The 144179-nt window shown below is 35.6% G+C and overlaps 1 protein-coding gene across 2 annotated transcripts; it reads left to right on the top strand.

The window, feature by feature from the left end:
- Positions 1 to 30411: 30411 nt before the first annotated feature.
- On the top strand, positions 30412 to 127819 carry LOC145686381 (small ribosomal subunit protein RACK1-like). 2 transcript variants are annotated; one of them, XM_081759651.1, is made up of 7 exons: positions 30422 to 30767; positions 64776 to 64984; positions 69205 to 69315; positions 98126 to 98221; positions 98969 to 99079; positions 116878 to 117018; positions 124946 to 127819. In XM_081759651.1, the coding sequence occupies exons 1-7, from the start codon at positions 30659 to 30661 to the stop codon at positions 125120 to 125122; spliced, it is 954 nt and encodes a 317-aa protein (XP_081615777.1). In that variant the 5' UTR covers positions 30422 to 30658; the 3' UTR covers positions 125123 to 127819. The 2 variants fall into 2 exon arrangements, with proteins under 2 accessions (XP_081615778.1, XP_081615777.1); XM_081759652.1 differs by lacking the exons at positions 98969 to 99079; positions 116878 to 117018; positions 124946 to 127819 and adding an exon at positions 91338 to 91454 and having other exon boundaries at positions 30412 to 30767; positions 98126 to 98184.
- The last annotated feature ends 16360 nt before the right edge of the window (positions 127820 to 144179 follow it).

Below are 144179 nucleotides of genomic sequence, written 5' to 3'. Positions count from 1 at the left end.
GATATAGGTTTACACCAACTATTTATGACGTTGCTAAAATCATTTGTCAGGTTCAAATCATTTACAGTTGATAAATTTCCAATATTGTCTAACTTTTAGTCATAACTTATTTCATCATTATATCGGCATGCATGATATATGCTTAAATGGAACGAATCCATAATTAATTCCGGATAGAGGTAGTTTATAAAAACAGAAAAGTGTACTTTTACCATCTTTTTTATCTTGCTTGTTAGTGCCTATACTTTTGATTTACACATTATGATTGGTCTTGTACTTTTTGGTATTTCTAGATATGTATTTGAGCTTTAGTAAGTTTGTTAATGGGTGTTAGCATTTGTTTGTTACTGTTATTTTTGCTTTTATTTCTGTTTTAAATTCCTGTACTCTTTTTTACAATTTTATTATAATTACTATATCATGATTCAAATATAAATTGATAAAGTAATTGTACGAACATTATACAGATTAACGTATAAAGATAAACAAATTATTACAGATTATGTATATATATATTAGTAACAAAGATGTTTTATATCTTATATTACACTGTGGCCTTTTCTTGATCATATGATTTTTTTTAAAAAAGAAAAATTAGAGAATATATTTTCCACATAAATTTAACAATCGATACAAGATGAAAACATGTCTATAAACGTTAAAGACACATTGTGGTACATTGCTTCACTCTGTTGCGTGTGAACCTTGGTTTGATCCTTGCTCAGTGGTATCGTGTCTGTGGGATTTCTTTGGGTGCATTGTAAAATCAACTTTTTAAAATGTAATGTAATGAAATATACGAACGAGCATTACCCTTAATGTTAAACTAAAAGATTTTCTTTTTTCAATATCTGTTGCACAGCTTATAGAATACTGTGATTGAATGGTGACCTGCTTGTTCTTTTTACGTCATAAGTGAATATAGTTGTATTCTCCTTTATTTGCTTACTACATTTTAAAAAAATTAATCTAGGCTGTTGCCGTAATCTTTCACAAGATGATTTTCATGCCATTAAGACAGGAAGGAAAGAAAAAAAAATCAAAGAAATTCTTATTTAGAGAAATTCACCTTTGTTAAACTTCGCTATTTTATTTAGATTTTTTTTTATTTCGATATTGTCACGTAATCAACAGTCATAAATATTGGCTATAGTGTTTCACTGTTCTTTCCATAGACCAAATAATTAGATTCAGTAATCCTACAAATTTCTTATATTCGACATAAACATGCTATAATTTAGTATGCACAACGATTATTCATTTCAGAGAAAACTAAATTGTTTACCTGTATATCCAAGAACTTATGGCAATGGCACTCCAGTGAGCAGTCTACTACGTCTTCATACTAGTGTCCAGTCATCCATGCATTACTATTTAATTTAAATGTTATCGCTATTATTTTGATATACTAATAAAAGAGTGAATTTTCGAAGTTCAGTAACCCATTTATTTCTTTTATTAACAGACAACTAAAACTCTAACATCAACAATAACAGAGAAGAAAAGAAATAATAAAAAAACCCATTTCTATCAGTGGAGTTAACTTCAAGAGGAAGATTTTAAATATGCAATTATTGTTACTCCTAATTTTCTATTAATAGTTCACAGATGTATTGCTATGTATATGAAACATTACAATAAACGATGAATACTGTACATGTATAGCTCGAATCATTTACGTAGTTAGTTGGAAGATTAGAATATTTATCGTTTACTCAGTCTAGATATCTTTTATTGAGATATTCAACATAATTTGATCATGCAGACACTATGAACGTCTAGTCGCATTGTAAAAGTTCACGGTAATACCCACTCACAGATTGCTTCATCAGGTTACATTTGTCAGTTAAGCTGTTCACCTTATTCAAATATTTAATCTTATTCAATATCTAACAATTTGAATATGTCTGTAATACATATTACGTAGTTAACAGGTGCTTCACATATATATAAACAAACATATCATCACATTTCAATATACGTAGAGCGCTCATTTTACATATGATTCGGATATTTGAGCATACGGACACATTTCCGTATTCAAATTACTATTATCCGTACATTTTATCACAAAAGATTACTAATATAAGAAAACCTACCCTAACTATCCTACTCTAACTTAACCTAAAAACATTATTCAAAATACTTCACTTTCATAATACATTCAAACTATTATATTTCCGTGAGGTATTAACCGTGAATGAAGGATAATATTGTTATCTAGACTGAAGCATATGAGACAATTACTATCTCGGCTAACAATGAGTCATTGCTCAAAATCAGTGATTATTCCATTATAGCATATAGCTAGTATAATGAGTATTCACTGTTTGTTTACTGTCAGAATTTTCATATCTACGATCAATAACATGGATGACTATGTGGAAAGGACACTCATAAATCTTTCAGAACACGGTTGCGATAAGGTTAATTTTTGCTCCCCCATAGGCCTACCCGGGTTTGTGCAACTACAGGTATTTAGCTTCGCATGGTCAAGAATTGAGATTTCCTTTGCAAAACTAACATCACTATAAACAGTTTAAATTTCCAAGGTAATTGTTTTAGTTAAGGTCCCCCATGAAATTTTATGTTTAAATTTTTATATCACTTACATAATTGGCGAGTACCTCGATTCTACCAAAACACTTTAAGGTTAGTCCGAATTTGTTTTTGCTTAAGGTTTATATTTCCAATTAGCGTTTTTAGCAATAATTTCTAATTATCGGGTACCGCACTACATAAACTCACCACCGTTAACTTACTACATTTTTTTTTCATTGCACCGGAAATCATAGCTCCCTCTAGGACAACTACTATTATTTTAACATATTTCCATAAATATATATATATATAATTTATTATTATATCGTATTATTTCACCTCCTAAATTTCCAATTTAACTTCTAAATTCCGCTTCAGTCCCTTTTCTGTACATCCACAACAAATTTTATACTTAATTTGAACTACTGCACTTCCCGTTTCCTACATCCGGAAGTAAACAAAGGAGGATTTTGATTTCTTGACAAGCATAGTTACTGTCATTTAAGACAGATTTCAGCAGTGGTTGGTAAGTTCCCTAATCTAAGGTACATTAAATTTTGTTAATTTTATGAAAATAAACCCAACTTACATAATTACTATACGTTTAACACAGATAGGCCTACTTTATTCACTCAGTTCGTAAACATGCATATTATGTGTTTCTGCTCTGCATGTCTAATCAACGCTATAATTATCCTCTTGAACGTTATTTACATGCTATACAAAGGAATTTGTTTTATATTATGAGAAACAGGCCTAAATACCGGTAGTGTAATACATAATCATAAACATAGTCAGCAGCTGTATTGTGTTCACCAGCTGTTGCAGATTAAGGATATGCGGACCATAATACTTCCTCTCGAAAATAACCCATAGGTTTATCAATGTTACTTAGTAATATAAAATCTACGCTTTTATATATATACGAACGCATGAAATAATATTGTTACTGTTTACGGTAACAGTGAACTGTAACAATGTTCCCCGACGATTGGAGAAAAAAATTTTTTTTTTAATATTTTTTTAATTTTTTTTTGTGGGATTTTGTAATAACTCTCGTTTCTTTTCCGCCGAACAATCGAACAATTTGATATTCGACAGATTTTGACTTGGAACTTCTTTCCCATGTAAATCTGTTAGAGCTACATAGTTATTTTGTTTTCTTTTTACAATATACGGGCCGCTATATGTCGGCATATATTTATGAATCATTTTCTTATATGCATCAGATAAGAAGTGAGTTTTAACCATCACCAAGTCTCCTATCTGTACTTCTACTGGGTTTACCAATTTTAACTGCTGTTTGCGTTTTCGTTTTGTTAATAATCTAGGGGTTACCTGGATAAATCTCTTCGCGTCATCTACTCTTACTAATTCTGATGGCCATGGGAAATTCTCTTTAAATTTTTGAGTTGCTGAGAATGACATAAATATTTCTGCCGGTGTGCTGTCAATACTACTATTGTAGGAATAATTAAGGAGATCTTGAGCCGTCTTCAACACTTCTTTCCATTTTGTATGATTATTCTGACACATTAGTCGGATTATACGGTTAAGTTCTCGATGCGAGCGCTCCACTATCCCGTTTCCTTTCGGGTTGTATGGGGTGGTTAAAACATGTTTTATTTTTCGTTCCTCACAATATTTCTTCCACTTCTCCGAAAGAAATTGGGGGCCTTTGTCCGAGACGATTTGATTGGGATATGGAACAGGATAAAAATAATCTTTTTCTAAGACTCTAATAATTTCTGTGACTGTAGACGTTTTAAGCGGTAAATAACATACAAAACGGGAATATACATCAACAATAGACAAAATGAAATAGTACCCAAAACTACATGGAAGTTTCCCTACCAAATCGATACACAGCTTTTGATGTGGTCTATCCGCCTGGATATGAACATCTTCTCGCGCTAAAACCTGATTAGAACATTTTGTGCGAGCACATAACTCGCAATTCTTGATATACCGCGTATACATCTGTTTCTGTTTTCGCCAAAAGAATAGAGTTCTCGTTAGTTTCATACATTTGTTTATTCCAAAGTGTCCAACATTATGGATATATGATATTATCTTATCTGTTAATGCCTTAGGGATCACAAGTAACCAAGGTTTAAATTTAGACCTTCTTATAAAAAGTACATTTTCTACCACCCTTATATTTTCGCAATTTGGATTTTCATTAAGGTGTTGTTTCAACTGTTGGCAATACCCATCAGACGCTTGTAAATCAATTAATTCCTGATGTTCGAAACAATCTTTAGCATCATATGATACGAAATTTATATAATAGTTACTTGGATCACTATCCGCTTCTGGTGTATTCCGGCTCAATATATCGGCTATTTCGTTATCTTTCCCTTTTATGTGCTCAAATTTAAAATCAAAACGTAATTTTAGCAATATTTTCGTGGTTCTATAATCTAGATTTTGCAAAGTGAAAGCAAACATTACAGCTCGATTATCGCAATGCACTACCACTTCCCGACCTAATATATAATATGAGAATTTTTCACACAGAAATAACACTGCTAGTAACTCCAATTGGAAAACCGAATATGAGATTTCATTTACTTTTAATTTTCTACTAGCATATTCAATAACTAGAATATCTCCGTTGTCATTATATTGCGCAAGATATCCAGCGAGATTCTCCAGTGAAGCATCTGTAAACAAATGAAACGGCCTATTAAAGTCCGGTTGACTTAATGCTGGTGGCTCACTTATTAATATTCTCAGCTCTCTGAATAACTCTAAAATTTCTGGTGTTAATACAAATTTATTCGTTTTTTTCAAGAGATCAAATAGAGGTGATGTCAAAGCAGCAAAATCCGGAATAAACTTCCTTCTCCAGGATAATAGCCCAAGAAATGATCTTAATTTCTTCTTAGTGGTTGGAATTGGGAAGTTTTTAATGACTTCATTTTGTTTAGGATTTGGTTTAACTTCTGTCCCATTTATTATATGACCTAAGAATAAAATTTCTTTCTGAAAGAACTTACACTTCCTGAAGTTTAATGCAAAATTACCTAGTTCTAAAATTTTGAAAATTTGTTCCAAATGATTAAAATGATCACCAATACTATTACTAAAACACAAAATGTCATCTAGGTATATCACTACGAAATTCCTAGTATCTAACCCGAAATAAGAATTCATTATATTCTGGAAAACACTAGGACTTGACTTCAGCCCCATTGGTAAAACACAGAGGACGTATTGTCGCCCTAAGTAAAGAAAACTAGTATATTTATATGAGTCAGGATGCAGCTGAATTCCATAGTACCCCATGGTAGCATCCATAGAGCTGAAGATTTTTGAACCCGCAATTCTCGTAAGAATCTCATTGATAGGCTCCACCTGGATTTTTGGTGTTATGACTTTTAAGTTCAGTAAGCGCAGATCAATTACCGGTCTAATGCCTCCCGATGGCTTTCTTACGCAATGAATGGGGTTGCGATAGCTGCTGGGACTTTCTTTGGCAATCCCTAACTCAATCCATTTTTGTATCTCACACTCGAATTCCGCTTGCATCGCTTGTGGTATTGGATATAACTTTCCAACAACTGGAATTTGATCTGTCAGTTCAATTTTGTATGGTTCGCAACGAATGGGCTTTGGGTATTCACAGAAAAGAAATTTATACTTAAGCAACAACTGCCATAGTTTATCGCGCGTATCCTCATCTAAATCATAACGTTCTTTAACATAATTCCGCAATTCTTCCTCAGAAATTTCCCCATAATTATTAGATTTCGATGATATATTTTCACTAGTTAAATATTTATTTTCCTTCGCAATAGCTACCGGGTTTTCTTTATCTAAATAATTTTGGGATTCATCATCTATACGCACTAACAATATTTTCGGATAAGAAATATCAAGTACAATAGTTTGTAAATTGTCACTCTCTAACACTAGCTGTTTATTTTTATTATCCAATATTGCTTTAAATTTTACAAAGAAAGGAGATCCCAGTAGTAAATCAGCCTTCATATCTTTTATCACAAATACAGGAACTTTAAATAAATTTTCTTGAATATTAATCGTCAGCTCTGTCGATCCTTTCACTGTAAAGTTTTCTTTTCCGGCGAATGCACTCAACTGCATCCCTGACACTGGTTTCAATTTGGCCGAAGGATACAAATTTTGTAAGGATAACCATATGTTATAATTTAACAGATTCAGTTCAGCGCCAGTGTCCAAGATACAGTTTAAATGCATTCCTCCTATGTCACAACCGACTATTGGCGATGGGAAAAACTCCACATTTAACTCATTATCCTGACCATTTTCTTTTAGCACAAATCGCGTAATAAATTTCAAAGGCTCTGATTCAGATTTTAGATCTTTTATTTCTAAATTATTTTCTGGTTGTGGGGAGAGAAGTTCCATTAAGCAGACGTCGTTCTCCCCTAAGGACGACTGCTTACTATGTTTTCCGATCGAGTTACAGTTCCAGCAGACGAGTTATAAGAACTTCCCGAGTTTACACCGATCGCAGAATATGGAGGATTTAAGGCTGAAGTTACCGTGGTAATTACAGGAACCGATAAAGGCGGATTAAACATTGTTACTGTTGGAAAATGACCGTAAGGTGGTTTAAATCCATAAACAGTAGAAGGTAAGTATGGAGGAGGAATCATAGTGTAATCGGACACGGATACAGGAGTTGATCCCCCAGTAAGGAAAGGATTACGGTTTTGACAAGAATTGTCAATTCTAATTCTACCATTCCCATTTCTATAATTTACTCGATTGTTACCATTTCGGTTGGGCCCAAAATTTCGATTAGTATTATTATTAAAATTACCTCTTCTGTACTTATTCCCCATTACAGGTTCTGTTTGTACAGCATTGTCCATTTTTACTTTCTTTGCTTGTTCAACACTAGTTTTCCTAATCATAGGTTTCTTCATCGCGGTTTTGAAATAGTTAAAATTTTGTTTGTCCATATTCGAAGGATGACCTTCCATGTCCTCCAACCTTAATGTCAGTTCCTGAACTGTATTTACACTTCCTAGTTTAAATATTTTAGCCTCTTCTGCAGGTAAACAATCTAAAATTAAATCCTTGAGTTCTTGTTCAGAAGGATAACTAACCACGGAATGGTAAGTATCAATTATGTACCATACAAAATCGGACAACGAGGCAAACTTTGATTTGTCATATCTTAGAGAATAGAGCCGACGCTTTTGTGCCCTCTCTACTCTCGAAGATATGTATTGGCGCTTAAAAAGCTTTAAGAAATCTTTGAAAGTCTTAATCTTCTCCTCCACACTCCTATACCATGTCTTGGCGGATTTTTCCAAGCACCTATTTATTATGTATCTCCTATCTTTCTCCCTAAGCTTGTACATTTTCATTGTTTGTAATAAATCATCTAAGAAAATTCTAGCAGCACCCGGGCTTTTACCATCAAATTTAGGGAAGTGATGTAAATTCTTTAAATAATCCCCACATCGTCTTCCTGACGCTTTATCCTCCGAATTACTCTCATCTGTACTCTCATAATTCTTTCTATTCTTTCGGTTTTCTTTTCTTTTACAACCGGAATTACTATTTTCTCGACAACTTACACATCGGTTCACTGTTAATTTTCGCGTTTTCTTTGAATTCCGAGATACTTCATTATTTGAATAGCAAGTATTTTCATTATAATTGCTCTCGACCTGTTCCGTACTACCTACAGAAATAGATAGATCACTATCATGATCACTCGTCTCTGCGACTACTCCTTTAACGCGTGTTTCACATGCATTTCGTCTTTTCCCGATATTTTGCCTCGAGGTCGAAGCTATCGGTTTACTAATAGACGGAAGGTCGATTTCCCTATTTAGTCTCCCTTCGCTTCCGTCCTGTCTTCCCGGCTCGGTAGCATATTTTTCGAACTTAGCATTCAGTTGGCTCATATTTTCTTTGATAATATCTTCACATTTAGCTTGCACTTCCTGAACTTTCCTATCCATTATTCGATCCCATCTCTTTTCTCTTTCCACACATTTCTCCGAATTAATTCTAATTTCTTTAACCGTTTCCTGTTCTAACAGTTTTACATTTACAGAAATTGTCTCATTTGCTTCTTTAAGTTGATTATACTGTTCCCTAACTTGTCCTAGATCTGTTGTACAATTTTCCTGAAAAGTATTTACCTCTACTCTTAACTTATCAAAATCATTTGCTAACACATTCATTTCAGCGCCCATATTTTCCGAAATCGAGACAATATTTTGATGTAATTCTTTTTCCATATTTGATAAATTTTCTTTAGTTTTGTCCAAATCACCTTTAACCTTATTTATACCTTCAGCACATTTAGTTTTTGTTTCATTTAAACTTTCAGTCAATTGAGTTTTTACCATTTGAATTTCCGATCTTACTGCCAATAACTCAGTAGACACCTTCTTATCTAAATTACCAATGGATACCTTCATTGAATCAATATTCGAATTTACTTCAGCTTTTACTGCTTTCACTTCTGAATTAACTGATTTTATTTCCACTGTCACACTATCAATCTTCGAATTAACCTCAGTTATCATTCGATTTTGATTAGCTATTAAATCTTTTAAAGTTTCGAGAAGAGGTCCTCCTCCTATCTCAATCTCCGGTATTTGCTTCCGATGGCCAACTCCAAGCCCCCTTATAGAAGCGTCAGGGTTGCAGGATTCACCGACCATTTCGGATCTTTCGTCACTAATAATACTATTATTATCATCAGGACCAATAGACTGAGCTATCTCATGTGATCTATCACTTACTCTTATTTCTTTATCACACGTTTCACACAACCATTGTCCACCATTTTGTTTTATCAAATCGATCTTGTCTTTCGACATCCCAATACAAGTTACATGGAAGAATGTGTCACATTTATCACACCCCACTGATTCTTCCTCATTTGCATTTTCCTTAAGCTTACAACATTTATAAAGTCTTGGATCAATATTACTAGCACCGCCAGTAACAATCATTTCTTCATAAAACATTCAGTTGCACAAATCCCAGGCAAGCATATGAAAGGATTAACACCATAAATTAAACATTTTATAATTATTATTATTATTTTTAACCTTATCGCTTCTCACCAGAAATGACCATTCCACCGTATTGTTAAATCCTGGCTGAAGGGTCGCCACTTTATGTATTCTCCTTTATTTGCTTACTACATTTTAAAAAAATTAATCTAGGCTGTTGCCGTAATCTTTCACAAGATGATTTTCATGCCATTAAGACAGGAAGGATAGAAAAAAAATCAAAGAAATTCTTATTTAGAGAAATTCACCTTTGTTAAACTTCGCTATTTTATTTAGATTTTTTTTTATTTCGATATTGTCACGTAATCAACAGTCATAAATATTGGCTATAGTGTTTCACTGTTCTTTCCATAGACCAAATAATTAGATTCAGTAATCCTACAAATTTCTTATATTCGACATAAACATGCTATAATTTAGTATGCACAACGATTATTCATTTCAGAGAAAACTAAATTGTTTACCTGTATATCCAAGAACTTATGGCAATGGCACTCCAGTGAGCAGTCTACTACGTCTTCATACTAGTGTCCAGTCATCCATGCATTACTATTTAATTTAAATGTTATCGCTATTATTTTGATATACTAATAAAAGAGTGAATTTTCGAAGTTCAGTAACCCATTTATTTCTTTTATTAACAGACAACTAAAACTCTAACATCAACAATAACAGAGAAGAAAAGAAATAATAAAAAAATCCATTTCTATCAGTGGAGTTAACTTCAAGAGGAAGATTTTAAATATGCAATTATTGTTACTCCTAATTTTCTATTAATAGTTCACAGATGTATTGCTATGTATATGAAACATTACAATAAACGATGAATACTGTACATGTATAGCTCGAATCATTTACGTAGTTAGTTGGAAGATTAGAATATTTATCGTTTACTCAGTCTAGATATCTTTTATTGAGATATTCAACATAATTTGATCATGCAGACACTATGAACGTCTAGTCGCATTGTAAAAGTTCACGGTAATACCCACTCACAGATTGCTTCATCAGGTTACATTTGTCAGTTAAGCTGTTCACCTTATTCAAATATTTAATCTTATTCAATATCTAACAATTTGAATATGTCTGTAATACATATTACGTAGTTAACAGGTGCTTCACATATATATAAACAAACATATCATCACATTTCAATATACGTAGAGCGCTCATTTTACATATGATTCGGATATTTGAGCATACGGACACATTTCCGTATTCAAATTACTATTATCCGTACATTTTATCACAAAAGATTACTAATATAAGAAAACCTACCCTAACTATCCTACTCTAACTTAACCTAAAAACATTATTCAAAATACTTCACTTTCATAATACATTCAAACTATTATATTTCCGTGAGGTATTAACCGTGAATGAAGGATAATATTGTTATCTAGACTGAAGCATATGAGACAATTACTATCTCGGCTAACAATGAGTCATTGCTCAAAATCAGTGATTATTCCATTATAGCATATAGCTAGTATAATGAGTATTCACTGTTTGTTTACTGTCAGAATTTTCATATCTACGATCAATAACATGGATGACTATGTGGAAAGAACACTCATAAATCTTTCAGAACACGGTTGCGATAAGGTTAATTTTTGCTCCCCCATAGGCCTACCCGGGTTTGTGCAACTACAGGTATTTAGCTTCGCATGGTCAAGAATTGAGATTTCCTTTGCAAAACTAACATCACTATAAACAGTTTAAATTTCCAAGGTAATTGTTTTAGTTAAGGTCCCCCATGAAATTTTATGTTTAAATTTTTATATCACTTACATAATTGGCGAGTACCTCGATTCTACCAAAACACTTTAAGGTTAGTCCGAATTTGTTTTTGCTTAAGGTTTATATTTCCAATTAGCGTTTTTAGCAATAATTTCTAATTATCGGGTACCGCACTACATAAACTCACCACCGTTAACTTACTACATTTTTTTTTCATTGCACCGGAAATCATAGCTCCCTCTAGGACAACTACTATTATTTTAACATATTTCCATAAATATATATATATATAATTTATTATTATATCGTATTATTTCACCTCCTAAATTTCCAATTTAACTTCTAAATTCCGCTTCAGTCCCTTTTCTGTACATCCACAACAAATTTTATACTTAATTTGAACTACTGCACTTCCCGTTTCCTACATCCGGAAGTAAACAAAGGAGGATTTTGATTTCTTGACAAGCATAGTTACTGTCATTTAAGACAGATTTCAGCAGTGGTTGGTAAGTTCCCTAATCTAAGGTACATTAAATTTTGTTAATTTTATGAAAATAAACCCAACTTACATAATTACTATACGTTTAACACAGATAGGCCTACTTTATTCACTCAGTTCGTAAACATGCATATTATGTGTTTCTGCTCTGCATGTCTAATCAACGCTATAATTATCCTCTTGAACGTTATTTACATGCTATACAAAGGAATTTGTTTTATATTATGAGAAACAGGCCTAAATACCGGTAGTGTAATACATAATCATAAACATAGTCAGCAGCTGTATTGTGTTCACCAGCTGTTGCAGATTAAGGATATGCGGACCATAATACTTCCTCTCGAAAATAACCCATAGGTTTATCAATGTTACTTAGTAATATAAAATCTACGCTTTTATATATATACGAACGCATGAAATAATATTGTTACTGTTTACGGTAACAGTGAACTGTAACATAGTTAATAAAGAAGTTAAAAAGAAGTTAATAAAAAATAGCGTAGCATAATATGTACTACGTTTTCAAGCATATACCTTACTATTTCTGTTTGTTGATACCTTCAGTTGATATTGCAGATTTTGTTCGTAATCATGCTTCTTCATAGCTGTTAGTCTCTTGTAAACATTTATATATACATACATACATACATATACATATATATTGCACAAGTAGAAGATTTAAAGAGAAAGAAAATACTATTTTCTGGGACTTTGAATAAAGAGTTGAGAAAACGACTTTTTCGTTTATAGTACCGACATGATACTAAAACATTAATATTACGAAAAAAACTGGAAAATGTGATTATGAGGAAAACAATGAGATTATGTTACACATGCTGGGTAAGAAAGGAAAAATCCTTAACCGTATTCTACACAAACCTAGGTATAATTTACTCGAATGTATATACAAATCAAACGTTCCTCTCTCTCTATTAATCTAATGAATAGCGCGTTTGACTTTAACACCTGTGGAAAATTTATTAAGATGTTTGGATTGACAACAAACTCTTATATGCTTATGCAAAATATATCCACGGTGTTGAAATCATTGATTCGTATCATTCTTCAAGACGAATGTTATTCTGAAAATAGCCTCGGTTCTCGCTAAATAAATACAATCAAGCTGTCATTCAAGATTTCTATTTTAAACTATACATCTTTGTAACTATACGGAAGGTGACTCAGTGGTAAAATACTCGCCTCTTGTTTCAAATTTAGAAGAAAATAACCTCAGTTCTGAAAAGAGACGTTAACATTATCTAACTGCCTTAGCTTAAAGATCATAATCATATGATTGCATACAGCATCGAAGTTCTACCATAACTATCCACTTAGTGTACGTGTTTTAAGCATAAAAAACCATCTAGTTCTAGTCGAAAGCTTAAATCCTACTTTATGATCATATAACCTAACTGCTAAAAGCATGTAAATCAGATCAACCTTTTTTAAATTAATCTAGTACCATCCAGGTCCTTAGTATGATAACACAATTCCAATGGTTCACATCTTACACTAAGCTGTAGGTCCTCATCTCACATAGCACCACTGTTAACAACATTATCATTAAGTATCTTAACTGAAGCAATTTTATCATGCAAATGCTGTCAAATAAATTTTCAGTATATTAAATAAAAATAAGATTGTTTTCAGCTTATGTACAACAAGTCATGAGTTCAAAACCATGCCAAGTTTCCTCAGTTAAATATTGCAATGGGACTAAACATACAACATATAGCTTACTTTTCTTCCCTCCTTTTTTCTTTGAATACACATTTCAAACTACTTGTTTACGTATAGTTTGGGATCCCAGGTTCAATTATTATTATTGGCTAAATAAGATTTTTGTGAACAATATCGTGTTTGCATAAGATTTTACGGATTCTCCCTTCCCCTCTCACAATTTCTTCAAACACTTTTCAGTCTTAATATAGCTTCGATGCATAATCGTAGAATAATAAACTAATTATTTTATTTCAATACACAACCATCGAAAATCGAATCCAAAAGCCTAAAAGATAGCTAATTGTTCAATGAGCTAATAATAATAATAATAATAATAATAATAATAATAATAATAACCAATTTCAAATTGCAATGTTGGGGTAGTGGTGGCTCAGTGGTAGTTTTTCCAGTGCTTGGGATCATTAGTTTGATCCCAGCTCGCACCACGCGGAGTTTGTAGTGGACAAACTCTGCATGAGTTTTTCAAAATTTTTCAAGAGCTTTCTTTTTATAAAACCAAACAACATAAAACCATTCATTTCTCATAATCATTGTCTCCTTTAGCCTAACCAAGACGTAAAATTCAAAGATTTTAATTCACTTTTCTTTTTAAGTATACTGTATTTAATATCAATTATTCACTTTACCAATACTTAACAACCAAAATTAACTTGAATTCATCTCATTACTTAAAAATCTGATAAATAGTACTTCAATTCTCATTTTTTCAATTGCTTTGAAGACTTAAAAGTTTTGCACACTTTAGTGTGAGAGAATACAAGATATACCCTTTGATTTAAAAAAAATCATAGTTTGTTCTCTAATGATGATTTGTGTAAGCACTAATTAAAGTTGTTTCATGACTAAGTGATTAGTGCTCATAATTTTGGCTAAGTGGTTAGTGCACCAGTCTTTGACAATGGAGACCGTGGGTTGAATTCCCGGTGGAAGTTCATTTGGTTCAGACTCCATGTTAATAAGTAAAATGATGTCCGGAATTAAGTTTTGCGAGAAATATTATTCTGAGAATTTAAAATAGGCTTAATACTGAACAGGATAGTAGAAAGTCAAAATTTATCCGTACATCAAACATAATTACTTACCATAATTTTTCACCTAAGAGTACAATTTTTAGTATATGAAAGACGACTGTATGTTTCATCACACTATTATCAAAATACCGTAGCACTGTTAAGTAGTTGAATAATAAGAGCTGAATAATGGTTTTACGTTAGGTTTTAAAAGAGGTATGAAATTCATAGAGAGAAGAGATATTTCCATTCCGAACACCATCAGAACATAGATTTATTTTCACTATTTTTACAAATACATTTGAATGTTTTGTCTAAGTTTTTTTCTCAATATGTTTATTTTTTCCAGTCTCTCCCATTTTTTATAGGCGTTCACCAAAACATTGTCTTCCCCATCGCTTATTAGTTCCAAATCTTCATTAATATTTCCCCCTCTTCATTAATATTTCCTCCGCTGGTAACACTTCTGTCATCCAATGGTTCCCTTCTTCCTCCACCGGAACTGGTACTGGTACCAGTTCTTTTCCCGGCTGCAGTTCTTTTTCTTTTACCACTGGTACTACTGTTACTTCTTCCGCCACTGGTACTGGTACTGGTGCTTTTACCAGTTTTACTACTGATAAGTAGCGCTTACGTTTATTTTTCATTTGTACTTTGCTTTCCTCCTCTCTTTTCCTTTTTTCACCCGACTGACATTTAATAATAACTCATCCATTTTATTGAACCAATCATCGTGGTTAAACGATGAGGAGGAGGAGGCCGTTGATGATGTACGTAAATGGAGCTCCATGTTTCTAAAAAAAATAAAAAGTGTTATTAGTACAACATATTTCCCACTTGATAGTATAAGTTATAATTATTGTTTTAATATGGAACTATTACCAAAAAATACTTCTGTTATTTTAACCATGTACGAAATTAAAATATTAGTTTCTTCAGCTTGTAATACCTATATATATATATATATATATATATATATATATATATATATATATATAGCTCTGAGCTAAACTGACGCAAAAAGTTTTACTAGTATACGGAACTTTTGGTTTGATTTTATGTGGAAGTTCTTGTGGTTCACATCTCATATAGCATCGTTGCTGAACGGGACGGTAAACTGAAAATCAATCAAGGATATTCTTAACACATTCAAACTTCTCTATTGGTAAGCAATCACCTAACATGTCTTTGCTTTCGGAGTTCCGAGTTCGTTTTCTAATGGCCGTTTATGTTCCAAATATCACGTTAATAGGTTCATGTCTTATATACCCTCGCTGCTAAACGAAACGTTATACTGAAATCAAAGCTAATAGACGTCGGTCCTGCAACTTACATGCATACCGCTAATAAATCTTACAACGTTGAAAATTGTTGTTTTATATAGTTTTTAATAAATGCATAAAAATAAAGTGTAGTCAGCAAATTCGTGGCTAAGCGGTTAGCATGCACTCCTTTGCGTGAAAGACCCGACTTCAATTCCCAGCTCGCGCTCAATTGGATCGGATTTTGCGTTAATAAGTAGGTATCATATATCCTTGCTGCTAAACATTACGTCATATTAAAAATTGGTTCCAAGGCAATCTTAGCTAAAGTTATATTATTAGTATACCCAACTTATATAAACACGCGGTTAAAGCTTACATTAAACTCAAAATTAGTTTGGTGGCGTGGTGGTTCAGTGGTAGAGCGTTCACCTCTGGTGCGTGGAGTACCTAATTCGATCTCAGCTTGTACTAAATAATTTTATGTTGGACAACGTCGTATCTGTGAATATTCTTGTAGTACTACCGTTTCCCACTTACATACTCATTCACTTACCTCAATCATCCGTTTTCGTTAGCTTAGCCGACGTAAAACTTCATTTCAATTTTCAAAATTAGCTTACTATTAAAAAACTTTCCCGTTTGTAAAACTCATATAATTCAAAGTTATTTTCGTCATAATTATTCAAACACTTTGTGTGAACTAATAAAAAGAGTTCAACCCTTTCACGTAAGACTGTCAAGTTCAATTCCCGACGAAACTTCATGTTCTTCGGATTGCTAATAAAATTAGTACGAACAAACTATTGTGAGCATATACAAAACCAATACTGCTGAAGAAACCAACAAACTTAAATCAATTCATCCAAAAGTCCTACGGACACCCGTATGTTTATAACAGTGATTAGTACAACATTCTCTAATAACAAGCGGTGTACTAATAAAACATACACTTCATATGAATAAAGTTCTTAATTTAATATGTTTTGGATTTCTGTAATTTATTGTGATCATATGTCTAATTTTCCCACTTCCATATATTTTTCAATAGCATTCAAAGAGCAAAAAGCATCACAGTTTTCATTCATGTGAATGGGGAGACGCAAACTTAAAGATTTATTTTTCTTTACAATTTCATACTTTTTTCTTTCTTTTGCACGCTCGGTTTATATCTTGTTCTTTTCTTGAATCGGTTCTTATTTTTACGTATCGTTTGCTCTCATGAAATAATAATAACAATATTAATTAATTAATTATGTATCATCTATCCGTAACATCTGATAGCTAGCGTACTCTTTTTTGAAACTAAACAGTTTACTTTCAATTGTGATAGGCCCTGGGTGTACGTGTCTAATGTGTCGCGCTTTCTCTTTTCTGTTCTGGTGAGTAAACACTTTCTATGCAATATATACACTTGTTTTATATTACGTGCATTTATTATTATTATAATAAATACATTATCCAGATTTAATAATCAGAGGGACTTGCGTTAAATACGGGTTGTGCGCCCCTAATATCAACAAACATACAAAGTCTTAAATGTAAGTTTCTTCTGCGAAAAAAGTTACCAAACTCGTACCCCCTAAATTCAACGTACCGGCAAAATCTTTCTATTCACCACGTGTTTTGTAGCAAACGTTCTAAGTTCAAATCTCAGGGGACACCCTAAATCGTGTCGTGACTTGCAGTTTTGGGGGCGTGCGTTAAGAGACCTAACAATACCACGTATCGTTTGTGCTCCTACCGTAAAACACGCATCTATTTAGATTAAGGACGAACCTTCAAAACCTAAGTTACATTTAATATAACATCACAGTTAAAACTTGCATGAACACCTTTAGTGTAAAGTGGTCCGGGTTCCCCCTGACTATGTGGAAATTATACACTGCGGATTGTTGTTAAAAATTAGAACAAACAAACTCTTTTAAAAATAATACAACTAAAAGTTTGGGTAGTACAAAAATATAGGATCAGTCGCGGTGTTACACCTTTCCTGCTCGTAATAATCGGAGTGAAATTCTGCACCAATTACCCTCTTCCACCCAGGTGTATTTATTTTCTCAAAAATTAACAATGCAACAAGTTGAGATTCCTCCATATCCTCCCATCCAACTATTTTTTTCAATGGTAGTACCTTATTACCAACTAATCTTTATTATTATTATTATTATTATTATTATTATTATTATTAGTAGTAGTAGTAGTAGTAGTAGTAGTAGTAGTAGTAGTAGTAGTAGTAGTAGTAGTAGTAGTATATCGAAACAAGTTTCTCTTAAATGTGCCCCGTGAATTTTCTCGGTCTACTCCCGTTTTCTCCCGCTTTCTCCAGTCCTTTATTTCTCAAGGAGTTTTTAAATGAAAATAATATAACACAAAAGCACAGTTTGTACAAGCGAACTGTAAATAACTATTATATCAAAACAAAATTCTCTTTAATGTGCTCCGTGGATTTTCTCAAAGCTACCCGTTTGCTCCCATCTCACCATTTTTTTTAAACAAAAGTGCATTATTACCAACTAATCTTTTTAGGATCCAATAAATATAAGTTTTTAAAGTGTTCCCATGAATTTTCCCCAAAGTTCCCGCGGTTCCTTTTACATTATCATTCCACTATTTTTTCAATAGTCTAAACCGTCTCATACATAAACACAGTAAAATAACAAGTCATAAAAATATGTAGAATTAACTTACGTGTAATTTCTAAGATGACAAACTTCACAAAAAACAGTAAACACAAGTAGTATAGTTCAATCGTTGTGTATAAGCACTCTGATATCACAAAATAATGATAAGGGATATGGATCAGGGGTAATGTATATGTACTTTACTTAGGACAGTTGGTGGGTGAGTATTACTGTAATTTTTTCTCTGCATAGACAATTTCAAATATTGTGATAGGTGGAAATGTATTTTGTTTCATATATTAGGAGTGCATTAACCTTCATTTTCTCTACATGTACATCAAACTAGAAACTGTAATTCGGAAATTGTGTTTTAGAACACGTCTAGACAAAAAGGAAATCTACAAGTTAGCTTAAGAATATTGCATATACGGTTGTTAACGGGTTCTTATCTCATATTTATTAAATGTTGTTTCTCAAATCTTTGATTTTCATCTGACACTGGTTAAAATTTTCTCTCCGTAGATAATTCCAACTTTTAACAGTAAATGTGAAATTGCAAACATAATTTGGAATACTGATTCACCTCTAATGTTTATGTACAACATGTATATATGCGTTAACTGTGTACTTGAATCTATGTAATTATCTTGTTTATAGCAATACAAAAAACGGTTCACTTCCGAATAATTCCTTAGGGTTCTCATCTACAAGGAAAATTGTCTGTATTTACGGTATGCCATCCATCAAAAGTATGTCAACACAGACACACTTACTTCCTTATTTCTCTCCCCCTTCATAGTTCATTCACATAGAAGCCCCGTAAGCAAGGGAAAAATGTATCCATTGCTATCACCATTGCTATCATCATTGGTTAGCCTCTGACATTGGTCGCTGTTTGTGACGTCACGCGTGCCAGCCAAAAACTTTCTTTTAATCATTAATTCATTTTCTGCGCGAAGCAAACATCAGCGGCGTAGCTTAAGGGAACGCCGGTATGCCCGGCATCCCCTGTTAATAAGAAAAAGTACGTATTTCATTATATATAAATTGTTTGCTTGTAATTATCACAATTATTTCCACTGCAATCTTCTGGCGCGCTCTCTCGACTTACTTTGACAAGAGGAACCTACGCATGCTCGTCGCTCAGATGCACATTTTCTGTCTTTCCTCCTGTCGTATGCTATTTTACTCGGGCTTCCAGGCCTACTGAAAGCATTGGGGTTTTCGTCTGCTTTCTGTTGAATGCGCATGCGCAATACTTCCCTTCTCACTTCTCCTCATCCCTTGCAACCCAATATTTGCTTTAGATATACGTTGGCATATTCAAGTATTTCCAACTGTATATATTTTGAACTAAGCTATAGTTTCTGTACAGAACGTACGAGCCCTAATATAAAGGATATAGAACAAAACGGAAATGGTTAGTTCAACGCATTTTTGAAGCATGCCGGTTATGTAAATAATAGTATTAAAATAGTTATGCCTTAATCGTAACTAAATGCATCGTAATTGTAATCTTCATCCTAAAGGAGCTCACAGACACAGGCATAAATTTAAAGCATTCTGTAGAATTACGGTCACTGATCTGGTAGGACAAGAGAGCCACCACTCCCCGTCACTCGCAAAGATTGTGCCAGGCCCCTTCAGTCACTGGCACAAATCTCGGGGACATAAGGGGAACATGTTCCCTACAATCTTGTCCCCCCCAATAATCCGATTTGAGATTGTGATGATGATGATTTCTATCCGACTGCCACAAAGGAAACTGATGTCCTTTGACTTGTTTCATTTTTAAAAAAGAATCGTATTCTTTAATATTTCATTGTCATTAGTTATTACTAGCCTATTTTCAACTATTTGTTTAATTCCTGTAACAATTCCTATAATGCTATTATGGTAATCATAATTTTGCTCAGATAAAAGTATTGTTGCGCCAAATATAGGCCTGATTGATTTTCTTTCATAGTTCTGGGGAAGTCATTATTTGTATTGTTATAAAACAAATGTCCTAAAATTTTAATGTGGATCATTGTGGATGCGTAAGTAGAAACATGACAATTATTATTATGCATATATTCAAATTTCAGAATGTGCTCACGGCACTGAGTTGTAATAATGATATGTACCACTATTTCATCTACATCATTTGGTATATAATATACGCGTACAACAGGTTTACCTCAGAAATCTGATTTATCTACTGTAATATGAGTCTCTTCTCTCCTCCCCCCACAATAAGCCTTAAAATGTGCTCTCCTGCCGATGTTATAGACAACTCTGCTCCCCTAATCCTCCACAGCATTTTTTTCAACTTCATAAATATTTTGAACATCGTTAAAAAAAAGAAAGGATTATAGGAACAGTCTTACTCATCCCACGAACGTTGAAGACAGATTTGCGCCCTTGACTTCAGTATCTTGATACAGAAACAGGCCCCCAGAGTTGGTTTAAGTGCTTTGTATTTACATCTTCAAATGATATATACACTCAGGCCCATATTCACGAACGGGCGTCTGAGTTCCGGACCCAAGATGACAAATTTCTAGGGGCGATATATATATATATATATATATATATATATATATATATATATATATATATATATATATATATATATATGTTGGAAAGAACTAGATTGACGTGTGGTATGTGGAGAAAAAAGCCGCCCGCGAGAAAGAAATGAAGGGAACGATACTGGACAAGGTTCATACAAAACTGGAGCCTAGTTTTCTCGTCACAACGGTAGTGGCAAGAAGGAGCTGACAAGTAGACCTCACCACTTCGCCGTTGCGTTAGCAAAAGGAAACAACCACTCTCCTAGAGTAGGGTTGAATATAAGATATTGACAAAAATTTTAGCTGCTAATGAGCACTAGAAATATGGGAAAAACGAAATAGAAACATGAATGCGCAAAGGCAAGTACAATATAGTTTGATAGTTGCAAGACCGATATTTTTTCGAAATAGATGGAGAAACAATAGTTATGACTTCAACTATGTAAATCGAATTAGGAGGGATGTTTTAATGGCATTTCAGATCATGGCCGCGATCTTGAAATCAGCCATATTGGATCGACGTCAACTTTTTCAAATGGAAAGAGGGCCATGTGAGGTATCAAACAACAATGATTTTTTTTCCATTCAATCGCATACACTAATTAGTTTGTCCATATCTAGAACGGTTTACAACTTACAGTTCTTTGAATGTTGAAAAATTCGTTGTTTGTAGCAGATAACAGATAGTTGCAGTGACAATGGACATAGCTCCAGAGATAGCATTCTTACTGGACAAAATTACGGCAATGCAAGAAATGCAAGTCATCAGCATTCATAAAATGGTGAAAACAGAATTTTGCAGAGCACCATAAGCACCTAATAAAAAATGAAACGTCTCAAATATCACTAAAGTTAATGCCGGGAATATTGAAAGCGTACTTCTTCGGCACCTCGAACCATTAGATCGGCTCATCAATATATACTGATTTACAAAATGGTTATTGAATCCTTCCTGTGAAGCGAGAAAACTGAAATTGATTGTACACAAGGGAATGCAGAGTGACAATAGTATATCTGTCGTGCAGTTTTGAATGGAAATGTCCGTCCTTTATTGCATAATCACATATGGTACGCCAATGTTTTGTATTGTCTAAAAAAATACATTCAAAGGTTGAAATATGCCGGTGGTACCTTTTGGAATTTGTCTCATTCCCACTGATTTCCCAGGTGGAGCTATTGTACTTCGCACCTCTTCATTATTAAATAATTCTCAGCTATCCAGCATAAGTGAATTCCTGCTCCCTGTATTCGGCCAATAGCAATTCACATACCATTCTCGCAATTCATATAATCTCATTTTACCAGATGTTCATGCTGTCACATGTATATTGCCAAGTTTCTGCACTAACCTATTAAATACAGTCTGCAATGTTACAGACACTAGTCCGTTCTTTTCCTGGAGAACAATGAACAGCTTACCAACTAACTCTGCCTTTAAATTAATTAAAGACATGATTGTATAGGAATGTATCATAGCATTTACACTTATTGCAAGAGCCTCAATTTTCCTTTTGTCTATATCCAAAGTTCTCGGGCGATGCATTTCAAATTGAAAACCACTTTGGTCAGCATTAGACATATTTCAACTAAAAATTAGGCAACGTCTTTTTGATGTTGTGAACGTACTCTTTAGCAGTCTGCAATAAGTGTGGCTGGCGCTCATGTTGAAGTCTCGTTTTAACGGTTGTCACTTTCCATAGCCCGATATTATAATGTGGTTTGAAGTTCAGCAGCCAGGTCTCTGAGATTTTAAACTGTTAATACCCAATATCACGCGCAACGTGGCATGTCATTCCCTGAAAACCACTGTTTGATACTGTTTGGAAAACTACTTCACGTGCGTGGATAAACTGCACGTACAATGCCTCCTGTAAAAGGGAACGTTTGACTTCGCATGATAGTCCTTTATTTTTATTTTATTTTTTTTCTAAACACGATCGTAGGTCCACTTGCTAATGCGAAATCGGTTACATATTGTCTTTTTACCGTGGTTTGGATGTTGTGTCATAAATTTGTTTCGTCTTCTCAACCGAGATTGAAGCGCCTTTCCTGCGTTTCGATGCTGATGGCAGTGATGCGTCTGACGTAGTTTCTTGGACACTTGATGTTCTGTCGGCATCTTCGGAATCTGTTGTGTGATTATCCCTTTCCGCTTCCACACTAGCTTCTTGATTGTTTATCTCATGGTGTGCCTCCTCTAGAATATCCAGAGTGTATTCCATTTCGAATTCCAGTTCTTCATCCGCTAGGAATCCAATTATGTCATCTGCGATTACTCTTTCCTGTTCTGATATATTTGTTGCTTTGTGCTTGAACCGTAATATCTGCGACTGCTGCAAGAGGTACATGATAATGTGTGCCTTATTTAACGCCATGGTGTGTCGTTTTTTAGTCTATATTTGTTGCCTGCACACAGTCTCCCTAACACACACACACACGCACGCACCTTATAGAATTACAGGCACAATGCAATAAACGAAATAACTATTTCTCAAACACTTCCAAGTTCACGACAGTGAGAATAATATATTTCCTGCACTTGTCTCCTTACAAAGAGTTTATCGCTGTAGAATGGTACACGATGCACTTAAGCTCCTACCTTATACCGTAGCTGCTACGACCAGGAAGGCCATTGGCAACCAATATTGCTATTCTCTTCATCGTGCTGCCCTTATTGCTTATAGTTTCAGTTTGAATGTACAAACGCACACACGAAGTGGCGAGGTCAGAACCACTTTCTGAATGCTGAGGATTTTCATTTCTTGCATTGCCGTAATTTTGTTCTGTTAGAATGTTGTCTCTGGAGCTGTGTTGATTCCCACTGTAGTTATCTGTTATCTGCTACAAACAACGAATTTTTCAACATTCAAAGAACTGTAAGTTGTAAACCGTTCTAGATATGGACAAACTAATTAGTGTATGAGATTGGGTGGAAAAAATCATTGTTGTTTGACACCTCACATGGCCCTCTTTCCATTTGAAAAAGTTAACGTCGACCCAATATGGCGGATTTCAAGATGGCGGTCATGATCCGGAATGCCATAGAAACATCCCTCCTAACTTGATTTACATAGTTGAAGTCATAACTATTGTTCCTCCGTCTATTTCGAAAAAATATCGGCCTTGCAACTATCAAATTATATTGTACTTGTCTTTCCCACATTCATGTTTCTATTTCGTTTTTCCCATATTTCTAGTGCTCATTAGCAGCTAAAATTTTTGTCAGTGTCTTATATTCAATCCTACATTAGGACAGTAGTTGTTTCCTTTTGCTAACGCAACGGCGAAGTGGTGAGGTCTACTTGTGAGACAATTGGTTATTAAATTCTAAAGTAATCCACGCATTCGCTTCTCTATGCCCCACTAGACCTCCAATTAGGGGGGCTTCCTCCTAAATTTTGTATAACCCTATATTTCCATTCGGAATAGCTATGTATTGCTGCTTGCAGTAGTAATATATCGCAGAAATGACTAACTTTGGCATCCCCCTTTCGGAATATCACGCTACGCTACTGGCAAACATGGCTGTGTGTTTACTCTAAGTTCAGTGTTCGAGCAAGAAACACGTAAAACCAATGCTCTGTATGTAGTATGCGTTGACATCATTGTTCTAATGAGCTTCAAATCAAATTTTAAATATGCTCACAACGACTTTCCACAGGAAAGGATCCAACAAAAATGAAATAAGTGAAATAAATGAATAAATAAAGATTTCAACCCTACCCTTCACGAGTTCCTAATGTTTCTTCCCATAGGAAATTTTTAACAGCGACTTCTTCATAGGAAGCAAATATGATAATAATACAAGTCAAATAAAGGGGGGTCCGGGTTCAATTCTCAGCACAGATACATATTTACGTGTCCGTGATATCTTTCAGATTATTACCAATAACTTCTTCACATGTTCACGGTATTTAGTACGTTCATCTAGAAGCAAAGAGTAAATAATTGATGACTTTCTATAAGAGAGGAAAATATAAAAAGAATAAAATAAATAAATAAATAAATAAATAAATAACAACGACTTTCCACGGGAAAGGAGAATATAAAAGACAAAAGTTCGCGACGTCTTTCAGATTATTACCAAGAAGTTCTTCATATGTTTACACGTAAATTTACCGACAAGTATGTTATACATACGATCCTCAAAATACAAGTTACAAAGTAAATGATCCAATAAAATAACTATTACGAACAAATAAAGAAGTTTTCCTTGCACATCATCTTTTTACTACAACTACCGTGTTCGATTCCAATTGTCAATACATAAACATGTGCCATTCTTTACAAGAAATATAGGGACCAATATCTTTATATGCTCACACAACATATAATCAATAAACCAATAGTGGGTCCTGGTGGGTGTCATTAGAGGGGTCCTGGAAACCATTGGAGGACGTGGTCCATACATTCATCAGGGGCCATTGGTGTCGTGCTCCTGCGTGGACACATCAACGGTCATTCACTTCACATATCACTTATTCAACCTTTCCAGAAAAAAAAACCGTTTAGAAATCATGACACACTTTACACATGTACTACGTACTCAGACCGGTATAACGGTCAACCACTTAACCTTACATGATTTATCTAACCTCTTAACTAAATAAGAAAACCGTTTGTTAACATCGGCGGCTTGCTTTGTTTACAATTCTAAATCGAAACTACTTTCCTATACTACAGAATGCGATACAAAACTCAAAAATTGCTATGCTAACTTGAAGTTGTTTAACAATTTTTCAACGCAAAATTCAAAATCCGAAAAAAGAAACCCATTGATATACGTGTATAAACGAGTCGAATTGAGAACTCCTTTTTCTGAAGTCGATTAAAATATAACAGCACAAAAGGGTGCCGATCCTTCGGAACCATGGGGCCCGGCCCCACCCAAGGCTCATGTGGCCCCCTATTGTATTTATGAGTGTACAATATTTGACATAATTTGAGTGCATTTTGTCTTAAAATATTCATATATATATACCTTCTGCATCTGAATGGGCCCCCTAAAAATTTACAGAGAAATCGGCGGCCTTGGCAGCACCTCCAAAATTCTCTAATTCTCCTTTTTCCTCTGCCCGTATGAACTTGAAGCTTGCGTTGGATGAACTAAAAGCTGGCGTCGGCCTTCTTTTCAGTGGCATAGGACCACAGTGGTGCTATTCAGCCGGTTCGCTAGATCCGGTTGTTGAAATATTTCGAGATCGCAGAACCGTTTTTTGTACTCAAGAGGAACACATAAATACGAACATACGCATGACCTAACCAAGTGTGAAAGAGAGAAGAAAACAAATTTGTGAATACACCTCTGTGCTTTCCCCGCTCGCTTACATTGTTGTGGAAAGAAACAACTTTGAATGTTTCAATTCAATGGACAAACAGAAATTTGAATGTGAGCGCCAAGAAATCCATCTGATGCTACCGATAAAGTTTCCCAGTTATGTTAATGAAAGGTTTCCAAATCTTAATTGTTAATTCTTTTGAGAGCTCCATATTTGTATTGATAAGAATAAACATTTGGAAATTCCAAACAACAAAAGATAAGCCTGCCATACGTCCCGTAGGAAACGGGACAGTCCTGATATTGGACCCTAACTTCTACCGGGCCCTCCCTAAAATTTTGGGCTGGCTACGGGCCTGGTCCCATCCCATTTCTGTTTTCAGTATCGTCTCATTGAAAAGTGAAAAATCAAAAATTCTCACATTGTTTGGCAACCTTGTTTTTAGTGAATGAACAATAAGCTGTGACATAAACACTTTGGAACAAATTATCACAGCATCACCGATTCATAGTGAGCAAGCTAATAAGTTGCAGCGCAGAGTTCCAGTTGTCCATTGGCAATTATGGGGATCTGGAATCTTTGATAAGGTGCATGAGTTGAGCTGTTGTTAATAATACAAGTGAAGTGTTCCAATGTTGTGTCAGCAAGAATGCCTAAGGGAAGTGCACGTTTTCTTCTAATTTGAAATACACTTTTCTTAAAGTAACGAAGTTGAACTATGAAGTTGACTGGAAAATGCTACTTTTTCATTGAACATGGTAGAAACTCGGACATTCTTCAACTTCAGAAAAGAAGCAAACATAAGATGACTTCGAGTGCTTTTACATCTACAAATACAGACAAGATGAGAGATTATAACCAGAGCTACAGTTCATTGGATTGCACATGAAAGGTCATAAAACTTACGATGTAAAGTTCAACTGTGCCAGAATGAAAGCCCAGTTTTGAATCCAGGGGTAAAAGTGAAACTGAAAAGGTGGGGGCACGGTAGGTAGCGGCATGACGCCACGCCGTTCCCCCTGTCCATCTTTGCCCATTGTATTTTTTTTTTTTTTTTTTTTTTTTGGAACTGGGGAGACGCCGTACATATATTTTCGAGGTGGAGCCGGCGTCCCCCGGTGTTTCCTCGCACTTTTACCCCTGATTGAATCTATTTAGAACATTGTAGGTGCGTGACCTTCTTTCGTCGGCTAGACTCTTAAATACCATTTTTTGGGAGGTAGCATATTCAAATGAAAAAATTCTCATTAGTAAATGCAAAACGCTCATAGAAGTTCTCCAGAGGCAGATTCGTTCTTTCCTTGTATCCAGTTCAAATAATGAAGTGAAAAGTTCTTAAAAAAAAAGAAAAAAGAAAAAGAAAGAAAGAGTATTGGATGGACAGAACGGAAGGGGGGGGGGGCAGATGGGAGATGTCCCGTATTCTCATGAAAAAAAAATATGACAGGTTTAACAAACGACTTGTTTTAATAAAGTTTTGAAGCTACATCTACTAAATTTCACTAACAAAAATATACTGTTGCATATTCTGTCAGATGTTTTCTCCTTCAAAACGGTTTTGTTTGAACGTGGCGCTACAAAAAAAAAAAAAAAAAAAAAAAAAAGAGTACTAGGACAGTTCTTAGTTCGAACCGAGGTGCTAAAATTGGTGTTGCATTCTACAACCTTGTATGTTTGTTTCCTACATTTGAACAGGGAGATAACAGGCTTGAAAAAATAGCATATCTGGTGGTTTCAAAATTTTTAGTTTGGCAAAACTGCGTTGCGTTACGGTCAACTGTTGTCTGCAATTTTAGTGTAACTGTTGATGAACAGCAGTACTTTGTTACATTTGTGGGGTGGAAAGTTGGAATTTTTCTGAAGTTTTGTAAGATTTTTGCCAGAAGCCTGTATTTTGATATTATCTGCCATTCATTGCAGAAGCAAGTACATTAATTTACTTATCTAATGTTGCCCTTTGTATTTCGAATAGTTTGTACTATCTGGGTATTACCAAATTCCGCTTGGTCATGCCGGTTGGGGCAGTTTTGAACAAAAATTAGGGAGCACATTTGAACATTGTTCTACCTATACTTTTCTGAAACTTATAAGTACCACCAACATATTTGTGTCCTCAGACAAGGAAGACAAATGTTCAGTGCGAACTGCTGATATTGTGTGTAGACTTTCTAATCCCACAACTTCTGGAGAGACAAAGCGTACTGCAAAAATTCTGACATTTCATGTTGATTTGCAGAATTTTAGGGTAGAATAAATTTCGTGTCCAGTACCCGGTTAGTAGTGAAAAAAATGTAATTTCTTAGATCTCTTAGATTGCTAGTAGTAATAGGTTTCCCATTAAGACTATTAGGTATGACGAGCTAAATTAAAAAGTGAGTCATAATCATATTTTCACAGATATTCTTCGATAATCATATTTTTTTTAATTTTCTTCAGATCACACCTACGCCTATAGATATGTTGTCCACATATCCTTTTTATGTGTGTGTGTGTGTGTAACGTATAACGTACAGCATATATGCAGGCCCATATTTAGGTAACTGCTATTCTGTGCTCGAGCACAGGACGTCACAATTTAGGGGGCGGCAAAATTTTGGATTTTTTAAAAAAAGATTCACAATAAAGTTATATTTAATACTACCACACTCAGAGTCCCACGCAAAAGCAAGAAAATGTTTAATTCGCTCTAATTAGAGTAGTTACTAATTAGCTAGCTTATCTGATTATTTTTAAAAAAGTCATCCTCTCCTACTCCCACCCCAAGGGGTGAGGATGAACTTGAACATCATGAAAACTGATACCGTTAAACTCAGCGACCTCGAAAACAATGAATTCAACACTAATATCTGTCGTTTTCGATTACTTTTAAACTCTCGCCCGCCTCATTCAGGAGTATGACCTTGAAGTTGAATTGGATTAAATCTGTCACTATTCATATCAGCGACCCCAAAAACTATGAATTCGACTCAATTCAGATGTGTTTCCGAAGGGGGAGGCAAATTATTTAGAGCACAGAGGAGCACAATATACAAATACGGGCCTGCATATATGTTTCAGCAATTATTACTATTATTATTATTTCATTGCCATACGCGATTGTTAATTCTTGTGCTTAAACCGTTAATGCTGCTTTGTTGCATTAGCCTTGTTGTTCGTAAACGAATTCATCCTGAAAAAAACATTATTGTAGTAAAATAATGGTTTGTTCAAAACTGCCCCACGTATGTTCAAATCTACCCCATGCTTGTTTCAATCTACCCCCCAAGGGGGTACATTTGAACGACGCCCCCTGCGCCCTTACATAGAATGAAAAGATCAAACAAAGTACTCTATTTTATGGCAAATATAATGTATATTATATTTAGCTTTTGCTACAGTTCTATAAGGAAATTTACTGTGTGTTTGGAAGCAAAAACGAATATTCGAAAACAGATGTTCAAATGTACCCCCTCTCCCCTATATATATATATATATATATATATATATATATATATATATATATATATATATATATATATATATATATATATAGGGGTAAAAGTGCGGGGAGACGCCGTCCTCCCACATCGAAAATATAGATACAGCCTCCCCTGACTTCCTAAAAAAAAATACAATGGGCAAAGATAGACAGGCGCGGAACGGCGTGGTGTCATGCCGCTACCTCCGTCCTCCCATCTTTTCAGTTTCACTTTTACCCCTACATATATATCGAGAGAGAGAACCGGTTGTTAAAATTTAGAATGGCACCACTGCATAGGACCCATTCCAAGTCAGCTATGTGGAAGATATTGTATTTTACAATATCAGAGTTTATGTTCTTTACTTTTTACCATTACTTATAATTTAAGTGAGTGGGGAAGTTAGTAAAATCAAGTTTGCTAAGGACCTCTCTCTGCCTGAACCTTAGCAAAATCTGCGGAGAATAACGCACCGCAAAAAGTGAGTAAAGCAAATATAACTGCTACGTAGGTTACTGTATACTAAGACGAAAATTTTGGTTTGCTGTTGATGTAAACCTTTACGGAATGAGGTTCAAAATGAATAATATAAGCTCGGGTGCATTGCACCTCTTGCAGCGATGATTGTTACGGCTTTGTTTCAGTGTATTTGGTCGTTTATTTTCTCGTCATTAACATTTGTGAAGCGGATTTTTCAGTTCGGCCGTAAAATTATGAAATTTTTCAAATATGATTATTCAATTCTCATACTCGACAATCAACGTGCAAGAGTTTCCAATGCTGCAAATAATGCAGTGAGTTTGCAGCAGAAGTCAGTGTCGGCAGAGGGAAGTCCGAACGTAGTAGAAGGCATTTAAAGATTGTTTATGCTAGTAATAGAAATTGAAGCATCTTCTTCATAAAGTGTTAAATGGCGGAATCACTGCAATTACGTGGAACACTTAGAGGTCATAATGATTGGGTTACCCAAGTTGCAACAAATCCTAAATATCCAGATATGATATTATCTACTTCCCGTGGTAAGTGATATTGAAATTCAGTTTTGTAGCAACGCAATCTTTTCTAGTTACACGCTCGAAGTATAAGTGATGTGGCAGTGACCATATGCTATTTCATGTACTAGTAGAGAATAGTTTCGGTTAGCTATTTAGGTTACTGAAGTAGTGTTGGGTAAGGCAGTCAAACAAATTCTTAAAAAAGGTCGCATATGTTCAAGTTTCTTTACACAGAATTATGACTTTACCGGTAAAGATAGTTTCATATTTATCTCCTCATACTATAACAGAAAATATTAATCCTTCTACATATGACAAATTTCTTTTTCAGATGTAAAATTGAAACTTAGCAATTTTAAATGATTTACTCGAAGTTTACTGCACCAAGGAACGGGATGGGTGAATTCAAAGATAACATATTTTGGAGTTGTCAATTACGTGGGTATCGTTAAATTTCATTAACGTTCAGGACTGTCATTAAAATTTCTTTAGAACCACTGGACGTTCATCCGTCCTTTGGTGTAAGAATTTTGATGTATCCGAAATTGTAACTTTTTTTTCTTTTTTTTTTAAGTAAGAAAAAATGGCTTGAGCCCTGCTAAACATTCCCCGAGAAATACTTTACAGTTCAATTTCTTTCGTACAGTTGGTTATAAAGGCATGGAGTTTTATGCATGGAGTCTTGAGAGAATACTAATCTGTTTCACTCATTGAAAAGGAGTATCGAAAAGGCAAAGAAACCGGTAAATATTAACCAGTGGTGTGCAATTGCAGTAACTAAAAAAAATCAGTGAAAATTGAGAATAGTCAGCACACTTGTTCCATCTACAAATAGCTATTTTAAGACAAGGTTCTAGAACGCAGGTCTTCCTTCCTATTTAGCTGTAATAAGGACAGAGAACAACGTGCCCTGCAAGGCTCTAACCCGCCTTCACTCGCTGACTCTTGCTCGGCAATACTATGTGAATTAAATACTAAACTTTGGTAGAAAGGAACCAACGTAGCTTCTAACCTATAGAAGGGGAACTGTGTTCTAGAACCTTCCCTATTTTAAACAAAATCTTGTATTGCGTTCAGGATGTCTTTATTATTTTTAAGTATATATTTAAAATCCGGGAGTGACATGTCTCCTCATTTTCAATGAAAAGTTTATGTACCGAGTTTAATATTCCTAACTTGACGTGGCCATGAGATACTAGATACTGTAATTTTGGCTGAAATGTTGAATCTTTTTATTTCCTTGGGATGCGCCCTTTCATTAAAGTAACATATATATATATATATATATATATATATATATATATATATAATATCAAGGTAGGTACAAAACTATGTTCCAGAATTCATGTGATTTTGGTACGATATTTATTGTGAGATGAGTTGGGTGGTAGTTTCTATTTTTTCACTACTATCTGCACTTAATGTACGGTCTTATGGTAGTTTGATACTGTGATATCAGCTGTTCGTACATAGCTCCATGTAGGCGGTATGTGTCTCTGTGGTAGGTTTTTGCGCTGGTTGTCAAATTCGTGGGAGACCGTACTTAAATTTGTTTCATGGCGACTGTAGTTAGTAAATGAGATTGAAAAACCGTTTGATGGATTTGATGCTAAGAGTTTGAATTTTTTAAAAATAAATTTCAGGGTGTCTACTAGTCAGGGAAAAATCTTTTCCAGGCTGTGAGGGGTGAAGAATACCACTAAAATAGTCATAAACTACAGGTAAATGAGGGCTCATTCCACGTCAAGTCACCCAGAAAAAATCCGAAATGTTACCCACCGATTCACATTTTAATGGAACTTAGTTTACTTGTTGACACTACTATGGTATGAAGACCTATAAGATTTTTCTTCCGAAATCCTAATAGTTTGTGAGAAATACGAGATCAAAGTTTCAGAATTTCAGGCATTCCGGTTATTCGAGAGGCCATCTAATATTTCGTAGAGCTTAATACAAAAATTAATATCTCAGTATCTAAGCAATGTATCACTTGGAAATTTCTACCCGACGTTTATATAAGTCTGTAGAGCTAATAATAATTTAAAAAAAAAAAAAGATTGCTGTACATTAAGGGTTCACTTCAAAATATTTAATTATTTAATTTTTTGTGTAAATTTCTAATTTTACATAATACGCATTATCGCTATGAGGCGGACCAATTACCTTGCCGCTCTTTTTTTTTTTAATTGAACCTTAAGGTATGTTCTAAGAGATTGTAAAATAAAATTAGTAGTTTTTTGAATGCTTCGGTTAGTAATTCTCGTTTAACCCTTCAAGGCCAACGCACCAGCTTTTCGTGTCATCTGTAAAGTGTTATTGCCATTGATGCAAGCAAGGTATTGGCACATTATTGCTCGATTCACTCACACATGTCTCAAGTAGTTACTAAGTATACGTGTTGTTTATGTTGAAGTGTGTGGGGGTTTACAGAAGTGGGATAACCAGGCTAGAAACATTCACTTTTGAAATTATATATATATAAAAATCTGTTTGCCGAGCTATTAATATAATCAAAGTGAATTTAATGTTATAATTGAATTAATTTTCCAAATCTACAGTCCATTACCTTTCAAATAACATAGAAATGAAGGCTATATGACAGTCCGGTGAGGGGGGGCATTACCGGATTTTTTTTTTTTTTTTTTTTTTGATTGGGAAGACGTACTTTCATAAATGTAATTTACAAATGGGTGATTCCACGAAAAAGGGAAATTTTCTGTCACGGGCATTTCTTCAAACGACTACTAGAAAGAATCACCTCATTTTTATTTTGTTTGGTAAGTAACCGTCACAAAGTAGGTATGCCATGTATAACAGTTTGCAAATATAACACGAAACATACGTAAAAAAATAATTATTACCCAATTTCTCAACACCGTGGGCTGTCACAGACTACAGTTGACTGATTTTAATCAATAAATTACAACTGAAGTCGCAAATCAAACATCATTTAATGGTAATTAAATGGAAGAGAACACTTCAATGTTTCGGTTTTGTGGAAAGTAAACCTTTATAACGATTATTTTCGAAAGCTTGACTATGCTTCGTTTCTGTCACCTCTATTTCGTCTCAACTCCATGGCAATAGAAAAAATTATCATTGCTCTCAACAGATAGCATGGTCGTCCACATTGGCAACACCCACAAGAAGACAAGGCAGACATGTTTGACTGAAGAACAGAAAAAGTTGTGTGCATGTGTTAAAAGCTATAGAAAAAATATTTTTGTGTATGGAAAGTAGGTGCGTATATTAATTGATACTCAACACCATGGTATTTATTACTGAATGTATTTGTATGGTATATACCTTCTTTCCCTTGAGGAGCCTACACCTTAACGTAGAAAATTCGTACACAATTACTCACATGTACTGGTTAAAAAGTGGGCCGGTAAAGATAAATTATATTCGATTTTCTCAACTCCATGTCCATCTGAAAACTAAGGAATCCACGGTGTTGAGACAAGTTCACGGAGTTAATAATCCTATAGTGTTTCTTATGCTCATGCTCTTCCAAATATTTGTTCTTTCAAGATATTGATAGAAATAAAGCTCGTTTATGGTCTAGTGACTAGTATGCTCGCCTTTTGTGCGTGGTTCTGGGTTTGTTTCCCGGTGGAAGCTCAAAAATTAATGGTGTTTACTTCGCACAGTGAGGCAATTGAAAAACTCATTTGAGATGTACTGAAACCTGATCGCGCAGACCATCGCAACGGTTGTAGGAGCCGACACGCTGACCACTTGTTATTCACACTCAAAGGCCGGCTGGTGGGTCCTAGCCTATTTAAGGAGTGTTTCGCGGAAGTTCAGATTTGGGGCTGTCAGGTAGCCGGAGGTAAAACTTCAATCAAGTCAAGATGGATGGTATCTGTTTTTAACCTATTGACGTCTCAATCTTATGATCAACTAATTGTTTTCTTTTCAGGGATTGTCGAAGAGTCTGAGGGCAATATACGGACAGTCAATTTTATGACGTGGATCGGGAGGAATTTCTCCTGGCCTACTAAACCTGACGTTTAAAAAGCGTTGGCAGTTGTCATTCTGTGTAGACTAGAACAGCCCTTCCCTGTTTCCTCAAGACATTTCCTTCATTGGAGTGGAAAATGTGGGCTACTTAACAGAACATCGAATTATCCAAAGAAAACAGAAATGATGAGTGACTTACACTGTCATTTAGTGTGCATTATACAGGGCGTTTCAAAACAATACCGACAACGTTTGGGAGATGATTCCTAACACCAAGATAAGATAAAAAGTATAGACCAATCTGGGTGCACAAATGCTTCCTTTCGCAGTTATAGGCTGCCAAAAACATGGAAAAGAATGAACTTTAAAGGTCCATAGCATAAAACTAGGGGACCTACCGTAGTCGGGTCAGACTTCACTTAGGAATTAGTATGTGCGCTATCCATGTTTCAGAATCTTGCGGTACTTCCACAACAACTTTTATAGAAGTAGTTGGTGAGTACTTCAGATTATACGCCCGTAGCCAAACTCCCTCTATAAAAATTGCTTCGTGAGTACCTCAGGATTCTGAAACATATTTTTGGATAGTGCACATATTAGTTCCTAGTTTCATTGACCCGACTACGGCAGGTCTCAGTTTTGGAGCTATGTACCTTTAAAATTCATTTTTTTTTTCATGTTTTCGGCAGCCTATAACTCCGAAAGGAAGCATTTGTGCACCCAGTTGTCTATACTTTTCGTCTTATCTTGGTGTCAGGAGTCAGCTCCCAAACGATGTGTGTATTGTTTTGAAACACCTTGTATATATACCAAATATACAAATACTTACCAAATGTTTAAAAAGTATTGCACTTTCGACGTGTTGACTTGATCACACAGAGAAGACAGACGGTTTACATAAGCTGAGAAAACAAATTAAGTAGACAATAGACAGGTTCAGTGACTACTTCGTCTGTTTCGTAAGCTTATGTGAAAAGTTTGTCCTCCCCATATGATAGTCAACATATTGAAAGCGCAATAATTTTTCAATATTTGATAAGTGTATGTGTATTTCTTTTTTTCTTATTTACGTCACATATTCATATATATATATATATATATATATATATATATATATATATATATATAATGTGTGTGTGTGTGTGTACTCGATTTTGGAACCTTCATTAGATATATTTTCATATGTTTGCAGTATTTTCTGGAGTATTTTTGTATAACAAATTACGTGTCATCAATTTCAATTTTTATGTAAATTATAGGCTTAATCACTTATAAACCAAAACTTATCACCCAGATGTATCACGTTTCTCAACTCCACAGCAATTTTAAACTCCGCGTTAACTAATCTCAACTCCGTGACCTATGGTCTCAACTCCGTGGGTGCTGAAAAGTTTATTATTTTTTATTTACTACACCAATAACGATTCAGCTCCGCTGAACACCTAATTAACATGTATTTAGTAGTAGTAAGTGCATGTGATATTTTTATCGAAATAGGCGACCATCAACGGAACAAAAATTTTCCAAGTGAAAATTTCCCTTTTTCGTGGAATCACCCAAATAGGAACAACAGGACCAATACAAAATACAGATCAAAATTCAATTTCGTACTTCTTTTTATGAGCATTTACGACAGTTACCTTTTAGTCTTCAAAACGAAATAAAAATAATGATTGAACTTTTTCACTACATTAAATTGAAAATTTGTAACCAAAGAAATATGCAAAATTCCTTGTGCATGAAATCAATTTTTTACCTCAGCATATGCCAATCACAGTGATTGGATTTCACTATTTGAAACTGAAGGAACTTGCTGCTTCGTTTAAGCAAAACGCAGCCTGTATTCTTCCTCCAAAAACTGAACCTCCTTATCTGAGAAATAATGTACTCTTCCAGTACCTTTAGTAAAGGGGCGCACACATAACAAATAATATTGGATATCGGAACATGACACACGTAGTCTTTTCCTGCAGAAGGCCAGTAAAAGGGTGGAGCCCGTCCAAAAGGGTGCATAAACTTGACTTCAGCATAATTTTCTTCTTCATCTTTACCTAATGCTAACCCAAAAAACAAATCGTAAACACATGCAAGATACGAATTAGTGATGTCCGCGATGTTCATTCAGATGTCTTTTCTTTAGTAAAATGAAAAAATGAAACTGAAATCTAGATCAGCACTGATTCGCTTTGTCCCAATTGAGGTTTGGCTTAGAGGAGAGAACTGATGATATGATCGTGTTCCAGGAATTGTTTTTGCACCAGAAAAACAATTTTGTAGTTTTTGCGTGTATCTATGAGTGTTTTTTTCAGCAAGCTGAAATTTATATGTTCAATGCGAGATCTACAGAAGGTAAAAACTTTTTCTGGCGTATTTAAAAAATCGGAACATCTTTGAAGGCTTTCTTTAGTAAGAGACGTTTAATTGTCCCACCAATACCATCACATGGGGATTTACCATGGCTTGTAGCAAAAAATTACCATGATGCACATAAGGAGAAATCCCCATAATGGTAACACAAGTTCATGAAGTTTTTACAATTCTTGTGCTGCGCAGCACATCCATCACCAAAGTAATTTACATTTTTGACATGGAAATTGCTCTTTCAGAAAAGAAGTTATTTGTTTCTGAGTCTCATAAATAAATTCGACATCGTGTTCCAAGTCATCTGATATCACACACAAACTAGTAACAGTCAGGTCCGTAGATTCAGGAAGACGTGTATATAGTACTGATGGGTGTAGGGTACAGGAATCAGTAGACCAGTGATACCCTTGAACTTCGTCTTGAATTATGTAGGAATAATTTTCACAGAACGACTGGTGTCTCTGGCTCAATATTTTTCTTTCTGCCCTTTACGAAATGAGACTGTGCTTTGGAAATAAATGAATATGACACAAGCTTTTCAAGCTTTCGTATCAAAATTGTCACATACTCGTCCAGTGTGACAGTACTTTTCACCAATTCTGTTCTGTCCGTTGATACCCACTGGTAATATGTTACTTCCTCCCCAGGATTAAAATCCTCGAATTGTGCAGTCAGAAGCTGCCTCAAATTTTCACTGGAGGGACACTAGGAACAATGCCTCAGCATGCAATCCCGACTGTACACAGAACAAACCAGATGACGGATCAAGTCTTGATGTGTCTCTTCTATATGACATGCATGCAGTAGGAGAATAACGTTTTGATGTATTGTACACACGCACACGGAATGTGTCCCAGCAGAACCTGCTAATACACACCACTTAGGACGTAGCGTGCAAAATTTAGAAAATCCAATTTTAATGTTTGGATGTTGATCTTTAAATGAGGAGTATAATTCTTTTAAATTCCCAAGTAATAATCGCTTCTCCATGTGTACATTTTTTAAAATGCTGCTTTTCCAGGTAGAATTCTGGAATATTCATCATAAACGTAGAAATTCTTTACTATTTGAATTGTATCTCCACTTAGCTGTTTTCCCTTTCTCAATTCAGGAATAGCTACAATTCCTTTATTCTTCAGAACTTCCCTTGCTTGCCGGATGGCATATTCACTCACATTAAATTCATCGACAATCTGTTTCCTGCTCCAAGATGAGGGTACTAAAATTAACAGTTGTACTTTTTCTCTTCTAGTGATTTTACCTTGGAGTTTGGCCTTTATTAAATCAAGAAGTTTAACCATACCATGAGCCTTTTGTTTCACAGCTTTTGAAATTTTACTTTTCAGATCAGAACTTGCTGAGTCAAGCTTTCTTTTAGCATATGCAGGCTTGCTGTGTGGCGGAATGGCATGGAATTTTAGAGGTGACTCCCCTAATGCTTTAAGTGAAACATTAAGATGCTCCACAGTTTCGTTTTTTGCGAGAGATTCTTCTAAAACAGATACATCGTGTTCACTGAATCTGCCCATGTTTTTGCATTCAAAGGAAATACCGAGTTTGTTTCTGCAATTACCGCATATCTTTTGTCCAGAAATAGCCTTTACAGAGTCAATGTTTTTATTAATTTCATTAGCAAAATCAACACTTACTTTTCGCAAAGCCTTAGTGATTGGTTTTTTGTGGCAATTAAATGGATCAAAACAACTTGTCTGATAATGTTCATACTTCAAGTAATATGTTTTATGATGTTCACAAACACTAGTTAACAAATCAGAACTGATTCCACTCCTTTGGGATAACAATTCTTTCTCGGATGCACTGATAATACAATACGATTTGACCACCCGTGTATAGCTGTTTTTGTGGCATTCACTTTTAGTTTCCATTCCTACACTGCACGGTTCTAATTCACTTCGCGACATCGTTGTAGGCCAAATTATCACTTGACAGGATGAACAACACTATCTTGCCGCAACCCCAATAAGTATTCAGTCTTAAGCACTGAACACGACATAAACATCTGCACAGAAACACAGCTGAAACCGAAATGAACAAGTTACTATACGGTCACAATGCAGAATCAGGCAAGATTAGACATGTTCCTACTCGCATTGCTCAGACAAGATTTTTCACGTCAGCTTGGTAGTTCAAGACACAACTTGCATGCTCGCGTTAACTAAACTATTTTCAATCCGTAATTAGTCCTGCATTAGATTTGATAGTTTATTATGCATCGTGTACATTCACAGCTAAAAGTTCTGAGATGAAGAAATGAAATTTGCTCCCCTCCTTCAGTTGCAAATTCGGTCAATCTCACTTCGTCTCAAATACTGAAAGCTACACAATAACTCTAAAACATAACTGAGTTTAGAAGTGCAGGTGGAGAAAGTATTTTATTCGGGTGCTCATGAAACTAACATTTGTCCTTGTGTACAGGATGTCTCAAAAGTCCCCTGACATAGGATAACTCGGTTATTATCAGTTACAAAAAATGTAAGAGGGAAAATCGTCTCCAAATATGTTGTTTTCAATCGAAAGTGAAGGATTTTTTTAAATCGAACTAGCCATTTGGGCTGTACACTCTTTATGTACCCAATGTTAAATGAAGTTACTCTCTTTTACGCTAACGTGTTAATGGTCAGCCCCATTTAAAACATGACCACTATTCACCATATTTCTACAAAATTGATCCACCTCCCCCAGCCCCTCTATTAATGGCAACGTTGCATTTTCGTTTAACATTGGGCGCATAAAGAGTGCACAGCCCAAATTGCTAGTCCGATTTAAAAAAATAAAAATAAAAAAATCCTTCGCTTTAGATTGAGAACATCATATTTGGAAACTGTTTTTCTTCTTACATTTTGTTCTAACTATGATAATAAGTTACCCTTTGTCAGGAGACTTTTGAGACACCCTGTATATTTACAACTACGAACGTAAGATCTTTGACACTATAGATACATATATCAACAAATATATTAAATAAATGTATACTCTTCAAGTCATGAAAAACTTTGCATTATGACTAAAAGCTTGTACTTTAGTTTGTGCGGTTAGGTTAAGTTTGGTTAGCAAGACTTTTATCTGGCATTGGCTTCCTCTTGACTGTTATATAACCTTCATTTCTACTTTATTTGAAAGATGATGGACTGTAGATTTGGAAAATTAATTCACTTTGATTATATTAATAGCTCGGCAAACAGAAAAAAAAAAAAAAAACCTAAAATTTCGGGAATGAATGTTTCTAGCCTGGTTATCCCGCTTCTCTGAACCCCCACACACTTAAACACAAACAACACGTATACTTAGTGATTACTTGAGACCTCTGTGAGTGAATCGAGCAATAATGTGCCAATACCTTGCTTGCATCAACGGCAATAACACTTTACAGATGACACGAAAAGCTGGCGTGTTGGCCTTGAAGGGTTAGACGAGAATTACTAACCGAAGCATTCAAAAAACTAATTTTATTTTACACTCTCTTAGAACATACCTTAAGGTTAAAAAAAAAAAAAAAAAGTGGCAAGGTAATTGGTCCGCCTCAAAGCGATAATGCGCATTATGTAAAATTAGAAATTTACACAAAATATTAACTATTTTGGAGTGCAAGGATGCATTTTTCACCCTTAATGTACAGCAATCTTGATGGTGTTTTTTTATTAGCTCTACTGACTTATATAAACTTCGGGTAGAAATTTCCAAGTGATACATTGCTTAGATACTGAGAATGGATTTTTGTATTAAGGTCTACGAAATATTAGATGGCCTCGAGAACGACCGGAATGCCTGAAATTCTGAAACTTTGGTCTCGTATTTCTCACAAACTATTAGGATTTTGGAAGAAAAAATTTATAGGTCTTCATACCTTAGTAGTGTTAACAAGTACACAAAGTTGCATTAAAATCTGAATTGGTGGATGGCATGGCCTGGGTGATTTGACGTGGAATGAGCCTGAATTGGTTCGTTTGTACGTTTGTAGAATATTGTACAAGAATAATATAACATGATGAAAACTTACAGTTCACTTTAAATAAGTTATTTTTCATGAGTTATACTAAGAAAAAAAGAATGACAGTCAGGGAAAATTATAGTTTTGTCAGGGAATTTGATTATGCTTGCTTGATAGACACCCTGAATTTTTATTGAGACGACATCATCGCTTTGCGGCATTGTGTGGTTTGAGTTAGAGAAAACTGGCGATGGTTATGATCGAAGGCTGAAGTTATTTTCGATGTATGACAAGAGTGGACGCTTATTAGTTTTTCTTACAAAAATAAAAACACTGCTGAACAAGACTGCACTTATTTAATAAAAGAACATGTAACCGTGACGTTTCGATCTTCTAGCCAAGATCCTCATCAGACGTACACTCATTAGAGTTTGCAAATCTTCTGAATTACTGTTTAAGCACAGGTTTATCTGGACCTGTTTTTGGAGCAGTTTGGGAAGCAGTTGCCAAAGATATTTCTTTTCTCCAGAGAGTGCTGGTTTACTTTTGGCGCACCACATTTTTAAAGATTTACAGGTAAAATTCAATACTTAGCATGAAAAGACATATTTATAAAGAACAAACTTCTGCAGGATATAGAATTAAATACAAAGTAATACACCAGTATTTTAGCTTTACAAGTTTTGTTATTAGTGTAAAATCAGTACAAGTGTTTTACAATAGATAAACGAGTATATAAAAAAGATTACTATTAGATATTGTTTTCCACAGCCGGTATATTTTTGCACAGTATATGGATGCTGTGTGTTATGTTTAAAAATAGTACGCTACTAGTACACTTTTGATGGCCCATTTGAATTTTATCTATGGCATAAGGAGACAATAAGAAGGAAATTAGTCAATTATAATTTTTCAACAATTATTTCGAGTGGTGCGCCAAAAGTAAACCTGCACGCTCCGGAGTAGTTGGGAGTGAGTTCTTTGTAACAGGTTGTCTGTTTCGAGGAACTGATTTCTAGACTGCTCTGATAAGTTGAATCGTTCTTGGGAGAGTATTCCTAAACTGTTCCGGGAACCAGGTCAGATGAATCGGTTGCAATCACTGTTCTAGTCAAAGTAAAAGCTTGCTCAACCATTTTCCCATGATTACATCAGAAACAGACAACATCGCTTTCAAAGTACATCAGATACCCCCTTTGTCCTTTAAGATGGGATTTCTCAAAAAAATCGCTGGGACACTGTTCTATTTATTTTTAATGGAGAAGTTTCTATACCAAATTTCATCTTCCTAACTTGATAGGATCGTAAGACACTACATTTTTAGCATAGATTTTGACCCTCGGCTCCCATCCCCTCCTAGAATACATATTTTAATCAAAGTAACATGATTAAAACCTGGTACGTGGCAACTACATCCGAAAATTCGTTCCAAACTGTTTCCTCGTGCTGCGATTACAAAAAACGATTATAAATACAAAATTTTCATTTATGTATAATACAGTTGAACACTTACTGCGAATTTGATCGAGCACAAATAAAATTTGTTACACTTGATTCCCAAACACTGTTTTAAACTCTATTCTGTTCTGATGATAAATACAGGTTTTAATTGTTTTGAAACTAGGCATGTACTATAGAGCACAATTAAAGGAAGTAATTATAACCACATAAATGTTACTATTTCAATCCTAGTTTTGAAGCATATTTATGAGGTGGGTTTTGTTTATTTTTATGTAGGGGGGGGGGGTACTCAAAAGAATTTTATTGGAAATTTTGGACTGACGGAAATTGCAACAACCCTGATTTGAAGTCACAATGCAATGTATCTTGGAAGTATAAAGTGAACGCGCCGCAATTCAACGCGTTATTTTTTTTTTAATCGTTTGTCACCATTACTATTTAGTAAGTGTGGTGGAAAACTTCAGTGTCTTTTATTACAAAACATTCCTGACTTAAGTAGGTATATGTTTCAACAAGCTAACTTTATCAAACTTTCCACTCCTCTGGTGGAGTGGAAGTCTGAAGACGGTTTGTTGAAATGTTACGTGTTTGTTTCTATATATTTTTATCACAGGCTTGCTCACTGTATTTAGTTTGACAATATGGAAACAAGGCCTGACAAAATTATTATAAAAATATCAAATACAGTGAAACATGTCTGTTGGCCACCATCGGTTCCATTGAAAAGTGGCCAACTTACAGAAAATAAGTGATATTGCGTATTCTATTCAAAATAGGGTTTCTAGTTTTACTTGAATGTATAATTTTAATAAGTAATGGCACACAGCTACTTTTAAATAATGTATATAGAGTAATAACAATACAAAGTAGTAGAAAAATTACTACAGTATATTTAATGTGTACCTTTTTCTTCCTGAAAACTAATCTGCTACACTGAATTATTCAGATGGAAAACACAATAACACAACCAACCATAAAATCGAAACACATGTACACAGTTTATTGAAATTGATATTGTAGCACACCGAGTTATTCAGATTGAAAACAACAAAAGCAAAATTATAAATTAATTTACATGCAGTTTATATGATTTTTCTGAACAGTGATAAATATTTTCTCTAGATATCTTTTGAAAAGTAGCAAATCAGTTATTAATAACAAATTTATTTATGGTGGTTCATTCTAGACGTATGTCTTTTATTCTTTTTGGCACATACGCACATTCTAATTATGTATTTTAACTATCTTTTGTTAATGAGCTACAAGTGTTTCCCTTGGAGCGAAAGATGTTTTGAGAAAATCTTAAGGGAGTTCATCTCAAAACCTCTGCTACTTTCCACAAGCAGTCAGGTGCCAATAAATGACAATTGAGATGGTTAGCTTTAACCTTGAGAATTTTCCGGAATTACTAAAGCTACCCACTGATGAAAGGATCCGATATAGCTAATGGTTTTACCAAAACACAGGGTAAACAAATACATACAACTATTTCCTGAATTCCTGTACGTGCCTTTTCTTATTCGCATCTTCCTTCACTACCCCTTTGTCAGGGTAGTGTTCTGGCCATTGATTTCCAAGAACAAATAGTGGGAATCTATGCTTCTGTCTCCAGTAACAAATACAGAACATTTGGCTCTCATACGGGAATACGAAAGAGTTGAGAAAAATAACAAAACATTTCGCGTGGCCAAGATACGCAGGTAAATTTATCATCATCATCATCATTGCTTCAATGCGGCCAACTTCCAAGATAGACAGGTGGCCAACTTACAGAGTAATAAGTAACTAATGTCTTATGGGAAAATGCAGGTTCAAGACGAACCAGGCCAAGATAAGCAGGTGGCCAAGTTGACAGGTTTTACTGTATATTTATATGAATTCCTATCAGATTATTGGCTAAACCAAAATAGAAATAAATACTAAAATGTTAAAAAGTAGTCCCTTATAAAATTGTTCATCATCTTAAAACCGTCAATATCAGAAGTGTTGTTAGCTTGCATGTAAAGAAAAAAAGTTAGGAATTTTGTATTCTACAACCAAAATCAAAATTTCCTTCACATTGAGAGATTTCTTAAACGTATCTGATTCTTTTCTCCTTCACTGACAGGTTTGGAGTCTGAACAAAATCAATTATTTAACGGTCTGACGTAAAGGAAATGCTATTTTCATTTGTAACAAATTCCCTTTTAGTTACATGGATACTTTTTACTCCCGTTACCTTCTAAGACTTCTTGAACAACACAGATAAGTGAATTTAGAAGCATCTCTTTCGCCTGCTACAAATTCTGTAATAATGAAATCTTTTACATCTCTACCACTGACACTGGCTGTCTGTCATTTGATCGGAGTCATATTGCCAGTTTGAATCACCATCCGTTAATAATACTTTCCTTTCTTCTGATATATCTGGATCACTCTCTGCCTGTTTCAGTTGTCTTTTGAGTTCCTTTTTCTTTCGCCAATTTGGTTTGTCGTTTTTTCTCCCTTTTTTCAAAGCATTCTATCATTTTAGAAGATGTAACAACAGCTGGAAATTTCTCTTCCTCTTTTTTGAGGGCCAAGATAGAGCTCTCTTAAAAGATGAAAGCACGAAACCTGTCTTAGTTGAACAGGTTGTCTGTCGGTCACGAAATCCGAAAACAGTCATGAAAGTAAAGAAAAGGTCACAAAATTTAGCTTTTGGGTCATGATTTTTTTTTCATTTGTATAAATAAAGTAGAGACTGGAAAATTTTGTTCTATAAAACTTCAAAATTTACCGCCAAAAATGTTTATGATCGGCTTTGGACGCTACCAGATCACAAGCAAAGCCTATATCTATTGCATGCATGAAAAATCGACCTAATTTGCACCCAAATTTGCTCTTGAGATTGTCTTTCAGCTGGCATCATTGAGCAGTGGCGATGCAAATCGCATCGCATCGCCGAAACCACATACGCATATAACCAGTTTATTCAACTGCCGCGGAAAGTTGAAGTACTTCAGGAGATCGAAAAAGCTCAAAGGTTAAAAACAATATTAGCCAACTTAGAGAGAATCCACAATTACAACTGTTTACAATCAGTGATGTGAGAAGACAAGTTTTTATTGCTCCAGGGAACAGTCTTTGAAAGTAGAGATAAGAGAAATGCTAAAGAATATAGGTACTGTTATTAGTTTTTGAATGTTACAAAATTTTATGTTTTGGGAAAGAAAAGGTCACGAAATTTCATATTGGAATTTTAGTAGACACCCTGTTATTGCTCTTGACACGATCAGTGATTCGACTTGTAGTGACAGATTCTGGAGTCGACGCTAACTATGAAGTATTTGTTAGTTCTTGAAGTACAGAAAACTGCATCGGTGAACCAAGTCTGGTAAGGTCACCAAGATAGATATACTAGATGGCTGTGATGAGTCGTGTAGTATATTACTTATCGATTCACGGAGTTCACATCCTTATTGCAGATAATGCTGGTGATGCTGCTTTGTGAGAGGTATCACTCACAGCTTCTTGCTTCACTTCTTTCCAAATCTTCATGAAAGAATTGAGTTTACTGCTCCAATTTTGTTTTCGAGCAAAGCACGAAACTTTGTTGTTTGAGACTGTTGGGTCACTCTTTTCTCTGCTTCTTGCATTGTAGTATCAAATTTGGGAACCATAAAAGCTTTTGCATCCTAAGGATATAATCCAACATTCTCGGAATCCATTCTGTACTATCTAAGACGTTATGTCATCTAGAACTGACTTGAGAACAGAAGCTAAGTCACATTTGCGTAAAGGTACATGCTCCATTCTCCACTCGTGCATTTTCTGCTTCCACGAAAGTTTCATTGTATGAAATACTGCAGCGTCCATAGGCTGCAAAATGTGTTGCGTTTGGGTATAACTCCACAGTTTTAATACTCTTCTCTCGGAGCAGAGTATTGGGTGATGAATGTCCGTTCCTGAAACAAAATGAGAGGAAACTGTATTTAATTTTTTCACTACTTACGAGTAAAAAATATTTACAATGTACTCGTAGAAAGTTCCATGGTTCATCCATCCAATGGCTTGACACTGTTTCGGCTATTGTAGCAGATATTTGGGAATACCTATTTTAAAAAATTGGCTGGTTATTCATGACAAAGTGAAAGCGAGAATAATGCAGAAACATGAAAAGGAGAAAAATTATTTGCGGATATTGCAACACTGGCTATGGCTTCGGTTAGGACGAGGATTTTGGTTCTAGGAAGAACAGGGCACATGCAGTAATGAGTGAAACTTTCATTTTGTGAATGGTGTTTAATCACTTTACGTAAAATTTACTTAGCAAGTTAATAAATTTTCAACTCTTAGATGACGGTTTATTCATTATTGCGTTATTCTAGGCAACTAGCTTATGTGATTATGTAGGTACGTAATTGAAGTGCTACGAGGTCCCAACAAATGAACAGATTTTCATTTAACAATCAAAGCAAAGTAATTTGTTCCTGTAATTGCAGAAGGTTTCGACCAAAAACTTGCTAGTAATATTATTGCAGCTAATTCTTTAGTAGTAAAATCTTAATTAGTTTTCACTGACTATGGAAAGTTTTCTTCGGACGGTTCATGAAGAGTGGTATTCAGTTTTATTAACTTATCACATTAAAAGGCCACAAAGATTTCTTTCTAAGTAGGAGTCCTTGTAATTTAACTAATTTTCATAAATGGTTGCTTATTACTTAGCAATTACTGAATAAATTAAACCAATCTAATACTTATCTATATACTGTTATAGGAGAAGCAAATTCTCCAGCAGCATTTCCTGTAATCAAGGTCGTGATATTTTCAGTCTCATTTCCAGCGCCTTGATATGGTCCTGCTTTCACGTTTGGCCAGAACCTTTCGAGAAACAAAGAGGGTTAAGAAAAGAGGCAGTTTCAACTCCGTTGAACATTCTTCGGGGATTCTCAAGAACTAAAACTTGTTCCCGCTCCTCAAAATAACTATACCCCTCTTTTAATATTTTCTGTGACCTGTTTCCGGTTTGCAGTTAAATTTTGGGAGATCTTCTCGCTGATGTTGGAGTATTTTCATAAATCCTTCGTACCATTTTCTACTAGAGGAAGCACCGCTGACTTGAAGGTTTTATTCAACTTCTAACTTTTTAACAGAAGGACTCTTTAAAATTTGGAATCCTTTTCCCCCATCATTGTCCAGTCTTCAGGTACACTTCCTTGTTTAGAGCGTTCACCTCCGGTGCTTGGGGTCCCTGGTTCGATCCCAGCGCGTGCCGTGTGGACTTTGTGGTGGACAAACCGTGCTCGTGGGTTTTCTCGGGGTTCTCCCGTTTCCTCCCACTTTCTTCATTCCACCATTTCATTCATTTCTCATCAGTCTCCTTTAGCCTCACCGGCATAACCGTGGGACGTAAAACAAAGATTATATTTCATTTCATTTTTACACTTCCTTGTTCTACTGACAATGCTGTAGCATCTCCTAATTTTATGTTTAGTGGTTTGTGTCCCTTATGTTTATTCAAGGTAACTTTTGGAATCCCAAATGTCTTTGAAGCGGTGTAGTAGCTCATTCCATCATTCATTGCCTTCATAGCTCCCTCGGTGTGTTCTGAATACTGTTGATTTTTACTACCAGTGATATTTACACTGGCAATGTTTCGATGAGATTGTGATGAACCTCGCTCCTACTATATTTTGTGTATTTCATGGGACGTATTTCATAAGAACGTATCAAGACAGGATGTAAGCTCTAAAATGGAGTGTGTAGACTGTAATAACCTGTATCATATAAAGTGTGCGCAACTTACGAAAGTAGATGTACAATTAATGAAAGACGAAAACAGAGAATGGCGGTGCAAAGTGTGTTTAAAAGAAAAGCGCAAAAGCATGCAAAGTGGAGATGATTTGAATCGCGAAACTCCTAGTTTAGCAGACATGTATAAACTCTTGCAGGATTTGAAGGTAGACATTTCTGAGTTAAAGATAACGTTAGAATTTATTTATTTATTTGCCAAAGTTCCAGATACAGCAAGACTGCCATTTTACACTGAAACTATGTAACATAGAATATAAAATTAACACTAACAAGTGTGAACAAAAAGCTATATAAAGGTCCATAAGTGTAGCAATAATTTCCCATCGGAATACATTCTCAGATTTAAAAATATCCACGTCAGAAGCAATGGAGTTAAATTCAAAAGCCAGTCTATGGAACAAAGAACGCTGAATAATTGATAATCGAGGCGTGTTGCAATGAAGTAGTTCACTATTTCTAGTTCTTCTTGCAGGTACCCGAATATTAAATTTAGAGATTAGTTCTTCAGTTCTAAGTTTCCCATTTAGAATTCTATGAAGAAACAACATATTAAGTAGCATGCGACGAGATGGTGTACGGATGCCAAGAACAGTCAACAATTCAGGTTTACTTAAACAGCGTACAGAAGGTATTCTTTTCCTGACAATGGCAAGAAAGAAATTTAGAACTGAGTCAATGCGAGAGAGATTTGATACGCTAGCCATACTCCAAATGGTGGAACAGTACTCTATTTTGGTTGAATTAAGGTTTTATAGAATGTACTTAAGGCTGTAATATCCCTAATCTCTGTAAACCTGTACAGGAGACCTAATAATCGCATAGCACTCTTGGTCATGGCAGCAATGTGATCAGTAAACAGAAGTCTTTCGTCGAGCACAACCCCGAGATCCTTCTGAGATGAGACCTTAGCAATAGGATCATCTCCAATGAAGTAGGTAGAAGGGATTTTGTTTTCCTTTAATGAAAGTGTAATAGTAGAAGATTTTAAGGTATTTACTTTTAGATTCCACATGCTACAGCAGTCCAGAAGATCTGAGAGGTTTTTTTGCAGTTCAGTCACATCTTGAGCTGTCCTAATTTCCCGAAATAATTTGCAGTCGTCAGTAAAGAGAAGAATTTTGGTGTCTGGTAACTTGAGATAAGACGGGAGATTATCTATGAAGAGAAGGAAAAGAAGTGGGCCCAGAACACTACCCTGGGGAACACCACAGAGAACAGGAACAAAATTCGAAGCAGATCCAGAGAACAACACGTTGTTCACGTTCAGTGAGATAGTCTCGTAACAATAAGAAGTTGCCTTGAATATTAAATCTATGTGCTAGTTTATGAAGAAGCTTAGTGTCAATGCGATCAAAAGCCTTAGGTCTAGATAGATTACATCAGGTTGTGTATTATTGGACAGATTTAATTGCTTCCTAAAGTAATAAAGACAAATTTGTGAGAGTAGAACTACCAGGAAGAAAGCCATGTTGAGCAGGATCTAAGTAGGGTGAAACAAATTTATGCAGTCTATCTTGGATTATTTTCTCGCACACCACAGAAAGGATGGGCAAGAGAGAAATGGGTCTGTATGATGAAACATTGGTCGCGCTGCCAGATTTCAAAATAGGTACAATATTAGCCTGTTTCCACGATCTAGGGTAAACACCTTCACTAAAGCATCTATTTAAAAATCGTGATAAAGGGTTGGCCAGAGATTCTGCAGTATTACGTAAGAAGATTGAACTGATATTATCAGGACCAGGAGAACGATTCAAAGGTAAAGAAGAAAGAAGATGCATTACCTCGTCAGGAGAAGTACTGAGTGAAGACAACGAGTGTGAACATACTTGCTGAACAGGAGGAAGCGGCGTAGGAGCAGTCTGAACACAAAAATTCTTGTAGAAATAATCACTAAAAATATGAACTCTATTTTCACCAGTTGCTGCAATCAAGTCGTGAAAAATTTCTTCAGGAAGCGGGAAGCACTTCTTGAATGTATGAGGGACCAAAATATGTTTGGATTTGTAGAAATATCAGATGTTATACTGGCAATATAGTTTTCATATTTTATTTTAATCAACTGTTTTGAGTAACGTCTTATCTCAGAAAATTTCTTATATGTATTCTCATTTGGATGTTGCTTCCACAGTTACCATGACAGTTTTTTTGTTTTTTAAAACAGATCGCGCCTCCGAATCAAACCGTGGAGGGAATCTACTAGACTTACATTTCTTTTTAGGAACAGTCTTCACATGCTGCATGTACAATATCATTGAGAAAATCCAGAGCTTCATTGACAGAACCCACTGCAAGAATGTCCCATGGAATAAGAGGTAGGGCACGATAAATGTCAACCCAAGCAGCTTTCCTCCACAGGGGAGCTCGATGCTTACTAGATGAGTAAGATTTCTTTATTCTGTGAACTTTTTTATGTGGAATAAGGCCTGCAAGCTTTCATGATCAGAAGAGAACAGATTAAGTGATGGAGTGATAACATATTTATCGAGCGAAGACAACACATAGTCTAGTATCCTATTTCCTCTTGTATTGTACATATTGTGTTGGGCGTGTCTTAGTCCAGGAATAAAATTTTCCAGGAACCAAGTCTCTTGTAGGTCAGTGGAAATAGCTGTTCGTTCATCAGACTACTTGATGTGCGTGTTGAAGTGACCAAAAAGTAAAACATCTCCTTCCGAAAGTGCAGCTAGTGTAGAATCCCGGCAGGCTTCCAGAAGGGCCATAGGGCTAGTTTTGTGGGGACGATAAAAACAGCCAATTAGCAGGTGTTTTTGTTACGTGGATTAATACGCACCTGAGCCCAAACTATTTCACACGCCGTTTTCAAGTCTTCCCTCAGTCTACTCGGCCACTTAGAATGAACGCACACGGACACTTCACCTGCATGAGTTCCTCGATCGCTCCTATAGATATTAAAGTAGTGAAATAGAGAAATTTCAGCACTCGATGAATTTTCGTTTAACCACGTTACATTGAGAATAACACAATCGTAGGTCAGAAATTCTGGTATATTAAGTGCACAGTCAGTTTATTCTTAACAGATTGCACATTTTGGTATTAGCATTTAAAAGTAATATCGTTTGGATGTTCATTAGAAGTTGGGCCAGGATTTAACTGAATATCACCGCACAGTAAAATTTTTAGTATTAAGAAATGTATATTTTTATTAGCACTTTTTTGAACACAGGTCTCTTGTAAGATGTAGGTTACAAACCTGAAGACTGAAGTATAGGCGCCTGACGAAAAGAAAAAAAAAAAAAAAAAAAAAAAAAAAAAAACTCAGAATCACCGTAGGTTTCTCATTGAAGCGATTTTCATATGCGAGAATTTTCTTGCGTAGCAACGTATTAAAACAAAGTACGTAAGCCAATATTGCAGTAAGAATTGTAAAAGTCACAATGTAGTCACAAAGAGATTTAAATGACTTCATATTTACCATATAAGGTAAACAAATCACAAAACACAAGTAATCAATTACAATACGAAGACTCTTTGAGAAATGAGTTTCCAACCCTGAGTTTTGTACTTCGTGTGTAGACCCCGTACAAATCTCCATACGGTTAGCAAGATGGCCATGATTGTAATAGAATATTTACTGTAAGTGTTTGAAAATGAATTCTGATCAAATAAATAAACGAAACACTTATAAACTCCTTTCTAAGTAATGTCGCACTCAATGAAAATATATTAATAATCGATCGCCAGTTCAAAATTAGGATATAAATTAATGAAGAAAAGTGTAAACACATAAATGTTATGCACTTGCAAGTACATGGAAATAAATCACAATTTAAGCACTTAACGTGCAAACTGAGGTTACAGTTTCCACTGACACACACACGAAGTATTCACAAAAACTTGTATATAGTTCAGAAAGTCGACAAAGGAGTATAACCACAAAGTTCACAATAAATGCAGAGCAGTAGAGCGTCCACCGGACTGTCCAGTTTTTCTCCATACTGAGAATTGAAAATTAGTTGGGCAAGTCCTTAAACCTTACACATGAAAAACTTGATGAAAATGATCAAATGATCAAAAGAGCGTATAAAAAATATGTAAATGAGTCAGAATTAAATATTAGAAATGATATAAGTGCATTCCGGTCATTTATAAAAGACAGGAAAGTGACTAAATTAGCACCCAATGTTATGACTCTAGATAACAGGGAATATTGTACTAATAAAGATATTGTTAATGGTTTTGCAACTCATTTTAAAGCCGTATATCTCGGAGTACCATCAACTTATAGAGTGAACGACAATTATTCTCAATTATATAGTACACTAAAATTAGATCCTGTAAATATGACAGAATATCAAAAAGCTATCCGTAATTTAAAACCTAAGAGAACATGTGGAATAGATGGAATACCACCTTATATTATTAAGGGTTGCTCGGAGGTTTCAATGCGCCCTTTATGTTATATATATACATATATATATATATATATATATATATATATATATAAAATTTGGTGATTAAAAAACAGATGTTTCCAAATACCTGGAAGGTGTCTCGTATTAGTCCAATTTTTAAGAGTAGAGAAAAAAAAATTGAAAATTACCGACCGATATCAATAATTTGTGCTCCAGCCAAGGTATTAGAATATATACTCTATATACGTATTTTTAATCACGTTAAGTCTTTTATTTATCAGCACCAACATGGATTTTTTACAGATAGCTCAACTGTTACAAATCTGATTAATTTTGTTGAAGCTGTACAGGATGCATTGCATAAACAAAATAGTGGATACTATATACTTTGACTTCTCAAAGGCATTTGACAAATATAATCATGATATTGAATAAATTGTCAAATTTTGGTTTGAGTTTGCTGTTTTTAAAATTAGTGGTATCGTATCTTGAATATAGAAAACAATGTTTCGTACAACGGTCATCAGTCTTCTATCAAATGAGTTCTGGCATACCGCAAGGCTCAAACTTAGGACCTTTATTTTTTCTAATATATGTAAATGATTTGCCGTCTAAAATTAAACATTCGAACTGTATAATGTACGCGGATGATTTAAAATCGTATAAAGAATAAAAAATGAGAATGATGAATATATGTTACAATCCGATATTACGGAAGTCGACAATTGGAGTGTTGAAAATATGTTGTATCTGAATTTACAAAAATGTCAATTTATGATAATAACTAAAAAGCAGAGCTATATTGATTGTAAATATTACTTAAATGGTGTTGAATTGGAAAGGAAATATGAGGTTAAAGACTTAGATGTATATTTCAATAATATCTTGTCCTTTAAAACTCATATTCATAATATAACGAATGATGCTTATAGAATGTTAGGCTTTCATAAGAACAAAAAATATCCATGATTTATGTTATTGAGATATTATACAGGGTGTCTATCGGTCACAAAAATCACGAATGTCACGAAAAAGTCACGAAATCAGAAAACGGTCATGAAAGTCGCGAAAAAGTCACGAAATTTAGCTTTTGGGTCACGATTTTTTAAATTGTGCAAATGTAAGAACAGATTGAAAACATTTGTTCTATAAAACGTCAAAATTCACCACCAAAAATGTCTATGGTCGGCTTTAGACGGTACCAAACCGCAAGCAAAATATGTTTGTATTGCATGGATGAAAATTCGGCCTAATTCGCACCCAAATTCGCTCTTGAAAATGTTAGAAAATTTTATGATTTGGTAAAGAAAAGGTCACGAAAAAGTCACGAAATTTCATTTTGGAATTTTAATAGACACCCTGTTATATAATTCAATAGTTAGAAGCAAACTAGAGTATGCGTCAATAGTATGGTCACCAAATTGTAAGTCACAAAAAAATGAAATTGAATCAATACAAAATAAAATTTTAAGATACTTATATATCAAATTTTCAGTTTCATCATATCAGAGAAAAATTTCGTATATGTGGTTATTAAAGGAATTTCACTGTCACATTAACAAACAAAAGGATTGTAGCCCAGAAAATGTTCCTATATAAAATTATCAATGGATTAATTGAAGATAGTACGTTTTTGGAAAGAATATGCTTTAACGCTACCCCACGTAAATTAAGAAATAGGAATCTTTTGGTAAATAAAATACCCAAAACAGTGGGATATAAAAATTCTCCATTATTTGCAATGTGTGAAACATACAACAAATTAGTAAAAATATGTGATTTGGATTTTAGTTTTAAAACTAAAAATTATTGTAATTTGGTGGAAACTTATGTAAATTTGGAGCATATGTAAACCCCTGTCTGTAAATTGCAGCACATAATAGTAGGAAGTAATGGTAATAGGTCGCGAAACATGAATACTTATGTATGTTGGCATTCTTGTGCGTGTTTGTATTTTTTATTTTTGCATTTCTTTCTGTTTTTGTATTTTTTCTGAATCTAGTGTTTGTTTTAAATTAATAACATAGATGTAATATTTATGTAAGACTCCTGTAATTGGGATTACCCTGTTGGAGTCAGCGGATTTAAATAAATAAATTTACTTTAAAATGATAGGATAATCAATATAGTAGAACATAATACGTACCGAAGTAGTGAGTACTTCTGTCATGCACAACATAAGCTGTTTTTGTCCTGAATAAACCAAATATTAGTTGTGTTGTGGAGGAACCCATTAGATATTCTCTGGTTAAAAGTAGAGAACTATATACCCTATAGTTCCAGAAATTATGATGAAAGCCGTTGATTTTTTTAAAAATAAATTCTTTTCAGTTAAAATGATTTCTCCGTGGCTTGATATATCATGTAGAGCGTGTTGGAAATTCAAGCTAAAGTAACTTCTAGTGATATGCATTGTAGGGGTGAGCAAAAGATGTAAGGGTTAAAGGCTTTAATGCCTTACACGTGAAAAAATCAATCACTGACTAGTAAACCTTCAAAGAAAACTCACGCCATGTAATAAGATTTTTATATTATTATTATTATTATTAAAGTTATCTTGCGATATGTTCTTGAAATTGGAGGTGAGTAAATCCTGAGCAATAGATTGTATTGAGAACCTTCAAAGAAATAATTATTATGAAAGTTATATCAGAAGGAAGTTATATCTATTTGATAGTTTTTAGAGATATTTTAGTTTTTTTCCTTCAGTCTTATGAATTCCTCTTTCTTCTCTGATTAATCCCCTAACGATAGACTCCATTTGGATGAATCAAAGAAAGGACGCAGTAAATTTGATAAACATTTGGAACATAATAGAGAAGTTACCAGTATTGTATTTTTTCAAAGGTGTAAATTCACTCCTTACTCGTGGTACTAAGTTCAAAAACAATTGGTATAAGTCGTAACTCTCCGGAAAGCGCATGTATATTAGAAGTAAATTCATCCCTCTATTTTGGACAGATTTCATCCAAAAGCAATGGGAATTGGGAAACATTAGAAGGTATTGGCCATATTGTATTAAATTACTTTTACAAAGGTTAACTGAAATTTTGATATTGTATTATGTATATAAATTTCCAAGTTTTGAATGTCAACCAAAAGCATTGGGAATGTTCTAGAAGCCGTAAAGGAAAAAACATCATACTGCATCAAAATCAAACTATTCCCATGCAACTTGTATTGAAAAATAGTTTAACGTGCAACAAGGTTGATATTGCTCGCCGTTTATCCTTGACGAATTTCATCTCCAAGCAATAGTCATTAGGCTTGAGGATGGATGGATACGTACATGGAATCGAATGGTAGCTCACTTGAATAAGAAACCTTTTTCTTCCCAAAGATAGGGCCGCGGAGGCTCAGTGGTAGAGCGCTCACCTCTGTTGCATGTGTCCTTGGTTCGATCCCAACTCGCGCCAAGTGAATTTTGTGGTAGACAAACACCATGTGCCTGGGTTTTCTCGGGATTCTCTCGTTTCCTCCCGCTTTCATTTCACCATTTTCACTCATTTCTCATGATCACAGTCTTCTTTGGCGTAGCTGGCATAACAGTGGGATGTGAAACTTATATTTCATTTCATTTCATTTCCTTTCCGAGGATGTGGCGAAAGAAAAAAAGTAATAGGGAGGTAAGTTTCCCGAATTTTGCCTCCCCGTTACATTTCTTTTTTGGCCACGTTACTTTTCTTTCCCAAACTATAGTGAAAGTTCCGTCAATTTGAAAGTACAAATACTTCATGTAATCTGGCGTCTGAGAATATAAATAGACAGTTTACAGGGACACACACAGTCGTAAGCAATTTATCGAAATAATAGTGCTTGATCACCTTATGGTGAATTATAGTTCTCGAAATACAACCGTAATGCGAAGAGCAGAATGCATAATTAATTTTAAAACAAAAATTCACACGTAGTTTTGTTACTTTTTGGTCGGAAGTCCTAAACATAAAATTTTTGATCTTACTAACATGTAAGACTACTTAGTTTTATTTCAAACAGTACTCACTTTGTTTGCTCGATGATACATAGTGCTGAATTCTAGTGCGAAGTGTTTCATTTTACCAATCTCATGTCAGTTTGTGATTTTTTTTTTTTTTTTTAAATGTTTGTTACTTTCATTTCCGTCATTCACTTGATCGTCATTCTTCTCCTTTTAGTGTACAAGGCATAAAAATGTTGGATACTACTCTAATTTTTTTGCCAATAAAAGTATTCTAAAGGTAAGAGAATATATAAGAATCAACTATTAAGAAATTCTAAATATAAAATTGTCCAGAACATACTTTCTAACGATCATATTACACTGGGACTATGAGACGGGACCTGTTACTTCAATTTAATTCGGAGGGCGAGTTGGAATGAATACAAGGTGTAGGTACATTCATGTCCAAAATGATAGTTGCATATCTATGTCTTCTTGTATGAATATAATTTAATAACGATTTTGCATTGCACTTTTAATACTGAACTATGTATATAATCAGGAAATGTGTATTTGTGGTAAATTTCATAGAAAAAGAATTATAAATACGAAAATTAGAATGAGTGAAACTAAATGTTGCTAAATGGACAGGAAAGTTTTATATTTTTGTTTTATTGTTCTTATTTACTGCTCTTTTGACATGAAATTTGCCACATACACGTCTTTGCCGATTATACACATACTAACATTATAAGAAACACCGGGGGATTTTTTTTTAATCAAATTATATTCCTAAAACATATTTTGCGACATGTGTACAATAATTTTGGCGACAATAATTTTGGACATAAGTGTACATCGAGACGTGTATTTCTGAATGCATAACACACGGCGCAAGAGTTTGTTAGTAATTTGGGCTTCAACTTTTTGTAACATTTTCATTGCAGAATACTATACCAGTCCTATTCCCAGCATGTATGTTGAAACGCGCAAGCTATCATTAACTCAGGTCTTAAAACCGTCATCGAATGATACTCTATTTTACTCATCTAAGGTCAATGCTTTATCATCCCTTATCTTTTGCACTGGAAGCTGGGGATAGCTTCCAAGTTATCGGCATGACCAAACGCTACCAGAAATTTTGGAATTCGTACTGTGAAACTTTTGGATGACTTCGCCGTCGAAGTTCCCGGTTTATGTCCGTTGAATTTTCTACCTACACCCCCTATATAAGGTGCTTCGTCCAGCTATTTCTTCCCATCTGGTCCAATACAAGAAGCCAAGAATCATCCCTTATGAATTTCAGCAGTTTCGCTTGTTCTTTGAGCAGATTCAAAACTTCTCTAATTTTTATTTCGAAACTAATTCTTTCTGCTGTACTGTTTTTTAAACTACCCGTACTTATGATTTTAAATTACATGCTTTTTCTTGAGCATTCACTGTTGAATTGGTTGCAATTTTACAAACTTTACATTATATGTCTGCATGTTAAACATGCAGTGGTTAATCCGTTGCGACTTACAAAGTACTTTGAGTAGCCTCCTTAATGTGCACAGTACACGTCCGTCCGTCCAGCAAACCCTCCTATGTCATAGGTTATTAGCACAGAGATGTGAGATTCAACTCTGCTGGGTTGCGAGCATGTTGGCATAGCTGCTAATGAAGAGGCTGACCGTGCAGCGAAAATTACTGCCTATAAAGGAAGACCGCTTTATTTCCCCATACCCAGCACGGATCGTCGTTTGCTATTGAGTGCTTGGTTGCATCAGCGTTGGCAGCTCGAATGGCCAGGCTTTCAAAAATTGTATGTATATATATATATAATGTGTGTGTATGTGTGTGCGTGTGTGTGAGAGAGAGAGAGACGTGGACCTACAGCTTAACGTGGGATCTGAACCACACGAGCTCCCGCCGGAAATTGAAACTGTTTCTCTCACGCCAAACTGTCAACAATAAATTACATGATCTCAAACCTGCACTTGGTATCTGAACACCAGTACAAGATCTCGATAGGAGGAACGAATTCTGACTCGACTTCGTATTTACATTCTCACTTAACATATAGATTTCTGCTGGTACTTAGTAGCGAAGACTTGCTTTTATGTGCCACCTGTGGAGCTAGACAAAGCATTCTACATCTGCTTGTGGATTGTCCTAATCATGCTCAGCTTCGAGGTGACTTTGTCCTACTAGCGGGCTTACCAATACTGCTTGGAGATAATCACAGAATGATCTTTGAAGTTTGTTTCTTCGCCACTTTCATGTTGTACTTGGAGTGTGATTGTCCTATTGTTTATATTTAACATATTTCGTGCTTCTTCCTGTGGTATTGTTTCCTGCCTATCTCTAAACGCATTTTTAGTTTCTCGCTGAATTGACAATCCGTCAAGTATTTAACAAAAGATTCCTATTCTACTGTTACTAATTTTACCTTAGTTCTTTCACTGTATCTTTTTCATATTTTCTTTCTTGGCAGATTTCTTATTGAATTTTAGACACACTTGCAAAAAAAACCTTTGAAGTAAAATTCACTCCAATATCGTATTCACTCATTCTAAAGTAAGGTAGAAGTGCCATTGCTGGTAAAGATATAATTTTGACAATGACAGAAGTATTTATTTAGGCAAGGAGCGAGAAACCTGCGGCCTAATGGGCCGTTGTGAAAATGTTAAATTATATAAAGAAAACGAAATATATTAGAAATATAGTTTTGAAAAAGTGTATATATATCTATATATATAAAAGAGAACGTACAAAATTTTGTCCGCTCATCACGCTAATACGGCTGAACCAATTTCTTTCATTTTTGGGGGGTTATTAGGATTTGGACCCTAGATGGTTTTTATCATATCACTTTAATTTTTAATTACCAGTGTCTTGAGATAATTGACCATTCAAGTGTCCATAACGTACAAATCCTTTGTTATTAGTTCATCATAGGTAAAAATAAACGTATTTATATGCAACCCGCATGACCGTGTCACTCGGCGGGTTAACATAAATGGCAGGCGATATACAGCGGAAAATAGCTTGAATCTTCTGTTTAAAATTTTTTAATTGATTTGCTTATTTTTACAGACACTTTTACAATATGCCAGCACCGGGATGACCGCAGCGAAGCGGGGCGGGTTAACATAAATGACAGGCGATATAATGTTAAGATTTACTGCAATCTTCTATGGTTTTTATCATATCACTTGAAAGCGAAAAAGTAAAAATTATCTAAGTAACAAAGTTTATTGCATTCCGGGGTGACCGCAGCGAAGCGGGGTGAACGCTGCTAGTATATAATATAAAATCTTTTTAATGATATAAATTTCCATGTAAATCATTAATGTAACGCTAAAAATTGTAAAATATCTACAAATTAGGTATGTTCGAAACGAATATATACGTCCTTCTTGGGAAATGAGCATTGTCAATGTGCCCTTTAAAAACAGTTTCCCCATCCCTCATTACAGGAATAAAAGTTACGGGGACTATACAGTTATTACCAAAAAGCATGTTGTTTACAGCATATCTTTCAAGACCAGACAAGCAAAGCCATGCTACGTCTGCGTAGTAGTAGAGATGACAGTAGCTCAGCATGGCAAAATTGTAGGTTCTGAATTACAAGGTCAGAATGCATCTCAACTCGCCAGAGCACTTGGCTTCGACTGACAAACTCTTAGACATTTGGAACTAAATGAAATAAATCTTTGCTCATGTCGGGCACTAGATGAAGCATTGATAGAAGTAGTCAGGAACAATCCAAAATAATCTATCTTGCGGGAAAAGGGTGTAGATTACGGCTATTCCCATGAAACCATATGACAAAGTGCCGGAGAACTGTTCTACCATGAAAACCCTTCTGACAATCACACAAGGCGAGACAATGTTATTAAAAAAGTGGAACATGGAACTCCCACAGGGATACTAGGATCTATATAGAGTGATGAAGCGGTATTTGTCCGATCAATGAGGAAGGCTTATCTATAGGTCACAAGGGATAAGGTCGTTATGTGCCTGAACATGTACTCCAGAGAGGTCAATCTGGATTCTAGGGCTACATGACAGCCGCCAGCCCAAGGATTTCAATGCCGGGAGAGGGCCAGCCAGGTTTATATTGATATGGGGAACACCTTGCTATTATTTTATTTTGCAGACCAAGAAAGGTTTGTTTATCCATAACAATAATGCTCTGCATACGTCCAGACATATCCCCCGGTATGGCTACGAGAAAACCCAAAACTCATCTGCATGGACTGGCCTCCACGGTCTTCTGATCTCGATCCAGTGAAACATTGATAGGGTTTCATGATGCAGGAATAGTTCGAAACGCAAGAGGATAAAAACCATACGGTTCTAGAAGCCCATCTTCTAGAATTATGGCAGTGCTATCGGTATAACCCCGGTAACTTTATTGCATTTGTTACAAGTATGCAGGAGCAACTGCATGCCCTAATTGCAGTACGCGGTAATTATACAAAACTTTAATAGGAATGTTTTGCTGTCTGTATCTCAGTTGGTATGATCATTTGTAGGGACACTTTTACCGTCCATTTGAGTTTGCTGCTGGTGGTCTATCAGTTGCAATCTTAGTCTTCTTTTAGCCTTAGTTGAGTAATCATGGGACGTTAAACTGAAAGATTCATTTATTATTATTATTATTATTATTAATAATAATAATAATAATAATAATAATATAATTTCATGCTCGTTACTATGGACTATTGCTGTGAGAATCACTCGAGTAAGAAGACTAGGAATCTTAAGAGTACGTGTATTTTTTGAGGTATCTTTTGGAATCCCGATTAGAAGGAATTTTGTTTTGGTCCCTGTAATAACTGCTTGATGATGTCTTCTTGGGTCGTCGAATTACGTTGCAGTATTTGTATTCCTGCTATTGAAAACTTACAAATTGTAACATTTGTACAACTGTTTATCATGTGAAATCAACCAAACCCAAAACCTCATGGTGTCATATTTCGATGAAACTTGAGTGTACATGTAGGTTTCTGAGAGATGATCATGTACCAGATTGTAGCCCTGTACCCCCTGTAGTTTGAGTACAGGATGGTAAAAAATGAACAAATTTAATGTAAGTTCAATTGGTCATATCTCCCGTAAATATTGAGCTAGAGAGAAAAATAATATACCATTTTGAAGGGAGGAAAAATAGGCTAAAAGATATACCAGGAACATTTATTTGAAAATCATATTTTCCAGGAAATCTGGGAAAATTTTGGATCAGTGATATCACAGAAACTGTCTATTTAATTTTCTTGATATTGGTACCAAGGTTGCCCCATGTGTTCGGCTTAAGTGTGCCAAATGTCAACTTGGGCCAAGAATGGACTAGGAGTCTACAATGATTTTTGTGTGACCATGTCGGGAGATACACCTGGGGTGTCAATCTCTTCAGCCTCTTTTTCTGAATTGGTGACGCACGAAGTACCTGAAAGCTCTGGTTCAGTACGTCAATTGTTGCGTCAGGTGATGTGAAAGGCTGATCAAGATTTGTAACTAGGAGACTGCGCATCAGACGATTCTTGGTCATCACTTGCCTGTACGTCAGCTGCTCTGGAACGGCGCCTACTTAGTTCTTTCCTGCACTTGTTGCACACCTTGCTCAGACTCTGAGCCAGTTCTGCCATCCATCTTGCACCGGGCGAAGTCCAACCCTCACTTTACTGCTGTGATTGCCAAATGAATTGGCACAGTAGAGGCGTGGCAATGCTGACATAGTGGAATCACCTAAGCAGTAATTCAGCTTTTTAATGCATACAGTTAATACTGCACCTGGATCACGGGACTATCCACTACTGACACTCGGAAATGGGTTATGTAGTCTCTGCAATCTCACCAGCTGTCTGAACACTGTCCAGTCTAGAGCTAAGAGCTTACTGGCATGCAGTGTCAATGTCCTCTGCTTTTATACATGTAACGAACCTGCCAGAATGTTCCAGACTGTTCTAGAACCTTCTAGAATGTTCCAAATGATTCAAGAACCTTCCAGAATGTTCACATATTTAGGTCAATGCGGTGTACTACGATTGATAATGGAATGTTCCAAAGATCCCTATAGGATTACTGAATTACAGATTGTACCAGAAAAACATTACTGCTAGGTCAGTTACATCTTACTTCACCAGTACTGACAAATTGGCGAGTTGCCACATTGGCACTATAGGTGTTTCTCTCAACATGGTCACACAAAAATCATTGTAGACTCCAGGCTTATTCTTAGCCCAAGTTGATATTTGGCGCACTTAATACCAGACACATGGGACTACCTTGGTACCCAACTTCAAGGAAATCAAATAGGCAGTTTCTGAGATAGTAGTGATCCAAAATTTTCCTGGGATTTTCCGAAAATATTTGATTTCCAAACAAATGTTCTTTACATCTTGTAGCTTATTCTTTCTTCTTCAAAATGTTATATTATTTTTCTCTAGCTCAATATTTACGGGAGATATGACCAATTGAAGCTAACAAGGTGCTACAAAAAAACCTCAAATTTGTCAATTTTTACTACCATGAACTCTGAAACAAGGGGTATAAGGCTAAAATTTGGTGCATGATCATCTCTCATAGGAGCCTACATGTACACTGTTTCATCAAATTCTGAGACGACGATTTTTTTTCCCCCTCTCCTGAAAATTCGGTTGATTTCACATGGAATGGCTTTACCGCAGCTGCAATTTTAACTGCTTCCTGAAACTTCTTGGAGGAAATTGTCGGCCCACCACTTTATTTCTAATACTTGACGCCAGTTGGTTTCGTAAATATTTAACGCTTGTTTCCTCATAACCAACATAAATTGCTTAATTGTTTGATGTTCTGATTGTTTTGAACGATAAAATTTGTATCTTTTTGCGATTTTATTAGTTGAAGTGCTATATTAATACAACGTGAGTTTCTTCAATTTTTCAAATGTTTCGTTAGAGAACAATGAGGGCCATACCAAATTCCTTACTTGTTGATGGTTTTTGGTCCCAATCATCGCCAAGAAACAAATAGCGACTTTTTTTTTTTTTGTCTTGTTTAATGCTTTCTGCTTCACATACATGGTCGAACATCTTAAACTATACTTGGATTTTGCCATAATAAACATCGAAAGAGCCAAACTTTGAGATAGTTGCCATGATATTTCAAGAGCGGGAATCGATTAAAAAATCAGTTGCGCCAATGTTACAAATCATTGTTTTCTGCTCTACGAGCCTACTCAATTTTCCGTATACTTGTAGAACTAAGGAATTCTTTTTCTATTCCCAAAAATTCCGTAATACAGCCATAGAACTCTACAAACAGTTTGAAATCACAAACTACTTTCAATTACTTTGAAGAATCTACAATCTCTTCTTCTTAACTCGTAATAGGCTTGTTACACAATTTGTAGTACTTCCTGTCCACAACACATGGAAATTGAGATATCAGATAGATCTTGCAGAACCTTTTCTCTAGTAGCGGGATTAAATCGTTCAATGCAGCACTAAAATGAACACAAAGCTTTCATAATTGATATTTATTGATTGTTTCACATGCTTAATTGAATATTTCTTCGAAATCTGTATCTGTAAAAGAGACCGATTTCCTAAACCGTTCAGTTCAGAAACTTGAAAGTTTGCATAAACATTATTCTGAAACTTTAGACTATGGATAAAGAGATATTTTGCGAAATTAAACCCGTTTAGAGAAAAGAGGATTTCTCACCCTTCAAATATCAAAGCGTTGAGCCCTAGGAACTAAATTTTTCAAAGCTAAGAATTTAATTTCCCTTAAACCCGAGACAGTGATTTGGTTGGAATTTTGTGATACCAACTTTTAAGGAAGAAGGTTAAACACTTTCTACATTATTAAATGATTCTTGTGAACTAATGGATGTAAAGGAGTAAAATTTTGTATGTTGGGGAGTTTGGTTTTGATAATATGAATTCAGTCACTTGAGGGTTCAGTATAATAGACGCAGAAGCGTCTTTGGATTCCTGATCGTGAAGATCCGAAATCTAATGTTAAGCCTTTTTCACCAGAAAGTACGAATCTATCATTGTAATTGTAAAATAGATTCATAAAATTGGTAATTTATTTACAGTTGGCCGAAGTATACTGAGTTTTGGTATCAAGACTTAAATTTATTAAAATTGTGTATAGCTACTCATACATTTAAAAATGGACAGGAAAATATTCAGTATGCTTAGGTTAAAAGTGTCATAATTTATTGTGTGTTTAAAACTTTATTTCAGATCGCACATTAATATTATGGAAGCTGACCAGAAATGAAATGCAGTATGGAATTCCACAAAAACGGCTGTATGGCCACAACCATTTTGTGAGTGATGTTGTGATATCATCAGATGGCCATTTTGCATTGTCTGGTTCTTGGGACAAGAGTCTTCGTTTATGGGACTTAGCCAGTGGTGTAAGCACTCGTCGGTTTGTTGACCATACGAAGGTAAGAATTATCAAGTATGACGAGCTTTAAACATAGTTTTCGACGGAAATTGACTGCATAAAAGAAACTAGTATAAGTCACTTGATAAATATTTTTAGTTGGATACCGGGTAATTCGTTTTATTTTTGTCATCTACTTTGTTCAGTAATACAACCAACAATTGCATAGTTAAATGTTTCAGATCCCATGTTATAAGTCCACTTGTAGCTTCGTGGTGAAAAGGGACACTAAAAGCCGAAACAAACTTTCTCTTTCAGAACTTTATTTCAAACGTGTCGAAAGTTGGGAAGAACAATTATATAATTTAAAATGGTCAGGGCATTGAGAAAATTGTATTCAAAGCAACGTGATGCATATGATGGAAGGATCAAGGATTATTCTTAGGTAAAAACAAGGTTAGCTGAGAACCATAATGCATCCTGTCAGTGAATGCAGAATACTGTCAATGATTTCATGCATTGATTTTCAGATTAATCTCTTTCTCAAAAGAATAGTACTTGCATTATAGACTTTTCTAAGAGTGTGGACATTTGAATGGATGCTGCTCATGAGTTTTTGAGGGAGAGGTGTAAGTGATAGAGCGCTCGTCTCTTGGGTGTGCAAGGGGTCCCTGGTTCGATCCCAGGTTAAGTGAGTTTGTGGTAGACAGAATAGTGTCAGTGTTATTGGGGTTTCTTCCTTTGCCTCCCATATCGATTCCACCTGATCAACATGCCCTATTAATATAGTCAAATATAAGGGTTTCTTTTCATATTACCAACTGACCTTCACATCTTTCCTGATTACTGACAAGAGAAGAAAGTTGCAGAGGACAACCCGGAAATTGGGTACAACATTTACATAACTGGAAATGGAAGAACCTTAAGAAAATCGATGCGAACTTGTTCTCTAGAGGTGACCATTTTACTAGTGAACTGTCGTTACGCTAACAGTACAACGTGTTTTGCTTATCTATATTATAAAATTGAAAGTAACTATGTTTGTGACTCTTAATATCTTGAACCGCAAGACCGATTTCGCTCAAATTTTCAACGTAGATGCGGTTCTGACCTGAGAGTGTTTTTACCTATTGATTTTGACGGTACAACTTAGGGGAGGAGGGAAAAAAAAGAGAACTCTTAAACCACCCGACCGATCTTGATCAAATTTTCAATGTAGATTAAGTCCGGGATTGGAATGAGTTTTATTTCACTTTGATGGAGCAACGTAGGGAAGGGGATGGAGGGGGAGATATACAAAAATCAATAAATATAAAAATAAAAGCGATTATGTTCGTGAATTAATTACTTTTGAACCACCCGATTGATCTCAATCAAATTTTCAACATTGATGAGGTTCAGATATGAGGTGGTTTTTATCATATCACTTTAACTGTAGAACTTAGGGGAGGGGAGGGTAGAAATCTATAAAAATAAATAAAACTTAATAAATCTTGAACCACCCGACCGATCTCGATCAAATTTTCAACAGAGATAAGGTTCGGGTGTGGGATGTTTCCTTCATTTCACTTTTACGGTGGAATCTAGGGATGGGGGAGGAGGGAGATATATGTACAAAGAATAAAAGTAAAAGTGACCGTCTTTGTGACTTCGTTTTAACCATAGGACCGATCTTAATCAAATTTTCAATGTGGATGAAGTTCGGACCTGGGGTGGTTTTTATCATATCACTTTGACATACCTTAGGGGAGGGGGAGGGGACAAATATATAAAAATAATTAAAACATAATAACTCTTCAACCACCCAACGGATCTCGATCAAATTTTAAACTTAGATGACGTTCGCACTTGGGATAATTTTTATCATTTAACTTTGACGGTGCAACGAAGGGGAGAGGAGATATGTGTAAAAAAAAAATAAAAATAAAAGTGACTGTCTATGTGACTTTACTCTTGAACCACCGGACCGATCTCGATCAAATTTTAAACCTAGATAAAGTTTGAACATGAGATGATTTTTTTCATATCACTTTCACGATGTAATTTAAAGAGGGGAAAGACATTTACAAATGATCGAAAATGACCGATATTAGTGTCGAATCTATAGTTTTTGAGGTCGCTGAGATGAACAGCGACACTTCTGATGCCATTTAAATCCAAATTCAGCCCCGCAAAATTGTGGGAGGTATTATATATATATATATATATATATATATATATATATATATATATATATATATATATATATATATATATATATATATAGCGGTCAAGTTTCCGGACAGGTGCTTCAACTTACATTTTAATGAAATAATCAATATATATATTCGATAGGGAAAACTACTAATTCGAAATATTTTGTTTGTGTAAGTCTCTATAATGTCTCATGAGCATAATAGACCTCTTTCCTTTTTATAACATGTTTACATATAGTAAAAATGAAAGATTATTGATCTATTGTCAAGTTGGCGATTATCTTAATTAAAAATAACGTGATCAAGATGGAATGAGTTTGCCTGATCGAGACACGGTTAAACATTAGCAGTTAATTCCTTTTTATAGTTGCCTCTGAAATATAATTCCATAGTATACAGGCCTTATCAACATAAGTAATGTCAGAAGTCTACATTATTAGTGAACAATATTATCAGATACAGTACAGTGAAGTTTTGAACAGTGTTGTGTGAATTTTTTGCCCCCTCTGAGTGTTTGTTGCCATTGTTAGAAACCATGGACAGAGGTAAGATCTTAAGAGGCAGGCGTTAAAGTTATTGCGAGTCATAATGTGGGCTTTCCTATTCGTCAAATACCTTTCAAATTGAAATGGACTTCATCTATTCTTGGTGATTCCATCAAGCGTTTTCAGCGAAGACAAAAGATCATGGACAAAATATGAACTTGAAGGCTTCAATATTACGTCACATACGACAGATCGTGTTATTGTAGTGTTTAGCAAAAGAAATTTGAAACTTACTGCACCGAAACTCCAATAAGAATTTAATCATAGTCATCATACAAATATTTCAGTTATTACTGTGAATCGACGTTTGAAACTAGCGGCACTCTGGGAAAGAGTTGCTGTGCAGAAACCATTGCTGGTTCAGTGGAAATTGTGATTGGAGTTCCGGTGGAAGTTGGAATTACAATTTTCACTGAACCAGCAATGGTTTCTGCACAGCAACTCTTCCCCAGAGTGCCGCTAGTCTCAAACGTCGATTCACAGTAATAATTGAAATATTTGTATGGTGACTGATTAAATTCTTATTGGAGTTTCGGTGCAGTAAGTTTCAAATTTCTTTTGCTAAACACTACAATAACACGATCTGTCCTATGTGACGTAATATTGAGGCCTTCAAGTTCATATTTTGTCCATGTTCTTCGCTTGATGGAATCACCAAGAATAGATGAAGTCTTTCAATTTGAAAGGTATTTGACGAATAGGAAAGCCCACATTATGTCTCGCAATAACTTTAACGCGTGCCTCTTAAGATCTTACCTCTGTCCATGGTTTCTAACAATAATAACAACAAACACTCAGAGGGGGCAAAAAATTCACACAACACTGTTCAAAACGTCACTGTACTGTATCTGATAATATTGTTCACTAATAATGTAGACTTCTGACATTACTTATGTTGATAAGGCCTGTATACTATGAAATTATATTCCAGAGGCAACTATAAAAAGGAATTAACTGCTAATGTTCAACCGTGTCTCGATCAGGCAAACTTATTCCATGATCTTGATCACGTTATTTTTAATTAAGATAATCGCCAACTTGACAACAGATCAATAATCTTTCATTTTTACTATATGTAAACATGCTACAAAAAGGAAAGAGGTCTATTATGCTCATGAGACATTATAGGGACTTACACAAAGAGAATATTTCGAATTAGTAGTTTTCCCTATCGAATATATATATATTGATTAGTTCATTAAAATGTAAGTTGAAGCACCTGTCCGGAAACTTTTGACCGGTAATGTGTATAATATAAAAATCAAAATGACCAATATCAGAGTCGCCGAGATGAATAGTGACACTTCCGATGCCGTGGCCCGCAACATGGGGAGAAGGGGGGATATAAAATCATCGAAAATGATCATTATCAAGGAGCGCTTTAGTAATAGTAAAAAGTGACTAACGAAACATATTACTATTTTTTTCTTAATTTAACCCAGCGAAGCGGGTAATTGATGCTAGTAATTAAATATTTGTAGTTTAAATGTACTTTGGACGCAGTTAAATTGGAGAGATAATTATAAATATTATCTTCGCAGGATGTGTTAAGTGTTGCCTTCTCAGCTGATAATCGGCAGATTGTCTCTGGAAGTAGAGATAAGACAATTAAATTATGGAATACATTGGCGCAGTGCAAGTACACAATGCAGGTAAGTCCTTGGTTCTAGATAGTTAAAATCTCAGTTAAGCAAAATTTTAATCTAGACCTACCTTGAAGAGTTAACCGCGTTGATATTTTAACGTTTTTTCGATAATTACTTCACATACAATATTAACGAAGTATTATATCTTCCTGATTTTTTGGGGAAAATATTGATTAAATAGAACTATTTCGAAAACAAAATGTGCGTCAGAAGATTGATTGAATTTTAACATTGACGAAATCTATTGCCTATTGTTACTACTGAAGAAATGATTTCACAATAACATTGTTTAAAATTTTACAAAAAAATATAGGATATATAAGTAACTATTATAAAGTATTCTGCTAAGCTTTCGACTTAACTATATTATTCCTGAATGAAAAGGCATCGGTAGTAGAATTTACATTTCCTGCCATATACAAGTATATATTTCAGAATATGCAATGTTTGACTTCAGTCTCGACTATCTTTCCCAGTCTTATCCCAAAATTTGATACCCAGAGGACGTTCATTGATAGGCCGAGATTAAAGTGGCTGCACCAAAGTCTTCGATTTGCTTTCATATATTCTTATTGAAAAAATACGAATTCTGGTGCAGTATAGTGCTTCCCACACTTCTGATCATGATGCCCTTAGGGTTCCGTGGTTTTTCGACGACGATGTAGGTACCTAATACACGCATAAATACATACCTAGACATGCATAAATACATAAATTGTGATCTTGTGCTATTAAAAACACACTTTTTAAACATAAATTAATCTTCATGTAAGACCGTTAACAACTGTTGTAAACCGGAAATTCAAATAATTCTAATCATACGACATTCGTAAAGTGTCATTTCATTGAAACTTTCCAAGTATTTTGCAGAGCCGTCGTAAGCCAGCCAGAGCATACCAGAGCGCCGCGTTTCGAAAACCTCTGATCTTTTGAATAAGAACGATTGTCCAACACTGATTCACCTTGCGAATTCTTCTGAAGTTTGATATTGTCTACCTTCCCGGTCCAACTTGAACATCAAATTTTATTTGGAACGCTGTTCTTTCTTTCTTAATGTCTTGCTGATGATTGAATGTACTCGACCTTAATGAATATCTACTGTTCAATAGTGCAGGCTGCTATTTTTTCGTTATCTGCAAAATAAAAACTAATATCTTGATTGCTATAATGTCATCAGTTTCTTTACAACTAGGTGGAGAAAATTGGATTTCCATTGCATTATTACCAAACTAAAATATTTGAGATTCCGCTACTGTTTTTTCTATATATATGCGGACTTAATATTTTCTCTTTTTTTGCTTTTTTTTTTTCCTGTACTGGTCACTAGCCATTGAAAATTGGTTTCGGTCGTCAATTCCACAGACAGTTAACTTGGTATGAAGTCTATAGTAGATTGTGGTCTTGAACATAGCACACCTAAAAGAAAACATAAGTTGACTAGTTCCGGCCGGTTTTCGAGTGAATTAATCGCTGAATTTTTACAGTATTTAAGATCGAAAGAGAGAAGTTTTGTCATGAAGGAAAATGATACTCTTTCCTCTTGAAAAATAGCCCTCTTCAATAATACACTACGATCATTGATGTATCTCACATTGCAATACAATTGTTTGGATCGCATTTTCCGATTTTGTGTAACGAATTGCGATGCGATATCGCATGAGAAACTGTAATAAATAAATAGACAATAAAAGCTGAAATATATAAACAGACAATGTCCCTCCTTCAATATTTTGCTTCATAGAAATATCGACATAGACATTCTTTGACATACTCTGCAATAATGCTAGACGAATAGTCTTCCCAAACTTTTTTTTTTCTAAATAATAGCACGTCAGCTTATTACAGATGTCAGATGTACACCTTGTCTCAAAAAGGTTGAGCGCATTCTTTATTGGTGTTTTGAGGCAAAAATTTTCTAAGTCCAGCTTCGGGTATCTTCGGGAAAAAGTAAGCCAGGTTCGAACCTCCAAGCCAGCCTTTGCAATCGGGAAAAAGTTTGCAGATGTGTTTTTCTTCTTTTAAATATAATAAGACTTGTTACCAAGTGTTTAAAAAAGCAACATTAATTGAAATACTTAATGATACAATATTTCGAAACCTTGCACATGCTTGTTTGTCATTTAGCTTTCTATACGTAATGGAACATTTAAATACGTTAAAGAATCTTTCCATATGTAAAAGAATGCTCAAAGTTAAGAAATAGAACATAATTATCGCCTGAGTACTAAAATAAAAGTCAAAGTAGAACAGAAACAGCGTTTGTAATGGATATGAATGTCATAATTATCTTGATCTGTTATACATCGCTAGAAGCTTAGTTCGAGAAGTCCTTGTGTTAGCTCATTGGTAAGCTGTCGGATTTCAAATCATAAGGTTGTGAGTTCGAATCCCATCTGGGTCAATACTTTTTTTAAAATTATATTTTCCGCAATGCATGAGAAATTATATAAAATAATTACATTAAAATACATAAGTTGTTTATATATAACATAATAATTGCAGAACATAGTAATTATTATGTTTAAAATATAACATCTGAGATAATTTTCGCAGTAGGTCGGTATTATATATGAGGATGTAAATACAAGTTAAGAAACTCGTTCAATAGCAATAAATAAATCATGTAGTGTATTTATTTGCAGCTATTTGTCATATAGAGAGTAATTCTCAACATTCATAATATAGAATGTCATTTATGTTCTTGAAAAGTTATTCGATGCATAAACAGAGGGTATAAACAGAGAATCCAAAGTCGGAACGCTCGCAAAAAAATTCATGAACCCCTAAGGTCACGTGAGCAGACTGGAATTGTCCTTATGAAGCATGCCACAGCAGAAAGTTTTTACATAGATTTTCAATTCTATTCCTGATATATGCTTTTGCAATGTGGAAGTAGTGATGCCTTGAGTCGCCCTCTCTCGCTCGCTCACTCTCTCTCTATTTATACAGAATATAAAAGTGGATTTATGTGTGTGTTTCAACTTAATTCTGATATATCTAGAGCAATTTTAACTATATTTCTTACAGTCTGGAAAAAGAGTACTGTCGGGATACATATCAAAAATGCTAGAAACGGGTCGATATTATTATTGAATCCATAGTTTCGTGGTCGCTTAGGTGAATAACTCTACTTTCAATTCAAGTCCAATTAAGCTCCCATTAGCACCCAGGGTGGTTACGTAGCGACATAAAGATATCGAAATCAACCGATATTAGAATCGAATCATAAGTTTTCAGCGCCGCTAACAGTGCAGCATTTCCCATTAGTCCACATTAGTCCCATTGCCTAGAGGGCAACATATTTGCAGAGTGCAAATTTTAAAACTTGAATAATATTTTAATTTTTTCCGTATGAAAAAGTTAAAAATCATGAGCAAATATACTATTTCACGAGCAATCCTCTTTTACTATTCTAATATGTTTAATAATAGCGTAAGAAATGTAATAGTAATTCAGAACATGTTTCACAGTTGTTATTTTTTCTTACATAGTTGTAGTTGTAGCATGTAGTGAGTGGAATTTAACTGTAATAAATTCACTAATTAACCATATTCGAATTAAGTTTTATTTTTAAGTTCGGAATGAAGGGGCGGAGAAATATGTAGTTATTGGGGGCACCGAGCTTTTCTACATTTTACTTTCAAGATCTCCATTTTTCTTTTGTCTTTGTTCCTAATAAAAAAAGTTCAGTCACTTTTGGATTGTCATAGGATAGTAGGAGTTGGATTTTGGGATGCAGCCTGTGAGATTCTAGAGGAGCTAACTGCTTGAAAAAATATTTTTGAATCATCTGTAACATATGAAATAAGGATATGTATCATAAAAAAATGAAAGTAACTATGTCTGCGTAATCATCACGGTCAAATTGCAAAGTCAAATGAATTGACGTTTGGTATATAATCAGGCTCCAATCCCAACTGGGAAGTTATCATACGCGTGTCACTTTCATTATAATACATATCCTTAGGGGGAGTAGAAGTCCGAATTTTTGCGAAAAATTTAGTATCTCACAAGCCATTCAACTGAGAGCTGAAATTCAGCATATAACTCTTTATTAAAAATAAAGAGAATATGCCCTGGTATTTTTTAAAATTGTCTTTTATGAGCGGGGGGACGGGGGTGCATTTTCTATATATTGGAAATTGGTAGTGGGTTGATTTGTAAAAATAATCGAAAACGATTGATGTTAGTTGAGAAAAAAATTGAGTAATGCAAACTAAAGTTCTTTTTGAATTTTATACCCACTGCTTTCTATTTGTAATTGCTGAAGCTGGTGTTTAATATATGGAGCGTTCCGAGCATAAGGCAATCAAGCCATAAAGTTAGAGAAAAATGGCCATAAAATTTGTATTCTAAACTTAATTACATGGGCATTTCCAATTAGTACGGCATGCTTAATTATATAGAAAATTAGTTTCTCTCTCTGTCTCTCTCTCTCTTTTTTTTTTTTTTTTTTTTTTTTTTTTTAACGTTGGTCTACTTTTCCTTGATTCGAAACTTTTAAATTTCACCCTATTTTCTACTGAAATGTGTCTGTAAGGCAACAAAGAAATAATTACATATGATAAATTTAAATTCATTTTAATTCGGAAGATGAGAAACACTTTGCCATTATATATCGTAAAGGTCAGACCCACCAGTATTGTAACAAAGAGGTGCTTGAGCCAATGACGGTAGAAATTCAAACTCCGATAAGTGATAATTTCACAGTCTTGTTTTATTACAAGTGTAATCTCTTTAGTCAATGGAGAGGAGGACGTGGGTCATCGGTCAGAGTTGATGTCGATGGGTTTTGGTGGGTCGGAGTGGTTCATAGTTGGTGGTGGGTCAGAGTGGATCACGATGGTTGATGGGTCAGAGTGGGGCAATGGGTCATTTGGGTGGTGGGTCATAGTGGGTCATGGTGGGTCGTGGATCAAATTTTCATTGACCCACACCATCTCTGGTTAAAATTGTACTAAAGATAAGAGGCACCGAAGATGCATGTCGGCTATTATGCTTAAATTTTGCGCATGGATAGTACTCCACCAGAAAGCAATAAATCTGAAACGGTTCATGGTATGACCTCCTAGAACTCGAGATGTAGGGGTTTGTCTGATTGGCTAAATTAAGACGTCAATGATTTATCCTTCAACAACCAAGCTTTTTATGATCGTTTCCGTGGAGAAGTCAGAAGAACACGTGCCTAGTAATCGTAATATTGATAGTTCGCGTCCACCCCGGGGTATTTGTTTTGTGTTTTTTTGTTTCACCTAACTATAAACAAATCACACATATAGGCATTTTAACATATTTTGGGAGAGTAATTTTGTGGTTCGTTGGCGTTTCATCGCGTCTCTGCCGCTGGTAGTAAAGTTTTCAATATGGAACTTGGGCCATCACGGATCGTCGCTGCGGGGCCACCAATTTCTGGCGAGAGGTTAATAGTTGACAATCTGTAGTCCACCGACGCTTACAGCTTAGGGTAATGAACGATGTCCTTGCCTTGTAGACTTCATGACTACCGACGTCGGCAGTCAACTAGCTTTTGGGGTTAATCCATATGAAGCAGCCCCTCGTTTTTTCCCCAGTTTCTCTTTCTTTCTCTCTCTCTCTCTCTCTCTGTCTCTCTCTCTCTCTCTCTCTCTTTTTTTTTTTTTAACTTGGCCATATTTGGAGAAGAAAGGGAGAAGATGAGTTGTAAGAGGAAAGGCGGTGAAAGGGAAGAAAGGAAGGATGGGGGGAGGAAACGGAAGACCCTCTCTCTCTCTCTCTCTCTCTCTCTCTCTCTCTCTCTCCAGAAGAAGAAGAAGAAGAAGAAGAAAAAAAAAGAAAAGAAAAAGAAAGAAAATGGAAAGAAAGAGATAGAGAGAGAGAGAGAGAGAGAGAGAGAGAATTCTTTCCTTCCTCCCCCTCCCTTTTTTTTTTTTTTTTTTTTTTTACCGAAGTCTGCCTTCCCCGTGTGAAATTCCCATAATGTGCTTTCTCCTTTTCTTTCCTTCTTTTCTTTTCTCTTTCCCTCTCTCTCTCTCAAGGGAAGGAAGAAAGGATTGGGGAAGGAAGGAAATAATAATAATAAGAAGAAGAAGAAGAGAGAGAGAGAGAGAGGGAGCAAAACACTTTTTCTCTCCTCCTCTAGAGAGAGAGAGAGAGAGAGAGAGAGAGAGAGAGAGAGAGAGAGAGAGAGAGAGACATGAGAGAGAGAGAGAGAGAGACATGAGAGAGAGAGAGAGAGAGAGAGAGAGAGAGAGAGAGAGAGAGAGAGAGAGAGAGAGAGAGAGAGAGAGAGAGAGAGAGAGAGAGAGAGAGAGAGAGAGAGAGAGAGAGAGAGAGAGAGAGAGAGAGAGAGAGAGAGAGAGAGAGTGGGAGGAAACGGGGAGAGAAAAGTTCAGTTTCTTTCTTTCTTTTTTCTTTTTTTTTCTTTTCTTTTTTTTTTGGGGGGGGGGGGAGAGGAGTGCCTTAGAGAGAGAGAGAGAAGAAGAAGAAGAAGAAGAAGAAGAAGAAGAAAAAGAAGAAGAAGAAGAAGAAGGAGAAAAAGCCAGACACACACACACAGAGAGAGAGAGAGAGAGTGAAAGGGAAGGAAGAAAGGAATAATTATTATTATTATTATTATTATTATTATTATTATTATTATTATTATTATTATTATTATTATTTGTAGTAACAGTAGTATAATTGATGATAGAATAATTATTGTCTATGTATTGTCTAGGTAGGACTACACACAGGATTTGGCTCGTTTTGGTTCGACTTGACTCTAATCCGAGTCGAGTTGGAAGATATTTTTCGCGCCGAGTCCAAGAGTAGACCTCAAAGATGTCTGTTTCGAGTCGAGTCGAGTTTCAAAGAAAAGTCGTTCGTGCCCATCCCTACTAATGAGAGCTTAATCGGAGTTAAGCGAAATTGAAAGTCTCACTATTTATCTAAGCGACCCCGAAAACTATGAATCTAATATCGATCATTTTCTAGCAATCTTTTATATATATCCCCCTCCCATTCACCATAGGTAACCCGACAGCACTCTTTTTGAAACTATAAGAAATGTGGTTAAAATTACTCTAGGCCAGTGGTTCTCAATCTAATTCCTATCACGATCTCCTTTTATCACACGCTCTTGCCAGCGACCCTTTTATAATTTGTTTTATAATAAGCTTGTGTGGGATTTTTAACATACCTATTTCTATAATAGTAGAATCCATTTTTTTTGTTTATACTGAACAGTGCCATGGAAAATCATTGCCCGGGGCGAGAGTATAGTACGATGTCACCCTATATATGAGTGACGTCGACAGACTAGCTACGAAGCGCCACCATGGTTGGCACGAAGCTCAATAACATTTTCAAAATAAACCCTACCTTTCCTTAATTTTGAGCACATTTTATTACGTTTTTCCTTCTATTTTACACATGTGCACATGCACTTTCCTAACTTAAGTAACACACTTCCTCCGAAATGTGTGGCCCCTCTTTTCGGCGCCCGGCACTGACAGTGGATACAGTAACTGTAATATCTATATTCCCAACGACGAAGGTGCTGGTTCAAGATGGATGTTAAACTCCTTCATTGAAGAGGCCATTAACGTATCCGATCTAAGCCCACAACTTCTTGACCAAATAATAGAATGATCATGCGACAAGTCTTTGCAACTGGTTTTCTGTAACGAAGACTTGGACAAGTTCTGCCTGATGAGGAGAGAAGAATATCCTGGTCTGGTGATTGCTGCTTTAAAAGTAATAATTCCATTTGCTATATCGCACTTGTGCGAAAGTGTTTTTTTTTTTTTTATGGTAAACATTAAAACAAAGATAAGAAATCGCTTATCAGTTGAAAACGGCTTGATAATATTCGTCATGAAGATTGAACCGGGCATTGCCGCACTAGTGAAATTACACCATGCTTAGGTATCTCATTAGGTTTTAATTTTAATTGTATTTCAATGTGCAGGTTTTGTTTCATGTGTATTTTTCTAGTATTTCTATATACAGTTCTCATTAGTTTTATATCATACCTCTTTGATTTAAATTCATTTTTAAACAACTCTACTAACTAACTAACTCTATGGCCTATGGAACCCGGAGGTTCAATGCCGCGTTCACAAAAGCTCTACACTGACTTCTATCCTTACCCAATTAGATCCAGTTTCTATTTTGTATTCTTATCTCAGCGAGATCCATCTTAATATTGTCCTCCCATCTGCCCCTAGGTCTTCCTAATGGTCGTTTTCCGTTTGGTCTTCCAGTCAAGACTTTCAAAGCGTTTCTACTTTCTTCCATTCTAGCTACCTGACCTGCCCACCTAAGCCTCCTAGACTTGACGACCCTAACAATGTTGGGTAACCGTATAAATTATGTAGTTCCTCGTTATGAAGTTTCCGCCATTCCCCATTCCCGTTCCTCTTGGGTCCGAATATTCGTCTAAGGATCTTGTTCTCAAATACTTTCAGTCTGTGTTCTTCCCTCAGAGTAAGCGACCATGTTTCGCAACCATACAGAACAACAGGCATGATTATCGTTTTGTATATTTTAAGCTTCAAATTTCTCGACAGAATTCGCGACGACAAGAGACTTTGAACCGAATAGTAACACGAATTCTACACCCTTTGAAAATGTTCAGTAGACTTATTTTTTATTGTTCTTTACAGTGTGTATAAAAAATAAAAGTATGCCTATCAGAACAAAATTAAAAATAATATTTAAAAATAATTTCTGGTATTAGATTCTAACTATATTTATCTCTTTCGCCTATCTTCGCGATCCCCTAGGGGCCGCGACTCCCAGGTTGAGAAACCCTGCTCTAGGCATACATGAGTTATGATGGAACATACATACATACACTTTTATATGTATAAATGCAGATAAGAGAGAGTTGAGAGAGAGCGATTAAGGAATTACCGCTCTCAATCTCTTCACTTTACTTTTGCGATTCGTGAATTTCTTACGTGACAGTTTGGGGCTAGCTAGTTTTTTGTTTTGAACCACGATCCGATTTTCGATATGCTCTACCTAAATGCTGTAATGCGAATATTGAGAAGTTATCTGCGATGAAAGTAGCTGCAAATAAATATATTACATAACTTATTTATTGCTATTACACGATTTTTTTAAATTTGTATTCAATATTCACACATAACACACCGACGTTCTGTGAATACCTCAGATGTTATATTTTAAAGATTAGAATTACTTATGTCGTGAAATGATATGAATATATATATTCAACTGATATATACAACTGATGATATGAAAATATATATACAACTGATGAATTGTAATGTAACTATTTTACATAATTTTCATGCATTGAGGAAAGTAGAATATCATAAAGGAATCTCACCTGAACGGGTATCGAACTCACGATTTAAACGCTCGGTGGTGTACCACTGAGCTAACATGACCGCTTTTCGGAAGCTGCTTCTGAAATATAACTGAGCTCATACGTAAATGCTCTTTTCCGTATGGAAATCACAATGACGAAACGAGAGTGTGAATACACAGTCTCGAAATATTGTATCATTAAGTATTTCAATCAATGTTACTTTTTTCTACACTTAATACCATTTCAACATATCTTATTATATTTAACAGAAGGAAAAACATATCTGTACATCTTTTCCCGATTACTAAGGTTGGCTTTGGAGGTTCGAACCAGCAGCTTTAGTTTACTGTTTTCCGAAGACACCCGAAGTTGGACTTCGAAAGTGTTCGTCTCAAAACAGCTATTATCATATTGCTTAATCTGTTTGGTATATGGTATATGTTTTTATACGTGTAAAGTCAGTATAACAATTCATTCTTTAAACAGCTTTTCGTATGTATTAATATTCCTTTATAAAAACTGTTTTTATTATTATTATTACGGCGCACCATTTTCAGATTTCTTTCGCGAGTCGTTGACCAAGTCGTTCGCCACCAGCGTTGCCAGACTCACAGCTCGGAATTATTCCAAAACCTGATCGAACTTATGCTAGATTCGGTCAAATTATGCTAGATCCTCATAATTACTAATTCAGGAGTTTTAAAAAAACAAAGTTGAGATACGATAACGTAACTTAAAATACACAGACAGCAAGAATGCATGGATAGAACTCAATACTTCACGCACCAAAATTTTAACTCAACTAAATTACTGCAGTCGTTGCCAAACTCAATGGCGTATATATCGTATAAATGAATGCAAAGTTTTTGTTTACATATTTTGAAAGAAAATTACTTCGCAGCATAAGCGGATTTGGGAATCGTCTGCTGGGGGAGGGGGCAGATTTTTGGTCGGTCTCGGAGCTGTCATTTCAGGAATAAATATGATCATGAAGTCAGAAGTAAAGATGGTGAAGTTGTCAAAAAGTTGGGGGGAGAATGGCCCCCATAGCTCCGCCCATGCCTCGGAGTTAAAGGATTAGAAAACCCTGGGTGGAGCCACAAAAAAAAAAAAGCCCAAAGCCGTTCCGAACTTACTTAGGAAAATAAGACTGCCTGTATGGTTTACCGAGTGTATGAATCAATGGAAGAGGATACATTTCTGCCGTTCTTTTTCTTCCCACGACCAACTTCTCCAGGTTTTACGGCTTTTTGATAACTTGCTGAAATTGTGCTAGATTTGGGCAGGATGCTAAAAGCAAGATGCTAGGTGCTAGAGACATGCAAATTATGCTAGATCTAGCATCATTATGCTAGATCTGGCAACGCTGTTCCCCACAATAGGCTTGTGCAAGTAACCAATCACACGTCAGGTACTAGCTTTTACCTATTGCTTTCTTCTCACAGCTCAGAACATTGGTAACTATGGATAGACGTACAGCAGTAATTACTTTATGGGAGTTGGAAGGTTATTCTGCAACTGCAGCTAGCAGGCGAGTAGGTGTCCCGGCCTCTACAGGAAGGCAATGGATTCGGAAATATGGTGCTACAGGTCAGACTGGTAATTTACGATCTCCTGGTCGTCCGCATGTGTCAACCGAAGCCCAAGATGCGAGATTAGTAAACGAAGCCCGGTTAGACCCACTAAGGACGTCTAGACAGATAAGGGAAGCTTCTCTCTTTCCTGGTAGTAAGCATACAGCTCTGCGAAGGCTTCGTCATGCTGGGTTACGTGGCCGTGTTGCTGCCGTGAAGGAAAAACTCTCAGACGACCACAAAATTTACCGTCTCGCGTTTGCACAGGCGAATGTGGGTCTCAATTGGGAAAACGTAGTTTTCTCAGATGAATCCATATTCACAACATCAAAGGAGGGACGCCGTTTTGTGTATCGTCCGAGAGGCACCCGATATGACCATGGATATGTGGCTGCTTGCAATCGCAGTGGCCATGTATCTATTTTATGTTGGGGTTGGATTTCCAGTCGCGGAGCAGGACAGCTTCATAGAATTGAAGGACATCTGGACAATGCTCAGTACTTAGACATTATCAGTAATATCATGGTGCCATCTCTTTCAGCCTGATGGTGTAATTCAGTTCCAGCAATACCAGTCGCCAATACATAATTCCCGTGTGGTTCAGGAATGGTTCGCAGGGCACCCTGAGATTGAATTAATCGACTGGCCGCCTCGTGGAGCAGACCTCAATCTCATGGAAAATATGTGAGCAGAAGTGAAGCGTACTCTAAGGGAAAGTTGGCCTGAGGCAGATCCACCAAGAACTCAGGATGACCTGTGGCATCTTGTTTCCGAAGCATGGCTGGAGGTAGGGGAAGGAGATAGATTTGTCACCCATGTAATAGATTCCATGCCCAGAAGAATGGAGCGTGTAATAAATTCAGAAGGGTCTTGGACACAATATTAATGACCCCGCCTTAACTCTCGAAAACAGCCCTTTTCAGGGCTACCTAAACGCTTCTGAAAATATTTCTAGAAGTAAACCACTCCTTGTATCCGATTTCTGTGCAATCCTACTAACAAAAGAATGATAATTAGCTGTAGGCTTTGAACTCAAGACCTCTTCAGTGGCAAGTCCGTACTCTACGAGTGAGCTAACATGAACACGCAAACCTAACCTGAAGAAACACGACTTTCAATTTCTGGTATTCGATGACAATGATGCTCATATACTTTGCAAATGTTGTATTCAACTTGGGATATTCTGCAACACACACACACACATAAACAAAGCGAAAGAGAGAGAGAGAGAGATGAATACACAAAAGCATATTCAACGTATTCGAATGAGACTCTAAGTAACGACATTCCGTTCTAAAGAGAATTTGTGTTTCTTTCCGTGACGTTAAGGGGATCGGGAAAAGCAATGTGTCTTGAAGCAGGATACGACTTTGGATACTCTGTTTATACACTTTCTATATCCGTAGGAATATACTGCATTTCACGAATATAAATAACATACTGTAATGAGAATATTGAAGTTAAATCTGTATGACAAATAGCTGCAAATAAATACACTACATAAGTTATTTATTGCTATTAAACGATTTTCCTAACTTGTATTTAACATTCTCATATATAATAACGACCTACTGTGAAAATTATTTCAGATGTTATATTTTAAACATAATAATTACTATGTTCTGCAATTATTATGTTATATATAAACAACTTATGTATTTTAATGTAATTATTTTATATAATTTTTCATGCATTGCGGAAAATATAATTTTAAAAAAAGTATTGACCCAGATGGGATTCGAACTCATAACCTTATGATTTGAAATCCGACAGCTTACCAATGAGCTAACACAAGCACTTCTAGAACTAAGCTTCTAGCGATGTATAACGGATCTCAAGATAATTATGACATTCATATCCATTACAAACGCTGTTTCTGTTCTACTTTGACTTTTATTTTAGTACTCAGGCGATAATTATGTTTTATTTCTTAACTTTGAGCATTCTTTTACATATGGAAAGATTCTTTAACGTATTTAAATGCTCCATTACGTATAGAGAGCTAAATGACAAACAAGCATGTGCAAGGTTTCGAAATATTGTATCATTAAGTATTTCCATCAATGTTACTTTTTTAAACACTTGGTAACAAGTCTTATTATATTTAAAAGAAGAAAAACACATCTGCAAACTTTTTCCCGATTGCAAAGGCTGGCTTGGAGGTTCGAACCTGGCTTACTTTTTCCCGAAGATACCCGAAGCTGGACTTAGAAAATTTTTGCCTCAAAACACCAATAAAGAATGCGCTCAACCTTTTTGAGACAAGGTGTACATACTAAATTAAAACATACAATACCCCATTTATTGTTCGGTGTTGCAAACTAATGACGCTACTGTCACAGATATCCACAAATGTCTAAATTTTGAAGGCTTTTATGGCTGTAATAACGTAAGTGAGATGGACGGAGAAATACCTGTACATACCCACAGTACCAGTGTCGAATATCAGATTGACTAAAAAGTATTGAGCATATACATTTGTGATTTAACAATAACGTTACGAAACCATATGAACAATTTTTTTCTCAGTGACCTGCCATTTTTAGCAACATCATAGTCCCGCCGCTGTAGAATGTCTGTGGTTTCTGGTCAGAAAATTGACTCGTGTTTTCACAAGTTTCGTATAAAACACCATTCAAAGACTTCTGCAGAGACCGAAATAAATGATAATCTGACTGTTCCAGATCCAGGCTATCCGGCGGATGCATTAATACCTCCCAGCAAAGTTCTGTTTCTGACTGGTCATTAAAGATGTATGTAGGTTGGCGTTGTCAACGTAATATACGGCATCCTTTCTGTTGACTAATTCCGGCCGTTTCTTTTAAATTGCTAGGTACGCTCGCACTAATTGTTGACAGTACAGATCCGAGCCTACTGCCTGGCGGCAGCAGTTCGTGATGTAAGATGCCCTTTCAATCCCATCAAACACACAGCGTAACCTTCCTCGGCGTCAGTGTGGGCTTTCCCACAGACTGTGGAGCTTCTGGTTTCAACACGATCTTTTTCGCACATTGTTGTATTAGGTCATTCACTTTTCATCACTCGTAATTAGTCACTTCAGAAATGTCTTGAGTTCGTTACGTTTCGGTAGGTATTCGGTCGAGTAAATGTTTGAGTCGAATCATGCAGCACCCAAACGTCAAGCTTATTTTTGTAGCCAGCTTTCTGCACATGGATTCTGTTTGCTGGTGGATGTTTGTCATCGGTGATATCTTGATTGCTTACGTGCCGGTCTTGCTCTGTTTGTGCTAGAGTATCTTTAACTTTGTTGTAATTGGTTGACCACTGAGAGGAACATCTTGAACTTCGAAATATTTCAGAACGAAAGCGACTGTACCACCACTAGTCTAGTCTATTGTTCAATTATGCATTTTGGTCGAAGTAGCTTAAATTTGTTGACGGGTTTGCGCCGCATTTGCGCCTTTATAGAAATAAAATTGCAAAATGTACAGGGTTGTTATTAAGTCCTTGCTATGAAACAAATGCTTATAACTTTTATTTCACTGTAATGTCATTATTAAAAAAAAAAATGTTAAGGTCTTTATTGAGACTTACATTTTGATCATCCTTTATAGATAGACCGCCGCCATCATCGCCACACATCGGAGTCATCCAGCTGGGCTCCGTTGACATCCATATATTCCTGCAACCTCCGGCGAAATCCGTGAGTGCTGTTCCGTCTGGCGTCGTCAGAAATGTCATGGATCACTTCACTAATCTTAACTTCCAGGTCCTGCAAATTCTTCCGTTTTTCGTACACACCTGTGTCTTCATGTGTCGTCATAACCAAAAATCACGGGGTTTTAAATCGGGAAACCTGGGGGGCCAAGAGGTGCGGCGTCTGCGCCCAATCCATCTGCAAGGTAGCTCACGGTCAAAGTAGTCCCTGACGACTTGTGCAAAATGTGTGGGGAGGACGGGTCCGTCTTGCTGGTAGTTGATGCGATGCTTAATTCCCAACCTAACCAGGGCATCAGGAAATTTGTAAGTATTTGAAGGTCTCTCCCCTGTCAGTATTTCCGTCGAAGAAAAAGGGCCTATAGGTGGTTCATTGATACGGAACAACTCACATTCACTTTCGGGTTGTCTGATGCGTTTCATATTCATGAGGGTTTTCAGTTCCCCAAACAAGACAGTCGTGTCTGTGTGCCGTCCTTGAAACGTGGAAAAGTGCCTTATCAGAGAGCATGAGTAATTGCAAAAGTCCCCTATCATCATCCAGTTGTTTCAGCTCAGTTCGCAGAACTCCTGTCTCGTGTCTTGATAATCTTCTGTCAGTTCATGCACAAATTTAATCTTGTTCGGTTTGGCTTTCAAATGTTTTATGCATTATCTTCCGCGTTGTTGACTGAGGTACTCCCAACTCCAGCGACCGTCGCGGAATCTATTTTCTTGGAATTCTCTCTAACCCTTCGCACCGTGTTGTGTTCCCTGGCAGCCGACCACTTCTTTGGATATCACAAACACTCCCAGTAGCTAGAAACTTGCTGTGCCAACTTTTATACTCCTGACATCAGGAGATACTTCTGTACATTCGTCTAAAGTTGCGCTGCACCAACACACCTGATTTCATGTACTTTCTCTTATACTGGCGCAATATTCATGATCTTTGATGTCACCAGTGTTGCTAACCTCATTATGATAGCCTTTGTTGGCAACCGAAAATTTACAGATCATAGCACAATTTAAAGTGTATTTCACTACAATATCATTATTTTTTAAAAATAGTTATAAGCATTTGTTTTATATCAAGGACTTTATAACAGCCCTGTAATGCAGTTTTACTCAAATTTCAGTCATCACAGCACAATACGTCTGATAAGAATTCACACATCTACTAGCTTCAACTATCAGCTGCCAATGATGTTAGGCTTGACCCTCTGCGACTCATAACCTAAACTATGGAGAGCACACACACACACACACACACACACACACACACACACACACACACACACACACACACACACACACACACACACACACACACACACACACACACACACTCACTCACTCACACTCTCACTCACTCACTCTACCTACCTCGTGCGCCAAAGGTTCAGTCCCTTCTAGACTAATTTCATATTACGAATAGTATGAAGAACTTTGAATAAGTAAGAAGGGTGTTACAAGGGATTGAACATTTCACTTTTACCAAAAGACACTTTCGGAAAACTGCTTAGATATGTACATTCTTTTAGCTTTCTTTTGTCAGAACTTGAATGGAAATGGAAAGAGTGGAATTCGACTAATAAAATAAATGTTTGTTTTGTATTTTTCCTCTGTAGTGTAATAATTGGCTCAGTTGAGTTTCTGGAAATAAAAGTAATCATCCTTCCTGGATGTAGAGCTCTCCAACTAGCCTCCACAGCATTATCTTGATTATGATGTTTTATTTTCTTACATTCGCTATAAAGCTCCCGAAGTTGCTACTTCTCTCTTGGCATTGTCAATGATTAGTTTCATCCACAGTTCATTTTTTCATGTAAAGCATACTTTCCATTCCCAATCAGTGTCTTCATTTCCACGACAGGACAATTTCTCAATCCCCTGATCTGTGTACTGCTTTTCCTATCTTTGCTGGCAATTCTTTGCGTACTGCCCTCATGCTTGGTTGTCTAATGTAAAGATTATGAATGTGTGATTTTGTTAGTGTCTACGTTATTTATACAGGGTGTTTAAAAACCGACAACGTTTGGGAGATGATTCCTGACACCAAGATATGACAAAAAGTATAGGCCAACCTGGCTACACAATTGCTTCCTTTCGGAATTATGGGCTGCCGAAAATATGAAGAAATGAACTTTAAAGGCCTACGGCTCCAAAACTATGGGACCTATCGTAGTCGGGTCAAGACTTCACTTAGGAATTAATATATGCGCTATCCAAAAATACGTGTTTCAGAATCCTAAGGTACTCACGTAACAAGTTTAATAGAGGGAGTTTGGCTACTGGCATATAATTTGAAGTACTCACCAACTACCTCTATAAAAATTGTTGCGGAATTACCACCACCACCAAGTTGTCTTATCTTGATATCAGGTATCTCTCGAACGTTGTCGGTGGTTTTGAAACACCCTGTATAAAACTATCAATTTCTACAGATTCATCGTAGTTTTCTAGATGAATGTTTAATTGCTTGTAATTTCGGTGGTTTTGTGCCTGTCACCTTTATCAGAGCATTGGAGTGAATGTTTTTTGAAATTGTAGGGGTTACACAAAATAAATTTGTTAAATAAATAAAAAGGAAAAATAGAGACTAACTTTTTCGTTGTAAATTCTATGCTGAATGGTTACTGTACTGTTACTTTGTCTTGTCCTTTCTTGTATTTGGTTGTCATTAAGTTGTCAGCAGGTAAACTGTTTATTGGCAAATAGTGAAATTATAAGTAACCAACTGTTGTCATAAAATAGCCATCGTGTAATTTTTCTTTCTTAAAGCTATTTATTGTATGCCAATCGTTATTTAAGCTAGTTCTGTATTGAGGTGTGGATTTTTGATTTTGTTAAAAAGAAATATTTAAAAGTAGACACTACTCTCTATTAATCGTGGATTTTGTTCTTTTTTGCGATGGTTTATTACACTGTGACAGTGTTAGGGGAAATATTACATATAAAGAGGTGTTTTAACACATGATAAAACAAAATTAGTTGAGGGATTTTTATTGTACGAAAAAAGAAATAAAGTAAACCAACAATCTTGTAAGTATGAGGAGATAACAAAAAGTTCGTGCAATCACTTAGAAGAAATCTATTTTGAAAAACTGACACCCCATGACCGTATTAGTCCTTCTCGACGTAGTCACAGTGTTGAGCGACACTTTTTCTAGAGAGTACCGATATATCGCTATCGGTGATATCGGTCACTTTTGGGAGTATCGGTATCGACAAATGGACACTGATATTTACCGATACATTTTCCAAACTATTTTCTATTTGTTTAATATTAACACTGACACTTATATTTGATAGATTTCTTTTAGACTTAAAATTGATCTATTTTTTTTAATAATAAAATATAATTGATTTTAGATATCTCTTTCACTACGCAATCTGACAAAACTACAATTTCACCATGTATTTATGCGTATATGAGAACAATTTCCATAAACGTTCTTGCACTACAAGACACACCTATCACTATTTTACTGCCTAATTGTTTTAAAATAAATTCGGCTGAAATCACTCTTAACAATGCATAAAAATAAAAATAAATCTAAATTATTATCAATTGTACAATCGATTTCTTTATGCATATGTACGCCTTTGATTTGCACTACTCGTACTAAACTGATGTTTTTAGTCGCTCCATACCAAAATACTGGTGAAGAAAAGCCAAAGGTCCTCAGTTAGGATCATGGGCGCCCGAAGAAAATTTTCTAAGAACTAATTTCATGGTTGCTATATTACGTCTGGTATTTAATATACGTGATTTGCTATATTACGTATACATTTTCATGAGCCAGGGGGAACGGGTCCCGTCCTGCCCTCCCCCTTTGGGAGCCCATGGTCAGGATAGCAGACCCGTCATTTGAATCCAAAATGAGACTGGTTTCGATTCAGAAGAAAATGCTATGGGAGAAACCCACAAGACTCACTTCGTCATTATTTTCTCCTACTTGTTAAAAACAATTAGTTTTAAAGTTAATAAATAGTTTTATTATTTTCGACTTCGCTTAAATAACTCTTACGTATTTTTTTATGGTTCACTACGCACAGTTTTTTTTTTTTTTTTTTTTGAACAATAAACATTTGTAACGGTAGTATCCGTGTGCATTATATGTATGGAGAAGTGGCGATTAGAGGAGGCAGAATGCCCCACATTTTTTTAAGTGATCCCTTAATGTATATAGTTTCATTTGGAAATGTAGTTTTTGTACGTATTACTGGTTCATAGAAGAAAATGGTGCCATATAATATTTGCTGTCGCGTGAGTAGGTATTGGTTATTTGTCTTCCCGTGGAGTTTAGAAAGCTACATAAATTGCGTTTTAATTGCTACGGAAAATGGCCTAAAAATTAATCTCTAGTAGCGCAATGATTCCAGCATACTTTTTCTTACAAGGGCTCGATATATTAGTCAGCCACATAGAAACTAATTGGAAGAACATTTCGCGAAGGAAGAAGAGTTTTTCACAAGTTATTCTTTAGTTGCACAAAAATCGATAGTTCCTAAAATGCCTTTTCTTTCTGATAGTAAGGAATATTCATTGTAAAAAGAGTAATAAGAATGAACTATCTTTTTCGTTGTTTTGCCTTCAGTATTTATGATATTCCGCAGTTACAAATTGGTGTCGAAAGAAAAAAATATCTTTTTTAGTAGCAGACGCAACAATGCCTTTTTTGCAGACGCAGCAAAGCCCTTTTCGTTGGCTTGTTTTCTGTTAAAAAAAAAAAAAAAAAAAAAAAAAAAACCCTTAAGATGCTCGAAGAGCATTGCCAGAACGAACTTAAAAAGAATTATTTTTTCCGTAATTTATATGAAATTATATATTAAATGTATTTGATTAAATTCAATAGATAACAGGGGCGGATCCAGGACGGATTTCTGGGAGGGGGCGGTGGGTTGTAATACTGCTACTTAGAACTACTTTTAAGAGCTCCAAACTCTGAGATGGATTTTATTTATATATAAAATAAAAAAAAAATTGACTTCTGGGGGGTGGGGGCAATCGCCCTCCCCCCGGATCCACCCTGATCGATAATACATTTACATATTTGGAACCTGCGTATTAGGGGATCTGTTGAATTAGCTATATTGAGCTGTCATTTATCACCATATATTAAAAATGAAGATGTAACCAGTGGCCATCGGTTACTATTTGTTAACAAAATGTACACCATCCTCTTAGGTATTGATCAACACCAATATCATCTCTATGACTTACTGTTTCCGAGATATGACTTCTTAAATCTTTCAAAATCGGAACTTTTTGGCCAATATCTTGAACTGTAAGTCAGAGAGATATTTGTATTGATCAATAGCTAAAAGGATAGTGAACATTTTGGTACCAAGTTGTGACCGGTAGCCACTGATTAACTGATCATTGGCCAATGCACACAATTTTCCAGACAGAATTTTAAGATGTTCATGAGCAAGAAATCAAATCTTTTCTTAGATTTTCGTTGTTTGAGTTCAAAGGGATAGTTAGTACAAAGGGCTAGTACCTACTTGCGTTACTCTTGCCAATTTACGTAATAAAATATGATATACGGTATTTTAACTGAAAAAATAGTATCCTACTAATTATACAACCTTTCGTCAAACCAAGTGTTAGAAACAGTCAGGAAAACTAATTGATATACAAATATTCAGATCATGTCTTGCTCCCCACATTTTTAACGTCCAATCGTCGCCACTATCGGTATTTAATAGAGACTAGTAAATGCAGTGTGTCTATGAAAGTACATTATCACTCTAAATATCAATCACTGAGTCTTAGAATTAAGTTTACACTGTATAAATATTTCCTGCATTTTAGTTCATTTTGTGTGAGCTGGATTATATTTAGAGGAAATATACTTTTTATATGAAACCAAATATGAAATTCTGCTTTTTGTCTTTGTCAAAATTTTGCGTTATATCTTGCATACCCTATTACAATGTTGACCATTTCATTATTCCAAAAATTCCTGATAATATATAAGAAATGTCCAAAAGTATCGGTATCGGCAGTAGCGGCCTCTTCGATATCGGTGTAAAAGTGGTATCGGTACATGCCCACTTTTTCACCAGCGATTTTCACTTTCCGTATGCTCGTTTTGTGAAAGTCTGCAGTTGGCTTTGAAACTACAGTTCAACCTCAGAAATGATGGCATTCTCTTAGTGAACACTTCATTTCTGAGAAAGAAGTCACGTGGTGCTAGGTCCAGTGAGTATGGAGGTGGGCAATATTTCATATTTTAATTCTACTACCTTCTTCATGGATGCATGGGCAATTGAACTGGTGCATTGTTTACCAAAAGCAGCACCACTTTTGTGACCAATCCACGACGCTTCTTCAATTCCTCTCGTAGCTTAGTCAGGAATAATCGGTACTAGTAATAGTTTGCCCCTGTGGTAGGTAATCTGTCATGACTCGTTCATAGTCCCAGAAAACGGAAAGAATCACCTTTGCGGCCGACTTCTGCACTGGTGCCTTCTTAAGGATAGGGGAGGAGGGTATTTCCATTATTTGCTCATTTCCGTTGTTTGAGTCAAAAGTAAACCCAACTTTCATCTATTTTCACTAGTGTGTCGAAAAAGTCCTCTTCATCTACCTCACAGCGATGCAACATTTGTTTTACATCGTCCTCGCGATTTCTCTTCTGGAAAGGTGTGAGCAGTCGTGGCATCCACCATGCTAACACCTTCTGAAGATGTAGCTGGTTGTGAATGATATTCCAGGTAGACCCATAGCTCATTCCTGTTGCATACAGAACACTTTCAATGATTATCCTTCTGTCTTCCATTATAATATCAACTTCCTCCAAGGCAGCATCAATGAAAGATGGTCTTCCAGATCTAGGGGCGTCCGTGATGGTTGTGTGTCCAGTTTAGAATTGCTGTTTCCACTTGTATCCATCTCATAGACTGGCTTTTCATCCCCATAGACTTCTTTAATCTATTCGTTGATGTGCTGTGCTTATTTTTTCCTGAAGATGGAGGAACTTAAATGACACGCTTGAGACACGGAGCGTCAATCTTCGCACTTTCAGTGATTTACCTGGGGAAAAAATGTAGCGTTCAGTATTTGAATGGTTAACATACAAGGACCTAACTATAAAATGCATTCCAAGAGGTTTGTAGTTCGTCACCTTCTAGGTGATTGCACAAACTTTTTGATAACTTCTCGTAGAGAAAACTGTTTAAGTCCTAATTATATTTGTAGGCCCCCCTCCTGTAAATAAAAATTGTTTAAATCAGTTTTGTATTGATTCGTGTCCTTTTTCCGTTATTTCGCGAGTAATCCGCAGTTGCCACCTAATTCCGTGGGTAATTGGTATCACATTCTCATTATTTCAGACTTCTCTTATATTTGAATACAAAAAAAAAAAAAAAAAAAAAAATCAGAACTTAATACAGAGCAAATTAAAGACCAGGATACAATAATAAACAGCTTTATTAACCAACTAAAATTTACACTAATAGCCATTTTATCAATCTGTCAATTACAGCAATTCACATTCGGACAACTCATAAATGCCGAATACAGGAAAGTGACAAGACAAGATAGAGTAATAATGAAAGTTATTATTCTCCACAAAATTGCAGAATAGTATTTAATTTACAAGGTAGGAACAATTCTTTCCTTTTATAAGTTCACTTTATGTACCTATCCTTTCTAATAACTCTTGAAGTGACAGTACAGAAAAGGCACAAAAGTCCTAAACAAACAAGCATTGATAACATTTACTTAAGTTAGTTTGTAGTTTAAATAGGTGTTCTTTGTTTACTATATAACGTACTATTTATACAAGTTGCCCGAAACCACTGGGAGGTTACAATAGACTCTGGATAAGAGTGGTTTTGTGAAATTCACGTAGAGGAAAGACAGGCGATAAAACTTTCCACTATTGCAGGTTTTCTGAACCATTAAACGGGCTGACACGATATTTGATATTTAGATTTTTTTTTTCTTTTCATATAAAGAGTACGAATGTCTTGTTTACTTACACGAATTTTGGAAACTCGTCGCAAAGAGGATGCAAGAAGGGTAGTGATTTGTATTGAATCGTTGGACATGAAAGCATGAAATTGAGCGTATTGATTCTTTCCATAGAATAAGGACAATTTCACGAAGATGAAAGCAAGAACAACAAAATTGACCGCTACAGCAGGGGCACCCGAAGAAAATTTTCTAAGGGAAGCATCTCCATGGTAGCTATATTACGTCTGGTATTTCTAGTATTTAATATACGTGGTTTGCTATGTTACGTATACATTTTCGTAAGCCAGGGTGCGCCCCCCCCCCCCGTTCGGGCGCCCATGCGCTACATTGATACGCACTTGCACTTTAGTACTTTAATATTCTAAGCAGGACAAGAATAGTTTTAAAAACAAATACAAACCCTAGGACTCAAATTAGTTGACACTAGTTCCGAGAACACACGAATAGAAAAATTAAAATTGACTATTATATTTTAACTTCAGTATATCCAAATTTGTATTGCTCAGTATTGGATTGTTCAGTACTGTAGTGCTCACCTCTGATCCAAGGGGTTCCTGGTTTGATCCTAAGCCATGTGAGTTTGTGGTAATAACATGGTATTCATGGATTCTTCTATTTTCTTCCACGTTATCATTTCGCTAATTCTTGCATTACCATTCATTTTCATTAATTACATTAGTCGACAAAAAATACTTTTTCTCTGGCACACAAAAGAAAAGGCACACCTGATTCTAATAGAACTTTTCACGTAGAATTCGAATCTGCAATTAGTTTTTCTCCATCCTCAGTTTTCCCGTGAAAGAGGGATTTTCGGGAAATTTCCCCTCAAATTTCACTTTTTTATACCATTTTCATACCTGTAGCTCGGGTACCCTTAGGTATATAAACACACAAATTATATTGTAAGTTCGCTTGATTTATACTTAGTAAGCCCTCTAAATTTCATAAAAATCGCATTATTCTTTCTGGAGAAATAAACATATTTATATAAAAATATGCTATGTGTACTGTTCATTTTACCATATTCATTAGTGCAGATAAAATTACATATAACTTCCACGAAAATTACAATATAAGCACGGTTTATACCTCATTGGATTTGAAATAAAACATATTTTCAATGATGTATACACCGTGTCACCATTTTTTTTTTTTTTTTTTGTATGAGGGAATTTCTAGAGGGATTTTGTTGGAAATTCCCTCCAAAAAGTAGTTTATAAGATTTTTTGTCTTAACTTGCTATTTGTATATAGTGATACAGAAACAGGAACTGCACTAAAACATAATTTTATGTCTATTTAATAAATAATACAAAAGAAGTGAGTGGTATCTTCTTAATAAATGAACACTTACCTTAACTAAAATGTTTTAGTTGTCGACTTTCTTCTGTGTTTGGCTTTTGGAACATCTCTTTTGAGTGTCCAACAGTAATCAGCTAGCATTTGCGAACTCATCTGTCCCTGGTATCTCTTCTCCATGGAGGAAATGTCCTGATGAAAACTTCATGCTCATCACTAACAGCACTAACGTTTTCAGGAAAGAAATCCAGGTGGGAGTCTAGAAAGTGAACTTTAAGGGACATGTTGCAACTCATTTCTTTGAATGATTGCAGGAAATCACAATTTCACGGTAATTTGGGGCTTTGTTTTCCTTAAAAAAAAAAAAAAAAAAAAAAAAAAAAAAAAAAAACACCATGCTGTTTTCTCAACCGGAGTTAAGAGATCCTCAAAATTTTTGGTTACGAATCAAACATCTTATTTGGGGGGCCTACAAAAATCCCTTCCTTGATTTTAGCGTCACTAAGCCGAGGAAACTTTTCCTTGAGGTAACAAAATCGTGCATTACTTTTGTCCATTGCCTTAACAGTTTTTGAAGAGCCACAACTTTATGTGAAGAGGAGGTAGAATTATCTTATCAGGGCTCACCAGTGAAGAATAAACAACATTCTTCTGTCCAGGAGTTAATACACGCTTTGGCCATTCCTTCTTGATGTAATGTTCCGCTTTGTTCCTGCTGTCCCATTCGCAGAGGAAACAATATTTCATATAACCAAGCTGCAAATCCATTAACAAAGAAATAACTCTTAAATCACAGCAAACGGTCCACTTGTATTTCTCATACTGAATTCTTTCTAACACTATTTTGATGTTTTCATAAGTTCCCTTCATATTAGTTGCATAAGCCAAAGGCACTGAAGGAAATTTGTTGCCATTGTGTTAAAGGACAGTTTTCAAACTAGTTTAGGAAGAGTCAATAAACAATCTCCACTCTGTACGTATATGTGCATGTCCGAGTATATCCATCACAGCACAAACATTATTACAATACACTCAATCATTTTCTTGAGAATAGTAGTTTTGTAACTCTGTATGACGGTTTCGAAAAATACACTCTTTAGTGTCACGATGGAGCAGATTCTAGTATCTTGGAGAGTTTTAAATCCCGTGCAAGGTCATTTAGTTCAATGTAAATGTGCTTCCTACATAAGTAGGATCATCTTTTTCATTTGGAACTTCAGTAGTTGCCTCAAGTACGTAATCCTCATTTACCGTAAGATGAGCAGGAGGTACTGGTACAGGTAATTCTGCACTGTGTGGAACTGGCCTAATTGCTGATGGCAAATTAGGGTACTGTACTGTGTGCTTAGATTTACTGGTTATTCCTTTTATCTGTGTCATACAAAAGTAGCATTCTGAAGAATGATCTTTTGGTTCCCTCCAGATCATCGATACTGCGAAGTTCATGTTTCGTTCACCATTTGCCCACCCAGTCGGACGTTTCACGCAAGTACAACAAATGTAGTGAGGAGCCCAATTCTTATCTTAGTCTCCTACATAACAACCAAAATATAACTGATCACTCTTCCTCACAAGTGGAGTAAAACATCGACGTTGCGATTTAAATGTCAGCTCCCCACATACATAACAGAAATTGTCCGGGTGATTTACACACTTCCTCGGCATCTTGTATCCTGTAAGGTATCACACACACACACACACTCCATCAATCATGAAGCAGCACAAACGTAATCTAACTCAGTGCATCACCACACAATACAATCTATTCTAACTCCACAATACACAAACACTTCAACTTACACGCGGCCACATCTAAAACCCGTCCAGCTTGGACCGTCACTCAACGTTACTAATAGTCATCAGGTTACGCGAGTCGTCAATTTTTTTATGCATTGTTGCCAGATCAAAATATTAAAAAGTGACTTATTTTCCACAGAAAGCATGCGTGTATTTGTGCTTGTATTTGAGTATCCATCTATGTGCCGACAATAATACGTCAACGTTAGGTTTTTGTGTTTGGTAAAAGTTTTGCATAGTATATTCTTTATTACCTATAAATACACAGATAGTTTATATCTCTAAACAGAATAATGCGATTCACATGTAATTAACATTATTTATTAAGTAGACATAAAATTGTTTTAGTGCAGTTCCTGTTTCTGTATCACTATATACAAATAGCAAGTTGAGACAAATAAAAATCCTATAAACTACTTTTTGGAGGGAATTTCCAACAAAATCCCTCTAGAAATTCCCTCATACAAAAAATGGCAACATGGTGTACACATTATTGAAAATGTTTTATTGGAAGTCCAATGAGTAGAGGTCTGCGCGGATGCGGATATCCGCATCAAAATGGGTATTTGCGGATATATATCTCTTTTCTGTGCGGATAGCGGATAAAGTTGCGGATAATGTTTCTTACATTTTTTCTACCTAAAAAATGCTGTGAATTTTCTGATAATGGTGGAAATAGCACTAGAAACGTTCGTTTTGAACTAAAAGTTTTAAAACCAGTTTAAAAATACTAAAATCAAAATATAAGTGTGTTTGAAGCTTGTGAGCCAGTGACAGCTAAAGGACAAAAAATTACACGAGAAAGTTGTCCTTTTATTGCTGTTTTCAATATTTTTAGCAGCCGTTTTGTAGGTGAATGACATCTCTGACCTAAACAGAAAGAAACGACAGGCCCCATCGCTACTCCTCAAGTACCGCTATTTGCTGTAAAAAACAAAAATAATTGCCGCCAAAGCTCCTCCGATAAAGCTGAAAATTTTCAGACCATTCGCCTTGAAGAGGAAGAAATGTCTTCAAATAGTTTTTCTAGCCTGAGAGGTTAGGAACCAAAACCCTAATTTAAAACACCGCATCCCCTTCCCTAAACTAGAAACTGGTCAGCAAAATTATCTTTGCCTTTTGTGACAAACTGGAGAAGCGCGTAGGTCACCGAAATAGTAAACAAATCACATCATACGCTCATCTTTCTCTCTCCCTCTTTTTTTTTTTTTTTATTTTAAAAAAATCATCTTCACTGTTTCCTTTGAAGTACAGCAGATACTGAATGCACATTTGCGACCCCACAGATTTCTCTCTTCGGATGCGTTGTTTCTCCTACCCTAAATGTGGCCAACAATTAGTGGGGGCTGCAAAGAAAAGCGGTAAATTCTAAACTTTCTCTATTGTCTCTTCCCGAAATTAACGGTATAGACTTCCTATTTGTATTCGAAGTTATTTTCACTTCTAGTTTCAGTAAAAGCGTGGTCGTGAAAGCTTGAGTTGATTTTGAGTTTAACGTCCCGTTCAGCAGCGAGGCTATATGAGACGTGGACCTACTGATTAACGTGGAATCCGAACCACATGAGCTCCCGCCGGGAATTGAACCCGGGTCTCCTACGCCAAAGGCGCGTACTAACCGCTTAGCCACGAAGGAGTTTGGTCGTGAAAGCATGCATTGTAGTGAGTTGTTAGTTTCGTCATTTATTAAGTGCAATTACTGGTGCTAGTGTCAGTTCGGGATATGTGGATGTGTTTGCTGTCCTGTGATTAATTTTTATTTCTTAATAACGATTATTTCTATTTCGCTTTTGTGTTTAGAACAAATGCCCCTTTTTTTATGAGTAATGAACAAGTTTAGAAACTTAGTGACGTGCTCTAAAATTAGTCGATTGAGGGGATATTACCTACGTGGCATTATTTTGGTCCGATATCTGCATTTGAAGATCTTGGGTAAGTACATAAATCGTTCATTAATTTCTAATTTGTATCTGCACGGTTTATATTGCATTTTATTTATCGTAGTTGGTATTTGATCACGAGGAAACTGATATAATATATTGTTTCGTTTGATTCAGAAAACTACGTCTATTATAGAATTTGTAAGTTGTATATATTTGCTACCTCATTATCTGCGGATGCGGGTGCGGATAGAGATGTTGCGGATGCGGGTAGAGATGCTGCGGTCGCGGATGCGATATTTTGTATCCGCGCCGACCTCTACCAATGAGGTATAAACCGTGCTTATATTGTAAGTTATATGTGATTTTATCTGCACTGATGAATATAGTAAAATGAACAGTACACATAGCATATTTTTATATAAATATGTTTATTTCTCTAGAAAGAATGCGATTCTTATGAAACTTAGAGGACTTACTAAGTATAAATCAAGCTAGTATACAATACAATTTGTGTTTATATACCTAAGGGTACCCGAGCTACAGGTACAAAAATTGTTTTAAAAAAGTGAAATTTGAGGGGAAATTTCCCGAAAATCCCTCTGTCACGGGGAAACTGAGGGTAATGGAGAGAAACTGATTGCAGATTCGAATTCTACGTAAAAAGTTCTATTAGAATCAGGTATTTTCATTTCTGGGCCAAAATCTTGTTAACTAGTGTTATCAATATTTATCTTTAATATCCTACGGTTATGCTATAATTTTACTTTCAGAACTTGTATTTTTCCTTTTGTTCTTTCTCTTTAACTTTGTATACAATAAGCTCTACTCAATCCAAATTGTTTTCTTTTCCTCTTAGAATAGTTTTCTAAAGTAAGACGTCTGAATATTCCCACACTATGGTATGTGAAGCTGGGGAGTACTTATTATAGTTACCTCAACGTTCTGCTTTGTTAACGATCTTCAGCTTTCAAATACGCTGTAGGTGTCGTACGCTAAGTTGAGCTCTGACCTGTATCTCCAAGAAATGACAAGAAGGATGCGAAAGCCCTGTCTAACGCTAAAGTAAACAATATTGTCGTCCTCATTCATTCTAAAATCAGTTGCATCAGATTTATGTAACAGGAAGTTTTCTAACAAAAATGACGAGACTTCCACTAAAGTCTCAAGAAACCGTGTGGTACTTAAGAAAAAGTAGGCTTTGAATAACTTTTTCTATCAATGTACTTTAAATAAAGACAGTGATACTTTCAAAAGTCATTGTATTATTTTTGTCTAAAGCGAATGAACTTAAATATTTTTTCTTTCTTTCTTCTTTATAGGATGATGGCCATACTGACTGGGTATCATGTGTTCGCTTTTCACCAAATCTGCAAAACCCTATTATAGTTTCATGTGGTTGGGATAAGGTAGTCAAGGTATAATTGAAATATTTACTCATTTAAAATGTAGTGTATATATATTCAAAAATATTAAAGTACTAGTATGTACCCTATTATACGCGACAAAGAGAAAAAGAAAACTGTAAGCTCTTTGTGAAATTTTACTGTAAGGGATAAAGGTAAAAGGAATAACGGATAATCGGAAGTAACGAGCTTTAAACTGCAATCAATCCAATATAAGTACATAATCTGCCTTGTGCGTCAAATTTGTTATAAAAATTTTGGTAAATTTCTCTAGATGTTTGTATAATTTTGATTAAACTTCGTACTTTATCAAATACTTTCTTCGAATAACAAAGAAGCATAAGTCATAGTTGTCCAGTACGTAAAGCTCGATCTCATTCTCGCATCAAAATGGCAACTACTAAGGCTGGCGTGAATTTGAGAGGAATTTGGAAAGATATGCCGAATGGATGCAAAACTATGCACACGAAATATGTTACGTGATAGTGCTCACTAAAATAAGGGGGTAAAACCTGATTAGTATGAATCCGTGGGTTTTAGTTTACGAGCTAGTTTTCAAATTTTGTCACATATTTAAGGAAGCGTATCTTTTGTGAGTACTCTTAGGTTGATATCTCTTAAGTCAGCTGGTTGTGGCTTCAAAGCTGCATCTTTTAATGCTTTCACAGTGCAAACATTCTTCACAGCAATATAGCATATTAGGATCTTATTCTGTAAGTTGTTTGTTAAACATCCTGAGACTACATTTACGTTTTCTAGGTATGGAATTTGACAAATTGCAAGTTGAAGACTAACCATACTGGTCATACGGGATATCTAAATTCCGTGACTATTTCTCCTGATGGTTCATTATGTGCTTCAGGGGGCAAGGTAAGTTAAAATAATGCTCACCTGTGTATTTCTTCCAGCAGCACCTAGCTAGCAGTTGATGCCCCATTAAACCCTAACCAATCAACTTACCTTCAAACCACAGGAATGAAACATCCAGGATATTTCGAGAAAAAAATCTCTCATGCCATGAGTACGCGGATCGATTCCTTACGTACCTAAGGAAACATTGTAGACCACTTTTGAATAAGATTGAAAATGTGAACTCGTAAAATAAATTCTGAACATACAAACAACAACAACAACAACAACAACAACAACAACAACAAAAAAAAAAAAAAGTAATCAGCTTGAACAATGGAAAGTATATGCAGATAGTATAAACAATACTTGGATATTATCATTATACTGCGAGCGGTGATAATGATTAGAAATAATGTAAGTAAAAGGCTAATAGTCACCGCAAGAAACCTTATTTCTAGGAAGCACTTTTGAAGAACATAGTCGTCATCGTCAGCCTAGGCACACTTCAAAAAGGATTTAAACCATAAAAAAGAATTTTAAAAATGTATGAAGTAAAAATCTTCTTGTCATTATAATTAGACATATGTTAATAGTAATTCATTTGTCACTGTTCACTGTTGTTTATTATTATTATTATTATTATTATTATTATTATTATTATTATTATTATTATTATTATTATTAATCATCTTCCAGTCGGCGAAAATTAGTAGCAAAAATATTGCTCCAAATGGCGTTTGTCACCTTTATCTGAATTGAGTGCCGGTTTCTCCTTATGAATGTAATAAGCTTCTTTAATTTTCCGTTCAGTTGCTGTTTTTGCTTTTTCGATCAAACATGAATTAACAATGTTGTGGTTATTTTCTTTGAGATGTGATGCCAATCCAGATAACTGTTGTAAGCTACGAGATTTGGACGTGTGAATGTGCTCAGCGATTCTGGTATAAATATTCCTTTTTGTTTGACCTATATATATATATATATTTGATCACATTAACATTTAACCCTATAGACGCCAGTACTTTGCTGGGGGTCAGTAAAAAATGATTTAAAATTGGTAATATATTTTTCTATGGTTTAGGGGGAACTTCGGAGACCGTGATGTTATATTTATGCAATGCCTTCTTAATTTTTGCCGAAATATGTGGAACCAGAGGGACACCAATCCATTTGTCTTCTTTGGTATTTGTGGTTGGCCGATGGTGGGTTCCGTCGATCTCCCGCCGTACCTGTTTGTACCACTTCAATAATAAAGACTTTTGATAGCCATTTTGTTGTCCAATTTTAATTAAATATTGATTTTCTTGGTTGAGGTCACCAGGAAGATCAGAAAGTAGAAGAGCTCTTCTGAAGAAGTTTATCCAAATATTCAGTTTCTGAAGCCATGAATGAGATGACTTAAAATAAATATACTTTTTACCAGCAGATTTACGATATACTGAAGTAACGAACTTATTGGCTTGTCTTTTGATAGTAATATCAAGGAAGTTAAGAGCTCCATTTTCTTCAAGTTCCATCGTGAATTTGATTCTAGGATGTATCTGATTAAATTCATCAAATAATTTCTTTAAATCCTGATATTCCTTGTACAGAATTAAGGTATCGTCAGCATATCGAAAATACCTGATATGAGGAAATTTTGGGAGAATGTTGTTTTCGAACATGTCCAATACCAGGTTCGAAAGTATTGGAGAAAGAATATTGCCCATGGCCAATCCATTGTCCTAACGAAAGATGGTATCTTCAAATTGGAAAACATTATTTCTAAGGCAAAAAGCTATTAGTTGAGAGAGTAGTTGAATTTCGTATGGGCTTACTTTAAGTAAGGCAAGTTCCACTGCCTGTAAAGCCTGGTCTGCTGGTATTGATGGATAAATCTCCACTACGTCAAAAGATGCCATATGGATATAATCCGCCGCGACAAACGAGTTCAAACATTTTTTTTTTTTTTTTAAACTCTAAGCTATTTTTAACAGTATATTTGACTGGGATATTAAAAGATACCAGTTTCTTATACAACCATTTCACCACCCTACATACTTTCAAAATGGTTGTACCACAAACCAACCTTGGCGCAAGTTGGGATCCAAGCAGGGATCTGATGCACGACAGGTGAGCGTTCTACCCCTAAGCCATCGCGGTCCCTTAAGACTTTTTATAGTATGTTTTAAAGCTAGTAGTTAATACTTAAAACCAGAATTTCAGGCAAGAATTAGAATATCATAAATTCCTTTACAATTTTCCTTTGCAATACAATTTTCACTACAGTAAAAAATTGTCAGTGTCTAAAAATTATTAAAGGAAATTGGCTATAATAACTTGCCTAAAAAGTATTAAGCCTTTGGAGGTCAAACTTGAAAATACATTTATTATTTGATAATAACATTATGAAACCACATATGCATAATTTCATTCGATGAACCTGCCATTTTTGTGGGAACACCATAATCCCGTCCCTATAGAGCTTCTGGGTTTCTGCTCAAAAATTGACACGTGGTTATCACAGCCTCTTTTGAGACTAACTTAACGCTGTTCATGGGGCTCTGCAGAGACCAAAACAAATAAGTCCGACGATGGTAGATCCGAGCTAAACCATGAATGCCTTTTAAAACCTCCGAGCAGTGTTCTCTCAACTTCTGACGGTCGTGGAAAATCTGTTATCTGGCATTGTCAGTATAGTATGGACATCTTTCTGTTAACCAGTTCCGCCAGTTTCTTTTGAATTGCTAGGTGAAATTCCTCTAATTGTCGATAATACAGGTCCGAGTCAATCCTTCTGGCTAGCGGCAGCAGTTCATGATGCTCGATGCCCTTCCAATTCTACCAGACGCACAAACCTTCCTGTTTGTCAGTGGGATTGTGCTAGATTCTGTTAAGCTTCTGGGGCCACGGTGGCTCAGTGGTAAAGCGTTCATCTCTGGTGCTTAGGGTCCCGGGTTCGATCACAGCCCCCGCCAAGTGAACTTTATGGTAGGCAAACACCATGTGCGTGGGTTTTCCCCAAGGATGTTATAAATAGAGGGTCTGCCCATATGTATCTTCACCCTATTAAATCGGTGAAGCCAAAAAGCAACCGAGCATCGGCACGTCTGATTGGCTACTCTCGTTTCTACCATCGTCTGATTAGCTACTTTCGTTTCCGCCATGATTGTTCGCTCAAAACATTGCGATCCTATTGGGCGGAGTGGGCAGAGTAGGGGTGGCGAAACAGACGTATGGCTTCAAGATTTTGTTGTAAGGGCAAATCCTCTATTTTATAAGATCCTTGGTTTTCCCGGGGTTCTTCCGTTTCCTCCCACTTTCTTCATTCCACCATTTCATTCATTACTCATCACCGTCTCGTTTAGCCTAACCGGCATAACTGTGGGACATAAAACTAAAAAAAATCATTTCATTTCTGTGGAGCTTCTCGCTTCAGCACTTTTTGTACATTTTGTTCTACGTTATCTACTTTTCATTACTCACGAGCAACCGCTTCAGAAATATTTCGAGTTCGTTACATTTCAGTAGTTCCTGTCACCACGGCATGGCGCGTCCTCAGGTTGCGGATCGAGGAGAAGGCCTCTAGATATAGAGGTTAGCTGCGAATATACTGAATAAGCAGTCGCGGACAGACGACTAGGAGTGGTCCTCCAGCTTGGGGGTTTGGGTAAGGCTAACACCCTCATCCTGTAAAAAAAAGGTACTTGTTCAGAAACATTCACAAAAGCCTCGGACAAGGACTGATAACTTGGCACGACATCAGCAAAAGAAAATAGACATGAGATTTGGAACATGGAATATTAGAAGTCTTTGTAGGGCAGGCGCGTTAAAATCTGTAACGAGTGAGTTAGAGAAATACAGGATGGACTTAGTAGGAGTTCAGGAAGTTAGGTGGGAAGGAAATGGATCTGAGAATTCCGGAAATTTTACGTTCTTTTACGGGGAAGGAAATAAAAATCACCAGTTAGGAACAGGGTTTTTCGTTCACAAACGAGTATTACCAGCAATTAAACGGGTTGAATTTGTTACTGACAGACTTTCTTTTATTACTCTTAAGGGACGGTGGTGTGATATTATTGTTTTAAATGTACATGCTCCAACTGAAGATAAGGGTGACGATATAAAAGACAGTTTTTACGAAGAAGTGGAACGGATATTTGACCAACTCCCGCGATACCATATGAAGATTCTATTAGGGGATTTCAATGCGAAGGTAGGACGAGAGGATATTTTCAAACCGATTATAGGGAACGAAAGTTTGCATAAGGAAAGTAATGACAACGGTGTTAGACTCGTGAACTTTGCAACATCCAAAAACCTAATTGTGAAGAGTACAAAATTCCCACATCGCGACGTTCATAAATACACTTCATCACCAGACGGAAAAACACATAATCAAATTGATCACGTTTTAGTAGATAGAAGAAGACAATTAGCATAATTGACGTCCGGTCGTTTAGAGGGGCTGATTGTGACACTGATCACTACCTGATAGTAGCGATAATACGAGAGAGATTATCGTTGAATAAAGGTAATATTCAATGTCCGAAAACGGAGAGATTTAATTTAAAGAAATTAGAAGAGAGCCAGGTAAGAGAGGAATACCAGATTGAAGTTTCGAATAGATTCTCGGTCTTAGAAGACTCGGAGTACACTAGTGTTGAGGATACTTGGATTGAAATTAGAGATAGCATTAAAAGGTCAGCAATAGAAAAATTGGGACACGCGGAAATACGTAGGAACAAACCATGGTTCGACCAAGAATGCATTAAACTAGCAGAGAAGAGAAAACAGGCAAAATTACGGTGGCTACAAAATCCGAATGAAATAACTACACAAAATTTCGCAGATATCAGGGGGGGGGGGGAAACTTCCAAAACTTTTAGAACAAAGAAACGCGATTTTTTGAAAGCTAAAATTAAGGAACTTGAAGATAATAGTAAAAATAAAAATATTCGGGACATGTATAAGGGGATCAGCGAATTTAAGAAAGGCTATCAACCTCGTGCTTATATATTAAAGAAATCTGACGGAACAGTTCTCACTGATACGGATAGCATCTTAAATAGATGGAAAGATTTCTTTGACGATTTGCTGAACACGCAGCCAAAAACTAATGTGCGTGGAGAAAAGGAGATACACACCGCAGAACCGTATGTTCCAGAACCCAATCGAATAGAAGTGGAAGCCGCTATAAAGAAATTAAAGAAACACAAATCTCCGGGTGTATATGAAATTCCGGCTGAGTTAATATTAGCTGGAGGCGAAAAATTGTGGAACAAGATACACAAACTCATTCTCCTTATCTGGAACAAGGAAGAATTGCCACAAGAGTGGAAAGAGTCAATCATTGTTCCAATTCACAAGAAAGGCGACAAAACTAACTGTAATAATTATCGAGGCATTTTTCTTCTGTCAACATACTATAAAATCCTTTCAAATATTCTGTTAGCAAGATTGACCCCATACGCAGATGAAATTATTGGAGATTATCAGTGTGGATTTAGACGAAATCGATCAACTATCGACCAAATATTTACCATTCGCCAAATACTCGAAAAGAAGTGGGAATACAATACCCCGGTACATAACTATTTATTGATTTTAGAAAGGCTTACGACTCTGTTAGGAGAGAAACATTATACAACGTTCTTACAGAACTTTGAATACCGAGAAAGCTAATTAGATTAATTAAGATATGTTTAAGTGAATCCCAAAATAAAGTCCGGGTAGGAAAATTTTTGTCCACGAGCTTCCACGTCGAAAATGGCCTGAAACAAGGAGATGCGTTGTCGCCATTATTATTTAACTTTGTGCTGGAATACGCCATAAGGAAAATCAAAGATAGCAACGAGGGCCTAGAGTTGAACGGCATTCACCGGGTTATGGCATATGCTGATGATGTAAATTTAATAGAGGAGGATAGGAGAACAGTAGAAATAAATGCAGAGATCTTATTAAACGCTTGCAGGGACATGGGTTTAGAAGTAAATGCAGAGAAAACTAAATACATGGAAGTGCGTCGGGACCGTAATACGGCAAATTGTGGAGGCGTTAAAATATTAAATAATGCTTTTGATAAAGTGGATACTTTCAAATATTTAGGATCAATATTAACAGACGAAAATCATATTCACGAAGAAATTAAATGTCGACTAAAAGCAGGGAATTCATGTTACTACTCGGTTCAAAATCTCTTGTCGTCGCGAATTCTGTCGAGGAATTTGAAGCTTAAAATATATAAAACGATAATCATGCCTGTTGTTCTGTATGGTTGCGAAACATGGTCGCTTACTCTGAGGGAAGAACATAGACTGAAAATATTTGAGAACAGGATCCTGAGAAGAATATTCGGACCCAAGAGGAACGAGAATGGGGAATGGCGGAAGCTTCATAACGAGGAACTACATAGTTTATACGGTTTACCCAACATTGTTAGGGTCGTCAAGTGTAGGAGGCTTAGGTGGGCAGGTCATGTAGCTAGAATGGAAGAAAGTAGAAACGCTTTCAAAGTCTTGACTGGTAGACCCATAGGAAAACGACCATTAGGAAGACCTAGGCGCAGATGGGAGGATAATATTAAGATGGATCTCGCAGAGATAGGAATACAAAGTAGAAACTGGATGCAATTAGCTAAGGATAGAAGTCAGTGGAGAGCTTTTGTGAACGCGGCACTGAACCTCCGGGTTCCATAGGCCATAGAGTGAGTGAGTTAGTTAGTTAGTTACGTTTCAGTAGTTTCACAGCTAGATTTTCAATCAAGTAAATATTGGAGTGATATCATGTGGCACAGATAGAGTTTCTTTTGTAGCCAACTTTCTCCAAATAATTTAACACTATTTGTGATGGATTTTAGGTCTTTGGCAATGTCATTGTTAGTTACATGCCGGATTTGCTCTGCTTTACCAGAATATCATCCATTACTATTGTGATCAATCGCCCACTGCGATCAGCATCTTGGGCATCAAAAGTTCCAGAATAAAAGTGATTGAATTCTTTCGTCTGTTGCTTTTAATAAATTATTTTGCCCATAAACAGCATTAATTTCTTCACAGGCCTGCGTAGCACTTATGCCTTTAACGAAATAAAATTGTAAAATGTTCCGCAGTTTTGCTGAAATTTAACTCCATGACGCAATATCTTCTGTCAGACTAAGAATTCAACTACATTCTACATATCTATTAGCTTCAACTATCTGCTGTCAAATGACATCGGGCATGACCCGTTGCGTGTCATGTATCGTAAGATTTTGGACACTAACGTCACCTCGTGCGCAAAAGGCTCAATACTTTTTTGACAACCTGATACGTTAGAAACCTGCTTGCCTGAATCTGGATGGCGCCTAAGCACCGTACATATTCACATTTTTATATTATTGTTGTGCATTTTTTTTTTAAGAATGCACTATAGATATAAATATTTCATTAGTGTTTTACGGTGTAAATGTGGAACGGTAAAACCGGTGCAAAACATTTGAAACTATAAATACATATAAATGTCGTTTACGTTCTGCGTATACTTCTCATTGTTCGAGTGATCACTAACCGGAACATTTTCTGCTGGAAACTAATTGGTTCTTTCTCTAAGTTTTGCGTAATTTTCGCAAGTAATCTATAATGTTCCGTATGGATGTAAGAAAGACGTAAAGATATAACTATGCGTCATACTTTTAGCCTGAGGACATAAGTTCTTTTTCTCTCAAAATGTGTCGTCACATTTCATGCATGTGTTTAACGAAATACGGAGATAAGGCTTGTTTTTGATGTATTCTCTGCTGTTCATATTAAAAATTAGTGACACCATATGGCAGTGAAAAAAAAAAGAACTATCATATTGACATTTCTTTATTTTAGAATCTAATCCTCATAGTTTGAGTGGCATATATGTAAAAAATATCACTAATCTTTTTGACGATTACTTCCTACCTTCCTGCAGCATAACTAAGCAAAATATCGTGACTTATGGCTCTTTATTTTTTAACGATTAAACTGATAAGTTGTAACGTCCAATTTTTTCGGGTATTTATAATGTGATTTAGAATAACTAATCGATTGTATTTCTGCACAGATAATTAATGAAATGTAAAGGTAAATCAGGTTTTCGAGTTTTGTTGCCTTGACTGGATGAAACCACTGACGTAATCGAACATGTCGCAACTCTCAATTCTGTACTGTTTCTGAAGGCGGAAATGTGAAAGGTTTTTATACAGATCAGTGCTGACCGTACTGCAGACCGGTTGTTCGAAATTGTGTTTATCTGATTTTCAATGCGGGAGAAAACTTGTTGCTCGAACATACGATGGAGTTCTGATTATGGCTAGGGAGCTTTGAGGCTGCAAGCTTTTCTTAAAATCAGGTACACGGAAGTCATATTTCTTTATTGTTATGCCCGTGGGCTTAAAATTTACTTTTAGAAAAGTCCGTTGACTGTACAAAAGAGTGTAAGATGTTCTTTTTAAACTGTGTCGGAACATGGTTCTTTTTTGTTGAAGTCTTCAAAAAGAACTGCTCTGGATCCTACAGTCAACAAACTTACCCCAACAGCCTCAAACACAAGGTGGAACTATACGAGTAGTATAATTGATTTGCTGTATAACTTTAAAGATGAGCTGTTAGTGCTTCTTAAATCCATAGTGGAAAACACAGACGATGGGATCATGAAACTAGAGTTTGTGCAGCAGAATATATCAAAACATTCCAAGTTTTGGCTTCAATTTTTTTTCTTTCTTTCTTTCTTTCTTTATTTATTTCTTTATTTCTTTCTTTCTTTATTTCTTTCTTTCTTTATTTATTTAAACTGTTTTCAGTGATAGTATCAAGAAGAAAATATCTTATTGAATATCTTACAAAAGAAAATTCATTATGTTGGCTACTTTGAAGCAGAACTAAGATAATTGAGACAGTTTCGATTACATTGGTACAAAATAGTAGAAACCACTGAAGAACCTAGAAGCACACTGTTCAAACAGATCAAGAGCGAATGAAATTGGATGTGACAAAGAAAAAAATAGTTTCCGACGTCTATATTTTGAAATTATTGATACGCTGAAAGAAAAACTGAGCACTGTATTTTCTTATATTGAGAAGAGTTATTCGTAGTATTAGCAACCGTAACAGTCGTCGAAGTGCCACGTCATGCCACTGTTATATTGTGAGATGTGCTGTTGTACTTAGCACATACTATAAAGTTCACTTCTTGTAAAGACCTGTTTGATTTGTTTTCCATCACAGTAGTAGTTTGTGTGTATTCTGAGTATGTAGTGTATTTGGTAGGAAAAAAAATCTGAAAATGAGTGGTCATCTTATAGCTTTTTAGTACTTTCATTTAAAAAGAAAAAAACTGCCAGTGAAAATTGTTGAATGGATTCTCATAGCTTTCTCACACTTAGCCACTGGAAACATACTGACAAGTAAACCTTACGTTTGGGTGAATCGAGTTGCTGACTGAGACACATATGAAAAAGTAGTACTAAATGTGGTCAGTATTTCAGTGAAGTTGCGAAGCTCCAGGGGTTTAGGAGATACAGCTACCAAAACATCACATAGAAGTACAGAATAGTTGTCATACAGTTGGAGGTAAAAGCTCTGTAAGACCTCTTGTAATGACAAAAGGTGAATAACAAATATATGGGTACATATTAGGACTAGGGGGAAGTCATATAGTGAGGGTATACCTGACGGCGGCCATCTTGAATTCCGCCATTTTGAATTAAGGTTAAGTTTTTAAAATAGGAATAGGGTCATGTGATACATGATTTAAGGCGCAAATTTAATCAGAAGAACAATGGTGACGTTAATTTTGATTTACACGCAATTGGTAAAAAGTTACAGGGAAATTAAATATTATTGCAGCATATGTATTAGTCCTTTACCCCACCTTGTAAATTTTGTGTTAATGATAATAATTAAATAGAAAGCAGGTGGATAAATACTAGATCTATTGTAAGAGTTGCCTTGATGTCGGCCATGTTCAAATCCGCCATTTTGAATCAGACAAAAGTTTTAAACAAAACGCATAACATTGACACCTTATTAATAGCAAATTTTACCATAAATCCAACGGTATAACCATTTTTGCTTTATCATTAACCAGCATTTGTTATCGCATAAACAAGTTGCTAATTTAAGGAAAAAATGACCAAAGTGGAATTGAGTCATAATTGAACTTGGGTCTTTCTTCCAGAAAAGTACTCAACTAACCATCAATATGTAGTTCAGAAAAGAGTGCATGATTTGCACAAATGCTCTGCTCACAGTGAACAGACCCGACAAAGGCAATCGAGTTACACTTGACACATTTGTCGTTAACCCTTCCGTCAAAGCAGTAGTAGTAAGGAGCGATCCATTTAATTTTGTGCTGGTTAATGATAAAGCAAAAATGCTTATACCGTTGGAGTTATGGTAAAATTTGCTATTAATAAGGTGTCAATGTTATGCGTTTTGTTTAAAACTTTTGTCTGATTCAAAATGGCGGATTTGAACATGGCCGACATCAAGGCAACTCTTACCATAGACCTAATATTTATCCACCTGCTTTTTATTTAATTATTATCATTAACACAAAATTTACAAGGTGGGGTAAAGGACTAATACATATGCTGCAACAATATGTAATTCCCCTGTAACTTTTTACCAATTGCGCGTAATTCAAAATTAACGTCACCATTGTTCTTCTGATTAAATTTGCGCCTTAAATCATGTATCACATGACCCTATTCCTATTTTAAAAACTTAACCTTAATTCAAATTGGCGGATTTCAAGATGGCCGCCATCAGGTATACCCTCACTATATGACTTCCCCCTAGTCCTAATATGTACCCATATATTTGTTATTCTTTTTTTGTCGTTACAAGAGGTCTTACAGAGCTTTTACCTCCAACTGTATGACAACTATTCTGTACTCCCATGTGATGTTCTGGTAGCTGTATCTTCTAAACCCCTGGAGCTTCGCACCTACAACTTCACTGAAATACTGACCACATTTAGTACTACTTTTTCATGTGTGTCTGTCAGCAACTCGATTCACCCAAACGTAAGGTTTACTTGTGAGTGAAATGCCCACCCTCCATTAGATTAAAACTATTAAATGAGGGCATATTTATATTATATATGATTCTAAAGAATAAATTCAAGGAAAACTAATTTTTCTTCAGTTATTGCGGTATAATTGTTAAATTTAAAATGACTAAAGAATTAAACATATTTAGTATGATTTTATGTATATGATACTGTTGCTGAAGACTAAGTGTTAGCGGAGGACCGTGAAGCATGGAAGCTTCTCAGCTGCGGCAAGTGACGTGCCAATAAGGGCAGAATACCTATGATGATGATAAGGGCAGAATACGTATGATGATGATACTGTTGCGGGTGATAAATTGATACTTTTTAATGTGAAAAAAGTTAAATGAAAATTTCTAATTCTACGTGCCACGCGTATTTCTTTAGGCTAAAGGAGATTGATGAGTAGAGATGCAAAATATGAAGAAAAGATAAAATAATGAAAATCGAAAGTGCAATATATATATATATATATATATATATATATACACATAATATTAAGTATACTATGTAATCGATACATTGTGATTAGCTGTACCTAAAATAAAGCAAATATAAAGAGTGTGACTACACAAATCCGTAATCTAAGAACTGTGTCCTAAGACTAGTCCACCTTTGCATTACAGCTCAAAAACTGGCTTTATCCTTTTTGAAGTAAGTTAAGTGTTGAAAAGCCCATTGTATCATTTCCAGGAAACAGAAAATAAGACTTTTAAGTGCAAACAGAACATAAAAGATCTCCATTACAGTTCCTGGAGAAGAAGAAACACATACTTATTTACACGTTATTGCTATTCTTCTGTAGACGAAGCTATACACAGTATTTATCGTGTAATGGTTTGTTTTGGCTTGGCGAATGGATGTTACTGTCTGCATTTTGTACGAGTAGGTAGACTGTATATGTATTTGCATCTGCTTATTATTCACTTTTATTCTGGAACTTTTGATGCCCAAGATGCTGATCGCAGTGGGCGATTGATCACAATAGTAATGGATGATATTCTGGTAAAACAGAGCAAATCCGGCATGTAACTAACCATGACATTGCCAAAGACCTAAAATCCATCACAAATAGTGTTAAATTATTTGGAGAAAGTTGGCTACAAAAGAAACTCGATATCTGTGCCACATGATATCACTCCAATATTTACTTGATTGAAAATCTAGCTGTGAAACTACTGAAACGTAACTAACTAACTAACTCTATAGCCTATGGAACCCGGAGGTTCAGTGCCGCGTTCACAAAAGCTCTCCACTGACTTCTATCCTTAGCTAATTGCATCCAGTTTCTACTTTGTATTCCTATCTCTGCGAGATCCATCTTAATATTGTCCTCCCATCTGCGCCTAGGTCTTCCTAATGGTCGTTTTCCTATGGGTCTACCAGTCAAGACTTTGAAAGCGTTTCTACTTTCTTCCATTCTAGCTACATGACCTGCCCACCTAAGCCTCCTAAACTTGACGACCCTAACAATGTTGGGTAAACCGTATAAACTATGTAGTTCCCCGTTATGAAGCTTCCGCCGTTCCCCATTCTCGTTCCTCTTGGGTCCGAATATTCTTCTCAGGATCCTGTTCTCAAATACTTTCAGTCTATGTTCTTCCCTCTGAGTAAGCGACCATGTTTCACAACCATACAGAACAACAGGCATGATTATCGTTTTATATATTTTAAGCTTCAAATTCCTCGACAGAATTCGCGACGACAAGAGATTTTGAACCGAATAGTAACACGAATTCCCTGCTTTTAGTCGACATTTAATTTCTTCGTGAATATGATTTTCGTCTGTTAATATTGATCCTAAATATTTGAAAGTATCCACTTTATCAAAAGCATTATTTAGTATATAATAGTTTTAATAATAAACTTTATACGTAGACCTGTATATCATCTTTCATTTAAGCCACCTGTTCATTAACTTTTCTAAAAACACATCAGGCATAGGTTTACAGTACTATTATCTACACTATTATTTAAAATAATAGAACCGACTCACTCATCGTTCCCAAGTTATGTTACTACAGGTAAAAACATGCAATTTGAATAGTTCATTTGGTCCCATACGCAAGAAATAAGAAAGGGTTTTTCTAAACACACATTCTAACTTGGTAGAAATGCTTTTTTCTGATTAGAATGAAGTATTACCAATCCTTGAAGTTAGTAAAATTAAATTCGGCATACAAACTTCCATTTAAAATTAGTTGAAAACGTGTTTGAGCTTTTGAAAAGTCCGCACCTAAAGGAGGAAAGGGAAAATTTCTATAATATTTAAATTTTCCACCATTTATTCAGAAAATACTAAATGTAATTATTCGTTTAAGTTGAAGATTTTAAAAAAATCACTTATGGATATTACCTATCTTACCAGAAAGAAAAACCACTGAACAGTCGGTTTAAAACTAATTTTGGAACATTGTTAGCACTGTCCTCACTCCACATTTTTTATAATGTCACTTTCATTGAGATAAGTATCCTAAAGGGGAGGATGGAATTAAATATGTGCTCCAAAAATGTAGTATGTCACAAGTCTCTTGTGTTAGGGAGATGAAATTCCATATTAAATATGGAATTTCATCTCCCTAATAATGAAATTCCATATTAAATAAATAGTGGTCATGCTCCTCAGTTTTTCAAAAATTGCGCTTCTAAGGGGGGAGAGAAGTGGCAACATCCATAATAGTTTCGACGTTCTTATCACGAAAAAATGGCTGTACCGTTTAAAATAAATTTCGGAACATAACACGAGGCTCGAGCTGTGGTTTTATCACGTTACTTTCATTTACAATGGTTATCCTAAAGCGGAAAGGTTCAAAATGTAAGACAAAAGTACATTTGGATTATCTCTAGAGCTCCTCTAGGTAGGGATAACAGTAGGTAACTTGGTCTATATTCGTACTAAATAAAAATTGACACGTTTCCAAGCGTTTACGGAAATCAAGCTTCTAAGGGGGTCAATTTCTAAAATATTTTTCTTTCGTTTTGTATTCATAAAATGGCTAAAGTAACTGTTTAAACAGTTTAAAATGAATTTTTGAACATGTTTGGGTCGACCTGACGTTTTATAAATTTGCTTTGATTGAAATTGTATCCTAATAAAGAAAGGGAATTAAATTTTATTTATTGCAAATAATAAGACTTCACTATCTAGAATAAAACTTAAAACATAGCTAACAGTTGGGTACAGCTGAAATTTTCATTTTACTGTGATTAAAGTAGAAATCATAAGGTGGGAAATGCATTCAGATATACCTTTTAAATATTTTCCATAAGCCTTATGCTTCGTGTGCGAAAAAGTGGTATTTCAGCTACTTTCATTAAGTAAACCTTACTATTAATAATTGGAGTCATTAACTTCAAGAATAAAGCAACATATAGGGGGGGGGGGGGGCGGAGTAGTGGTTTAGCGATAGTGCCCAACTCTAGTGTAACGATTTCCTATTTTGATCCCAAGCCATGGGAGTTTGTAGTGAACACATCGTATCAGTGAGTTTTCTCACGTTCTCCTGTTTCATCTCACACTCATTCTACAATTATTTCATAATTATTCACTTCGTTACAATCCGCTCCTTTAGCCCACAGGGCATGAACGTAGGTCGTCATACGAGAAATTTAATTTCATTCCAGTAGCATAAATGCGATATAAAAGCCTGGGAATATTCAGTTATTACCCTCTTAGTTTCCCCAATTTTAGATTATTTCACAGAGCTCCGTCTCTCGTGAGATATAGTGAAGTATTTTTAAGTTAAACATATTGTGAATTCAAGAAAATCCTACGTTCGTGTTGTTGTTGTTTTCTCATAAAGTAAGGTAATCGAAGCTAAATGTGAAGATACATTGCCAGGGGGAACAGAGGTTCGTCCTGTTTTCAAATTGGTGGATTTGCACGAGTCATTGGTTCCGACAGCATAGATAGTATCTCAGCCTTAATTTGAGGTAGATAGGGCTGGAAATGTAGCCTGATTTCAAAGGATTACTAAATAGGTTGTACCCTGCCAGGTTGTGATCATACCGTGGGTACTTTGCAACGTCATGATGCCTCGTAGCACAAAAAAAAAAAAAAAAAAAGAAAGAGTATTTTGGCTCTATTAAAACGCTCCAGCGCCAACACTATAGATACTAGTCGACTTATACTCGTTAAGTGTTCCGTGCACTAGTATATATAACTAAGAGGTTGAGGAATTCCCTTTCGGTATGAGAGAGAAGAGACGCTTGTCCTTCAAGGTAATACAAGGATAACAGTTAGAGATTAGGTTAGGCATGCAACTTTACAGAATATGAAGAAATGTGAAAGTTTTGATTGAAATATGAAATATGAAAATTTGAAACGTGCTATTTTAACTCAACATCGTACCATGAAACATTAAGATTTTTGTTCCCATTGTCTTTCGATGCATGGTTTAAAATACGAAATTTAATATTTTTGCCTCTCTACTAATGAATAATAAAACTGACTTATAATGAAATAATTGGTGGTATAAAAATGTTGAAGGAAACTGGAAGCCCGAGAAAACCACGGACATAATGTCTACTACAAACCACTTTTCCTGAGATCGAACTAGGAACCCCTAGCAGCACTAAGTCAGCGTGCTCCTACTTTTTAATATGTGTAGAGGAGGCAATTTGATTTTCTTGGAAATTTCAAACTTTTACATTGCGCCTAATATAAAATTGGAAAAATTTCGTCTGAAAAAAAGCTGTATAACGTCTAGTATTTAGTTACTGTTCAAAATCGTACGAGAGGGCGATTGAACTATCGAAGTTACTACTTGCTTGGTATTAGAACATTTTAATTAGACATTAACCCACGTATACATCTGAAATAACGAAACCAGCTGGATGTGAATGAAATGTTCGCCCCGAAGTACATAATTTCCAAAGGGTCGGTAGGAGCTACTTGGTTAATGTCGTCGCACTTGCAACCATATACTTTTGCCATCTCTGAGCAAATGATTGGTTTCCATGCCGAAACGAATCTGGAGTCTGTGACGCGAAGAAACCCTCCGCTGCATGTTGCACCCCTAAATCACCAGGGAAGATTATTGAAAAATACAGTGTTTTAGTTGTACTCAAATTGTTTTCTTTAATATCAAACCACCCTCGTATGATCGTCATAGCAAATCCACTTTTCATCTGAAATGACAGTCCGATGCAGGAAACTTCCCTGGCTGTTCCTTTAGATTCAGAGAACTGTACACCTCTAGACGGTGTTTTTTGTTGGCCAGTGTCAACTCATGTGGTACCTGTGAACATTTTCACCTTATCGATTGCACAGAGTTAACGGATGACAATTGTGTGATGTATACCTAACTCGTCTTCAATTGCACGAATATTTTTCCGAGCGTCCTCTTGTACTGTGTCCTTGAGGTCATCCGAATATGTTGGTCGGTGTTCATTTTGCTGTGCTTTGTCACCGAAACTAAATTTTAGAAACCTACAGCGAATGGTGCGTTTATTTTCCATTCCTAGCCTAAATGCAGTGTGTGTGTGAGTGTGTGTGTGTGTGTGTGTGTGTGTGTGTGTGTGTGTGTGTGTGTGTGTGTGTGTGTGTGTGTGTGTGTGTGTGTGTGTGTGTGTGTGTGTGTGTGAGTGAGTGAGAGAGAGAGAGAGGAAGGAAGGGCTGTGCAAAATGTCCCAGTTTGAATTCGTGAAGAAAAGTTACTTGTATTCTTCATATTTCACTTTCATACGACCATGTTTAACAGCTCGCACCTACTGATATTCTTGGTACCTGTTTGCTGGACGTGCATAGTGCGGCGTTAGACATGTGACCTTTGTCTTGTGTTGTTTGTTTCCCACCAGACATCAAAGCGGATATTCCCACCAACTCAATACTTATAATGTACTTCTTGAAGAGAAACAAGAAAGAAGAAAAATTGAGAGGTTCCAAGTTGGGATTCCATCAAAAGGCTGGAATCATTTTAATGTGTATAACTTTTGACATAATGAAGCCGAAAAGTTAGTTTTTGTGACTAAATTAATAGAACGAATTTGAACTTTTGTGCAATATGCAACATTTAAATCTAACTTTTCCTTTCCACATAATTACTTCTTTTGAATGTGTTCTTAGCTTAAATATTTTCCTGGCTATAAAGTACTAGCAAGTACTTCTGCATGAATATTGTAGGCTATTTTGATCGCTTTAAAACGACAGTTTTATTTTGTCACAGAAAGTAAGTTCTTGATTTTGTGTTATCGAGGATGTAGTATAGTTCTCGTCTCGTTTTGATTTTAAGATTAAAATCCTACAACACTTGTTACAAATGTTTCGCATTACAGTGAATCAAAATAATTAGAAAAACACTAAAACGGGTAACAAGTACACAATCCGATGCAGGTGCCAGGATGTTTACATAAAGATGACAAAAGAACTATCAGACTGGAAGGAAAAACTCAGTTAAATCCAACATGGACACTGAGTCAGAAATTGGAATAACATCCTTGACACCTTCACTATCATTACCAACCACCAAACAAGCAGCACAAGAAATAGTTATTTATACTGTAAAAACTCGCACTGAAAGCGTGAAGATCTTCAAATGCTGTGTATCTATCCTATCCCCACTAAAACTTTTTTTTCTTCTTCTTTTCGGTTGTCTGATACTGAATTATAATCAGCGAATTTTGTAAATACAAAATGAGAGAGGGGAAAGGACAAGAGACTACTTTTACAATTTATGTATTGTGTTGGGCTTATACACATATGCAATTACTTTTGATCATTGTTTATATAATTAATGTTGGACATTTGTTTTATTTCATTACTTTCCGCTTTACAGGATTGGAATGTTATGTTGTGGGATCTAAATGAAGGAAGACATCTATATACTTTAGACCATAAAAGTATTATTAACGCATTGTGCTTTTCTCCAAATCGATATTGGCTCTGCGCTGCCACAGGTCCTTCCATTAAGATATGGGTAAGCAATTTACTTAAATATTTTGACGCACCTGAGAAGTTAGTTCGAGATACTACTTTTCAAATCCACTTGATTGGTTCATGCTCGTGTTACAAGACCAGATTAGGAAGATATTTTATGTAAATGGTAGAGGAAGTAACCTTTACGTCGAAGAAAAATATTTTCTTCTTTTAATCTTGGATATAGATAACCAAATGACGTAACGGTGTATAGGTATGCCAATAAATTGCTACTGATTTGTCGAAGCCACCAGTTCTTTTGAGAGTCACATGCATTTTTTTTTTCTCTAAACTATTCTTGTAGAGTCAATGAAGGTTTATTTATAACTAGCTACGTTTAATCGTGTTACTGGAAAAACATAATTTAGTTCTAAATAACTTTCGCAAAATCATATTTTCATACTTGAGCCCAAGAATTACCCTGACAATCAGAATTAAAGAATGCTAGAAAAAATTAAAGAATAAACAATAAGAAAAGCACATACGAAAGGATAGCATGGAAATACTGTTCTTTTTAACATTTTTTTTTCTAAATAAAAGCAATAAAATTGGTATCGTTGGATATACCTCATCGAATCCAAAAACTTTTGTCAGTATCAATTTTAGGAAAAATGTATGTTCTTGGATATACTTGGTGTCAAGATGACAATTTTACTGTAGGAATTTCAAGTTAATAAATAAACAGCTTGAAGCATGCAACAAAAGTGAAAGTCCTGTATGGTCTGAGATTGGATATCGCACTGAAAGTACACCCTGTTTCAAAAAGAATATACGTATTTCGAATGCATATATTTATTAAACTTTAAGACATACGAATATGAAATTTTACACACACATTTACAAACCTCTCGAGTTCAAATTACAATGTTCAATATGTCCTTCATCAGCGACACGAACAATATTACATCGATACTCAAATTCCTCCCATACTCGGGCAAGCATGTCCTGCGTCACTGATGTTATGGCAGTACGGATCCGGTTCTTCAACTCTTCCAGGTTCTGTGAGAGTGGTGGTACATAAACTTTGTCTTGAACGAAACTCCACAGGAAGAAGTCACAGGGCGGCAAATCCGGTGACCGTGGAGGCCAGCTGAGACATGCTAAGTCGCCAGCTCCTTGACGACCAATCCAACGGTTCCGTAGAGTTTCATTTAGATATTCACGCACTTGGCGACTCCCGTGAAGGGGTGCCCCGTCTTGTTGAAAAATTAAGTTGTCTTCATGCAGCCTCGGAAACAACCAGTTTTGTAACGTAGCGAGATACTGCTGACTTAACCGTGTTTCCAGTAAAGAAGAATGGGCCGTAAACAGATGATCGTGATATCGCCCAAAACACATTGACTTTGGGCGAATCTCGTACATGTTCAATGACTGCATGTGGGTTCTGTAGGACCCAAATTCCAACGTTTTGTTTGTTTACTTGACCACTAACACGGAAAGTCGCTTCATCACTGAACACGATACGTTGTGCAAAAGTGTTATCATTGTCAATAGCATCCAGAATCTCGTTACAAAATGCCACACGTTTGCGTTTATCAGGACGCAGAGCTTGTAACAGCTGTAACTTGTACGGCTTCATAACCAACCGACGTCTCAAAACATGCCAAATTGTTGTTGTTGGCACTTGTAACTCCCGACTGGCACGACGAGTTGATTTTGAAGGACTACGTTGGAAAGCAGTTTGAATTCGTGCAACATTTTCTTCAGGAACACGGGGACGGCCAGGACTCCTCCCTTTACATACACTTCCTGTATCTACAAACTGTCGATACCATCTGCGAATGTTCCACCCATTCGGAGGATCAATTTGGTACCTCAACCTAAAACGTCTTTGCACTGTAATCATGGAATTGCACTTCGCAAACTCGAGAACACAAAATGATTTCTGCTGCGGAGTAGCCATTTTAAACATATGACGGTTACCAAGCAAAACAAAGACAACTGACTTGTAGCGGCTATTAATATAAACTAGACTATGTATTCGTTTCTCCAATAGCCGAGCCGAGGTGCAGCGATCGATAGCTTGGACAAAATAATTCTTCGTAATGCGTATATTTTTTGAAATAGGGTGTACTTAAAGTTCAGCAGGCTTCAAATGAGATTATTGCAAATCTTTGATTACTTTTAATTTAGATCATGGTTCCTCAATCTCGTTTATCGCCCACCCCCCATACCTTGACAGTCCAGCTTGTCATAGTGCATTTTGCCTGACCCCTTCTGGAATTTCAAATACAGTACTGAATTTCAAAATCTATAATAATAATAATAATAATAATAATAATAATATCTCACAACTTACATTTTTAGACTAAATAGTTACCAGGTAACCAAGAAAGTTCTTGCCATTCGTGATCGCAACAAATACATCGTATAGTACTCAGTATTAGATCTCGAAGTAATATCTAGGGTGGCGACAAACTCGGAAAGCCGGGGGAAGTATCTGGTGTTAGGAGATTGGGAAGTCAGAATGAATTCAAAGGAATTTTGATTCGCTAAGAGTAATATTTCAATTCGATTTCTATATTTTATACAGGAAATTATAATTAAGCGAAATCACTTAAGCTTTGTATACAACTAACAGTGATAGTGAAGTAGTAATAGCCCGTGATTCCTTATGTTTTCGGGGGCACTGAAATGATACACGAAAATCAAGAGTACCTAAAAGCAACTTCGTGTCGGGAAAAAATTACTAATGAAACTCCGCCAAAAATTAATATCACTTCTTGAGAAGATTAGTCAGGATGGAACTTTCCGCTCAGGCTAAAGACAAAATGTGATTTACTGGAGGGTCATTAGACAGAATGGGAAGAAATGGCCTTAATGAAAACAGCAAAGAAATGTCTTACCACAGTTAGTACCCTGAAAGTTTGTTACCCCTACTAAAAGAGAAAATTGGCTTACGTTCTAGCAGTCATGGAGGAATTATGACTGTTAATGATTTCCTGAACACCAGAATTCCGAATTTTTTTCTTGGGTGTTTACGAAAATCTGAATCGCCATAAGAAGTGATTTGAACTAAGAAGGAATTACGTTAATAAATAATAAGTAGTATTCACACCTGTGCATTTTTTTAAGTTTTGGTTAGCTTAAAAAGTTGTCGATCACCGTGTAAGGCAAGAGTAGTGGAAAAGTTAGGAAAAAATAGAATTCGAACCAGGCTTAAAAGGTTTCATTCCAGAGAAATTACCTAACACGCAAGGCTATTGAAGCAACTGTAGTTGCCACTCAGTTGTTTATAATGAACGAACTCTCTAGCAATTATTATTATTATTATTATTATTATTATCATTATCATTATCATTATCATTATCATCATCATTATCATTATCATTATCATTATCATCATCATTATCATTATCATTATCATTATCATCATCATTATCATCATCATTATCATCATCATTATCATCATCATTATCATCATCATTATCATCATCATTATCATTATCATTATCATTATCATCATCATTATCATCATCATCATCATCATCATCATCAGCATCATCATCAGCATCATCATCATCAGCATCATCATCATCATCATCATCATCAGCATCATCATCATCATCAGCATCATCATCATCATCATCATCATCATCATCATCATCATCATCATCATCATCATCATCATCATCATCATCATCATCATCATCATCATCATCATCATCATCATCATCATCATCATCATCATCATCATCATCATCATCATCATCATCATCATCATCATCATCATCATCATCATCATCATCATCATCATCATCATCATCATCATCATCATCATCATCATCATCATCATCATCATCATCATCATCATCATCATCATCATCATCATCATCATCATCATCATCATCATCATCATCATCATCATCATCATCATCATCATCATCATCATCATCATCATCATCATCATCATCATCATCATCATCATCAAACGTCCTTGTTAACTTCAAAGTTTTCTGCTTTTGTCAAGATACCTATTTATTTTGAGAAACATTGAATTAAGGAACAAAATAGGATCTGAATATTCACAACAGCTGACTGCGAGCTTTGTTCGATAATTTCATTATTACTTCGCCTTTAATGCGCTGTTGCCAAAGTTCCTATTTTAAGGAACTTTAGAACTACAACTATTAGTGGTAGAAAGTATTACCTTTGTGATATTGGAAGGTCAAACGGTATCGAATTAGAACAGGTTTTTCTTCTGAATTTATTTCCCCGGTGGAGGTGCAGAGAGTTTCAGCGATCAAGTTTCATAATGAGGTTGTGACACTTTAGGCACTTTTAGTAAACGGTTATGGGTCAGGTCGAGAAAAATCTTTCAGATTTTAGTTGAATCTTTCACACACTAACATAAACATGAGACGCCTGGAACAACACAACTTCGCTCGTCACTCCAGCCGGTCTTGCCTGTTCGTTCATATAAGAAATTTTCCTAATCTTGACCCCATGGCCATCCTGCACTGACCATACTCAGTACCTCACTTGAAACCGAAAAATATCCCCCTCCAAAAAAAAAAAAAAAAAAAAAAAATCTGAAATCCTTTTAACCTTCCCCTCATTACGAGAATTGAACTCTTTCAAACATTCTGCACATTCTCTGAAGAAGTTCAGGTGCAAAATGTCCTGTGTCCAATACCCGTTTGACCTTCCAATAACACACACACTTCCCATTAGTCAGGCAATTAGTTCTTCAAATCGTTTTACTTCCTTAAGTGCACCCATTGTCTAGTCTTTAATGTTGGCGAAACTCACTCGATCCGCGGCGTCAACTATTTCAGGTATTGCAGTGACCAAATGATCCATTTTCTCCCGGAACATTACATTCGACCATAACTGCCCAAGTGTCGCCAACATTCTTCCCACAACACTCCCTCCCTTACTCCGTAATTTTAATCATCTGTAATACCCATCTCACTACACTTGATCTTTTTTCCCTATTTTTATTTTCCATGGCTTTTCTAAATTCTTGTTCTCTTCTCTCATTTCATATTGTTTTACTCAATTTTATGTTAACAATTTTGATTTTTCTGTTCTAATTTTTAGTTTCCATAATTATACATACATAAATTTCTATCTATATGTATTATTCTTTCTAGTATTCTTTCCAAATAACTCTTCCTATTAGTTGATATTCCTGCAATACGAGGTGTGTTTGTAATGAAACTGATTTTTTGTCATGAATTTTATTATTTTTACAAATCAGTATTATTTCCCTTCAAAATAGTACCGTTAGTTAGCTACACAGGTATGGGGATTTTTTTCTGTTTTCATAACAATGTCGGAAGGCTTCTGGTGGAATATCTTTCAGCTCATCGGTTACACTTCTGAATATTGTCCAAAGTACCAAAATGGCACCACTTCAAGTTCTTAAGCAAGGGGAATAGAAAGAAGTCACAGGCTGAGGAATCACGGGAATGCTTTTTTCTGCCAGAAGTTCTTTAATAGAGATTGCCTTGTGATTTGGTGCGTTTTCGTGGTTCAGCATCCAATTGTGTGCGATACCTAGTCATATACATGTCACACTTTTCCTGAGTGTTTCAAGGACTTACTGATAAAAAGTTCTATCGACAGCTTGTTCTGGTGGCTCATATTCCTTGTGGACGATCCTCCGATTGTTAAATAAAAAAAATCTGAAGTTCATTTTGAGTTTGTTCTCTGTCTTCTAAAAAGACTGTGTCATCTGAACTTGTGTCCTAGATAGGTAATGCTCTCCATAGGCCCTTTGTAACATTTCATAAGTCACAGTAGCGGATTCGCAAAGTTTTGCACAAAATTTGATGGCACAATGTTGCTAAAACTTGTGCCGGTTCATTTTCGTAACACATCTCATAAACACAAGTTCACTTGAGACGCTTTCTCAGCAAGTTCAAATTTGTACCGAGTCAACGGCAAGGGTTACGTTACCTGTGTGTTAAGGTGGGGGCAGTAGCGTTGTCAGTTTCTAATTCCCTTTCTCCATCTGAAGCGTTGAGCGAAAAGGCTTATTCTGTACTTTTTTTTTTCTTTTTGTACTGTGATAGTTTGTTTATTTCATCGAAAAATTCCGAAGTTGAAACGGAAAATTAATTACTAGAAAATAGTGGAAGCTATCACACAGTGCCAAAAGTGCGAATGATAAGTACTTTCGCTAAGTGCTTCATCATATATGGAGGGAAAGAAATAGAAAACAAAGAGAGGAAGCGTGTATGTGGGCACTGTTGGAATACATAATCTGTGATAATGTTGCCAAATTGACAGTAAAATTTAATCGAGGGAGATAAAGCTATGGGATCAGTGAGCCAGTCAGAATACAGGATAGTAGGAATCTCCATAGCAGAACATGCCGCGATCTGAGATGTGATCGCAGAAAATTTGCCGCGCCTGTGCAGAAAAATAGTCAACAGAAAAGTATAAAAACATGCTTGCGTTGTGTAGATGTCTTAAATGCACAGACGACTAGCATAAATATAGTGTGAACTGATTTTTTACGTAACGTAAAGCGTATTTTTAACAATCACTGGTGTTTTTTCTGCAGGAAAGTTTTGCAGAATCCCTGCAGAAAATTTGACTTACAAAAACTCATCAGGGTAGGAATACAAGTGAAGAGAAAAAAAAATTTACGTATAACGTGTGAGAAAAGAACTTAATTGGTCCAAAAGTTTAAAAATGTGAAGTATGAGGGGAAAATAAAATAATGGGGGATAATACAGAATAAAAAGTAGCAAATTAATAGTAAAATAGAAGATATGGCCAATATTTTCTTTTTTCTTTCTTTTTTTTTCTTTTCCTTTTTCTTTTTCTTTGTTTTTTTTTTTCAATCTTTAAAATGAAAACGAAAACTGATATTAAATCTCATTTGGCTTGCCTAACTACCTGCTTTTCGGGCTAGACTCTACTTCTCAGCCATATCTTGTATTATTAAATTTCACTAATGTAAAGTTGGAGTTCATTTAAGAGCATTATGTATGTTATACATTCATCTGGTTGTAGGTTTGATCTGGGTCATTGATCCTGTTCGTGAATTTTTCTTTATATACTTTCTAACTATTCTTATCAACGTTCATGTGCATGTACAAACAGCGTCTTTAGCCTACAAAATATAAGAATCATTCAACTAAACCTTTGACCTGACTTTATCTAGAATGTAAAAATCGTCAATTTGGTAATGCTAAGGAAGAAAGGGGAAAACTAGCATTACTCGTCTAAAATTCTTCCTGCTCCCAGCGTAATTATTTGTTGGTAATAGTGTTAATTGTTGCTTCACTGGGGGGCGCGGTGGCTCAGTGGTAGAGCGTTCACCTCTGGTGCTTAGGGTCCCGGGTTCGATCCCAGCCCCCGCCAAGTGAACTTTGTGGTGGACAAACATCGTGCTCGTGGGTTTTCTCGGGGTTCTCCAGTTTCCTCCCACTTTCTTCATTCCACCATTTCACTCATCTCTCATCATCATCGTCTCCTTTAGCCTAACCGGCATAACGTGGGACGTAAAACTTAGGTTTTTTTTTTTTTTTTTTTGTTGCTTCACTCTCTGAATACAAAGTCTGGTATAACAGAGCCCCAAAATTATTTTCAATATTACTCTTATTTTCTAAAAACATTTAAGATTGGGGTCCAAATACAAATTTTCCTTGTTTATCTTTGCCAAATAACTTACATTAGAGTAAATCAGTTTGTAACACATTTTTGTGGCGAATTTCTGTATCATAATTTCATGGAATATAAATGTATTCTACTTTTTACCTACGGGATTGAATTGTGTTCTTACCTAATTGTTATCCAATAACAAATATTTTCTATGATCAGTGATTTGTTTGAAGTAATTGTCCATAATTCAGTCATAAGAATCCATTAGACACATTGGATGAAATGTTGGTTTGAAAACAATGTTTTAAGTGAAAATGTAGAAGGTAGACAGTGAATTATCTCACTAAAGAGCTTATACTTTTTAACAGGATCTGGAAGGGAAAGTATTGGTCGATGAGCTGAAACCTGAAGTTGTTACACCAAGTGCCAAAGCGGAACCTCCACAGTGCCTTTCATTGACTTGGTCTGCTGACGGTCAAACTCTCTTTGCTGGATATTCAGATTATCACATCAGGGCCTGGCACGTTGTCAGTCAGAGTCAATGAACGTTAAAATAGTCTTCCAAAATCATTTATGCACAGATGACACACGTTTTTCCTTGCGTTTTAAAAAGGACAAAAGTTTCCTGTTTTGTTTTTTGCACCTTTGCACGTTTGATTTCTCTCTGAAAGTTTTCTTTTTCGTTATGTTTAATTTTCGAATGTTCCAGAGTTGCCTGTGATAATTACTTTGCCTTAGAGTATATTGCAAGAAGTAACTAAACACTGATCGTTGTGTTGGACTGAAATCGGAAGATTTCGTTCTGCTTTCTACTTATATATGTTGTTTCTTATTTAAGTACTATAACTTACTGAGTTATTTGAGGTAGCCCTTTTGTTTCCTGATAATAATGGATAATAAATAAATAATGCTTCATAAATATTAAAGAAATTGAATTATATGAAAAAATATACATTTTGAAACTGACAATGAATTAATCCAATGAAATCCGGTAAGTTTGTGTAATATATTTAAGAAATGTGAATATGATATGCTATTATTATATGTATCAACTTATTTAAATGTGTGCGTTTATGCTTTAGAAGATATGTCTATAACGATAATTCAGATCTGAAGCAGTCTCGCCGGTGTGCAAGTTCGAAAGAGATTTATGTGAATTGTTAATGTATTGATTTAAAAAATGTATTCCTTAATTCGTGTTGATTGACTATATCGGGAAGGATTATAAAATATTTATTTTTTGATTTATCTGTTAAATTAATATTATATACATTTGTCAACTTTCATGTTGTTGTTAAATCATATCAAAGTTAAATATATGTTATTAATGCGTTACGAATGTTAGTGCGCAACGAGCACTGTGATATTCATTCTACTAAACCTAAATGTTAGGAAAATTATTACACAAGAAATTTCCTTTTCTTTATGTTTTAGTTTATAGAGGATTCTTCATACCCAATGTATATACATATACAGTAAGTTTTCTTTAAGTTTAATAGATCTGTTTTTCATATTTTTCGATACTTAAAATTGTTATAGTATTAAATAATTTTGATTTCAAAATAATGTTTGTATATATTTCGTTTAGATCTAAGTTTACATCCGTAGCGAGATTCTTGGGTATATCAGACTTGGGAAGCTATTACACAATGCATTAAATGATTTATTCTTGTCGATTATGACACTTAAATTCATAATGGAATACTTTGTAATAAGGAGTGTAAAGGAAAAGCTGCAGCACTGCCATTAGAAGTTCTAAATAGTATCAATATATTAGGTAATTAGGCAATATATTAATCAAGTTAAGGTAATTGCAGTGAAAATTTATCTTTCACAAGTAACTGAGATGAAATAAAGTGGAATAGTCCTGTTTATTAAAGTGTATTCAAATTGTGCCGATAATACACTGCAACACAATAAGCTGTTAATATAACTGCAGTGCAATACTAAAGAGTATTTTCATGTACTAAACTGTAGTTTACATTTACGGAATCTGAAGTATTATTTAGTACTCACATAGGTGAATGGATAGTCTAAAGGAATAATATTTTGAATCAAGTGGATTTTATTATTCTTTCATTGTGTTATTATTATTATTATTATTATTATTATTATTATTATTATTATTATTATTTTCACAAATTGCTTCAGGTTGATAGGCATTTTTTTTCTTAAGTGAATACATTGAGACTGAAATTTGCCTATATGAGGAAATCGGTTTACTTCGAATTTTTCTTCTTTCTCTCTATTCTGTGAAATCATTTGTAAGTAATGTTAAATTCACCTTTTCATATACACTATATAAGACCAAAGAATGTGCCAATTCTTGTGTCAGTGTTAAGAAATTTCAGTTTTAAAATTTCAATTTTAAACTCGTAAATTTCTCCTGCTGGAAGTAGGTTTGGAACACTTATCGTCAGTGTAACATAAATGTCCTATTGATATAATCAGCAAACGTAACATCGAAATACAAAGCATAATTAAACTGTATTTACATATTAATAGCATAATATTTTGTATGATTTTCTTAATATATTTGAAAGCTTACATATTATAGTATTAAGGAAATTCGAATGTGATGCTACTAGAAAAAAATATTTTCTTTGCTACAATTCGAATGCACAATGATTAAGGCAAGAAAATAGTAAGCATATCTTTGTATGTTGTAGCTTGTAATTTGCTGTGTGCTTCCAGAATTGCAGCGCTTTCTTTGTGCTAAGCATTATAGAAAATCTATGTAAATATATATATAGAAAACAGAAAATTTATTATGTTCTTTTGGAATTGTATAGTTTTACTTTGATAGTTTTCAAAATCATACGTAATATTCTTTGTGCGATTCCTATAAATCAGTTTTGTAAGATGAAAATAACAGAAAAATTTTGTCATTCAGGGCCTAGTATAAGCGTGAATTAAATTATTTTAGAGACTGATTATACTAAGACTGGTTGATATCTGTTAATTGTTCCTTGAAAAACCAATGTGCCAGTAGTATTATGTTCCTTAAATATACTTTATTTAAAATCAAATATTGATGCATTGGTAATTGTTGTATAAACAATTATTTGTAGCTGATGAAAGTAGTCTTCGCATTTGTCCAAATTGACTGTGATAATTGTTAATATATCGAATATAGTGCTGTTCTTCTAAGTATGAGTGAGAAGTCAGCAACTATTGTTTAGTTTGTTTACAAGGTTTATTGTATTTATTTTGTTTAAATAAAGAAGCATTGATAAAAGGTTTTTCATTTGATAATGCATGTATTAATTGTACTAATATGTTAAAGATCTCATGTTTCACGCAACTGTTATAAATAAATCTAAGTTGAGGGTTTAGTAATGGGTAACCCTCTATCACTGATTCTTGCCAACGTAGTAATGAACTACTATCAGTGATTTATCTACACCCCCCAGCACCCCCCAAAAATTTTCGGACAACCCCGGAAATAAATTCCTTACATCCTCCCAACTAGGGGGGGGGGGTGCAATATGAAAAGATCCGTTCTCGTTCTGCTTAAAGGCCCTCCAGGATTTCGTAGAAAACATTTTAAATTATCTTTAGGCAGAACGGGAATTCACGTTCTGCCTAATCTTTGGAGACAGGGAATTCTATGCGAGAAGGAAATATTTAGGGAAATGCAGCATCGAAAAGCTTGACTCCTAGCGTGTTTGTATGCAGATCGAAACTCATGTATAAAATGGCTGTAGTAAGGAGGGCGGGAACTAAATCCAAGGGGTCAAAATGCAAGGAAAATTCTGACGAGGACAAAATCCATGGAACAAAATCACAGGAGTATATATTGGATGTCCCAGTGCACACCCTCGATGATTATTTTTTCAATTGAAATAACTTTTTCTTTCTTTTAAAATGCTGAAAACTGAATAAAACGTAAAAATGTTATAATAAAAGGGCAGATTAGCTTAAATTACTTTCACACACACCCATATGAAAAGTGCTGGGTATTCCTATTATACCTTTAATACGTTTAGCATATTACAGTAAGACTATTCATTTTAATTACGAAAAGTAACTGTGATGCTGTTTGATTTTAAAAGTCGTTCTTGTGTAGTAGCATATAGCAGTCTTTCATTTTGAGTAATGTATATTTATTTTAATTCTGAAATATTTATCAAGACTTTTTTTTTTTTTTTTTTTTTTTCAAAGATCAAAATATGAAATATATACTTACTATAAGTCTTACGTCTTTTATTGGGTTTGTAGCACTTTAAAAAAATGTTATCTGAAATTCTTCACTTTATGGAAATAACATTTTAGATGCTTAACAGTTGAAAAAAAAAAAAATATTAATCTGTGCCTATGATTCTGTTGCTTGAATTTAGTCCGTTTCGTCTGAATTTTCCTTGGGGTTTGTCTTCTTGAATTGTCCTGCATCCGTATTATTCTGCTCGGTAATTCTAACAGAGGCTGTAAGAGGAATGACTATTTCTTCAAGTTTCATCATAAATTTTAGATGTTCTTGTTCTTGGAAAAATGACGAGGATACAGTTTTTTATCAGCAGTTATTCACATCTACTTTGGTAAAGGTGAGTGTGATTTTTTTTAATCATAAAATAATAATTGCGGGAAAATGGAAAATTAATTGACTCAGTTGCAAGAAAGACGTTTGACATAACTGAAACGAACATAAAATAAACTTAATTCGGTATAATATCAAAATATTTCACATCAAGATTTTATTCACTTTTTCAGTAGTCCATCTCTAACATGGTAAGTCGCAGTACATAAAAGGTGCTACACTTCACATTCTCAAGACATGTTTGGCCATATATAAAATAAACAATGCAAGAAGATGCATAAGGCGACTCTCAACCCTTTTAGGATCTCCACTTTTTGAGGTAAATTTTAGACTCACCAACAGTTGCTGCTTCCTTACTATTTATCGTAGGATCATTACTCATACCTAATTTTTTTCAGGATAGAGCATACTTTCCAACGGTACTTCTAGCTTGTCCGTATTATGCACCTGAAATGGGAAAATCGGAAAAAACCGGGAGATTTTTCGAAATTTTTCGCCCCTTTGGCCCGGGCCTGGGTTCACGTAGGGATCTGAATTAAAAAAAAAAAATACGTTATGTACGTAAGACGTGTGCACCTTTTATAGTAATGCACTTCTTCCACCTATGCTGTAAAGCCACTATGCCAGCTTCAAAGAAAGTATATGGCTGAGCCTTGAGCCATTCTCCCACAGCTTCAATAACAGCTGCATTTGAGTGAAACTTAAGTGAACTTCGGAGCCATTTTTTGCGAGGTGGTAGTGCACATTTAAAGAGTTAATATTACAAACTGGGAGAGTGCAATGACCGAAAATGACAGAAAAACCTTCTGAAAGTTTTCTACTCGCCGCATATATCGTACGACGCGCAAATTTACCAAGTGACGGTGTGGTAGAGTGAGTAAAGTCTGTAACTTATGTGTAAAGTGTCCCGGGTTCGATTCCTGTTCGAGTCGCATCTTTTTTCTTTGCTTTAACTAATAAAGTAGCCATTTGTAACTATAAGTAAAATATTAATTCACCGTATGTTTATAATGAATAAAACAAAAGAAATTTTGAAATCACCTGTAACATCTTTTAATGTTCCATATTAACTAGCAAACAAAATTTAATCTATTACGTAATATACTGATATCACGAGTTATATTATGGTTACTACCAGTGGTGTGTTTACGATTTTATTTGGGGGGGTGCCAACTTTAGTCCTGGAAATGTGAAAATTCTCCTCCTCCTCTTTCCCCTTGTAATTCGCACACTGTCTACAGATGTAGATACGAAGCGGCAAGAACATTTTTTACACAACGACTGCGGTAACAATATTTACGGAATAGATTAAATTTTGTTCCTACCGTAGTTAACTTGGAACATTAAAAGACTTTATAAGTGATTTCAAAATTTCTAATGTTCTATTCATATAAACATATAGTGAATTAATATTTTACTTATAGTTACAATTGGCTACTTTATTGGTTGAAGCAAAAAGTAGTAGTTTGACTCAAACAGGAATCTAACCCGGAACCCTTTACTCATGAGTCAAAAATTTTCCTCACTTTGCCACGCCGACACTTTGTAAATATGTGCGTCGTACAATATATGCAGCAAGTAGAAAATTTTAAGACGGTTTTTCGCCGTTATTTTTGGCCATTGCGCTCTCCTAGTTTGCGATATTAATTCTTTAAATGTGCACTACCAACTGGCATAAAATGGCCCCGAAGTTCACTTACCAAAGTCTGCCTTCTCCTTGTAAGTGAAAGAATAATTTCAGGCATTTTTGGACATTGATATTTGTAATTACAATAATAGTAATAGGACTTATACTACTACTTCGCTTTTAAGACACACAGCCTGTGGGTTTTTAGAGGAGCTAACTACTGAAAATATATTTTTGAATCACTATAGTATATAAATTATTATATAAAAATGGATGTAACTACGTTTGCCTGATCATTATGGCCAAATTGCAAAGTCAAATGAAATGACTTTTGGTATATAGTTAGGCCTTAATCCAAACTGGGATGTTATCACATCACTTTCATCATAATAATATCTTAAGGGGATAGTTGGGATCCGAATTTTTGCGAAAAAAAAATTATCTCACAAGCCGTTACACTTAGAGCTGAAATTCTGTATATTAAGTCTCTATTGAAAATTATTTCTTTTTTTATATTGGTATGTATATTTTGTTAAAACATCAATTTAACATATACATAATCCAAAGTCTTTTAACCAAAGAAAGCGTGTTATTATGTATCGTGGTGAAGACATGTAATTACTGTCTACTACTTAATTTCTGTTTAGGCATCCGAAGTTTCGATATTAATATTGTCCAGGAGCTAACACCGTCTTTCTCCTCTCTCGTTTCCTTTCGGACACTAATCGACCTTATCCTTTCTCTATCACTATCTCTTATCCTTTGTTTCTTTTCCTATCAACTTCAGTACGCTTATTTACATTGCAATAGGACGTAATATTGAGGTTTTAAATTTTCGCTAATAATAATAATAATAATAATAATAATAATAATAATAATAATAATAATAATAATAATAATAATAATAGTAATAGTATTAACATTTTTAAAGTTTTTCCAAAATTAGGCAAAACTTACAGATAAGTCGGGATATCGGGAGGGCGTATGTGCCTACAGGACACACCTCTGCAACTACCAAAATTTTAAATCAAAGCGTCATGTAGAAAGTGTTCTGCAATACGTTTTGTGCAAAATAACTGTAATAAAAATAACTGAATATCACTGAACAGTAAGGCATATAATAAACTAACTTTTAGAATATGCAGAAATAATTATAAAAGCTTTGCTACAATCATACCTACAAGGGCAAGAATTCCTTCCGTTTTATTCTTTTGCTATTGTGCTGTATCGAAAGGTCAGGTTTGTAACATATTACTCCTACGAACAAGCATGACTGGCAGATAGGAATACTGAACACAACTCCAGAGAAATGCATGCTGAACTTACGTTTATAGCTACGCTTTGTGATTTGCCCTCAAGGTCAATCGAGTGGTAATTCAGTTCCGTCTCTGTTCTTAAGCCATGTTCGTATTACTTCGAACAGTTTTGATAATGAAAAGCATGCCTCTTAATATAACAGACTTCTTTCGCGTAAGAAATCGAAACTCAGTTGGTCAGAGCAACTAGTCTGTAAGAATTAGGTTGTTAGTTAGTTAGGAGCCCAGTACGAGTAAGGGTTTTTATTACTATTGTTTTTATCTTTTTTATGTGAGGAAAAATCAAACTGTGACATCCCGATATCAAATGTATTTGATTAGGTAGCTTTGTCTTAGCTAAACTTTAAACATCAGTAACTGTTGAAATTATTTCACTAACCGATCACTTACTGAACATTTCAAACACGTCAAACCAGTGGCATAACATGAAGGTTAACCTCTCCTCCGCAGTCCTTAGTTATGCGTCCGTACTTTCAAGGGCGGACTAAGGGCCGGGCGACTGCCCGGGTCGCCAGAGAAAGAGGGGCACCAAAACGAGCCTCAAAAAGTAAATTTTATAATGTGCTTTCTACTGACGTTTTTGGTTTATATTCTTGTAAAGTAGTGGCAATTATATGATCTTTTTCCATTTCACTATGGAAGAAGAGAGTTTCATAGTACTAAGGGGGCTGTATCGAAAAATTGAGAGATGGCATGTAGAATAAAGAGTGCCGGGAATTAAGTATTGTTTGTTTGTTTGCTTGAGTTTAGCGTTCCACGGTTATGCCTTAATGGGCAAGGGAGATGTGGATACTAATTATAGTGGAATCCGAACCACTTTTATCGTTCAACAGTAATCCACCGGGAATTGGACCCGGTACCACAGAAGGCAGGCGTGCTAGCCACTAGACCAGGGGGGGTGGAGTTGGTATTGTTTATAGCGGGCCATATTCTTTGTGAAGTTTTCCTAGGTAAGGATTTCTTTTTGAAAATGGGTTTAAAACAGGGGCGTCATTTAGGGAGGGGAAGTTGCCCCCCCCTGAGTTTGAGATGTATATAGATTTTATCATTAGAATAGTAGTAAATCAGTGAAAAACGCGAAATTTTACTTATATCAAGAGGTCTTGCCCCCCCCCCCAAAGCAAAATCTGAAATGACGCTCCTGGTTTAAACTATTAAAAACACTATGATAAAATGTAAAATATAGGCTACTACTAGGGGAAGGGCGCCAAAAAGTCACTTTGCCCGTGTGAAAATTTGGCCTGCTCCGCCCCTGCGTACTTTCTTTATACTTTTTGGCCTTGCAGCTTGTGCGGTCCCCACGCCACATTGTTGCGGGGGCGCTATTTACGCCTACCCTTCGAACGTAATTCAATAACGGTTTAAGAAATTCTACCATCAGCGTGGAAACGGGAATATATTTTTCTAATAGTCCCATAGAACTTTCACTCAGAACGCCAGATGCAATTTTTCAGAGTGGGCTCTGGCTAAGTAGAAGGAAGATCTGTTTCCTAAGTAAGTTCCTTTCAGAAAGTTTGCTATTTCTTTAACAGTGATGTAAATAAACATACTCATCGTTATTAACTCGACACAAACCATCCTGGACAAATCCCTCTAGAACAATGATCGGCAAAAGTTATTCTGCCTAATTTTATAAGCGACTCAAGGGTGAAACACTTGTTAACGAAAGCAATGTTGTGTATATACTGCCTTGTTTCTGACAAAATATAAAGTCTTTTGTAATCTTTAGACACTTTTCCTATTCTTTTTGTCACCCTTGGTTGTGTAGGGAAGCCTCGAACAAATAAAGAAGAGGTAATATTACAGTTAAGGGGCGCTATAAATATATTAGGTATTTCTTTTGTTACCTAACCATAACGGCCTAGGGTCGTCTTCAGTAGAATAAAAAATGCTACGTGATATTACATTCACGAAGGAGGAAAGGATGCTCTAAATATATTTCTTATTCATTTTGTCTGCCCTGCTTCTCAGAAATTATATACCTTGTGTTGCAGGGTGCTGAAAAGAGAGGAGGGGAAATAAAACGTCGTGCCCCCTCATACATTTTAAATTTTGTGACGTGGTTGCTCAAATTATTACTAAAGAAAGCACATTAAACTAAGATGTCTAAAGTTACAACATTATGTAATGGTGGCATATTCAGTAATAATAATAATAATAATAATAATAATAATAATAATAATAATAATAATAATAATAATAATAAATATGAATGTCTTTGGAGAGCCGAAATTATGTGACACGAATCATTATAGGTAGAGCTTTAAGATGAGTGGTCATAGGGGAGGAAAAACAGGATTTTTCTCTCTCTGACTCTCTAACGTTAAGATTATGTGCTGAAGGTAAGAAGCATCATCATTCTACAATAGGTTGCTTTCACGTAGAATATCTATTACTTGAGCTCTCCTCCGTCGGGCAACTTTGCTTATGTAGTAAATTCAAAACAATTTCAATTTAAGACAAATATTTATAGAGAAAATTAAACATTTAATAGGGAAATCTGTTATCAAAATATCCAAACACGTAGATAGAAGACTATGTAGTGAGGAATTGTGAAACTATAAAATTCTCCAAATTAGAATTAACATTTACTGGAAAACATTCGTTATGCATCAGTGAGCACAGGGGAAATAATTACGAATCTGTTTGCAAACAAAAATTAGAGACACTAATGCAAATGCGACGATATTTTCTCTTTTTTTTTTTTTTTTTTGGTATCGTCATGAGTTTTACACATATGTTACAATTTGATTCTTTCCCAAATAAAAAATAAATAAAATAACCTTAGTGATAAAAATGACAACAGTCCTTCACGGGATTCGAACCGCCTACCTTCGGCATACAAACTCGTTGCTTTATCTAACTGAGCTATTTGCTTTCTTACGTAAGCTGAACCTGTTCTACAGTAAAGACGATTTTTCATTACGATTGGGCTAACAATTCGTCTTTTTCCATAGGTAATTTCCACTATTTGCACTATCTATGCGTTAATACTTAGCATAGATTCATATATTTGGAGTTCGCTGATAATGCATATAATAAGACATACTAGAAATATTTCGTTAAAATTTTCGTTTTTAGATCTAATCCACGCTTCTCTCACTGACATAGATGTCGCTGCTTCGTGTTGAACTGCAGAATTCCCTCGCGTTCTTGAAAATTTCCCACTTTAGCAGAATTGGTAATTCTCGAGATTTCTGTCGATTTAATGTTTTTTGCTTCTAATTTCTTTATTTTAAGCTAATATCTAACACAAATATTAAAAACGGGTTTGTTATTAACCTGTCCTGCTGGGGAAACCTTCCGAGATTTCGAACATATAAAGAAAACGGAGATATTTTCAAAAAACTTCAAAATAAAGAGACGCGTCATTTATTTTGCTCATGGTAGTACAGAAGAATCATGTACGTAATGTTATCATGTTAAAGAAGTACGTTGCGAAACCCATAAAAGTACCAAAAGTTAAGGATATGTACTCTCTCTTAAAGTGCATACCCCCGGTCAAGCAGCGGTTCTTTACGTCGTTAAAGGCAATACCGCTTCGAGAAAGTAATGTGGACGAAGATATTGACCTCGACCCAAGTATTATCGAAAGTGAGTGACTCATGTCGCCTTTCTTTGGCGCATTATGACGGAAACATCTTCCTATTATCATTGTATACAGTTTTTTCTCTTTGTATATACATACTACAGTAGTATGATGTAGGTTTGTACACGTAAAAAGGATGCCACGCTAACGGAACTTGTTTCTGAGATGTGTTACAAGCTATAGAACATGTCCTGTTGTTAATTGCTACATGGGGAAAGTAGATCTTGATTTCTAAAATGTCTGAGTGTTTCCTGGAAAAGTTGAATGACCCTTGACGTCATTAGGACCATGTTCGATGGCTTTTTATTTCATTCATATTATTTAGAATAATAATCATTGTTAAAATATGCCCCTGTGTTGGGACCACAGGATCATGGTCCATGGCTTAAGAATAGCCCCTGGCCCATCAAAAGCTCGTTGTTCCCTGACTTTCCAGGTTTGATCGTAGATAGAGTATAAAAATTAGTTAAAACTTGATCCCTGTCGCCCTGGGTCCCCATGGATCTCCTATGCTTCCTTGCGTTGCTTAGAATCCTCAAAAATGGTCCTTTCAGGACCCCTTGCATATGTATTGACAATGGGAATCGAACCCTGGACTTCCACGCCAAAGCATGCACACTAACATAATATGAAATTAACCACTACGTAATAATTTACTCGAACCCTCAATGACTGGGATTAGAAACATTTAACCACCTTGTAATGATATACTCAAACACTGAATGATTGGGATTAGAAATTAAGTTTCTTAGGAATAAGAAAATGGGGATGGAACTCGGGACTTCCACGCCACAGGCGTGCACACTAACATGATATGGAATTAACGACCTCGTAATAATTTACTCGAATCCTCAATGACTGGGATTAGAAACATTGTTTCGTAGGAGTAAAAGAACAGGAATTGAACCCGGTACTACCAGGTTGAGGGCATGCACAGTAAGTGCTTAGCTTCGGAGGAACAATTCTTTATTCATTCGTAATATTTATTTTATTGGATCATTTGCTTTTTCAACTTCTATTTTGACGGATCCTTTTCAAAGAAATTTCATAAAGAGAAACTATGTTTCGAAAATACTAAAATGTGTGAACGTAGTAAGAACTCGTTGGTGATGATCTGAAAGACGTCGGGAACTTGTAAGGTGTAGTGAAGGAAGGAAGGAAGAATAGAATACAGTTGAAATCTTTATTTATTCATTTATTTCATTCTTTTAATTCCTCGTATTATTTTTTAATTGGATCGTTTCTCCTAGAAACTCATTGTTAAATTTATGTGTGAACATATTAAGAGGCTGTAGCATGCGGAGCAATATCGTCATATGTCCTTTTTGGCCGAAGTCAGGAGACTGAGCTTTTCGTGGGCTTTTTGAAACCCGGATGGATAGGCGGAAGTGAAAGCTGGTAGTGTAGAGTATTGACTTTACTGCTACGTGCCCCATTTAATCTCTGAAGTTCAACCAAAGAAGAATGTGTCAAGAAAGACAGATTTTCTTTAGTAATCATTACGCATGAGAGCTGCTGCTGTTCTAATTGTTTCTTCATTTTGGAGTTGTCATAGGCTCGTGCTTTTTTGTATGGATTTCTCAATGTGCTGTTTCTTCCGATTATCCATCGTTTCCATGCACTTGAGGTGGGACTTGCATCTTCCATGATCACCAATTTTGTCATCAAGTTCCTTGGGATTCGTTGCAGAAACACCGTTTATAAACGCATTTTCGATACGTACGCGTTCCATACTATGTATGTTAAGCAAATAACTAATTTTATTTTGTTTATTGCCATCACGGTCTGCTCTTCTTCTAGTTATTAAAACGAGATAATTCAACACAACCACCAACATTTGCACTACTCTCGTTTCCCGACTCTGTGAAAACGATACTGTTAGCTTTACATTTAGCACGTGTTTCCCCTGGTGGGACTTCTATATCGGTATTTAATTATTAAAGAATTTTACCTTACCCGATGAAGTGCCTTTATTTGCTGTTGTATTTGGCGGTCTCTGATCCCGTTGTTTCATACTGGAAGCATAAAATGACAATATTGTTCGTTGTTTCTCCATTATGACGGCTGTACGTAAATTGTACTAGAGATATGCAATTTAATGTTTAAGATTAGTGACACGAACACAAATGTTCAAAAATAATACACAGGCATAGGTTTATGATTTCATAAAAAACGAATATAAGAAACTACCAGATTATTGATCGATATTAGTTATTATTCAGTTTACATCGGTGCAGGGGTGTAGCCAGCAGGTTTCTGTAGGGGGGCCCGTCGTTTTTGAGGGGGGGCCAGCTACAATGTACAAAGCCAAAAAAAGTGTTACTGCTAGTGTTTTTGAGGTCTGAAAGAGAGGAAAATTTTGGTTTTCTTCTGGAAAACTAAAAACACTATTTTAGCTTATTATTATTATTATTATTATTATTATTATTATTATTATTATTATTATTATTATTATTATTATTATTATTATTATTATTATTATCCATATATTATATTCAAGATAGTTTTTATTATGCTTAATCAAGAACTACTGCCCGGGACCAAACGCTATACTTTTGTGCATAACTATAAAGATAACCAAGAAAGTTCTGTCCCTTTTCGTGGAAGTCTGTGTTCAATTGGACCTCACACCGTGAGTTGAATGCGAGTGGAGATAAGGCGAACGTCAGTTGTTGGTGTGGGTATATCCAACATACTACCTGGTTGTGGCAATTCAGACACACCGTGAACTTGCGTAAAGACAGAGGGAACATGGGACATCCACAGAGCATCATAAGACCATGTATGCTTAACGAGTTCAAATGGAGGTCAAACGCCGCTATAGCGGAACAGAAGATATGCCAGGCCTTTGGTGAGGGGGTCGTGACGACGCGGACAGTGCAGCGATGGTTTAACAAGTTTAAGGATGATGACGAAACACCCAAAAACACCACGTGCCAGAAGACCAGCACATGTACAAAGAGGAACTGGGACTACAATTCAGTGTATGGAGAAACCATTCGGCAGCACATCCATCAACTTGTGAAGCCCTACAAGTTGGGTCAATGGGTCTCACATATTTTGACTCCGGGCCAGAAGGCAACGCGGCAGTCGTCTGTGTTTATTTACTGTTTCGGAGCCATTTCTCGACAGGGAGTTGACATGTGATAAAAAGTGACCTATACGAAGCTCCACGGCGCCGTCATCATTGGTTAGCATCCCATGAACCGATTTCAAAACAGCCGAAACCAGCACTGTACCAGAATAAGGTCCTTCTGTGTATTTGGTGCATCGTGCAACGGGAACTTCTACCAGCTGGTCAGAGTATCAATGCAACTGTGTAGTGTCAGCAGTTGAGCTGTGCTCAACAAAAACTCAAAACTCTGGAGCCATCGCTTCTGAATTGCAAATGGGTCCTCGTTTACGGGACAACGCTAAGTCCCACGTGGCTAAGATGACTCAGGACACCATTTTCCGCCTTGGATGGGAAACAATATTGCAACCACTATATTCCCCGGGTATTGCACCGTCCGATTAACACCTGTTCCATTCTTTGAACAATTACCATAGAGGATGCCAGTTCAAATCCCTAGTAAAAGTCCAAAATGCACCTGATACTTTCTTCATTTCATGGCCCACCAAGTTCTACCGCGATGGATTCCATGGCCTTCAAGAACGTTTTCAGAAGGTCGTCGATGCTGATGGGGACTATTTTTGATCTTCCAGGTTAGGTGACATATCAGTGTTCGAAGGTGGTGGGTGAAAAAGCAACAAAACTTTTCTTGGTTACCTTTATATTTAAATTTAAGACCTTGTATACAGAACCTATCTACACAAGATTGATTTTCTTTGAAATTTCACTTAATTTCTTTACGGTTTCCTGACAAAAATATTTATTATTCTGACTAAAAAAAACATAATTATTTTATTACACTGAGTAGAAATAAAAAGAGAGAGCGAATGAAATCTAAATTGAATAAAAGCATTGTTTCTCGCCAAATTTTCCATCCTCTATGTCTTTTAAAACACTTGTTAAAGCATATAAAATATGCTGTACTTACAAATCAGTTTAATACCTTTGTTTTATGGCTGTATTTGTAGTACCTTGTTAAAACGTTTGTCTTCAAACTGTCAAATTTAAATCGCAGTAAATTGTGTAATCTGCTGTCACAAAAAAAGTATCCTATTTTTCAATTGGTATAAGGAAGAGATAGTATACTATTTTTCGATCGGTATGGAAAAAAAAACAATATTTCTCCTTACTATTTTACCATAAATTATTAATTGTCAATAAACTTTATTACTTTTAAATGAATGAAGCAAGGTAATTTTACTATGATGTTTTAAAAGCTGGTCATTTGGGGGGGCCAGGAAACCATTTGGGGGGCCCGGCCCCGATGGGCCCCCCCTTGGCTACACCCCTCCATCGGTGTAAAATGCACTCCGCGCAAGAACGAACGCACAGCTACCATCAACTCAACACGAGAGAACTCTAGAGGGCTCATCCACATCTAACTTGCTGTGAACAACTCTAAAGTCCTGGCCTGCCTATTTCTTTTTTTTTATCTTTAAAGCATCTTTAAAGAAACTTATATAACTCTTCGATTGATTGAAAATCCAATTTAACCAAAGTAGTGTATTGTTGTCAATTTAACGCCGGCCCCTATGTGGCTACGTCTGATAGAGGAAAGCATCTATGTTTTCTTACGCCCAATGAGCAATAGAACTTCATGCCCCAAACGGATCTGTTACGGAGACAGCCGCAGACGAAAAACAAATATGGCATTGATCCCGCAAGCGCGAATGTATAGTAACTTGAATTTCCTCTATACTTGTCATTTTCCCCATTGCCTTTATTGGTTCCCAACAATCACTCTATTCTAGCGATAGTGTAGGTTTCCAGTATCCTCCTGAAATCAAATTTTCCAGTTCTATTCCTTTATTAGCTATTAAGAAAAAAAAGACTTGTATTCATTCTTGTTTTTGGTTGGGGGGAGGGCTGTAGGATCCAAAATTTCAAACATATGTTGACGGCAAGAGCAATAAACAGTTCTTCCTTCTGTAATGTGATGCACGGGGAAAGAGGGAAAATGCTGGTTCACTTGTACTTTTGCTAGTACCTCAATTATTTCTTTTCTATTCGGCGGAAGAAGAAACGCATTATTAGTATATTGATGTGCGGTGCTCCGAGTTTCAATGGTAAGCTTAAACATCAATTCTTCCCCTTCATCTTTGCTTACAAAGAGGAAGGGAACCTTGCAAATATACTACAGACCTTGAAACAACACACATCTTTGGTTTAGTTTTCTTGCAAGATTCGTTTAAAACTCATCAAAACGGTATTTTTATGCGAGTAGCTAGCACAAACAAATACAGCCTCATGTACGGGGAAGAAGAAAAGGGAAGTGAGACGAAATATCATCCAAACTTAGAAAACAGAATTCTCTAAGAGTGTGATTTTAAATAGTTTCCATCAGGAATTTATTTGTAGCCAGGGAAGCCTGGGAATTCCCCCCCTTCTAAGTCTTGACTTCACTGGGCCTTATGCAGAGTCAGTAGCGTAGCTAGAATATTTCTCAGGGGGGGCAACGAAGGGCCCAAGAAAATTTTGAGGGGGCCATCTCCAATGAATGAAAAACTTGATTCACACACACACACACACACACACACACATATATATATATATATATATATATATAATATATATATATGTGTGTGTGTGTAGGTGTGTGTGTTCAAGATGAATGTTTCCATCTTTGTTGTTCATGTTCATGATTATTATTCAAAACAGCGAAAATATAAGAATTTACTACCTCAAACAACTAGGGCACATTTATACAATTGATTTCCATTCTAATATAAGTAGTTACTTAATAACGGCGTTTAAAATATGTGTGGCTGATTGATTTTGGGAACAAAGTGCCTCGTTGAAATTTGCACTTATATCATGATGCTAGTTATTTTAGGAATTTGCTTATTACATACGAAGGCAGAGCTACCAGAACTTTTCGAATCAAGCTGATATGCATACTGCTATGTTAGGTTTTCACAGACTAGTGGAAACTCCATTAAAAGTAAACTGAACTTACTCTATTTATTGTAATGATTTTCCTCACTCTCACAACAAAGAAAAACATTAAATATAACACTTCAAACACTTGTATAAACTATACACTTTCGTTACCTTTCTAAAACTTTTAATAAACAAGTATTATTACATGACAAAGCAAATTAATTTGTGTTGTGTTAAACGGTAGAACGGATAGTATTATTTCAGAAAAGGTGGAAGATTATAAATTTCAAAACAGCGCTTCGTCTATATTGTCTTGTTAAAATAGCTAATTTCACTTGTGTGCTTGACAGCTGTAACACATAGAAGCATTGATCAATACCAGTTTATAACAGTTTACATTACCAAAAAAAAGCATGTAGTTTACTTAGGTAGTTAATAAAACTGCATATGAATACAAAAACAAAAGTACGATCAACCATGTGCATTTGAGCTTAGCGGTAGAACAATGACTTCAGATTCGGAAGAAGATGTGATCGATCCTCGTGGGCAAATATTTCGACTTAGGAGTTTACCAAGATTCTTCCTTAGTTCACTAGCGAAATGTTTATGGCCCAATTGACTCATTTCCCTCATTTCTATTCTCTGAGCCTCGGATGTTTCAAAGCCTTAAAATAAATTCAAGTGTAGTTGAAGCAACTTAACGCTACTATCCTGTAGTCGATGCTAAATGAATATTGTTAGTTTTGAGATTGGATATGAAATGCACAGCATTAACTAGTAGACTTATATCCTGTTCAAAATTCACGTCACCACTGATTTACTGTTGCATAATTCCTACAAAATAATTTTCTCGGAAATGGTTAAGAATATTTTGACGAAGAACATATATAAATCTGTGATAAAATTTGGTATTCAGTGACTGAACTCACTGAATGGACTCTTTATAGACCAGTTCCATAAATTCCTGATATCTCTCTGATTACTAAATATCAGATAAGATAACGGGGTGACACAACTTGGTCACGGGAGTAACTACCACTTTTACACAAAATAACATTACTGCCGCGACCAACTTGTATCATTTCGGTATCTTACCTGATGGTTAGTAATCAGGAGATTGTAACACTGGCTCTGTGATAAACTTGGGAATTTCTCTATGAAGTAGCATTTTAGGTATTAAACTTCAGTTGAATTTTTTAAAGGAAAATACTTCTGAACGATTTATTTACAAAGAATCACTGAATTTATTACATTTCTCCAGGCTTTAGTTAGTAGTATCGGTCCATCAAGCGCTGACTCCGTTTTCCTGGAGGCCACTAGTATCGCTTGTTAACATTGTACCAGAAGGATTCTACAGAATTGCTAATGGCCAAGAGCGTTAGGAAACTAGACGTACTAAAGACAAGACCAGAAGGCAATCGAGCGGGAGAACCAGTATCGGTAGCAAATAGTACTTATTCGTAGTATTCAGCATCTAATTTTTCTCAAACGATCGGGATGCGATCAACAGAGAGAATAATTATTTCACAAGTAATAAAAAATTTCTGCTCTCTTCATTTATTGTTAATTAAACAAGACGGCTCGATATTAAGATGCTTTGAAAATAATAATAATGCCAATTTATTTAATGGATGCTATGCATTTGTTCTATGTCGCCATAATCAATGGGAATTAATTACTTGGTGTACAAATTATAGTAAGTAATGTACGAAAACTTCTTTCTTCCAACGCAAGTGTAATGTTTTTCTGCAGTGTATGCTACTTTGTAAGCAAGCATCTCATAATTTAGTATGACTTTCAACATTGAAGCGAATGAGAATGCCGACTGATTTGATTTTTCTTTCTGGTTCTTTGTCCAAAACAAAGGAGATAACTAGATAAGGGACAGAGGTTAAAAGGAATGTTCAAGTGGTGAGGTCAATGCATATGCACCTCACAGATTTCAGTAAATTAGATCTTGCTAAACTACAAGCAAAAACGAGTAAAGATATTTTATTCGGAGCGCAGAGTATTGCAACATACGGTATTCTGCAATTGGTAATTCTGTTGTCGAGAGACGTTTTGATAGTAGTTTCACTTATAGCAACGACCCACTCACCGTTTGTCGACCTATAGCAATATCACTGTGTAGGGGGGCCACTAGAGGGGCCAAGAATTTGAGCAAGGGGGCCTGGCCCCCCTTAGCTTCGCCACTGTGCAGAGTCGTTTTGACGTCTGATTAACGCTATACTACGGGTTTGACTAAAGGATAGTTATCAAAATTGTATTCAGAGTCTCTGATTAGAATGTAGTATTTGACGAAGTTAATCACATGTGACTAATTAATCTAGAGCAGAGGCTAATCTTTTACCCACGGTTTAGCGTGCGACACAAAATTTCGTATTTCGTACTTCATATTTTTTCATTTTTACAGACTACGCATGCGCTCATATACTTTTCCGTAGTTGCCACATTTATTTTTTTCACCCGATGCTTTGGGGTTAAGTTAATCATACCCAAATAATCATTTTAGTTGTACTCAAAGTAGACTCTGATGACCAT

Source organism: Thermobia domestica, chromosome 5, assembly GCF_964235325.1.
Source record: "Thermobia domestica chromosome 5, izTheDome1.hap1.1, whole genome shotgun sequence".
In the NCBI taxonomy this organism is placed as follows: domain Eukaryota; kingdom Metazoa; phylum Arthropoda; class Insecta; order Zygentoma; family Lepismatidae; genus Thermobia; species Thermobia domestica.
This window is presented reverse-complemented; position numbering and strand designations above follow the sequence as displayed.

Coding starts and splice junctions, on each gene's coding strand:
- LOC145686381 (XM_081759651.1), top strand. CDS start 30,659: ATGGCGGAATCACTGCAATTACGTGGAACACTTAGAGGTCATAATGAT. Junction 69,316..98,125: donor AGTGCAAGTACACAATGCAG/GTAAGTCCTTGG, acceptor TCTTCTTTATAG/GATGATGGCCATACTGACTG. Junction 117,019..124,945: donor GTCCTTCCATTAAGATATGG/GTAAGCAATTTA, acceptor ACTTTTTAACAG/GATCTGGAAGGGAAAGTATT.